Raw genomic sequence first — 132,914 nt, forward strand, 5'->3', positions numbered from 1 at the left:
CCTTCACTGTATGGATTGAAAAAGAGCCAAGGTGTGACCCGAATCAATAGGGTTGAAAAAAAAATCAGAAATCACCAGGAACCAAAACCGACCTTGTTTCAATCCAATCGACTTGGCTCTATCGAAAAAGAACCGCTCAACGTGGACTTGGTCTCTCACAACGTCAGTGTGTGCGGATGCTGTCCGTTTCAGTACCATGGACACCACGTCTTCCAGAGTCACATAGTTGTTCCCCACTCAACTGTGGGACTCTGGGGAAAAGCCTCAGTGGCTGAAATTGAAACGCCTGATATGGCACACGGACATAATAACCAAACGCATGTCGTGGTCAAACCCATACCGACCAAACCCACGGTCCCCTCATCGATCTTCAGCGTGTTTGGCTTCATTTAAACACAATTATGCACGTATAAATACATGTTAAATAGGTAATTCTTCATTTAAATAAGCAACAATGAAGATGTAAATATGAATTAGTTGACTTTGCAATGCCATATGTTTTTATTTAAAACTAGGTATTTCTCTTTTTTTTAAGAGTAGTCAGTCATTGGCACTTAAGTCTTTCAGACCAAATAGGCTATTTCTGCTCGGGAAGACCTGCAACGTTAGCCTACCTACCACTTGGCTTCCATAGAATCTAAGAAGAATTCATGATAAAATCATAGCACTGTATAAAACTGAAAAATGTAGACTATACTTCATCATCCTTCTCTAATTCTATACTTTACATGTGTTGGTATAGGATTGGAGTGACATTCGAAGTTGTCCATTCTTTGATTATTTGTGATCAGCTATGCTGAAGGAAAGGTCTGCTTGTGTGTTGATTACTTCATGGTGTTTGTGTAGGCTATATATTTCTAAAATACACTGATTTAAAAACTAATTGATCGATATGACTTGTTGTAGTTCACTGATATTTTTCCACAAAAGGTAAACAGACTGACAGTGACGTTTCCCCCCCAGAATTTCTGGATATTTTCTGTTTGTAAATAATACTTATTAAATGGAGAATTTACATTTATTTTTTTAAATAAAATGCAGATGTTTCGATTTTTTTCTTTGGTTCCAGCACCTTTTCCAATACAGGATCATACATTTTGGCACTGACATTTACAGTACATTACAACAACAACTGGACTATTACATAGGCCTACACTCATTGCACAAGGTCTGTTGAAAACACACTTTAAAAGCATATTACAAAATTTGTACATTCCATAAACCATCAAACTGATTGTCTGCATTTGTTTGCCTGGGCCTAAACATCTAAATGACACAGGTATTTTAAAAGCTTACCTTGAGTTTCATTTAAGCTCAGTTTCGTTGCACTTCTTCAGAGATTATCAACTGCTGTGGCTTTAGGCTATCTGTTGTCATTTGTCAACCCATCTACTCAGAACTGCAGCTCACTTCCATACACACATGCTATGTGCAAACAACACACACACACATACTTTGCCATTACACACATTTTACCCTATCAAGTAATAATTACTAACCCAGAAATACAGCCCAAACTCATGTAAACAGGTAATATACTATAAGGCACAACACAGGTCACTGATAAGCCTTATTTGCCATCAGGGCAGAAGTCATCAAAGCTGTGTCTGGGCAAGCTGAGATACTGCAGCAGTCTGTCTGGGAGGGGTAGTCTGTCCAAAGACCTGAGTCTGGACACACCCACCTGCTCACGGATCCTTAACCTACAAAGGTGCATCAGTGGACGGGATGACACTGAGGAAACAGCATGGGAAATTGTGTTAGATTGTCCCTCCTGTTTGAGTGCGTGTGTGTGTGTGTATATGTCTAGATGTACTCACATGACTTGGCCTTGATGCTGGGCCATTCTCGCCGGCCGCCCAGGGCCTCGGTGAGTCTGGCACACAGTTGAACATTACCAACATAGTCCATCAGCAAGTCTATGACGGGCCCTTCCCAGTTACACATGGATGGTGATGAGATCAACTCACAAAACTAAGGGATATTAGGATGAACAGAAAGAAAAGATAATGAGCATCATGCCTTCTTGAAAAATCAAGTTCCCATAATAATTGTGATCACGGCAATAGGAGCCTACTTTGCCTTACCTGTACTTTGCTGACAGCAGGTTCTGTGCAGGTTAGAAGAGACATGTCATTGGTGCATTTGCTGATGTCAACACCTATGCTGCCCATGCTGTCCTGTGCTGGATGTGGGCCGCAACCATAAGCACATCTGAAGCAGGCCTGGGCATCACAGCCCTTATCCAAAAGGCACTTGAGAAGAGGTAGGTTATTCAGGCAGAGTACAATAGCACCAGGGAAGGTGGTAGGACAGGCTGGGATGCTTGTGTTAATATCGGCCCCATGCTCCAGCAGTAGAGAGACAGTCCTGGCACAACCGTGTCTTACAGCTGCTAGTAGAGGGTTGACTGGGTCCAGGCTCAGGTTAGCACCAGCTTTCAGTAATATTTCTACTGTCTTACTGCTCCCATTGGCAATGGAAAAGTAAAGTGGTGTGGTGCGGTGATCCGAATACCGCATGGAGCGATTGTGGGATAGTGTGGCATTGACGTCGGCTCCTGTCTTGAGCAGTATGGCTGTGACCATGTCCCTGTTGTGCTCTGCAGCCAGGTGGAGGGGGCTGATTCCACTGTGGCGAACTCTGGCCCGACTGGTGACCGGGACAAGCAGGGACACAATCCTGGAACAAATGGACATTAGTACTGTACATAAGAGTAATACAAAATACAGACATGACAAGAGCCATATAGTGCAGTCTAACTTACTCATGGTGTCCATACTGAGCAGCAATGTGTAGAGGTAGGAGTCCTGTCTTGGTGGGTTTGTTGGCGTCTGTGTTGTGAGATAGTAGCAGCTCCACTATCTCCCTGTGGCCATCTTTACTGGCCTCATACAGGGCTGTAGCACCGTCACATGTCTGCATGTTAATGTCAGCACCTGGGGAAAAGAACACAACGTCAGAGACATCGCAAAGAACTGACCAACTGTTATAAGAACACATCACTTAATCACTTTAAGAGGCCATTGTCTGTCTCAATAAGGTGATAATTAACAGCCATATAGCATGGATGCATTATGTGGCCATACATGTCATGTCAGACATTACAGAACTACATACAGTGAACCCTACCTTTCCTAATGAGGTACCGTAGGGCATCTACACGTCCTTGCTGGACTGCTACTATTAGTGGTGTGATGCTGTAGGTATTAGGAGGGTTAATGGTGGCTCCTGCCCTAATCAGCATCTCACAGATCTCCATGTTGTCCCTGCACACTGCCTCATGGAGTGCTGTCCAGCCCCGGTTACACCTCTGGTTCACAGTGGCCCCGAATGACAGGATGAGGCTCACTATTTCCACGTTCTCCCGCTCACATGCTGGAAGGCATCAGATGACATTAGGTTAGCCTGGCAGAAGATACCATGCTTTAGAATAGGCCATCTATTTAAAAACAGAGGTATCATTATCTTCCACTCTCAGGCTATAGCCTATGTGGAGAGATGTACCTTTGTATAGGGGGGTCTCTTTGTTCTTGCAGCTGATGTCGGGGTCTGCCCCTGCCTGTAGAAGGCACTGCACACAGGACAAGTGCTGACCGGAAACTGACAGGAGCAGAGCAGTCTGTTCCTGGAGGGTGCGCTTGTCAACTGACCCTGGTTGGGCTGGAGGATAAATATATGCATAGGCTACAATGCACAAATGTAAACACACAATGCTTAAACATCATTTACAACTTTGATAATATATCAAGTTTGTTGTCTTCTTTTCACCATTTCATGATCCTCCAGTCTATTTAATTCAACCGCAACAATAAAGGCAAGGCTTTACATTGATAGACTGTAAAAATGATGCTTTCAACATGTACCTTTCATCAGTGCCTTAATGCATTCAGCTTGGCCATAATATGCAGCCTCATGCAAAGGTATCCATCCGTCTTTGTTCTCTTTCATCAGGCTGAGTGGTGCAGCCACTGACAGCTCATTCACAGTTTGAGCATCTCCTCTCTGGATGGCAAACACTATTGGCTCTACATCCCTACAACAGAGGGAAGGCAAATTACTTGAAGAGACAATGCAGAATCTAGGTTAATAGATGCAGGTTTATGATACCAAGTTCTCTCATAAAAATCGTTTTTAATGTTTTTAAATAATGAGTAGAATCCCCGTGGACTAAATTTGTGTAGTCTTTTTGAGTGTATAAAAAAGACAACGAGGAAAAATGTCGGTCTTATATCATCAATGATAACATATTTTCATTTACAAGGACACATTATGGCCATTACATCTAACCATATATCTAACCACTGGCAACTAAAATAAAATCACTGATAGGCCGATTGCCCAGCGCTTCACAAGTAGCAAAATACTCACTCCGCTGACTCTGACGTAATGTCGTTCTGCCGTCGCCGCTCAACGCATCGTTTCTCATCGCTCGATAATTTGCTTAAAGATGTGTTGCCCTTGTTCCCACCATAACAAAATTGCGATAGATACTCAGAATAACTAAATCTCGTCATTATTTTAGCGGATCCACACGCGTTGTAGAGAACACACGGGGCAGAGCAGCGGTCGAAGCAATGACAACAGAGGGGGGAGGAAAGCCAGGGCTCAGCTGTGCTTTCAGAGATTATTTTAGGACTGCATTGACATGTGTGTGTTGGGGGTGGTGGCTACTATACCATATATGTCAATGCACTCCAGAATCAGTCGCTCAAAGATAAAAAGCTAATTGCATCAGGATACCTTGGGCATCTGTTCTCCACCCCATTAGTTTTTTATTAATGCATTTCCTAACTGAACTGGCAGGTGTTTTTAGATTATGATACATTTTAAAAAGGTATTGTTTTAATGCTACTGGAATTGTCAATAACGTGAGAATGTAAATAAAAAATGCAAGGGTTATTATAACAAAATTATAAACCCACCCCCATTTGGTAAATAAGTCAAATGGCACCTTCTTTACCATATGGCTTTTGTGCAAAACATGCTGACAGCATGGAAATCCTAACAATATGAGCATAAGTGACTATTGTCTAAGGTTTGAACACTGCAGCTTTAGAATACAACATAATGCCTTTCAGAGTTTTATGCCTGCAGCTGTTGTATAACCCACCATATTATAGTGACAGGGGTTCAGAATTTTACTTCCTTTATCTTTGATGTAACTATGTGAATTTTAAAAATTGTATTTGACCTTTATTTAACTAGAAATAACATGTACCTGACCCTGCAGATTGTTACACATCTGATATAGTATAATGCACTCAATTATTTTGAACAGAGGCATTAAAAAGACATCATCATTTTCTGGGCTCACCTCAAAGAGTTGAAGGATGAGTGGATTGCAGTGGGGTGAGTCCGAGAGTTAGAGGTATCCGTGTTATCGATATTTTGTCTTTGGCATAGTGTTCTGGACAGGCTGGCTGGGATGGTCCCATTGGTGGTCACCATGTTGCACTCAACAACTAGGTTATGCAACACTTCCCTGTTGTCCTCGTAGCACAGTGATGTGCCTGTTGGTCCTGGAGTTGCAACACAGGGACCTGGAAGGTAGTTAACAGCATGAATCAATTCATCATTAAACAAAATATTCCACTCAGTCATCAAACATAGAAGTGAGAATTTCCCTTTAAAATCCTACAGTCACGAAATAAGATGGGAGAGATAGAGCTCACGACAAACGTATGCAGTATCAAACTTAAGCAGCATCAACATACAGTCATACGTTTTCCGCATGTGGAGTAAACTCAGGGCCAGTCACTCCTGTGTTGATGTGAGAGAAAAGAGCTATCTGTGCTGCCAGACGACAGAGAGCAAGCAGCCCTAGCAGTGGTGATGCCTTTTAAGGACATGTTTAGCTTTGTTTGGTTCTACTTGATTCTGCTGCACTAAAAAGCCTCTCTCTGTCTTGAAGGCTTGCATGGTTACGGCAGAGGTTATGAAGGAGTATTACAATCACCCATAGAACAGCTTGAATTACAGACCCCGGTGATATACATCAACTTTTGTGACATAAGATAAATCACTCAATCTTAAGAAAATAAACATCACCATCCAGAAATAACAAGATTAACTCTGCCAAAATGAAATGCCTTTGATTAGAAATTGTACAAATCTATCTTTGGGGAAGTCAAAAGCCTTCTACAGTATATTTAAAAAAGCATATAGGCTAAAACATATTTATGGCTAAACATAAGTATTATGCAGGTAATGCAGAATTTTTCCATCTATGTCATTCCCAAATCTCTTTCTGACAGTCTCAGTACACTATTTCTACTCTGCTCGGTTTCCAGAGCACCCAAAGCATATTTCCAAGATCTGTTATTATTAGACAATAACACTGGTTGAGGCTGTGGGTTAATTTTAGATTGATTGCTATTTTCTGTCTAACTTTACAGTCAAGTAAATGTAATCCAATCTCATACCATTACCACTGGGCCTACGTCCTAAAACATACCACCACCACGGTAACTAGCATAATGTTCACTTGATTGGGAAAATCCTAAATGTCACATGTACAGCCTTTCTGAACAACAGGTTTATCAACAACATATCTCCTTACAACAGGATTAGCAACTTGCTAAATTATATTTGCTGAAAATTGCAGAGAATCAGCTGGGACCGAGAGACTGAAAAACATCTTCTATCTCAAGGCCATCAGAGTGTTAAATAGCCATCACTAGCCGGCTTTCACCCGGTTACGCAATCCTGCACCATTTTCATTTTTATTAATTTTATTTTTATTTAACCTTTATTTAACTAGGCAAGTCAGTTAAGAACAAATTCTTACTTAGATTCTTACGCCCTACACTGGTCAAACCAGGACGATGCTGTGCCAATTGTGCGCTATGGGACCAATCACGGCCGGATGTGATACAGCCTGGAACCTTAGAGGCTCCTGCCCTATATACACTACCGGTCAAAAGTTTTTGAACATTAACTCATTCAAGGATTTTTATTTATTTGTACTATTTTCTACATTGTATAATAATAGTGAAGACATTAAAACTTTGAAATAACCCATATGGAATCATGTAGTAACCAAAAATGTGTGAAACAAATCAAAATCTATTTTATATTTGAGATTCTTCAAAGTAGCCACCTTTGCCATGATGACAGCTTTGCACACTCTTGACATTCTCTCAACCAGATTCATGAGGAATGCTTTTCCAACCGTCTTGAAGAAGTTCCCACATATGCTGAGCAATTGTTGTCTGCTTTTCCTTCATTCTGCGGTCTGACTCATCCCAAACCATCTCAATTTGGTTGAGGTTGGGGGATTGTGGAGTCCAGGTCATCTGATGCAGCACTCCATCACTCTCCTTCTTGGTAAAATAGCACATATACAGCCTGGAGGTGTGTTGGGTCATTGTCCTGTTGAAAAACAAGTGATAGTCCCACTAAGCCTAAACCAGATGGGATGGCATATCACTGCAGAATGCTGTGGTAGCCATGCTGGCTAAGTGTGCCTTGAATTCTAAATAAATCACAGACAGGGTCACTAGCAAAGCACCCCACACTATAACACCTCCTCCTCCATGCTTTACGGTGGGAAATACATATGTGGAGATCATCCGTTCACCCGGACTATGTCTTACAAAAGACACAGCAGTTGGAACCAAACATCTCCAATTTGGACTCCAGACCAAAGGACACAATTCCACTAATGTCTAATGTCCATTGCTGGTGTTTCTTGGACCAAGCAAGCCTCTTCTTATTATTGGTGTCCTTTAGTAGTGGTTTCTTTGCAGGAATTCGACCATGAAGGCCTGATTCACATAGTCTCCCCTGAACAGTTGATGTTGAGAAGTGTCTGTTACTTGAACTCCGTGAAGCATTCATTTGGGCTGCAATTTCTGAGGCTCGTAACTAATACTAATAACTATCCTCTGCAGCAGAGGTAACTCTGGGTCTTCCATTCCTGTGGCGGTCCTCATGAGAGCCAGTTTCATCATAGCGCTTGATGGTTTATGCGACTGCACTTGAAGAAACGTTCAAAGTTCTCGAAATGTTCCGTATTAACTTACCTTCATGTCTTAAAGTAATGATGGACTGTCGTTTCTCTTTGCTATTTGAGCTGTTCTTGCCCCAATATGGACATGGTATTTTACTAAATGTCTATCTGTCTATCAAGTCAAATCAAATGTTTTTGGTCACTGTCACACCCTGACCTTGGTATTCTTTGTTTTCTTTATTATTTTGGTTAGGTCAGGGTGTGACGAGGGTGATATGTGTGTTTTTGTCTCATCTAGGGTGTTTGTACTGTCTAGGGGTTTTGTAGATTTATGGGGTTGTTCCATCTAGGTGTTTATGTAGGTCTATAGTTGCCTAGATTGGTTCTCAATTAGAGGCAGGTGTTTATCATTGTCTCTGATTGGGAACCATATTTAGGCAGCCATCTTCTTTGGGCATTTCGTGGGTTATTGTCTATGTTATACTGCACGTTAGCACATTGTTTATATAGCGGTCACGTTTGTTTTAGTGTTCTTCCTGAAATAAAGAAGAATGTATTCTAACCACGCTGTAACAGGTTTCTTCCTGGGAAGGAGAGGCGGACCAAAATGAAGCGTGGTTATTTATAAACATCTTTAATGAAAGATGAAAACGTGAACACTATACAAAATAAGAAAACGTGGAAAAACCAAAACAGTCCTTACTGGTACAAAACACAGAGACAGGAACAATCACCCACAAAATACCTAAAGAATATGGCTGCCTAAATATGGTTCCCAATCAGAGACAACGATAAACACCTGCCTCTGATTGAGAACCACTCCAGGCAACCATAGACTTACCTAGAACACTCAACTGAACACAACCCCATAGACTACAAAACCCCTAGACAAAACAAGACACATAAATCACCCATGTCACACCCTGGCCTAACCAATATAATAAAGAAAACACAGAATACTAGGGCCAGGGCGTGACACACGCTGCGCTTTGGTCCCCTCCATACGACGATCGTGACAGTCACATACACATACTTAGCAGATGTTATTGTGGGTGTAGCAAAATGCTTGTGTTTCTAGCTCCAACTGTGCAGTAGTATCGAACAATTCCCACATCTAAAAGTAAAAGAATGGAATGAAGAAATATATAAATATTAGATCAAGCAATGTCAGAGAAGCATTGACTAAAATACAGTAGAATAGAATACATTATATACATATGAGATGAGTAATGAGTATGTTAACATTATATAACATATAAAGTGACTAGTGTTCTATTATTAAAGTGGCCAGTGATTCCAAGTCTATGTACACTACCGGTGCCTTCTTAAAACTTAATTTGTATAATTTCTTTCCTTCCTAATGCATTTGAGCCAATCAGTTGTGTTGTGACAAGGCAAGGGGGTGGGGGTATACAGAAGATAGCCCTAAGTCCATATTATGGCAGGAACAGCTCAAATAAGCAATGAGAAATGACAGTCCATTACTTTAAGACATGAAGGCCAGTCAATACGGAACATTTCAAGAACTTTGAAGGTTTCTTCAAGTGCAGTCACATAAACCATCAAGCGTTATGATGAAACTGGCTCTCATGAGGATCGCCACAGGAATGGTAGACCCAGTTACCTCTGCTGCAGAGGATAAGTTGACTAGAGTTACCAGCCTCAAAAATTGCAGCCCAAATATGATAACAAGTTAAAGTAACAGACATCTCAACATCAACTGTTCAGAGGAGACTGTGTGAATCAGGCCTTCATGGTCGAATTGCTGCAAAGAAACCACTACTTAAGGACACCAATAAGAAGAGACTTCCTTGGGCTGAGAAACACGAGCAATGGACATTAGACTGGTGGAAATGTGTCTTTTGGTCTGGAGTCCAAATTTGAGATTTTTCCTTCCAACCGCCATGTCTTTGTGAGATGCATGTGTATTTCCCACCGTAATGCATGGAGGAGGTGGTGTTATGGTGTGGGGGTGCTTTGCTGGTGACAATGTCTGTGATTTTTTTAGAACTCAAGGCACACTTAACCAGCATGTCTACCACAGCATTCTGCAGCGATTTGCCATCCCATATGTTTTGGGCTTTAAAAAAAGAAATTGTGTTATTTTATTTAACTAGGCAAGTCAGTTAAGAACAAATTATTATTTACAATGACAACCTAGGAACAGTGGGCATTACTACAGATTTTGACCTTGTCAGCTCGGGGATTCGATCCCCACCAACCTTTCAGTTACTGGCCCAATGGTCTAACCACTAGGCTACCTACCGCCCCCATGGGACTATCATTTGTTTTTCAACAGGACAATGACCCAACACACCTCCACGCTGTGTAAGGGTTGTTTTCCCCAGAAGGAGAGTGATGGAGTGCTGCATCAGATGACCTGGCCTCCAGAATCCCCCTGACCTCAACCAAATTGAGATGGTTTGGGATGAGTCGGACTGCAGAGTGAAGGAATAGCAGCCAGCAAGTGCCCAGCATATGTGGGAACTTCTTCAAGACTGTTGTAAAAGCATTCCAGGTGAAGCTGGTTGAGAAAATTCCCAGAGTGTGCAAAGATGTCAACAAGACAAAATGGGGCTATTTGAAGAATTTCAAATATAAAAAATATTTTTATACTTTTTTGATTACTACATGATTCCATGTGTTATTTCATAGTTTTGATGTCTTCATTATTATTCTGCAATGTAGAAAATAGTAAAAATAAAGAAAAACCCTTGAATAAGTAGGTGTTCTTAAACTTTTGACCGGTGGTGTAGCTTCCAAAATCGTATATATTTGTTATTACAATGGAGAGTACCAAAATGGCTGTGTGGTGGCTTCAAAACAGCGCCCTGAGTCATCTAGGTGTAATACATATCATTGGTTGCAACCCAAATTGATATTCAGTTGATACTTTGTTTCATTGAAACTTAAGCCTACTGACATAAATTAAATGCGTCTCATTTTCTTAGTGTCAAATGAACTAGACCCATACCTACTGTATCTGGAAAATTATCTGAAGTCAAAACAGGATCAAGAAAATGCTGGTGCTGATCAAGCTGGTTGGATACCTAACAATTATTGACCATGCATGCGGACATCTATATTTTCAAAATGAAATGTATAATAATTGTTCTATCTAGATTGCAAACACAAACTATTTCTCAATGTCAGTCAACAACTTATCAAGGCAAGTATGCATGTTATGGAGTACATTTCACTTGCTTTCCATCTGTGAAATTGAACGCCTCCCCGCAGTTGCTATGACAACGGAGAACGCTCCCCTCGCATTCCCTCTTGCCTCCCCTCTGGTTCCCGGGCAACATGTAACACAAGTTCAGTTGTACACCCAAATCCGGAAAGACCTTTGTCGCTCTCTTGTTCGTGTGCATGGAACCATTCTTTCAGGAACACAACAAGTGCTAAGTTTTATAAACTTAACGGAGTTCAGTTGCAACACCTACAAATACGGACTCTTCCTTTTATAAATTAAAAACTACCCTCCGATTGAACTGCAAGTGGAAAACAGAATGAAAAACATTTTTGTAACGCAATTTGAGTAAACTAGGTATGTAACAATCAACTTTTATAATCGTATGCATTATGCATGATAGCTCATCTGTTTAGCTTTGCAAATCCCTTAGAGGTTTGCCTACCATTGGGCCACAATCCTTATGTCATGATAAACTTTTATTGATAGGTCTAATCATATCGTAGGCCCATGAGAATTGGATGCATCATGATTTGCATTTAAATTATATTGCACAATTATACAGCTTAAGTTAAGTTTGTAATGGACTAAGAATTTTAGCACTACACTGCCATTAAACGCTTGAATTATATATTCCCCCTGAAATAGAGATGAAAATGCCAATCACACACCTGTTATAAGAGGTAAGTATTTCTAATTAGATCTTATTTGCACACAAAACATAAGTCAGTGCCATGAAACAGTATTTTTCTTTTGTGATTTTCTCTATTTTGGCATATTTTGGATACTGAATGCTATCAGATCTTCAACCAAAGCCTATTATTAGAGAAAGGCAACCTGAGTTTATAAATAAAAACAAAATGCATACTTATTTTATTAATTGAATTAACAAAGTTATGCAACACCCAATTCCCCTGTGTAAAGAAATAATTGCCCCTTACAATAACTGGTTGTGCCATATTTAGCTGCAATGACTGCAAACAAAAGCTTCCTGTAGTTGTTGATCAGTCTCTCACATCACTGTGGAGGAATTTTGGCCCACTCTTGCATGCAGAACTATTTTAACTCTGCAAAGTTTTCAAGCATAAACTGCTCGTTTCAAGTCCTGACACATCTCAATTGGGATTAGGTCAGGAATGTGACTAGGCCATTCAAAAACTTCAAATGTGTTGCTTTTTAACAATTTTCATGTAGACTTGATTGTATGTTTTTGATCATTGTATTGCTGCATGACCCAGCTGCGCATCAGCTTCAGCTCACAGTCGAATGGCCTGAAATTCTCCTGTAGAATACTCTGATACAGAGCAGCATGGTTAATTCTAGTAAGGCTAGTCGTCCAGGTCCTGAGGCAGAAAAGCATCCCCAAACCATCGCACTACCACCACCATGCTTAACCGTTGGTATGAGGTTCTTTCTGTGGAATGCAGTGTTTGGTTTTTGCCAGATATAACGGCACCCATCTCATCCAAAAAGTTGATTAAAGTTTCCAAAAAGCACCTGGAAGCACCTGGATGATCATCAAGACTCCTGGAAGAATGTTATGGACAGATGAGTCAAAAGTATACCTTTTTGTATGAGATGTGTCCCATTATGCCTGGCAAAGTCCAGACCTGCTGTAATCCCAATTGAGATGTGGCAAGAGTTGAAACAAGCAGTTCATGTGTGAAAACTCACACATCGCTAAGATAAAGCACTTCTGCATGGAAGAGTGGGCCAAAATTCCTTCACAGCGATGTGAGAGACTGATCAACAACTACAGGAAGCATTTGGTTGAAGTAATTTCAGCTAAAGTTGGCACAACCAGTTATTGAGTGTAAGGGAGCCATTACTTTTTACACACAGGGGCATTGGGTGTTGTATAACTTTGTTTGTGAGATAAATGAATTTTTGTGTTATTTGTTCACTCAGTCTCCATTTGTCTAAAATTAGGTTTTGGTTGAAGATCTGATTACATTCAATATCAAAAATATGCAAAAGTAGAGAAAATTAGAAAGGGGGCAAATATGTTTTCACAGCATTGTACATTTGATGTGCATAATTCTCATGGCCAGTGATGGTGAAATGCAGTGGGATCATAAAGCATAAATAAAAGTTTTAAAGTATTAATTACACAGCTAATTTAACTACTAATTTCCCATGTAGGCCGCTAGCAGAGTCCTGGAGACAGGAATGAACTCATTACAGAGGACCTCCACCTGCTTGAAGAAGCAGGTGGAGGTGGATGAAGTGGATTGTCAGCTGGCACAGAAACAGCAGGAATTCAAAGCCCTTGCACAGAGGAGGGCAGGGCTATAGCTGAAACAGTAGGCGGTGAGTTACATTACACCACTCACCATGAGCGAAGGAATTTCAATACCATGGACAGGTGAAATTATACAGATATTGTATAGGTTTAAAATAGAACCTAAAATAGAAAGAAAGCCAAATCCTGATCAGCAATATATACAGTAGTAACCTGCTTATGTGTACATCATCTCTTGAATTTTTCCCTTAGGTTTATGATCTCAACTATGCTGGCGGGCCCTGAAAAAGTACCAGGCAGCGAGGAAGCGAGGAAACGATCTGAAACAGAAAGAGGAGCTCACTGAAAAGCTGGAGAGACATTGGACATATCATTCTCACCTGAAATCTTGGACCCTCTTTTACCTGACATATTTCCCCCCAACCCCTACAGGCAGCAGTATTTAAGGTGACCAAGCACAAAATGTACGAAGACTACATGATGAACATTTTAGATTTCCTCCCAGAGACTAAGTTGTTGTCAATTATACCTGGATCTGGAAATCTAATGTTTGGCAGAAATATTGAGACATTTGAGTGCTCTTTCCAATTAATTAACAAAGTATACAGTGTATGTTGTGAGTGAGGTACAATACAATACGTATGTTTGTTTCCTTATCTGACTGTGAATGTAGATCACCTGGAGTAAGGGGCAGACTCCCTGGTGATGACCATCATCCATCGCCTTGAGACCTTGTCCCTCACCCATCAGGATCTGGTGGAGCACCTGGGCCAGCTGGTGGAGGAGCTGGAGCAGCGCCAGCATAGCCTGGCCAGTCTGAAGCAGGAGCACAACACCAACAAGCTGGTCAGACATACAAATACATGCTTAGAAATGCATGTACATTGTGCTCTATATGTGTTAATGATAAACCATTTTGTTTTGGTTCATGAATTGTCTGGGGCCAGGTTAGACTGTGTTTGTCTTCTTTCCCTCTGAGGCAGATGAGATGAGGAACAAGGAGCTGTCTGAACTGTTTACCCAGTGGGATAGAGCCAAGGAGAAAAACAAACAGACTGAGATTAACCCGATGATGCACCAAGGCCAGTCCCGAGACCAGGTCTGAGCACCACCACCATTTGATATTAATAGTAACCAATAATAATGTCACAATAACCTCCACTCCACCTCTCTTGTCAGGTTGAAGAAGTGGGTAGCTTGCTTATAGCTGTGAAAAACCTTGCAGAACAGTGCTACTTACATGGACATGCTGACAATGATGGATATGGTAAAGGTAATGTCTAATTGCATTGTTATGTATTAGTAATTACCTTGACCGAGATCCCATTTGTTCTCATTTATAAAGTATACTTTATTTAGAATGTATTATTATCCATGATTTCTTCCAAAATAAAGATTTTGTATAGTTTAATCATATTATATTTCCCAAAGCAAGATTGCAACTAACAATTAATTTTATTACTTACCATATTTACAGGAATACATTCAGGAGAGGCCAGACAGAGAAGAGAGCAACATGACATGATAGACGAGTGCCAGAGAACAGAGGATAACTGAAAAACATTAACAGTAAAACACAACTAAAAAGTGACTTTACATTTGTATTTAAGGTTGTTGTAATACTGTTATAATAGTATAGTTTGTGGTGATAAGTTGCTGATGAAGGAAATTGTTGGGGTTACACCATGCAGTTGTACATGCATTACTCATATACCCTAATCAAAGATTGATGTTCAAAAATTGTTAGGATGAATTCCAATGTTCACTAGTTTGCTTTATTCATAAAAAAAAAAATATTACAAAATGTTCATCTGACAAAATGTCTTTGAACCGGTCTCTTTGAAATGAATAAAAACAGATAAATTTGAGTTCTGGTTGCTGTTTTAAAAATGAAGACTACTGAATGGACTAACTATGGCACTTCTAAATATCCGGTTGTTAATGTTAATGTTGCTCAAATATTAATTTATTCTTATTCTTTATTGTTTAAGCAAAGTACAGGGGAGTTTTACTCCAGTCTAGTAGGTGGCGGTAATGCAAACATTTTTGGATGCCTATCGCAGTTAAACCTCATCGAAGAAGAATGATGCTCGAAAATGAAAGAATTTTAGAATGTCTCTCGATGTTACTTTTCATTCCATTGTCTCTTTGTTGCGTACAACTGTCGTGTTCTGTCTTACCACGCGATTAGCCCGCGAGACAGGATGACAATTCTGAAAACATTTACATCTGTTTCTACTTAGCTAGCTAGCTCTCTAACCATGTTTATCTTTGTAGCATGCTAACCTAGCCTCATCAAGGTGGAAAGAAAATAATTCGACTATTCTTTGAGACGCCTCAAGTATGGTAATGTTATCTTTAAGCAACAACAAAAATGATTTAACGTAGGAATTAACAAAGTATTATGTTTTACTATTGTCACTACACGATTTATATTAGATTTAATTTAGCCAATGACTGTTCTTCACAGACGGAACCAGGACAGTTTGTTTCAAGTAGAGAAGAAATATCTACATATCTGCTGGAGGTGGAAGCTGCAAAGTATCGGGTAATAATGCCTATTCATATAGCTATTGAAAAAGGCTCACAAGAGCATGTGAATTCAAGTTTGGACTATATTAGGCTATTAAACACAAAGCTCAATGTTACATGTCTGCTGTGGGATCTCTGACATCTTTGGATAGATATTCCTTGGATATTTCAAAACAAATAGAATTACACTGAACAAAAATATAAAAACACAACATGCAAACCATTTCAATGATTTTACTGAGTTGTATTTCAATTTCCTTATAATACGCTGTCATACGCGTCGATCCAGAGCATCCCAAACATGCTCATTGGGTGACGTGTGATGAGTGTGCAGGTCATGGAAGAACTGGGACATTTTCAGCTTCCAGGAATTGCGTAAAGATCCTTTCGACATGGGGCTGTGTATTATCATGCTGAAACATGAGGTGATGGATGAATGGCATAACAAGGGGCCTCTCGTAACGGTATCTCTGCATTCAAATTGCCATCAATATAATGCAATTGTGTTCGTTGTCGGTAGCTTATGCCTGCTCATACCATAACCCCACCGCCAACATGGGGCACTGTGTTCACAACGTTGACATCAGCAAACTGCTCGCCCACACGACACCATACAGATGGTCTGCATTCTCTGGCAACAGATGTGGACATTCCTGCTGTCAACATGCCAATTACGCTCTCCCTCAAAACTTCAGACATCTGTGGCATTGTGTTGTGTGACAAAACTGCACGTTTTAGTGTGGCCTTTTGTCCCCAGCACAAGGTGCACCTGTGTAATGATCATTCTGTTTAATCAGCTTTTTAATATACCACACCTGTCAGGTGGCTGTATTATTTTAGCAAAGGAGAAATGCTCACAAACAGGCATGTCAACAAATGTGTGCTCAATTTGAGAGAAATAAGCTATTTGTGCATATGATGGTTTTATTTTTGGGGGGAGGGGGGTCTTTAATATCAGCTCATGAAACATGGGACCAACACTTTACATGTTGCGTTTATATATTTGTTTAGTGTAAATTACATTGTTAAGTAAACTGTAAAGTAGTGTTAACAAATTGTATAATGGATTAACTAGTTACTCAAATACATAGTAATGTAAGATCGTTTAACTAGCCTAAAGTACTTGAATTTGTCAAATTCACCGACACATCTCTCATTTGTTTTGCAGGAGATTTGCAGCCAGTATAAGTACATGAGGAAAATCAGGGGCGATGGTAATTGCTTTTACAGAGCCCTCTGCTTTGGACACCTGGAATCATTGTTACAAAATGATAGAGCTTTGCAAAGGTAAATTCCTTCCTAGTATGCATACATTTTTCCATGTGTTGGACCCTTTACCTGTGTGTGGCTTGGCCACTTCAAAATAATGGATGAAAATGTATACTTTTCTCTCCATATCTCAGATTCAAAGAAACAGTGAAACAAAGTAGCAAAGAATTATTGGCTGCAGGCTTTGATGAGAGCTCTTTCAAAGACATGCTTGACATGGTAAGTTTACATTTAACTTTGTACCGTTTAAAAAATAATCTAATAATGCACCTTCACAATAAAGATGACTAGTCACATTTTCTTTAACTGTCAGACATGTAATTGAAGCCTGTTTTAATTATTGGACAATTCATATTTTAGTTTGTAGGTGTCCTAGAACAATGTGAAGCTGATGAGCAGGGTGACGCGTTGCTCCAGCTCTTTAATGAGCAAACTACCTCCGACAGTATGGTGCAATACCTCAGGCTGCTCACGTCAGCCTACCTGCAAAACCATGCCGACTTCTTCAGCCACTTTGTGGAGGCACCCAGTCTCAAGGTTTACTGCACTCGGGTCAGTATGAGTTGTGCTCAAGACCATATTGCAGTTAACTTCTGTTTTATTAATGTGCTATGGAAGTATGCCAGATGCTGCTGATACTTTTCTCCAAAGACAATCAGACTCAGAGTCTCACCACTCAAAACTAATGTCTGAAAGTATTCTGCTGCTATCTAGTGGTGGTGCAATTAATGGAAAATAATTTGTGTTTTAGGGAGCAATCAAGGACATGCCGATTTTTTGGTAGCCTCTGTTTCTGCTTGGGTATATACTTACAATGTCCATTCTTGCCTTATCCAGGAAGTGGAAACCATGGCGATGGAGTGTGATCACGTAGATATTCTGGCTCTGTCGGAGGCCTTAGGAGTTAGCATCCACATTGCTTCCGTGGAGGGGGGAGACGGACACCGCCTGGCCCACCACACGATTCCAGAGGGAGCGGAGCCCTGCCTACACCTCCTATACAAAACAGCCCACTATGACATTCTCTACCCACATTGCCATTGAGGTGCTTTATGAAGGCCTCCACTTATCTCAGGTTTACCGGTAGTTAAGTGTTCAAATAAATGTACATTGTGATTAAGAAGTTTCTCAAACAAAAATGTTTCTAGCATTGTTTTGTAATTTACAGTGAACGCATATGCGGTAGACTCCGCTCGACTTTCTTGAATGTCCAAAAAAAAGTATTTATTCAAAAACACGACTGATATCTTCTAAAATCATTTGTGAAAATGTTAATAATTGCACTGTATTTCCATTTATATAAATTCAATCTCAAACATTCTAATTGAGACTACAATCATTTTTAACACTGCTGCTGCTGCTTTTTCTTTTGTTTCCATCTTTTCTTCTGATTGGAGACACTGGTCAAGGCCGTTTCCTAAGCATGTAGGGGCATGTTGGGCAGGGAGAGCTTACCCATCTGTGTGGGGTACTTGGTCTTCATCACATTCTTGAATACAGGCTGAGAAATCAGGTGTTTCAGGCGCATCTTCATGACCTTCACCATCTTTTGCTGCTGCCCGTCATCCTCCTCATCCTTCCTCCCCCCTAAAAAAAACTAAATGTCAGTTTACTCTGATCTATTTATGCAAGGCCCTCTTATTTCTGTGTTTCTCATGGGGCAACCTCCCACTCCTAGATAACTCATTTAATTATGTAGCCTTACCAAGCAAAACATCATCCAGGTCCACCTCCACCTCCAGAGCTTCTGCTGCTTGCTTAAACCAAGAGTTGTGCTGCTTCTCTGCTGTTGTGGAATTCAATCTTCTCTACCTTCCTGGCCATGTTGACTCGCTCCTGTCAAGGCAGATATGAAATATGGTACAATGTTGTTTTATGTCATGAAAGATGAGTAAGTCTGTGCAGCTCCTAGCTTAGATCGACCATCGTGATCAAATACAGGTGCCTATGAAATCTATTAATTTGCTTGTAATTTCCGGTCACAACTTGCAGACTTGTTTACGTGCTGTTGTGCATCTTAATGCAAAGCTTACTTTATTACCTGACAACTTTACGTTTTTTACTTTTTATATTTTTAGTTTTTCCATCACTCAACTTTTTTTCAGTCAACTTTTAATCTGGACATGGTTCGTCAGGACTTCCAACATCCGAAGCAAATTGTAACATTAACATGATGCCTTCTAATTGCAGTCGCTGTACTCATAATATACAGGAGAACGATCGCCTTACGGTGAGGATAGCTGTGCTGCAAGCCCAGCTTCAGACGCAATCGTTAGGCAAGGGTAATTTCAGTGTAGGAAAGGATGAAACAGCATCTGTGCCACCAGTAAGTACAGATAGCATAACGATAGCAGATAGTAACGATAGTATAAATCCCCTCGCACGGTCCCTGCAGCCGGACAACTTTCTCATGGCTTCTGGAGGGAAATGCTGTAGGAATGCTCAACCGGTGTCATTCATTCAGCCGACAGAAACGTTCAACCGGTTCTCTCCATTAAGCAGCGAGTCGGAGTCAGAGGCCGAGCCTTCTATGGTCTCTACTCCTCCCGTTACGGGGTCTGAGACACCGAAGGCTCCCACCATTAGCTCTGACAAATTGAAAACCCTAGACATTGTCAACTCCATTACCCGCAGTATTAGACTTAAAATGAATCATCCAGCGATCATACACTGTTTACCAGGGGGCAGGGCTACCGACGTTAAGGCTAATCTGAAGATGGTTCTGGCTAAAGCTAAAACTTGCGAGTATAGAGAGATTGTTATCCATGGCGGCACCAACGATGTTAGGATGAAACAGTCAGAGGTCACCAAGCGCAACATAGCTTCAGCGTGTAAATCAGCTAGAAAGATGTGTCGGCATCAAGTAATTGTCTCTGGCCCCCTCCCAGTTAGGGGGAGTGATGAGCTCTACAGCAGAGTCTCACAACTCAATCGCTGGTTGAAAACTGTTTTCTGCCCCTCTCAAAAGATAGAATTTGTAGATAATTGGCCCTCTTTCTGGGACTCACCCACAAACAGGATCAAGCATGGCCTGCTGAGGAGTGACGGACTCCATCCTAGCTGGAGGGGTGCTCTCATCTTATCTACCAACATAGACAGGGCTCTAACTCCTCTAGCTCCACAATGAGATAGGGTGCAGGCCAGGCAGCAGGCTGTTAGCCAGCCTGCCAGCTTAGTGGAGTCTGCCACTAGCACAGTCAGTGTAGTTAGCTCAGCTATCCCATTGAGACCGTGTCTGTACCTCGACCTAGGTTGGGCAAAACTAAACATGGCGGTGTTCGCCTTAGCAATCACTAGGATAAAGACCTCCTCCATTCCTGACATTATTGAAAGAGATCGTGATACCTCACATCTCAAAATAGGGCTACTTAATGTTAGATCCCTCATGTCGAAGGCAGTTATAGTCAATGAACTAATCACTGATCATAATCTTGATGTGATTGGCCTGACAAACATGGCTTAAGCCTGATGAATTTACTGTGTTATATGAGGCCTCACCTCCTGTTTACACTAGTGACCATATCCCCCGTGCATCCCGCAAAGGCGGAGGTGTTGCTAACATTTACGATAGCAAATTTCAATTTACAAAAGAAAAAATTACGTTTTCATCTTTTGAGCTTCTAGTCATGAATTCTATGCAACCTACCCAATCACTTTTTATAGCTACTGTTTACAGGCCTCCTGGGCCATACACAGTGTTCCTCACTGAGTTCCCTGAATTCCTATCGGACCTTGTAGTCATAGCAGATAATATTCACATTTTTGGTGACTTTAATATTCACATGGAAAAGTCCACAGACCCACTCAAAAAGTATTTCGGAGCCCTCATCGACTCAGTGGGTTTTGTTCAACATGTCTCTGGACCTACTCACTGCCACAGTCATACTCTGAACCTAGTTTTGTCCCATGGAATAAATGTTGTGGATCTTAATGTTTTTCCTCATAATCCTGGACTATCGGACCACCATTTTATTAAGTTTGCAATCGCAACAAATCTGCTCAGACCCCAACCAAGGAGCATCAAAAGTCGTGCTATAAATTCTCAGACAACCCAAAGATTCCTTGATGCCCTTCCAGACTCCCTCTGCCTACCCAAGGACATTTGAAGAACTCAATTTAACCTTGCACAATACCCTAGATGCAGTTGCACCCCTAAAAACTAAAAACATTTGTCATAAGAAACTAGCTCCCTGGTATACAGAAAATACCCGAGCTCTGAAGCAAGCTTCCAGAAAATTGGAACGGAAATGGTGCCACACCAAACTGGAAGTCTTCCGACCAGCTTGGAAAGACAGTACCGTGCAGTATCGAAGAGACCTCTGCTCGATCATCCTATTTTCCCAACTTAATTGAGGAGGATAAGAACAATACAAAATGTATTTTTGATACTGTCGCAAAGCTAAATAAAAAGCAGCATTCCCCAAGAGAGGATGGCTTTCACTTCAGCAGTAATAAATTAATGAACTTCGAGGAAAAGATCATGATCACTAGAAAGCAAATTACGGACTCCCCTTTAAATCTGCGTATTCCTCCAAAGCTCAGTTGTCCTGAGTCTGCACAACTCTGCCAGGACCTAGGATCAAGGGAGACACTCAAGTGTTTTAGTACTATATCTCTTGACACAATGATGAAAATAATCATGGCCTCTAAACCTTCAAGCTGCATACTGGACCCTATTCCAACTAAACTACTGAAAGAGCTTCCTGTTCTTAGCCCTCCTATGTTGAACATAATAAATGGCCCTCTATCCACCGGATGTGTACCAAACTCACTAAAAGTGGTAGTAATAAAGCCTCTCTTGAAAAAGCCAAACCTTGACCCAGAAAATATAAAAAACTATCGGTCTATATCGAATCTTCAATTCAGCACGGTTGCTAGGAAAAACTCCCTAGAAAGGCCAAACCCTAGGAAGAAACCTAGAGAGGAACCAGGCTATGAGGGGTGGCCAGTCCTCTTTTGGCTGTGCCGGGTGGAGATTATAACAGAACATGGCCAAGATGTTCAAATGTTCATAAATGACCAGCATGGTCAAATAATAATAATAATAATCACAGTAGTTGTCGAGGGTGCAGCAAGTCAGCACCTCAGGAGTAAATGTCAGTTGGCTTTTCATAGCTGATCATAAAGAGTATCTCTACCACTCCTGCTGTCTCTAGAGAGTTGCAAACAGCAGGTCTGGGACAGGTAGCACGTCCGGTGAACAGGTCATGATTCCATAGCCGCAGGCAGAACAGTTGAAACTGGAGCAGCAGCACGGCCAGGTCGACTGGGGACAGAAAGGAGTCATCATGCCAGGTGGTCCTAGGGCTCAGGTCCTCCGAGAGAGAGAAAGAAAGAGAGAATTAGAGAGAGCATATTTAAATTCACACAGGACACCAGGTAAGACAGGAGAAGTACTCCAGATATAACAAACTGACCCTAGCCCCCCGACATAAACTACTGCAGCATAAATACTGGAGGCTGAGACAGGAGGGGTCAGGAGACACTGTGGCCCCATCCGATGATATCCCCGAACAGGGCCAACCATGCAGATTATAAACCCACCCACTTTGCCAAAGCATAGCCCCCACAGCACTAGAGGGATATCTTTAACCACCAACTTACCATCCTGAGACAAGGCCGAGTATAGCCCACAAAGATCTCCGCCACGGCACAACCCAAGGGGGCGCCAACCCAGACAGGAAGATCACATCACATCAGGATCATGGGGATGGCGAAAGACTGTGTCTTACCACTACCCGTCTCGGCGGCCCCAACAATGTCCATATGGTCTCTGATAGCAGGTGTCAATGCCAGAGCTTGAATGGCCGTCGGTGATCCGAATCCTAGACTGCTCAGTGCCTCCAACACTTGATCCGAGACAAACAGATCCTTCCACGCTGTCACATCTGAGTTTTGGTCAGAACCAGAGCGTGCCGCATTGGTCCAATTCTTTGCTTTCTTTTTGGAGAGTTTAGCCACTTTGCATTGAGGGGGTAACTCTGTCTGTTGCTCATGTTCTATCTGGGACTCTGGGATGGTCTGCTTTTCCACAACTCTATTTTTCCGCTGTTTGCCATCAGTCTTTGGATTGTTTGATTGTGGCTGAGCATCCTAACAGCATTTTGTGACAGTTTCTTCAGGGGCTTCTTCCTCCTTGACAACTTTCTCTGAACCATTTCCAAGGTTTTGGACCTTGTTACTCACCTCCTCACTTCACTGTCCTCAGAGAGGTCATCCTGTGTGGTTGGGTCATTTTGTTGGGCTGTTTTCTTCTTATTCTTCTTCCTCTCAGCTGTTTTTTCAGACGTTTCATTTTTGTCACTACCTCCCTTACATACCTCTTCCCGTTTCCCTCCATCCATCTCCCTCACTTGCTTGCTTTTCTTTTCTTAGCTTTCTTCTCTCTTCTTTTGGTATTTTTCTGCTTTAGCTTCTTCCTTGGCAGAATCTATCAGTCTGTAGTCTGTCAGCTCCTCAAAACAGACCAGTCCCCCGATACACAAACCAACCAAGCCACACTGCTTCTTCACACAGCACGCATCCAACCCGGAAGCCAGCCACACCAATGTCTCAGAGGAAACACTGTGCACCTGGCAACCACAGGGGTCGCTGGTGCGCGACAAGGATATCCCTACCGACCAAACCCGGACGACGCTAGGCCAATTGTGCGTCGCCCCACGGACCTCCCAGTCCCACTCCCGGCTGGTTACGACAGAGCCTGGGCGCGAACCCAGAGTCTCTGGTGGCACAGCTGACGCTGCAGTACAGCGCCCTTAACCACTGCGCCACCCGGGAGGCTGAGCGTGCATTTTTAATCTGACTCTTGTTGGACTTCATTTTCCTATGAATAGATAAGAACAGTTCCACTGTTGACACGATGATGACTGCATTAATGATGAACAGTACAATGTAAATAATTGCGGTGTATTCCAATTAGATATTTTGATCTTAGTACAGTACTTGGACCAGGCTAGATTGTTACAAAACGTGTCTATACATTTCAGTCATTAAGCACACTCCATTACTGGGAGTTACAGGTTTGCCTATGCAAAACATCACCAGAGATGTTTTACCTTCTTAGGGTTTTTCAATTTTTTCAAATTTTTTCAAATTTTCGCCTAAATGACATAACCAAATCTAACTGCCTGTAGCTCAGGCCCTGAAGCAAGGATATGCATATCCTTGGTACCATTTGAAAGGAAACACTTTGAAATTTGTGGAAATGTGAATTGAATGTAGGATAATATAACACAATAGATCTGGTAGATGAAAATACAAAGATAAAAAACAACCTGTGTTTTTATACGACCATCTTTGAAATGCAAGAGAAAGTTCACTTATAGCCATCACTCTGGTTGTAATTCCGATAGTGTCCACAAGATGGCAGCAGTGTATGTACAAAGTTTCAGATGGATAACTTGGAGTATGACTGATCCTCAAGCCTTTTAGTGTGAAGTCCCCAGGTACATTTGGTCAAATCGTGAAGGAGACGTTCGCATTCATATTCCATTTTTCTGCAAGAATATTGTCAAATCTGTATACTTGGACTTTGACTTAGCTCCCAAGTATTAGCAGCCGTATTATAAGTTCAACATTTGCAAAGCAACCAGTTTTCATAACTCCGAATATCCTTATCATTTTTGTTTGAAAAGGCATGCTGTCACACAAGGTTAGAAGCTACATTTTACGACATATACATGATGTGGCAATGAGTTAGTAGACAACATGTATCAGATAGAGATGATGTGATGATCCGTTTCCACCATTATTTTGGGGGGATTATTTTAGCTGTTAAAGGACTATTTGTTTAATTATACACAGGTTATGAAATGACTACATGTGTTTTATTAAATTGTATTTTAAAACTAGATTAGTTATTTTCATCAATGATGATGAGTATGTTTAGGTTACTGTATTGAAGCCAACTTAATTGACATTCCAATAAAAAAGAAATAAATAAATACAATTGTAAAACAAAAACAAAAAATATATACATGATTTCTGGATACTCCCATAAAGCCCAGCTCATTGGCTATCTACGGTGCCTTGCGAAAGTATTCGGCCCCCTTGAACTTTGCGACCTTTTGCCACATTTCAGGCTTCAAACATAAAGATATAAAACTGTATTTTTTTGTGAAGAATCAACAACAAGTGGGAAACAATCATGAAGTGACATTTATTGGATATTTCAAACTTTTTTAACAAATCAAAAACTGAAAAATTGGGCGTGCAAAATTATTCAGCCCCTTTACTTTCAGTGCAGCAAACTCTCTCCAGAAGTTCAGTGAGGATCTCTGAATGATCCAATGTTGACCTAAATGACTAATGATGATAAATACAATCCACCTGTGTGTAATCAAGTCTCCGTATAAATGCACCTGCACTGTGATAGTCTCAGAGGTCCGTTAAAAGCGCAGAGAGCATCATGAAGAACAAGGAACACACCAGGCAGGTCCGAGATACTGTTGTGAAGAAGTTTAAAGCCGGATTTGGATACAAAAAGATTTCCCAAGCTTTAAACATCCCAAGGAGCACTGTGCAAGCGATAATATTGAAATGGAAGGAGTATCAGACCACTGCAAATCTACCAAGACCTGGCCGTCCCTCTAAACTTTCAGGTCATACAAGGAGAAGATTGATCAGAGATGCAGCCAAGAGGCCCATGATCACTCTGGATGAACTGCAGAGATCTACAGCTGAGGTGGGAGACTCTGTCCATAGGACAACAATCAGTCATATATTGCACAAATCTGGCCTTTATGGAAGAGTGGCAAGAAGAAAGCCATTTCTTAAAGATATCCATAAAAAGTGTTGTTTAAAGTTTGCCACAAGCCACCTGGGAGACACACCAAACATGTGGAAGAAGGTGCTCTGGTCAGATGAAACCAAAATTGAACTTTTTGGCAACAATGCAAAACGTTATGTTTGGCGTAAAAGCAACACAGCTCATCACCCTGAACACACCATCCCCACTGTCAAACATGGTGGTGGCAGCATCATGGTTTGGGCCTGCTTTTCTTCAGCAGGGACAGGGAAGATGGTTAAAATTGATGGGAAGATGGATGGAGCCAAATACAGGACCATTCTGGAAGAAAACCTGATGGAGTCTGCAAAAGACCTGAGACTGGGACGGAGATTTGTCTTCCAACAAGACAATGATCCAAAACATAAAGCAAAATCTACAATGGAATGGTTCAAAAATAAACATATCCAGGTGTTAGAATGGCCAAGTCAAAGTCCAGACCTGAATCCAATCGAGAATCTGTGGAAAGAACTGAAAACTGCTGTTCACAAATGCTCTCCATCCAACCTCACTGAGCTCGAGCTGTTTTGCAAGGAGGAATGGGAAAATATTTCAGTCTCTCGATGTGCAAAACTGATAGAGACATACCCCAAGCGACTTACAGCTGTAATCGCAGCAAAAGGTGGCGCAACAAAGTATTAACTTAAGGGGGCTGAATAATTTTGCACGCCCAATTTTTCAGTTTTTGATTTGTTAAAAAAGTTTGAAATATCCAATAAATGTCATTCCACTTCATGATTGTGTCCCACTTGTTGTTGATTCTTCAGAAAAAAAAAATACAGTTTTATATCTTTATGTTTGAAGCCTGAAATGTGGCAAAAGGTCGCAAAGTTCAAGGGGGCCGAATACTTTCGCAAGGCACTGTATCTAGCTTTGTTTGACCCCGATTGGTGCTTATTTGACAAAGATAGCCGTTCAAGTGATGGCCGCCCGCGTCATCGGCGTGCCATGAAGGCGTCGCTCTCTGATCAAATATGGTGTCCTATAGGATATACTACACCCTTAATGAAATAGTGAAGTCTTGTTAACTTCTAGGATCTCTGAGGAATAGATACGAACGTGATTTGACTCCTTGAAACAATGTTTAGAGTGAGGTTTTCACAGAAACCTTTCATTGCAAATTGAACGAGTGGAAATACAAAATCAATCATTCATGCTATACGGACCTTTTTAGGATATGAAAAATTATTTTATCTAACAACACGACACTTCATGTTATCTCTGGGACCATTTGGATGATAAATCAGAGCAAGATTTCAGAATGTAAGAACACATTTCACCTTCAGAGGTGAATGTACCAAACCTATCGCGGTGAAAAACTCTCCTCAAACAATAGCATGGCATTTTTTCACAGTAATAGCTACTGTAAAATTAGACAGTGCAGTTATATTAACAAGAATTTAAGCTTTCAGCCAATATAAGAGACTTCTATGTACAGACATTTGTTGTTTCTCTAAAATCTACGATCTTGACATAAGAAGCTGAATGATTTACAACTGTCCCGTTGACGTGACACCAAACTTAACTATCCTGGTATTGGCGATACTATCTTCATTCTCGATTCAGCCAAACATGTATCTCCTAAAATGTACATGTCCAGTTGCAAGTGGTGCGTTTTAATTTAGAAAATGCTCCTTTAAAATAAATAAATTGTTTTTCTACATGAAGTAATCCAACAATGCGTGTGCCACCATCTTCTCTATTTCAAATCTTCTCTCGTTGATTGAGACAGGTGAGGTCCACCCCAAAGGGCCCCATGTCATGATGAAACTCACCTGTCTTGAGCATTGAGAGAAGCTTTGAAATAGAATTATGGTGGCGTACACATTGTGGACAGACATTTTAGATACATGTTTGGCTGAAGCAAGAATGAAGTTAGTGTAACGACTCTGGCTTTATAAGCGCGGATATCGACTCTGCTGCTCGAGCACGCTTTTGGTGCACAGTCGATAGAGCGCTGGACTTCGGGCTAGAAGGTCGAGGGTTCGAGACCTGCTCCCTGCCTGTTTAATTACAATAGTATTACCGGGTTAGTTAAAATCTCTGGCAACGTTTAGTATAGGCAAACCTGTAATGCTTTGTAGGTTAAAAGTAAAACCTTGGCTCTAGCCTTAACAGGAAGCCAGTGTGGAGAGGCTAGAACTGGAGTCATATGATCGAATTTTGGGGTTCTAGTCAAGATCCTAGCAGCCTATCCGATTTGGTCCTGCCGTACATACCTACACTTTCGCAAGATCTTCTTATTGTCCCTAGACTTTTTAAGCAAAGAGCTGGAGGCAGGGCACTGGAGTAACAAATCTCCCTTGCTGTCTCCCCTCTCTTCACTGGATTTTCTGCCTATTAGGGGGACTGTCCCTAAGAGGGGTGAGTCACATAATGCCAGGCTTTTGTCACTATACTCAACTTGGTTGAGTCCCTGAAGTGGTTTTGCACCCCCTTCGGGCTCATGCAGTGGAGGAGATATTTTGTATTTATTTTACCCTTATTTAACTAGGCAAGTCAGTTAAGAACAAATGCTTAATTTCAATGATGACGTAGGAACAGTGGGTTAACTGCCTTGTTCAGGAGTAGAATGACAGATTTATACCTTGTCAGCTCGGGGATATGAACTTTTGGTTAGAAGTCCAATGCTCTAACCACTAGGCTACGCTGCTGCCCCTAGGCTACGCTGCTGCCCCATTTTTGTGGGCTATACCCAGCCTTGTCTCAGGGTAGTAAGTCGGTGGTCTGTTGATATCCCTTTAGTGGTCTGGGAGCTCTGCTTTGGCAAAGTGGGTGGGGTTATATCCTGCCTGGTTGGCCCTCTCCGGGGGTATCGTCAGACAGGGCCACAGTGTCCCTCGACCCCCCCCCCCGCCTCCCCCTGTCTCGGCTTACAGTATCTATGCTGCAATAGTTTATGTGCCGGGGGTTAGGGTCAGTCTGTGAAATCTGGTGAAATTCTCCGGTCTTACCTGGTGTCCTGTGTGAATTTCAGTGTGCTCCCTCTAATTATTCCATCTCTCTCTCTCCATCTCTCCCCTCCCGGAGGACCTGAGTCCTTGGACCATGCTTCAGGACTACCTGGCCTGATGACTCTCGGATGTCCCCGTCATCAGTCCACCTGGTCGTGCTACTGCTCCAGTTTTTTCTGTTTTGCCTGTGGCTATGGAACACTGACCTGTTCATCAGACGTGCTACCTTGTCGTGCTTCTGCTCCAGTTTCAACTGTTCTGCCTGCGGCTATGGAACCCTGTCCTGTTTACTGGACGTGCTACCTTGTCCTGGACCTGATGTTTTCAACCCTCTCCTGCTCTCTCTCTCTCTCTACCGCAACTGCTGTCTCGACCTCTGAACACTCGGCTATGAAAAACAAACTGACTGAGGTGCTGACTTGTTGCACCCTCTACAACCACTGTGATTATTATTTGACCCTGCTGGTCGTCTATGAACGTTTGAACATCTTGAAGAACGATCTGGCCTTAATGGCCATGCACTCTTCTAATCTCCACCCAGCACAGCCAGAGAGAACTGGCCACCCTTCAGAGTCTGGTTCCTCTCTAGGTTTCTTCGTTGGTTCTTGCCTTTTCTAGGGAGTTATTCCTAGCCACCGTGCTTCTATATCGGCATTTCTTGCTGTTTGGAGTTTTAGGCTGGGTTTCTGTATAAGCACTTTGTGACATCTGCTTATGTAAAAAGGGTTTTATAAATACATTTGATTGATTGATTGAGATGTAATTACTTTTTCAGCCATCTGTGTCCCACCCTAAGTCTAGTAAAGGTGTCCTCCTCTCTTCTGTCTTGTGCTGTCTTCCTCCCATCCCAGACTTTTCTCTGTATTTGGAGAAGCAACCTGGACTCAGGGGTGGACGTAACATAGTAAACATAAATCCGGGACACTCCAATCAGTATGATATGTTACGTTTCGTATGGTATGTATTAGTTTGTGGATGTCCATCATCCATTTTGTATGATATTGTACGAATTACAATTCGTATGATACGTTACAAATTGCAGTTGGTACAATATGTTACACATTTGCAAAACATATGATATGGTACGAATTCCAATTTGTTGTTGCTAACGTTAGCTTATGGCTAACGCTAACATTAGCTTGGTGGTTGATGTTAGCTGTGGTTAAGGGTTAAGATTAGGAGTTAGGTTAAAGGGTTTTAAGGTTAGCGTTAAGGGAAGTGTTAGCTAACAAGTAGTAAGTAGTTGCAGAGTTGCAAATTAGCTAAATTGCTAAAGTTGTCTGTGATTAGATTTGAACACACAACCTTTGGGTTGCTAGACGTTCACGTTAGGTGACCTTCTGTCTTATGTACCCATTCCAAATGTAACATTTCATACTAATTTGAGTGTCTCGTATTTACATTTTACTATGTTGCGTTTAGTTTATGAGACCAGGCAGGGAAGAGATGCATGCCCTTAATGTCTCTATCCCACTGCTCCTGCCATCTCTGCACCACCACCGTCCATATCAGGCCGTTTGCCTCATTGAAACTTCAACGTCCACCTCCTCACTGCTAAGGGCCTGTTTAGCCAGAACATCATCTGCCTCGTTCCCCTCTACCCCCACATGGGCTGGGACCCAACTAATCCTCATCTTTATACCCATCTGTCTCACCCAGCCATGGGTTTGTAGTACCTCATACAGCAGGTTTTGTCTGCTACAAGAGCTAAAGGACTGCAGACTCATCATAACTGCAAGAGTCAGAGCAAATAACTACTCTGTCCAGCTTGATTTCCTCCACCGACTGCAAGGCCCAACAGTACAGCCAGCCAGGTAGTCTGTAATAAGTTTCCTGCCACCCCACATTGTGATCACGTGGTTTGAAAAACATTGTTAGTAACCACCAGGGTCATATACAGTCATTGGTAACCACTCAGCTTGAGCAGAGGTTCTTGATGGAATGTGAGTCTGAGTTATGGAATGTTGGTCAGATTTGCTTAATTTCTAGGACAATATGTGATTCATGGATTCAGGATTGAAATGTTCATGTTATTGTTAGTCTATATTAGGAAGATCACCAAACCAGTTGAATGAATATCTGTTCACCTTTAATACATACAAATGAAACATCTTACATGTACAACACCTCTCCAGGCACCAAATGCACTGTGCTCATTAGGCTCCGTTTTTGGTGGGGTCAGTCACTCGGCCCATAAACAACAAGCTGTTAGTGGCCTCATGGTAGATAAAAAAGAAGAAGGGTCGGTTGACGATGAAGGAAGATGGTAAGGCGTATCCAATAATGCCGCTTTCTGTGGCAGCGGCTGCAGTGGTGCCTCTCTCATCCACCTCGATCACTGCCTTGTGCAACACCTGGAACCACATTATCATTGCAACAATATGTTATTTGTTATTTATCCACAGTGAGTATTAAAGTTGCACATTTCTCAATTGGTGAAGGCAAGTTTGGCATGTTAATCTAAGAACTGACCGCTGACACCTTCAGGCCTGGGTCTTTGCTCAATTTAGTGAGGTTAGTAGTGTCATGGAAGATATTGGATATACCCAAATCTGGTAGGATGTTGTGCATGGCGTATGATTGCTCCATCTTGAACTTGGGCAGTTGAACTTCTAGTTTCCTTTAAAAAACAAGGAACTCTCATACATAGGAGAACGTATTCAATATGAAACACTTAGAAAACCTATGGAATTTTGCAATGTTTCACCACAAAATACACTTGACGCTTTCTATTTACCTTTCTTTCAGATTTTTAATCCAGTTGAGGAATCTCTCAGCTGTGATCTCATCATCTATTGTGGTATAATCCAGGCCTTTGTTGGGTAGCAGGATAAGCATTGAAACACCATCTCGGTACGGCAGCTTCAGCACCTTGGCATTCAGGGGAAAGTCGTCCATTGTGTAGAACTTATCCTCCATTCTTAACATCATAGGCACCTGGACAATATTGTAGTTGTCAATATAGAAGCGTTGAATTTCTGTGTGATTGGGATTGAAGGGCATCTGCCATTCACCTAAATTCCAAATATGACAAAGCATATTTATTGGAAAGCAAAACCCACTGGCCACAGACGTCAGTTCAATGTCTATTTTTGATTTACATTTGGTTGAGGTGTCAACTAATGTGAATTTAACGTGAAATCAACAAAAAAATGTCACAATGCCAATAGATTAGGTAAAAAAAGGGCCTTTTTGTAAATCCAATCAGTTTTCCACATTGATTCAATGTCATCATATTGCATTTTTTTGTTCTTGAAATGACATGGAAACAACGTTGACTCAACCAGTTTTTTCCCAGTGGGAAGTGTTATTGTTGCATTTTAGGCAATACAATTAAACTTTGAAAGTGAAATGTAAAACACAACATCTTGAAATAAGATATACTGATGGGATGCAATTATGGTAGACACAAGTGAAAACTAAAAGTAAACAAGTCAAATGTAATGTTTTTTAAGTGTTACAGTGGAACTGCTAAAATCAGAGAATGCATGACATAGCTGCTCACCCCGGAAGAAAATGGTGTTGATGAGCATAAGTTGGGTAAGTGGATCCAAGTCAGACACCATCTCCTTGACTCTATTATCAGTCTTTCTCATTATGTAGTCATTGATCATGGCAATGCTAGCTTTTGTATTTGCAAAGTCCACACTGTTGATATCAGCGTTGAAGAATTTCTTGATCTGGTCACTGTAGTCACTCTCTATCTCAAACTTTAGGCAAACAAAGAAGGTGGTGCTCTGGTCCAGTTTCAATGATTCATCTTGTGTGATGTTCCTTTGGAGTTGTTGGAAGAGTTCTGGAATGATGTCTGGTTGCTTGACCCGATCTAGGTGGGCTAGGTTGAGCCCCTTCAGTATCTGGTCTCGTGTGGGACCCTGTGCTGCCATGGAGAGGGTGGCAAAAGCTGTGGATATGCTCAGGGGTGAGAAAAATATGTTATTATCATGGTAACCAGCAATCTTCCTGTAGAGAGTCATGGCAAAGTCCATGTTTTTGAAGGTCAGGTCTGTGATGTTGGGGCTCTGCTCTTGAGTTTGGTAGACGGGGATGAGGGACCAGACATGGGTCAGGAGGAAAAGGAGTCCCACCTTCATCATCATAGTTCTTTGATGAGTTATGTGATCACAATTTGCAATAGTATTTATAGTGAGGTCCAAAATAATTTTGACAGTGAAATGTTTTTGGTTTTGTCTGTACTCCAGCACATTGAAGTTTATGTTATATGAATGAACCATTTAGAAACTACAGCACTTTTGTACATAGTCACCCCATTTTAGGGAACAAAACATATTTGAACAAATTCACTTATTTGTGCATTAAAGTAGTAAAAAGTTTAGAATTCGGTCTCATATTCCTAGTACGCAATGACTACATCAAGATTGTGACTACATACTTTTTGGGTGCATTTGCAGTTTGTTTTGGTTGTGTTTCAGATTATTTTGTGCTCAATAGAAATTAATGGTAAATAGGGGTGAGTGGGGTAATCTGAACCATTTTTTACATTCAACATCACTCCATCAAGGTAAATATGGTATTCTTCATAACAAATATCTACATATATTTCAGGATGTTGTGTATCCCTTGAAATAATCAGAATTCATGGTAACATTCATTTTGAAAACATAGCTTCTCCAAAAAAAGTGGTCTCTTGGCACAATTTACCCGGGTATGGTAAATTCAGCCACCTACACATTTCCGTACTGAACTAAATATTACCACTACCTTTTTAAAACCATGTCTATCTTTATTTCCCAAACACAATTCAACACAATCAGAATCACTTTGTGTCTTTTAATCATTTAAGCATCTTTTAACACAGGCTTAACACCTAACAAATACTTTGTACTTTTTAAACACTTTTAATATAGACCAGGCCCTGTTGTATCCCAGTGATGATGCCTTGCATTAGGCCTGGGAAGAAATCACTTCAACTTACCACATAGCCCTTGGCTCAACTTAGCCCAAGGCAAACATTTTGACTATATTAGCCCACACAGCTTGAAGGATGCACTTTCATCTTAGGTTTAGGACCTCATATTCGCTACCTGCACCTACCCGATCGCTACCTGCACCTACCCGCCTGTCCAACATCACTACTCTGGACGGCTCTGACTTAGAATACGTGGACAACTACAAATACTTAGGTGTCTGGTTAGATTGTAAACTCTCCTTCCAGACCCATATCAAACATCTCCAATCCAAAGTTAAATCTAGAATTGGCTTCCTATTTCGCAACAAAGCATCCTTCACTCATGCTGCCAAACATACCCTTGTAAAACTGACCATCCTACCAATCCTCGACTTTGGCGATGTCATTTACAAAATAGCCTCCAATACCCTACTCAACAAATTGGATGCAGTCTATCACAGTGCAATCCGTTTTATCACCAAAGCCCCATATACTACCCACCATTGCGACCTGTACGCTCTCGTTGGCTGGCCCTCGCTTCATACTCGTCGCCAAACCCACTGGCTCCATGTCATCTACAAGACCCTGCTAGGTAAAGTCCCCCCTTATCTCAGCTCGCTGGTCACCATAGCATCTCCCACCTGTAGCACACGCTCCAGCAGGTATATCTCTCTAGTCACCCCCAAAACCAATTCTTTCTTTGGCCGCCTCTCCTTCCAGTTCTCTGCTGCCAATGACTGGAACGAACTACAAAAATCTCTGAAACTGGAAACACTTATCTCCCTCACTAGCTTTAAGCACCAACTGTCAGAGCAGCTCACAGATTACTGCACCTGTACATAGCCCACCTATAATTTAGCCCAAACAACTACCTCTTTCCCAACTGTATTTAATTTTTATTTATTTATTTATTTTGCTCCTTTGCACCCCATTATTTTTTATTTCTACTTTGCTCATTCTTCCATTGCTAAACTACCATTCCAGTATTTTACTTGCTATATTGTATTTACTTTGCCATCATGGCCTTTTTTGCCTTTACCTCCCTTCTCACCTCATTTGCTCACATTGTATATAGACTTGTTTATACTGCATTATTGACTGTATGTTTGTTTTTACTCCATGTGTAACTCTGTGTCGTTTTATCTGTCGAACTGCTTTGCTTTATCTTGGCCAGGTCGCAATTGTAAATGAGAACTTGTTCTCAACTTGCCTACCTGGTTAAATAAAGGTAAAATAAAAAATAAATAAATAAATATTGAACCTTATAGAAACCCCAACTGATGTATAGAACAATCTTAAAATGATCCAATTTGATTTAGATACCAGCACCAAGAAATGTATTTGAATAACCTAACTTTTTTACCTAACTTGCTTTCTTCCACAGATTCCATAAAATGACCTCTTCCTATAATTTTGTACATGGTTTCTTAGAAACAAGGGTGTCTCAACTTACCCCTCTCCCCTAATGTATTGTGTCATTTGAGTCACTTTCATAATAGAATATGTTTATAAACACTTGTACTTTAATGTGGACGCTACCTTGATTACAGATAATCATGAATGAATTGTGAATAACATTTAGTGACAGAAGCATTATTTTCATAACCCACCCCCAAAATTCTAACATCCCATTATTGATAATGGTTAGAGGATAGCATGACTTGGGTGTATGATCTTTGTGCCTAACTTTCTCATCCATCATTATTCACAATTAGGTGTTCAGAAACATATTCTATTCTTATTTACAATAAAATAGACTACAAAATGACACAATACATTATTTACCATTCATTTCCATTGAGCACAAAATAATCTGAAACACAACCAAAACAAAATGCAAATGCACCCAACAAGTATGTAGTCACAATCTTGATGTAGTCATTGTGTACTAGGAATATGAGACCGAATTCTAAACTTTTGACTACTTTTATACATAAGTGAATTTGTCCAAACACTTTTTGTTCCCTAAAATGGGGGGGAGAGGGGTAAAAAAAAAGTGCTGCCCATCCAATACAGACAAATACCCTGAAATTAAAGCTGACAGTCTGCAGTTTAACCTCAAAGTATTATTTATTTCAAATCGAAAGTGCTGGAGTACAGAGCCAAAACAACAAATGTGTCACTGTTCAAATACTTTTGGACTTCACAGTATGTCATGTTTACATGTCTTCTAGACAAATGGCAAGATATTTGTTTGGTGATCAATGACTTGTCAATGCATTGCATCAGAGCTCAAATAAAAACTACACTTAAGACAGAATGGAAAAACGTATATTTAGTCCTTTCAGAACGAAAGTCAGCTAACTTTGTTAGCAATTTAGGGGGCTTCAACATCACAACTCGCAAATAAGATTATCACATCAACAATAAAAGCAACACTGTATATACATATATTCTTACAAATAGTTGCATACATCTCAAAAACAGACCTACCTTTCAGCCTGGGTATCAGAAAGGTATTGTCAAAACCCGCCATCTACTATTTGGGGAGACAAAGTGCAAGTGTGCCTTCAGGGTTATCTATTAACCATGGGTTAGGTTTACTCAAACTGGTAGTCTTATTTTAGTTTCTTTCCAAATGAAAGCAAATTTGGTACTGACAATTGATGTACCCACTTTGAAAGGTGGAAATGATTCAACTTAAATTAGGACAAGGATGTAATTCAACAATTCAGCCATAGATCAATGATGCAAGATTCCAGAAGATTTCAGTAGGAGCAAATATTTTATTCCTGGAAAGAAAACTTTTAGATACAGCAAATGAAAGAGAGTGATGTAATAAAATGGTGATGTGGAGTATAACAAACATATGATTGTTTAGTGCCTATTGAAGAATATCAAGAAGTGAAATTGATGCAATCATTAAAAAAACTAAAAGCATTGTGGCACCGCAACTCTAGTTCAAACTTCGCTCTCAAATAAAACAAGAACGATTTAAAGAAAAAGGGAATGAAATCATGGAATTTCCAGAAGTCAACTGAGCACAGCTCAAACTCTACATGGGACGTGTAATACATGCTTTGGATTAGCGTATCCAAACCGGAAAATTCCACGTAAATACGATAATTGTAAACAGCATTGATCATGTTATCACTGTATTAAAATAGCGTTTGTCTATACTACTTCAAAAGACAAAATAACAATTACAAAAACATATGACTAAGGAGTTTAAACCAGGGTGGTGGTTAATTAACTAGCTAGGGCAAGTCGGATCAGCCCTTTAAAATGCTGCTTATATATGTTTATTTAGAAGATGCAGTAATACAGCTAAAAATGAATTCACCTCACTACTGGATATAAATCTATTATTTTATGATTGGGGGGGGGGGGGGGGGGGGGGGGGTGACCACTTACAAGACCCAAGTGAAAGAAGGCAAGAGACTATCATGGTCTCTACCAAACCTCTACTTCTATTGAACTAGTGGTCCCATGTAGCACTCCCATACTGAAGGCTAGAGGATTGTCCTAGGTAATTATTGGTTTCCTCTCTCGTAACACACCTCACCATTTTGCCCATCCACCCACCAAACACACCTCGGCACGGTAGTCTCCATTAAGACCCCTCCCAGCGGAAAACAACAAGCGTAGGAATAAAAAAATCAAACCACAAATTAGAAATACAAGGCGCTGTGGTAGAAAAGCCATCACAGACTTGGAATAACTGCATTTTAATTCTTTATCATCGCTCTTCCCAGCCTCAGGTTCAAGTCTGTTAGAGTAGACTAGCACCTTTTCTTTATTCTCTGTTGTTATTCTCTTCTCTACAACCTGTCAGCGAACTAGCCAAGGGAGGTGTGCCAGCCTTCTGGCCGGCTATACGTTCGCTTATGGGAAGGGTTAGAGGAGGGGGTGAGGCTGCCCCATGAAGGAGGTACCAGTCGAGGCAGGTAGTAGTCAACGTAGGCTTTTGCTAGAGCACCCTCCACCTCACTGGCTGCGTTTGGCTTGTGCATCTTCCTCTGTGCCACTTTTCCCGGGTCCTGGAAAATGTGAGGGAAGGGAGGATGCTCGGAGTTTAAGTCTCAACCTATTATTATTATTATTCAGTAATGCAAGTATTACTGTATGAGCTCATTTCCCCCTTACCTGTGCTTTCTGTTGTTTGTTGAGGTGAAGTGGGCTGAGCCAGCTGTTGGGACTGTCTGTATGGTAAACAGTGGATCTACAGGTTAGCGTTGTCTAGTCTGGTTATCTTTTTGTAACCACACACACACACACACACACACAGCCATGCACATATGAACACACACACACACAGAATAATAAATATTCCAGATGGTGTAGCACTTACCTGTCAAAGTAGGCTTGTCTCCTCCGTCGCAGTTCCTCAGCTGAGAGTTTCTCACTGAGAGGTGCTCCTCCTGTAGTACTCCCTGGTGCCTGGCCGGACGATGTCGTTTTAGCAACAAGTCCCCCTTTTGGCATTGACGTATTGCTCACTACTGCCCCTAGGGAGACACATAGACAAATGACTAATTTTAGTGTTAGTTTGGGGATACTTTTATCATATTGCCATACATTGTTCAAATTGCATAATGATTTTGTTAGCGGTCTGTTTATATATACAGGTCTAAACCAGGATATGTACCAAAGCAGTTGTGTGCGTGAGTGATTTTATTTACGGTTGCTTACCCAATAAAGCCTTACCCTGCATGCTGAGCTGTATGGCCCTGCGAAGATCAGCCTCTTCATCCTCCACCTCCATTCCCTGTCTACTCAGGGCCAGGGCCTTCCTCAGCTCCTCCTCATCCTCATCCACCACCCCCTCTACCACACCAGGGCCTGCCTCCAGCACACTACCCTGCCCTGATGATCTGCTGCTCAGGGTGAAAAGCATTGTCAGTGTCTCAAGGGGTTCATTCTCTCCCCTTACCAACTAATGACTCTAGAGGTTAAAGTTCAAGATGCTGCATGAATCTGACAGTATGAGGGAATGGTGGTAATTTGTGGTTTGGCGAAAACTACTGTCACTCTGGAGGCCTCTTCCTCTTACCCCATGCCACTACTCGACTGAGCCTCGTCCTCTCCAATCAGCTTGGGTCTCTGTTGCTGCTGCACCTTCATGATCCCCAGAATCTGCTCTGCATCACACTCCGGGAGATTTCCTCGGATCACAAATATGGAATACCCTGCAAGAAGACAGGCAGGCCTTTGACCAACTAGCTAACTTGGATATATCAAGAGCACAAAAATTTAAACACAAAAAAATATGAACATATCAGGTTGTTTTACCTTCTTGTTGTAACTGTGCAAGGAAGAGGGCTAGGTATGTGTCTGATATCAGCTCTGGTCCAGTCAACAATGAATTCAAATTAAACCACTGCAATGACAAATAGGGTTAAATCAGCTGGCTATATCAACCGGCCCAAAATGTCTAAAGGGAAATCAATTATACATAGTAAAATCGCAACTTATACCTGTTGCCCAAGTTTTCGTATTGTAAACCAGTGCTCCTTGTAGTTGCATATGAATGCCTTTTCATTTCTGAAACAGAAAATAACATTATTTCAAATTTGATAGACCATATGAAAAATGTGTGAAAAGTGACATTTCAAGATAGAAAACAAATAACTTCATACAAAGTTTATGATTTGTATCACATCCACAGGGTTCTTACATTGGGTTTATCATAAGGCTCTGGTATTCTCGGCTGTTGAAGAGGATCAGCTCCAAACCCCACACTGATAATGCATTGCTGATAACCTGATGGTGAGACCACATAATAAAGTTGTCAGTGTCATCAAGAGGTAATCTTGACATATTGTAATCTATTTATTTTGTAACAGTTCAAATATATATATATTTTTTTCATCCCTCACTACCCCAATTACTATGACACCCCCCACAGTGTTCATTGGGAGGAGATCACAGAGACCTGGCAGTTTGGTACCAGGTCAACAACCTCTCCCTCAACGTGGGCAAGACAAAGGAGCTGATTGTGGATTACAGGAAAAGGAGGACCGAACACGCACCCAGTCACATCGACTGGAAAAAAAATCCAGAAAATCACATTGTAGGAATTTTAATGAATTTATTTGCAAATTATGGTGGAAAATAAGTATTTGGTCACCTACAAACAAGCAAGATTTCTGGCTCTCATAGATCTGTAACTTCTTCCTTAAGAGGCTCCTCTGCCCTCCACTCATTACCTGTATTAATGGCACCTGTTTGAACTTGTTATCAGTATAAAAGACACCTGTCCACAACCCCAAACAGTCACACTCCAAACTCCACTATGGCCAAGACCAAAGAGCTGTCAAAGGACACCAGAAACAAAATTGTGGACCTGCACCAGGCTGGGAAGACTGAATCTGCAATAGGTAAGCAGCTTGGTTTGAAGAAATCAACTGTGGGAGCAATTATTAGGAAATGGAAGACATACTGATCCACTGATAATCTCCCTCGATCTGGGGCTCCACGCAAGATCTCACAAGATCTCAAAATGATCACAATAACAGTGAGCAAAAATCCCAGAACCACACGGGGGGACCTAGTGAATGACCTGCAGAGAGCTGGGACCAAAGTAACAAAGCCTACCATCAGTAACACACTATGCCGCCAGGGACTCAAATCCTGCAGTGCCAGACGTGTCCCCCTGCTTAAGCCAGTACACGTCCAGGCCCGTCTGAAGTTTGCTAGGAATGGGAATGGGCCAAAATACCAGCAACAGTGTGTGAAAACCTTGTCAAACGTTTTCTGTAAGTCTACACCTCTGTCGTTGCCAACAAAGGGTATATAACAAAGTATTGAGATAAACTTTTGTTATTGACCAAATACTTATTTTCCACCATAATTTGCAAATAAATTCATTAAAAATCCTACAATGTGATTTTCTGGATTTTTTCTCTCTAATTTTGTCTGTCATAGTTGAAGTGTACCTATGATGAAAATTACAGGCCTCTCATATTTTTAAGTGGGAGAACTTGCACAATTGGTGGCTGACTAAATACTTTTTTGCCCCACTGTATGTATGTATGTATGTATGTATGTATGTATGTATGTATGCATGTATGTATATATATATATATATATATATATATATATATATATATATATATATATATATATATATATATATATATATATATATATATATATATATATATGGTACCAGTCAAAAGTTTAGACACCTACTCATTCAAGGTTTTAATATTAGTTTAGACAACTATGAAATAACACATATGGAATCATATAGTAAGCTTAAAAGTGTTAATATAAAATTTATCTTCGATTCTTCAAAGTAGCCACCCTTTACCTTGACAGCTTTGCACACTCTTGGCATTCTCTCAACCAGCTTCACCTGGAATGCTTTTCCAACAGTCTTGAAGCAGTTCCTACATATGCTGAGCACTTGTTGGCTGCTTTTCCTTCAATCTGCAGTCCAACTCATCTCAATTGGGTTGATTGATTGTGGAGGCCAGGTCATCTGATGCAGCACTCCACTCTTCTTCTTGGTCAAATAGCCCTTACACAACCTGGAGGTGTCTTTTGGGTGATTGTCCTGTTGAAAAACAAATGACAGTCCCACTAAGCCCAAACCAGATGGGATGGCGTATTGCTGCAGAATACTGTGGTAGCCACGCTGGTTAAGTGCGTCTTGAATTCTAAATAAATCATTGCGAGTGTCACCAGCAAAGCACCCTCACACCATCTCCATGCTTCATGGTGGGAACCACACATGTGGAGATAATCCGTTCACCTACTCTGCGTCTCACAAAGACACGGCGGTTGGAACCAAAAATATCACATCAGACCACAGGACAGATTTCCATCAGTCTAATGTCCATTGCTTGTGTTTCTTGGCCCAAAAAAGTATCTTCTTATTGGTAATCTTTAGTGGTGGTTTCTTTGCAGCAATTCAACCATGAAGGCCTGATTCACGCAGTCTCCTCTGAACAGTTAGTGTTGATGTGTCTGTTACTTGAACTCTGAAGCATTTATAAGGGCTGCAATTTCTGAGGCTGGTAACTAATGAACTTATCCTCTGCAGCAGAGGTAACTCTGGGTCTTCCTTTCCTGTGGCGGTCTGCATGAGAGCCAGTTTCATCATAGCGCTTGATTGTTTTTAAGAGTGCACTTGAAGAAACTTTGACATTTCTTGAAATGTTCCAGATTGACTGACCTTCGTGTCTTGAAGTAATGATGGACTGTCGTTTCTCTTTGCTTATTTGAGCTTTTCATGCCATAATATGGACTTGGCTTTTTACCAAATAGGGATATATTCTGTATACCACCCCTACCTTGTCACAACACAAGATTGGCTCAAACATATTAAGAAGGAAAGAGATTCCACAAATTAACACGGCACACCTGTTAATTGAAATGCATTCCAGGTGACTACCTCATGAAGCTGGTTGAGAGAATTCCAAGAGTGTGCAAAGATGTCATCAAGGCAAAGGGTAGCTACTTTGAAGAATCTCAAATATATTTTGATTTGTTTAACACTTTTTTGGTTACTACATAATTCCATGTGTGTTATTTCATAGTTTTGATGTCTTCACTATTATTCTACAATGTGGAAAATATCAAAAATAAACTAAAACCCTGGAATGAGTAGGTGTGTCCAAACTTTTGCCTGGTATTGTGTGTGTATACACATACACAGTGTAATCATGAGGATCTGAATACATTATTTCATCTTATACTACATGATTGTTCGCTTTGCTACTCACTTGTATAGAAAAGAAACCACTGTCATCCATGTTACCAGATGGCTGCTGCGAATACACACAAATACAGAGCATGAACATTCTAAAATCTACTAATAAACAACTACTGTATTTATCATAAACCCCAGGGCCCAGACCACTCCCATACCTGTAAAAAGGTTCTGTACTCCTCACTACCCATACCACCCTCCGCCATCCTCATCCTTTCCTCTTCATCCAGTTGATGGGCGATGGACGACAGGTCCACGGGGGTAAAATATTCGCCTTGCAGAAGGTTGTTAAGGCAATGCTGAGCACACAGGGAGCCCTCTTGCTGTAAATGAGAATGAATACATAAATAAAAATTGTACCACAGACTGCTATAAAATGTGTCAACAGCAGCTACTGAAGCTAGATATGTAACCTAGTTTACTAACTAACGTTAACTAGCCGGCTAATTTACAGAAATTACGCCAGTAAAACGCAAACTATAGCTAACTATAGCTAGCTATAATTAGGCCATGTAGCTAGCTAGCTTATTCACACATTTATAGCATTTCAAAGCATCGAGGGCGCATTTTGTAATTCGCTAATTTACGTTGAACGTTATCACGTTCCCTGGTCAGCTCTAGTAAAAGTTGAGACAAGTTGGAAACTGGGACAAAAAGATAATTAAACTAACTAACGTTAGCTAACTATAATTTAACAAGCTGGCTAGAAAGAAGGCAAACCCCTCGATATACTTCATCTGTAAATTGGTGCAATTTAGCTAGATAACAAACGTATTTATTTTTTAAACGGTCGGAATGCACATACGGTGAACTTAGTAATCGAAAGAAAACAGACAAGCTTACTTTCTCATGAAAGATGGACTCCATGTTTAATTGTCCTACTAAACGTCATACTCTGACCAAAGAATGTGATCTTACCTTCGACCCTGCTGGGTTCAGGACGAAACAGCCAATCAACTCTCAGTATTCGTTTGTTATTGTTGACACTTGCCAAATTGCCTAACTGGCAAGCTAGAGTTTTGTGATACAGATAGCTATAAACAAGAATATAAACGTCTTAGTGTACAATTCGATTCATGAATACAATCTGTGTATTATATCTAGTTAGTCTTTATTTTCATAGCAAAGTTTCAGAGGTGAAGGGTTGTCACTAGTTACCACAGTCAAAATGGCTAAATATATAGTAACATTTCATGAAAGCAACATATGCTTTTTGGTCTTAATTTAAGGTTAAGTTTAAAATCAGATTTTAAGAATACCATTTTTTTTTTAATAGGCGTGGTTTAGACATAAGGATGACTTTGTGGCTGTGGTAAGTAGTGACGACAGAGGCGAGGAAGTCACGGCTAGAAAGAATACAACGTTTGTCAAATTAACGTCAAACGTTGAATGGTGTTGCATTTTTAGCTAAATCTACCCCCTTCTTTAACCGAAGCATCCTGCTACACGTTAATTCTCCTAACCTGCTACAAAAAGTAACATCTCACAAAAGCTGAATCCCTTCTAGCCATGACTAGGCGAGGTCGAGGACAGTCGCAAAAATAACTCCAAAACGTCTCTCCACAGTCTCACTCCCTGGCATCAACAGTTTTACGGCAAATGGAATATGGCGGAAGGTGAAACATCGTTAAACGGACTGGAGCTCAGTAAGGTATGGTATGCTCAAAATGTAAATTCTGTAAATTACACGCGTATTTTGTCTTGATCTATCTTATATTTTACTGATGATATGGTTTTACACTATATTTGAGTTTGTTCCCGTTTTACTTGGTGGACGCTCTTCTACGTACCCATTTTCAAGTTTGCTAACCTGCTAACGTTAGCAACATTTACTAGCTACTGTAGCTAGCTAGCTAATGTTCGCATCGCATTCTATCTATCTATCTATCTATCTATCTATCTATCTATCTATCTATCTATCTATCTATCTAGTTAAGGTATGTCTGGTACTTTAATTATGAATTGTGTTCACACAGCTAACGTTAGTTTAGATGTTCTTGGTGGTAGTTAGTTAGCTAGCTACGTTGTCACACAGCATCGGATAATCTTGGTTGTCAGGATCTGTGACTAAGGTTAGCTTATATAGTGTGTGTGTGTGTGTGGTGTGGGGGGGAGAGGGGGAGAAAGAGTTAATTTGACAAGCTGTATTCTTTCTAGCTATGACCATCTTGCCTCTGTCGTCACGAGTTACCACAGCCACAAAGTCATAATTATGGCTAAACATCGCCTATTTAAAAAAGTGTGTGTGTTTTGTTTTAATTTGAGCTTGCTAGGTTAATGCTTTTTGCCAGAACACTGTATAACAAAGATGTTTTTATCATTCAAGAAGAAGGCTCTCGATTAGTGTGTATTTAACCCAGATGTTGCTCTTCTCCCTCTCATGTCTTGCAGAGATGGCGGGATGCTGCGGACTGCGGGGCAGAGATGCTCCGCTTCGTGGTGGAGCAGGTGCCACAGATCTACTGCCTGGAGGTGGAGTCCAACTCTCAGGAGGAGGAGGAAGTGGTGCAGAGCCATCTTCTGCAGCCACTGGAGTGTTTCCTGTTCGGGGAGGACCCTCAGGCCGGACTGGAGAAGCTCCAGCAGGGCAGTGCCTCCTCACAGCTTTGTGGACGTGTCTTCAAGGAGGGGGAGACTGTCTACTCCTGCAGGTCAGAACCAGCTTACTAATTGTCATGCATCAATGCTCATTAAGACACCTGCTTATCAGACAGAGGTTTCATAACTTCTGAACCAACTCAGTCAGTAGTTGTAAGAAACAGAAATATTTCTGTTTCTCTGTCAAGAAACAGAAATATGAAGAATCTGTTGACCATATGAATGTACTGTAAGGTGATGACCTTTTTAGTAACCCGATTAGATATAAGCTCTGAAGGTGAGTTATTTAAAAAAAAAAAATTCTCCCCCTCTTAACTCGACTAGTAATGTGGTTCAAAGATCTATGTAAATATATCAAAATAGTTACTTAGAATTGATTTGCAAAAGCTGCGGTTCTATTATTACCTAATTGGCCTACCTTTTGGTCACCTCACACACTACAACACTACAGTACTTAGCCTAACTGGCTCTAATTAATAGTTAAGTTAATTCTGTATCAGATTTTAATGTGTGACTGTGTGTTTTCGAGCCAACTGTTGAGATGTGTGTGATCAAATTACGACTCTAACCTCCTGTGGGCCTGATTACAGGGACTGTGCGATAGATCCCACATGCGTACTGTGCATGGACTGCTTCCAGGACAGTGTGCACAAGGGCCATCGTTATAAAGTAGGTTCCCATTTAAAACTTTTTTTTGGATGGTTTTAGTGTTTAACATAAGTGTTGATAACATCTCGTGAAATCTCACCTGCTGTCTGTGTCCATTACTGATCCTTGATGTTGTGTGATTCTTATAGATGCATGCTTCATCAGGAGGGGGGTTCTGTGACTGTGGGGATCTGGAGGCCTGGAAGACTGGGCCCTGCTGCTCCAAACACGACCCAGGGGCTCCCACTGCCATGGAAACGGTGCGTTTCATAACAGCCGGAAGAGAGGGGGGGGGCACATTTTATTTTTCCATTCTGTGTTGATGACCTCAGTGTGCTCCTTTTCCTGTCTTGAGTTGGAGAATGCACTTTTGGCCTTCAACAAGAAAGTGTCTGGGAAAATGACACTTGGTCAGCCTCCATCACAAAACAAATTAGTGCTGGAATGACAGAGGGAGGGTGGTTGCAGAGCGGCCTTATGGAAAATAAGGGGATGAGATAGAACTTCAGGAGACTGCCTTTATTTAATTTGGTCCACTTATGTTATATTATCATCCATCAACAATGTTTCCATATCAACGTGGAATGGTTTTTGCTGATAGTCTTGATAAGAAACAATTATAAATAGGCCTAAATGGAGGGGCATTCAAGTCATTGAACAGTGTGGTGAACAGTCATGAAACAAAAGTGGTTGAGTACGGATTACTTATGCAGCCCAGCCCAGGTGTTGTCTGGCTTTCCTTACCCAGTGTGTTGAGATGACTGGGCCTTCCTCTGATAAGATCAGGAGCGGTGAGCAAACACAGAAGGCCCATGTGGCTCATTGCCTCTTTCCGTAAACAGCAGGTGCCTCTTGTAGGCTGGCCGCTGCCCTGTAGGCTGCTTTTTAGTGACACATCACAACACTCTCTGGGTTTCAAACAAGGAAGCTCTCAGGCGGGTGATTTCTCAGACCTAATGTCTAGTGATAGATTACATCCCCTATTTTGACATGGTAGTTTGACATGGTGTCTAGAATAGATAAACAGACAAACTGACTGTAGCTCTACCTATGTGTTATTTTGCCTCTGTGTCAAATAACGTTTGTTATTTTTGATAGACTACAATCAGAAGTGTACAGACTTACAGTGCATTTGGAAAGTATTCAGACCCCTTGACTTTTTCCCACATTTTGTTACGTTACAGGCTTGTTCTAAAATGGATTAATATTTTTTTCCCCCCTCATCAATCTACACACAATACCCCATAATGGCAAAGCAAAAATATATAAAACAAATATTACTGAAATATCACATTTACATAAGTATTCAGATCCTTTACTCAGTACTTTCTTGAAGCACCTTTGGCAGTGATTACAGCCTCGACTTCTTGGGGGTCAGGGTAGAGAACATCACTTCTAAAAGGAGATCATATGAATTAATACATACTGTGCTAACTGAATACAAAACCAAATGAAACAAATATTTTCTAACATTGTTCCACATATGATAATAGATATGATTATTACACCTACATATGAAACATCATAAATTTTTAACATAATATATTGTGCTATAAGCACAGCACTTATTCATTTAATTAATAACATTAGTTCCGATTTCCGACTTATTTTACTATTGAGTTATTAAATAACCTCAGTGAATTATTTTTTCAGTCAGCCATAGACTGCAGATGGATTAGGAAGCGTATGATTGTATAAGTAGGCTCAATCATTATTATAATTTAAATGTAAGTCAGTGCCTTAACATGTAACACATAGCCTAGTGTCGGATTACGGATGGTCCTGAATGAATCATGAATAATGAGGAAAGTTACAGAAACACAAATATCATACCCCCAAGACATGCTAACCTCTCACCATCACAAAACATACTATATTCTTATTTACAATAAAAGTGACTCAAATGACTACATTATTTACCATTAATTTATATTAGGCACACAATAATCTGAAACACAACCAAAACAAACAGCAAATGCATCCAACAAGTTTGCCGAGTCACAGGCTTGATGTAATCATTGCGTGCTAGGAATATGGAACCAAATACTAAACCTTTTTGACTACTTTAATACACAAGTGAATTTGTCCCAATAATTTTGGTCCCCTAAAATGGGGGGGACTATGTACAAAAAGTGCTGTAATTTCTAAACGCTTCACCCGATTATAGATGGAAAATACCCTTCAAGCTGACGGTCTGCACTTTAACCTCATAGTCATTTGTATCATTTCAAATCCAAAGTGCTAGGGTACAGAGCCAAAACAACAGAAAATGTCACTGTCCCAACTAGGGCAGTCCGACTGAAAGTCGTCTGTTCTTAAGCGTGTATTTTTTTAAACATGGATTTTTTCATGTACTGTACCAGTCAAAAGTTTGGACACACCTACTCATTCAATTGTTTTTCTTAGTAAAAATGATTTTCTTCATTGTAGAATAGTAGTGAAGATATCAAAACTATGAAATAACACATAAGGAATGATCTACTAACCAAAAAAGTGTTTAACAAATCAAAATATATATTTTAGATTCCCTTTGCCTTTGCCAGCTTTGTACACTCTTGGCATTCTCTCAACAAGCATCACCTGGAATGCTTTTCCAGCATAAGGTGAGCACTTGTTGGCTGTGGTCCAACTCATCCCAAACCATCTCAATTGGTTTGAGGTCGGGTGATTGTGGAGGCAAGGTCATCTGATGCAGCACCATCACTTTCCTTCTTGATCAAATAGTACCTTACACAGCCTGGAGGTGTGTTGTGGGTCATTGTCCTGTTAAAAAACAAATGATAGTCCCAATAAGCGCAAACCAGATGGGATGGCATATCGCTACAGAATACTGTGATAGCCACGCTGGTTGTGTGTCTTGAATTCGAAATAATCACAGACAGTGTCACCAGCAAAGCAGCCTCACACCTCCTCCTCGATACTTCATGTTGGGAACCACACATGCAGAGATCATCTGTTCACCTACTTTGCGTCTCACAAAGACACAGCGGTTGTAACCAAACATCAAATTTGGGCTCATCAGACCAAAGGACATATTTCCACCGGTCTAATGTCCATAGCTCATATTTCTTGGCCCAAGCAAGTTTCTTCTTCATGTTTGTGTCCTTTAGTAGTGGTTTCATTGCAGCAATTCGACCATAAAGGCCTGATACAGTCTCCCCTGAACAGTTAATGTGTCTGTTACTTGAACTCTGAAGCATTTATTTGGGCTGCAATTTCTGAGGCTGGTAACTAATGAACTTATCCTCTGCAGCAGAGGTAACTCTAGGTCTTCCTTTTCTGTGGCGGTCCTCACGAGAGCTGCTCAACTACAACAATCTCAGTCGACCAACAGGCTAATGACCAAACAATTGACCAGTCGACTAATTGGGGTCAGCCCTAGTCCCAATACTTTTGTATCTCCTGTCCAGCTTGTTTCTCAAATGACATTTTATTGAGCACATACTTGTTTTTAGCAGATGTTATTGCAGGTTTAGCGAAATGCTTGTGCTTCTAGTTCCGACAGTGCAGCCATATCTAATAAGTAATATCTAACAATTTCACAACAAATGCCTAATACACACAAATCTAAGTAAAGGAATGGAATTAAGAATATATGGATGAGCAATGTCAGAGTGGCATAGACTAAGATACTGTAGATAGTATAGAATTAAGCAATAAGGCACGAGGGGATGTGGTATTTGGCCAATATACCACGGCTAAGGGCTGTTTTTAGGCACGATGCATCGCTGAGTGCCTGGACACAGCCCTTAGCCGTGTTATATTGGCTATATACCACAAATCCCCAAGTTGACTTATTGCCATTATAAACTGGTTACCAATGTAATTAGAGCAATAAAAATACATGTTTTGTCATACAGTATGTACATATGAGATGAGTGATGCAAGATATGTAAACATTTATTACATTATTTATTATAGCAGGGTGAACAGGCAGTGGCTCGGGTGGTTGCTGTCCTTGATGATCTTTTTGGCCATATTGTGACATCGGGTGCTGTAGATGTCCTGGAGGGCAGGTAGTTTGCCCCCGGTGATGCGTTGTGCAGACCACACCACCCTCTGGAGAACCCTGCGGTTGTGGGTGGTTTCAGTTGTCGTACCAGGCATTGATACAGCCCGACAGAATGCTCTCAATTGTGCATCTGTAAAAGTTTGAGGGTTTTAGTTGACAAGCCAAATGAGCAATGTTTATAATGTTCTTGAAGCCGTCTTTCCTGACTATATAAATTGGAATCATATCTTTGTTTGTGATAGGTGATATCTTCTGTGATTTCTATGTGTAGGTGGGATGTTTTTCTGTAGGGCGTTAAACTTAAATGCATCAGCAGTCAATGCCTGCTTAACATTGGTGGCTGAGAGGCTTTTCTGCTGTCAGTTAATTAAACATTTTAAAAACAAACATGTCACCATGCAATTGTCATAAAGTAGGGAATGGTTCTTCAAATTATTGAATAAATGTGTGGTGTTGTCACCACAACACTTGTATTTGGTTGACATCGGTTTGCCTGTAACTGAAATGCTGCCATACCACTGAAGATGCTTTGTCACCAAATCGGTGGTCTCGTTGGCACGAGCAGCACTCATGTTTCCTACACAATGTGAAGCCCTTTCCAGCATCTAACTGCGTGCTCTAAGCGGGGAAACTTGTGATTGGCAAGTGTGTGCATGCCATGCAGTGTAAGAGAGCCCGCTTGTTATTGGTCAGCATCCTCTGTGCACGTAGAGATTGAATGAGGCTAGCGCATTTGGAGGAGGTACCATATATATATAAATAAATAAATAAATAAATAAATATATATATATATATTTTTTTAACGTAGTACCAAAGAAAGGAGATAATCGCAGTCTCTTGTGATATGGGTATCGCATTTTCGATCTGAATTTGATTAAATCGTGCAGCCCTAACGTCTCTATTTCGAAACGGTATATCGTCCAAACCTAGTCTATGCCATATCATGTAGTGTACAGTTTAGATGTTAGTCTTGTCTTCCTCTTTTGTTAAGAGATTAGTCAATTTGGCAGTACGTCCAACCAGAGTTGTAGGTAATGGCGGACTGAAGATGGCAGACTGAACGTAGTTATGTAGAGCACCTCAAGATAAAAACCTAATATTCAATATCGGTAAGTTAGATTAAATATTAGCACTACACAATCTGGTGGGTGATAAACTTCAATCTGGATAACAAAACAAATCTTAAGACTAGAGAAATGTATTGACAAATATTATGAAAACAAGCAACACCTAAACATGATGGAGAGTAAGATGGGTTCCCCTATTTCAAAATGAAAACGTGACCCTTCTACAGACAATTTAATATTTTCACCCCCAGGAATGGTAAAGGTCGAAACCGATTTGTTAAAATCAATAAATGACAAACTGGGTATACTTGAATTAGTCAATAAGGATATAAGAGTTGAAGTCAAGCCTTGAGATGATTGATGAAAAAGCTGCGACATTGGAGAAAGATACAAACAAACTAAAAGGGACAGTCAATAAGATTGAAATCGAAGTGAATTAACTTAAAAAGGAGAACACCATTCTGAGAGAAGCCTTACGTGACCTACAGACTAGATCCATGAGAGAGAATCTTGTACTTACAGGTATCCAAGAGAGAAAATGAGAAGTTCCTGAATCTGTAGTTCGAGTTCCTCCTTAGAGCTTCAGATTCCACACAAAGCTATCGACAAAATCCAACTCGAATGTGTACACCGCTTCGGACAGAGAGGGCAGAGGTATGAACGCCCAATCGTTGCCAAATTTGCTTCTTTTAAAGATAAAATAATGGTTAAAAGACTTGCTGGGACCAAAGTTGGCATGAATGACAAGTTCCTGAAGGAAATTGCAGAATGGCATATTCAATTTTCAAGGAAAATAGATTAAAAGGGAAACGAGTAGCTCTCGTCATCGATAAACTACATATTGATAACCAGTTGTTCAGAGACACAGACTACTTACTCCATGTCTATTTTAAAAAATTACGAAGTTCTTATTGACGAGGAAAATAATGAAACACAATTCTAGCCTGGTTATGGATTGTAATAATACAAAAACAAATATAGCTTTTTTATATTTCTTCAAATATAACTAATTGGAACACAAAAGCATGCGTGGCAGGTTTGGTCCTGCAAAGCCAAAGCCCCCTAAAGGGAGAGCATTCTATACAAGGAAATTCTCAAAGCTGCTTATGAGAACCTTGACAACCTTGTACCTAGCCAGTGGGGATTCCAGTGGGGTGCCCCCACCCAGGCAATGGCAGAGCTGGCTTTCACTAGCTGCAGTAACCCATGGGAGGGGGTCACACTCGGACATTCAGAGAGGGGTATATTATTTTGGCCCTGGTGGCACAAAATCAAAAGTCTGACTGCATGGAGATACTTGGGAATATGGTCAATATGGGGGAAAGTGTGGGTCTTTCAGGGGAAAGGGGTACATTTGACCTCCCATCATCCTGGACATGACAATGGTTAATCTCCCCATTTCTGCCCATTTTGTTTTGCACAGTCTTGCAGGCCTTTTCATACAGCTGCAACTGTATATGCAGTTGTAAATCAAGACCTTTCTTGAGTTGGGCTCTGGGATGGTGCAACTGTTGAGAATGTGACCCTATGATTATGTGGGGGAAAGGTTTGAGTGTGTATGTGCGTATCCCACAACTGTTGCGAAGGAGTAAAAGATGTTAGGGACAATATAGGATGATTCACAATAATTGTTTGCTAATATAATAATTGCTTGCAATATTGTAATTTTGATAATGGTGAGACTGGTGAGAGGTAAAATCCTTTGCATAAATTGCCTACATCATTGATGTTTACAGAGAAAGTCGGCCTGAGAATTGAACACTGGCACACCCATAGAGACTGCCAGAGGTACGGACAACAGGCACACTGAACTCTGTCTGAGAAGTAGTTGGTGAACCAGGCGAGGCATTCATTTAGGAAACCAAGGCTGTTGAGTTTGCCGCTTAGAATGTGGTGATTGACAGAGTCGAAAGCCTTGGCCAGTTTACTAATTATAAATTGTGAAATAGTTGTGTGGAGGTTTTCGATGTGCCATGGAATAGGTACATGGTTTATGAATTGATACGCAAAACAACGCCCAATTCAAAACTTCTAATTTTTCAATTACTATACAAAATTCTTGCAACCAATAGAATGTTATATATATGGGGGATATAATCTTCCCAGCTCTGCAGATTTTGCTGTGAGGAGGCAGAGTCACTAGATAATTTATTTTGGTATTGTCCATATGTAGCTCATTTTTGGTCACAGGTCCAGAAATAGCTGAAGAATTGCAACATTTGCCTAGAACTAATGCCACAGACAGCAATACTGGATGATTTGAAAAGCTATAGTCAATCAATAATATAATCATTATTTTAGCAAAAATGTTTATTTTTAATTTACAATCTGTAGAAGTTATGAGAATAGAAAGGTTCAGTGCTTTTGTGAAGCATCACAGCACAGTTGAAAAATATATGGCAAATAAAAATCCAAAGTGGATGGTGTTAAGCCCTAGATGGGAGGGGTTGAATGGAGCTGAAGGGTGGGACTAATTACACGATAACCAATGTAAAACATACGGGGTCTGTAAAATGTATATAGGTTCAGAAATGTTGAAATAGCACAGTTACAAATAGAAATCAAACTGGATGGACATCAGAAATAGAGGAAGGACTAAAAAATATAACTATTGTAAAATAGATTGTAAGATGTATTAAAATCCTACCTAAGATGTATAAACTGAAGGTAGAAGCCTAAGTGTTATTGTTTATTAGTTTACTCCAATTGGGAGAAGGGTGGTAGGGTTTGCGGAGAATAATAAAGGTATATTCTATAAAAAAAAGTATATGTGTATATGTATGCATATGTTATATATATATATGCATTTACCAAAAAAAGATATGGGAATATTAAGCTGATCCACCAAAAAAAGAAAATAAAGAGATTATGTGAAGAAAAACAATGAGCTCTGTCTCATTTGAGTTTTCTAAATAACTTTTGTTGAATTAGTTAGTGTATACATTTGTATATGTCTGAACTGTCTTAATTATGCATGTGTAGGGTCCTATAAAGTCTGCGATGTGGACGGAATCACAGAATCCAGACATTATAACAACGTTCAACAATATAAATAAATACATTGAACTTAGTAGGAAATCAACTAAATATATTGAATTTATTAGTAAATGATTTCATTTGCCCAAGATTATGATAAGACATGAACAAAATCAAATGCACAAGTGATTCATATTGTCATGGAAATTACCACCAGGGACACCTGAAGTCAATATTAAATGAATAATTTTTTTTATTATTGTCAAGCTGGAGAGGTTCCAACAAATGTAATGCACCAAGACAGAAAAGGTATATTTGCATGATTAATTCTACATATTATTTCATTAACGTTTGGTTCATGCATGTGACCGACCAAAACCTCACAAGGCTTCGTCTCTCCACTTTGTGTCGCCGTTAGTGATGATCTTAATGACAACCGTCTTCTGGTAGAGGGAAAAGTTATCCCGAAAACCTTCTCAATTAAATGTTAACTACAAAGTAGTCTATGCCTACCTAACATAATAATATCCACTATATATACAAAGTATGTGGACACCCCTTCAAATTAGTGGATTTGGCTATTTCATCCACACCCGTTGCTGACGGGTGTATAAAATCGAGCACACAGCCATTCATTTTCCATAGACAAACATTGGTAGTAGAATGGCCTGTACTGAAGAGCTCAGTGACTTTTAACATGGCATCCTTCAACAAGTAATTTCATGACCTCAGCTCCACCGAACACCTTTGGGATGACTTGGAACGCTGACTGCAAGCCAGGCCTAATCGACCAACATTGGTATCCGACCTCACTAATGCTCTTGTGGCTGAATGGAAGCAAGTCCCTGCAGCAATGTTCCAACATCTAGTGGAAAGCATACTTTTGGTCATATAGTGTATCATGATTATTTGCTTCAATCCAGTGGGGATTTGTTTAGCAAACTCTGTAACCACTTGTCTGCTACAGAAAGACCGATAACCAAGCAAGTCTCTTGCTGGTGTGCACTTCAATTAAAGAGTATGTACACCCAACATTTCTTAGATTTTTGCCAGACCTCCAAATGTTGTCTCCTGATGTAGTTTAGGTTGTGGACTTAGAACATCCAATTGTGTTGTTTTTCAATTTAAAAACGGTGATTTTTGAGAGTAAAAATCTAAACGAAATGAAATCTGAGACCTAAGAGAACAAAATGGAGAACATTGAAACAGATTTTATAGCGCCCTTACATGTGCAAGACATGATTGTGTGTATCAGATGGCACCATACCATAGGGCGGCAGCTAGCCTAGCAGGTAAGAGCGTTGGGCCAGTAACTGAAAGGTTGCTGGTTTGAATCCCCGAGCCGACTAGGTGAAAAATCTGTCTGTTCCCTTGATTAAGGCACATAACCCTGATTGCTGCTGTAAGTCACTCGGGTTAAGAGCGTCTGCTAAATGACTGAAATGTAAAAATGTGTGTGACTGATACTTTTTGTCTCTGTAGGATGAGTGTGTGTTAGAGCCTGGTTTACGTGAGCGTGCCCAGAAGCTCTTCCAGGTTCTCCTGCGCTACGCTACAGATCTGCTGGTGTGGGAGGAGAGCTATGAGCTAGCAGCAGAACTGCAGCCCAGGTACTAGCCTATTTCTAATGATAACCATAGCACTAAACTTATCCACATTACACCAGTAGTTTTAAATCCAGAATGACATTCAATGTGATTTGTCACAGGGTGAAGGAGGACACATACTACTGTGTACTGTACAACGATGAGCACCACTCATATGATCATGTGATCTACACCCTGCAGCGCTCTGTTCAGTGTGACCACAGTGAGGCACATACTCACACAGCCCTCATCGACAAAGAGGTACTGTCTGCAGGCGTTCTCTGCCATCTGGCATTCTTCATTACTTTCTTTCATTTAAAGCATCTAGATATGTCAATAAAGGGGGAAAAACGGAAAACAAATGTCTTCTGCTGCAATGTTGAACTCTCGTTGTTATTATAGCTATGCACTTGAAATTGATCATTCTGTTTTGAATGCAGGGTCGCCGGGCAGTGAAGCGAGGGAAGCTCCGGTCTTGCCAACAAGCTAAGGACCTCATCAGGGTAAATCATAGCCTTTTATAAAACTGCAAAAGGCAAATCTAGCCATAGAACTTAATCACCTTCAGTGTTCTGAGTCAGACATCTTACCCCTGCTAAATGCTGTGTTGTTGTAGTCCTACGTTGGACTACATCTCCCTGCAGCCACTGACCTCTAACCCATGCTGTATTCTGTGTTGTGCTTTTAGTCCCACTCGGAGCACATCTCCCTGCAGCCCCTGCGTGTGGAGATCCTCCACTCTGCAGTCATGGCCCACCAGAGCTTTGCCATGCGACTGGGCACCTGGTTTCAGCAGATCATCGGCTACTCAGTGGGGTTCAGGCAGGTGTTCTGCCAGGTGGCTCTGGAGCCCAGCTCAGAGGGTGACCAGCCCAGCCTCATCAGCCGACTCATGCTGCACGACTCCAGGCTGTACAAAGGCAAGAAGACCTTGATCCATACTTCATTCTTTCTCTACATTAAGATGCACCTTTGTTTTGCCTCCAGTCCATCACATTCAAGCCCATTCTCTTCTTCCCACCAGGAGCCCGCAAGTTCATTCATGAGTTGATCTTCTGTAGCCTGCTGATGGAGACTGAGTACAAGAGGCGCTTTGCCATTGAGTTCACCAAGGTATGTCAGAAGTCAGTAGTACACTGATATGTTTAAAATAAATGCAACCTTTACATTACAATTATGTGGCTAACCTATACTGTACATCCCACCCTTTGTCCTCACTGTCTTTCAGCATTACAAACAACTGCAGAAGGACTACACACTTGATGACCATGAGAGGAGCATATCCATTACAGCTCTATCTGTGCAGATCTTCACCGTACCCACTCTGGTGAGAGCGATGGCCATCCATGTAATATAAAGTAAACATTTGCCAGGCTTAGCTCACATACCACTGTATCCTTCTCTCTCTCTGTTCAGGCCAGGCAGCTGATTGAGGAAGGGAATGTGATCAAGGTGATCGTTGACACCGTCATGGAGCTGCTATCGGAGCACCTGGATGCCAACCATCGCTTCCACTTCCAGGGGTACAACTCAGACAAGTTCTTCCGGATCCAGGTGATCTTCCACGACCTCAGGTGGGTGTGACATACTAGTCAGCTTAATATCTGACATTAAGGAATATGTCTCTTGCTATAGCTGCCTGATGCTTATCCGTAATATGAAAGTGTTCTACTCCACAGGTACATTCTGATCAGCAAGCCCTCTTTGTGGACTGAGGAGCTGAGGACCCAGTTCCTGGAGGGGTTCAGGGTCTTCTTGGGGCTCCTCCACTGCATGCAGGTACACTCAGTCGCTTTACACTCTGGAGTAACTGTCGGGCGGTAGGGCTTTTGTATTGACTTGCAGCCTTTGCCTCCATCATGAAATACATCAGATGGTTGTTCTCTTGGTAGGGTATGGAGGAGGTGAAGCGGCAGTTTGGTCAGCACATCGAGGTCGAGCCTGAATGGGAGGCTGGGTTTTCTATCCAGAGACAGCTACGACACATCCTCGTCATGTTCCAGGACTGGTGTTCATCTGATGTAAGTCCTCACGCAATGCTTTTTAAAATCCCCAAATCCCTAAATCTTTGAAAGATATGAAAAAGTGTATGTTCCTGTGTACTTGACTGGCATCTCTGCCCATGCCCCTCCCCCAGGAGACTGTTCTCCTCCTGTCCTTCAGGGAGTGCCACAGGTCGCTGATGCGCTGCAATAACCAACCCTTTCAAAGCGAGGCCACAGACTACTACATGTGTAAACACATCCTCCATGTCAGCCCGTACAAGGTGTCCCAGGAGCCTGTCAGCATACACCTGCCCATCTCCAGGGCGCTCGCTGGTGAGGAGAACCATACTGTCCATCTGTCTGCCCCTATGGACAGTAGTTGGGGTTGTGTAAATGAAGATGGCGTTATGGAAATGAAGATCACACAGCATGCCTATTGGTTATTAGCGCTGGGACGAGACCATTATGAAAATGAAAACACAAAGCAGACCAAACTCTTTGGTCCTTTAAAATCCTGCTGTATGTAAAATATTGTGTACTATAGCTTGGAAAATAAATACATGTGACTCTGGATGACAGCATAATGTTTGTTTCCAACATTAGGGCTGTTTTCCTAAAGAAGTAAAAAAAATCCTAAATAAGTTATTGTGATACTGGTATCATCCCAGCCCTATTGGTTATGCTGTCATTCCACCTTCACAATAATGTTCTTTGGTGCATCTTTAGTTTTACAGAACCTCTAATACCAGTTTCTTATGATCCCCAGGCCTGTATGTACAGCTGTGTTATACAGGGGCAGTCAGACGCCTCCACGAATTCATGGATCCAGTAAGTATCTGTGACAAGTGAAAACTCACTTTAAATCTTTCCATCGGTTTTCTTGTGTTTCATCTGTCGGTCGTCAGTCTGCAGATACAACGCTGATTCTTACTATCTTCCCACTGCTGTTGCTAAATGACAGAGATGTCTATGTGTTACAGGAGAGCTGTGACTTCACCTGGTTTGCGGAGCATCCTCTGCGCTGTGTGGTGCTGGCTGCCCAAGTCTCAGCTGAGATGTGGCGCAGGAACGGCCTCTCGCTCGTCAGCCAGGTGAAAGGCGGGATGTGATGGCTTGGATGGGCTGATGGTGTCAACTGTTGCTAAAACTGGAAGTTTTTATTTCACATTTTATGATTGCTTAAATGTCAGTGTTTCAATGTAAGATTATTTGTAATTTCCAGGTGTATTATTACCATGATGTAAAATGCAGGGATGAGATGTATGACAAGGATGTCATCATGCTACAGGTTAGTGTTTCAACAGCAACATTGTTCTGCACTGCCCTCCCTTTTTATTCTATGGAGTCTCCTGACTACCACTACATAATCGGAAGTCTCCTCTCAAAACTATTTACAGATTGCTGCTTCCAAAATGGACCCCAACCACTTCATCATGCTGATCTTGCAGAGATTTGAGCTCTTTGATGTGTTCAATGGAAGTCTCGCAAGCAAAGACCAAGTAAGAGAGACCATTGACTATTGGTTCAAATAAATAATTATTACATTTAGGAAAAATGGTAAATTAATAAAATACCAATGGTCCTGTTCAGGAACTGCTGAAACAGTGGAACCGGTTAACAGAAGAGATGCTCTACCTCCTCATCATCATTGTTGGTATGTCCCTAAGCTGCTTTCTAAATAACATATCTACTTAAGTAAATGTCTGGTGAAATCCTAATATGTAGTTAGTAAGTTGACTGTGTATAGTGACATCTCGTTGGCTAGATGATATAGCAGTTATTGATTATGTTGAGGGGTGTCTCATTCTGTATGTCATGCCCCCTGTGTCCTAGGGGAGCGGTATGTCCCAGGGATCAGTCACGTGACCAAAGAGGATGTGACTATGAGGGAGGTGATCCACCTGCTGTGTATTCAGCCCATGGCTCACAGCAGCCTGGTCAAGGGCCTGCCAGAGAACGTGAGAATGTGGACCTATACTACACCTCTAAAGGCCCACACAGACTGTACTATTTTAGCCGTCTTATACCAGGATTTTGCCGTCCCAGACAAAATGTCCACGTCGCGGGCAAATTGTTAGGTTGTAAACGATTGTTGGACGTCTTGGCCCGTTCAGTGTGACAGGGTCTAGGGTTCCGATTAAGCACCACTACGTGCAGTCATAGTCTTCGACAAAGTTCTGTCAATGTCAGAAATGTTTCGCTTTTATTGTGTTTTGTGGCTGCTGTTACGAGCCGACCTCGTTGACTTGACCAATAGGAACACAGCTGACACTGAGTATGCACAGAATAATACGATTGAATAGTCAGATTCATATAATGGCTCAATTTAAACGTTTACATGCTTTGCAAGAAGAACGATTTCCCTAATAATCTTTACATGACACATGAGGTCAAGCTAACTGATGGAATTTTGAAAAATGCAAAATCGCCAATCAAAGTATACGTTCTACCACAGCGGCCATGTTGTCTTTGGGAAGCATGTTTTATTCTGAGTTCGGACATGCAAGGTTTGCATGTAAGCTATTTCTAAAATGCATACTTTCAGTTTTTCCGAACTCACTTCACTCGCCCATAAGAAGTTCCCCCTAGTTAATACAGCCTTGAGGTCTTAATTTAAGGTTAGGTTTAGACATAATGTTAGCAGTAGGTTTAAGGTTAGGATTGGGATTAAAATCTGCCTTTAAAAGATACACTGCTCAGTCAATCACACTTCTGTGAAATCAAACTGTCCACTTAGGAAGCAACACTGACTGACAATAAATTTCACATGCTGCTGTGCAAATGGAATAGACAACAGGTGGAAATTATAGGCAATTAGCAAGACACCCCCAATAAAGGAGTGGTTCTGCAGGTGGTGACCACAGATCATTTCTCAGTTCCTATGCTTCCTGGCTGATGTTTTGGCCACTTTTGAATGCTGGCGGTGCTTTCACTCTAGTGGTAGCATGAGACAGAGTCTGCAACCCACACAAGTGGCTCAGGTAATGTAGCTCATCCAGGATGGCACATCAGTGCGAGCTGTGCCAAGAAGGTTTGCTGTGTCTGTCAGCGTAGTGTCCAGAGCATGGAGGCGCTACCAGGAGACAGGCCAGTACATCAGAAGAAGTGGTGGAGGCCGTAGGAGGGCAACAACCCAGCAGCAGGACCGCTACCTCCGCCTTTGTGCAAGGAGGAGCAGGAGGAGCACTGCCAGAGCCCTGCAAAATGACCTCCAGCAGGCCACAAATGTGCATGTGTCTGCTCAAATGGTCAGAAACAGACTCCATGAGGGTGGTATGAGGGCCCGACGTCCACAGGTGGGGTTGTGCTTACAGCCCACCACCGTGCAGGACGTTTGGCATTTGGCAGAGAACACCAAGATTGGCAAATTTGCCACTGGCGCCCTGTGCTCTTCACAGATGAAAGCAGGTTCACACTGAGCACGTGACAGAGTCTGGAGACGCAGTGGAGAACGTTCTGCTGCCTGCAACATCCTCCAGCATGACTGGTTTGGTGGTGGGTCAGTCATGGTATGGGGTGGCATTTCTTTGGGGGACCGCACAGCCCTCCATGTGCTCGCCAGAGGTAGCCTGACTGCCATTAGGTACCGAGATGAGATCCTCTGCTTTAGTCCAGGTCTGGGAGGAGATCCCTCAGGAGACCATCCGCCACCTCATCAGGAGCATGCCTAGGCGTTGTAGGGAGGTCATAGAGGCACGTGGATGCCACACACACTACTGAGCCTCATTTTGACTTGTTTTAAGGACATTACATCAAAGTTGGATCAGCCTGTAGTGTGGTTTTCCACTTTAATCTTGAGTGTGACTCCAAATCCAGACCTCCATGGGTTGATAAATTTGATTTCCATTGATCATTTTTGTGTGATTTTGTTGTCAGCACATTCAACTATGTAAAGAAAAAAGTATTTCATAAGAATATTTCATTCATTCAGCTCTAGGATGTGTTATTTTAGTGTTCCCTTAATTTTTTTGAGCAGTGTATATTGTATAGGCAGGGTTTATGACTTTGTGGCTGTGTAAACTAGTGACTAGTGGCTTGAGCTACTGGTTCTGACACAGACGCAGATCAAATACATCACTGCAGTTGATGTAACCTACATCGACTGACGTAGTCTAGCAAGCCTATCGCAGAATGTAATGACTACACTTAAGCAAATGGTACAATCTGGCCAAGTTGATATCAAGATGAATAATTTGGTAACGTCGCACAGTGTGACGTAATAATCCTGAGAAAAAAGAAGAAACCGGCACACTGCTCTTGCTAGTATCACTGCTCTTTAATAAGCTTTGCGTATCGGCCTGAAGGCCTTCGTCAGAGCTCTTTATAAAGCTTAGTAAAGAGCAGTGATCCTAATAAGAGCAGTGTGCAGGTTTCTTATGTTATTCAATTGATACCATGCAACAAAGATGGCTCAGATGTGCAGGTGCCTTTCGAATTTTGAATCATATGTAATAATCCTAAAAGACTTAATCTGACGTACAGTCTGGGAAGGCCTTCAGCACTACTGCTGTTACCACTTTTATACTGCAACAATGTACTGTCTTTGTTTTGTAGGAGAGCCATGAAACTGGCCTGGAAACTGTCATTCCAAAAGTTGCCACCTTCAAGTAAGTGTAACACTAAGGTCATCTTGACCATAATAATACAAATCAAAATAATAAATAACGTTTTCAGCAGAGAATAATGTTTGACAAGCTTTTTCACTGACCTGTTGATACTCCCATTTAGGAAGCCCGGTGTTTCTGGACACGGCTTGTATGAAGTGAAAAAGGAGTGCCTGCCGGAATTCAATCCCTTCTTTTTTCACTATTCTAAATCTCAGCATAGCAAGGTAGATGTTGGTACAGAGGCTGCATACACATTTATATTTGTTTTTCCAATTTTTCCCTTGGCTGCTGGCATTTGCTAATGCATAACCTTGTGACCCCTGAACTCTGTGCTCCAGGCAGAAGATGCTCAGAAGAAGAGAAGAACTCAGGAGGGCAGTGACAAAGGTGATATGGAACTCATAATCATACGTTCATACAAAGGATCAGTGTTATTATGAGCCAATGCCTGTAGGTGATTCACTATTTGCTTATTATTCATCACTGTCTGTCTCTGTCCATGCCCAGCCCTGCGTCCCCCTGTCCCTCCTCCCTTTTGCCCCGCCTTCTCCAGCATAGTGCATCTGCTGTGTTGTGACATCCTCATCCACATCCTCAGACGAGTCCTGCAGAGAGCTGTGGAGGACCGGGCCACCTACTGGACAGAGGCCATGATCCAGAGGGTACCTTTCGCATGTATTTCTCGCTCTCTCTCTTTCTTTTTTATATGAACCATATTAACTGTAACTGTGTGTGCCCCCCACAGTCCCTGCACCTTATAGGCCAGGGTCTGTTGGAGGAGAAGGCCCAGTTGGGAGCCAGCACTGTGGAGCAGGTCACCTTTGACTTCAGCCTCAAAGCTCGCAGTGAGTGTCCTAGAGATATTACTTTTTGTCTTTAAATGTGTGTCTCTAGGGTACAGTTCATATACATTTTTTCTTGAGCCATTTTCTGTTTCTCTACTCGCTCAGCGATCGGCTCCGAGCATAGTAAATCTGTGTTCCACCTCCTGTCCAAGATGACGGCTCTTCCTTCCTTGGAAGCCCAGAAGGATATGATTAAGTGGACACTGCAGGTGGGTTAACTTCATTGTCCTGTTAAGAGATTTGATTATCTTTTTTCAAATGAGATTTTAGACAGTTTACAGTACAACTTTTTGTTTAAATGATCATATTTCTCTTTCTGGTAGATGTTTGAGATGGTGAAGTGCCTTAGGGAGAAGTCCAGTCCAGCAGCCTCTATGAGTGTGGAGCAGACCAAGCCAGAAGAGGTAAAAACAGAACATGGGTCATTTTTACACCTTTGTCATGCAACATTTCTGCATTGAAGAATCCTCACCCTTTGTCTATGTCTGATTGTTTGACTCAGATCGTCCCTGACAAAGACAAAGCCGAGCGGAAGAGGAAGGCGGAGGCAGCCAAGCTCCATCGCCAGAAGATAATGGCCCAGATGTCGGCCATGCAGAAGAACTTCATTGAGTCACACAAGATGCTGTATGACAACATGCCAGAGAGTTCCCAGGGGGAGCCTGTGGCCTCCAGAGAGAGGTGAGGAGGATTTAGGGGGAGCTGTTGGCCGTGAGGGAGACTACAGAGTGTTGCCTTTCCTTTAAAGACATGCTTCGGAACTTTGGCGACTGCAAAGTATTTTTTTAAACCTCTCGCTTTGGGCTGGATGTGTCCATGTGTAATTCATACATGCATAATTACCTTCTTTCCTCAATTAGCCATGAAATCCCTAGTTTGAAAGCTACAGTTTTTCTGAAAGCTGTGTTGCGCCATTTTCCCTACATTTTCTCTCACGTGGTCCAGCCCCCTAGCAATTTGAGTTCTAGCCAATGACCTTCAGCCCCTAGCAGTTTTGAGTGACAGCTAGCAAGATACATACGCAGCAGAGCGAGAGAAAGCAATGACATGGTGCACATGTGTGATGTAGTACACAGTTTTTGGTGACCACTTTTGGCTCGTGAGCGCTACGTTTCAGAACTACTGGCTGAAAAGTATACAAAAGTACTGGAGAATCTCTTTAATAATATACTCTAGCTTGCCTAGTAGTACCTCAAGTTTACTGCAGGAGGGGGAGTGAATTCAAATTTGAATTGGGTTGATTGCTTGAATGAAGTTTAGTGATTAGGAGGACATCTATTCCTGATTTAAATGAGTAATTGTGCTGTCATGTTTCTTCCTCCTGTCCTGTAGCTGTGCCATGGAGCTGGGAGAGTTGTGCGTGGCTGTGGGGCCTCAACGGGGCTCCACCCCGGCTGAGAGGGAGGTGCTGACCTGCATACTATGTCAGGAGGAGCAAGAGGTCCAGGCCCGCTCTCCAGCCATGGTGCTGACCGCCTGTGTCCAGAGGTCCACCGTGCTCACACAGTGCCGGGGGAAGACTCTGGCCAACAATGGTTAGTTCCCTTTTTAGTCTCCTCCATTTGATCTCGTGTTGTACACAATACACTCTGACCACTGTGATCTCTTTTTGCATTACTGTTGAAATGATTAAAGATGTTAATGTGTTGTTCTGTGTGACAGAGACCATGTACCCCCTCTTCATGCCACCTGACCTGGCTGTGGGGACTCACACTGGCAGCTGTGGCCATGTCATGCACGCCACCTGTTGGCAGAAGTGAGTCACTGCAGTCACGTGTATCAATGAATCATAGGGATGATGATTCCAACATACTATCTTGGGCCTGAAGACTTAAAGATAGATTAGACCTACATCTCATTTTTTTTGTTCTGTGTGTTCTAGGTACTTTGAGGCAGTCCAGAACACCACTCGGAACCGGCTCCATGCTGAGCTCATCATTGACCTGGAGAACGGGGAGTACATGTGCCCGCTCTGCAAGTCCCTGTGCAACACTGTGGTTCCTCTCATCCCCTTGGAACCACTCACACTCAACTAGTATGTCTTCCTTTTAGACTTTATTGCCACTTCCTAAATGACTGAGTTTAGATATGTTTTTGGAGTATCCATAAAACTAACTCTGGTTTATGGCCCAGTAGTGAACATATCAGTTGTAAACGACCTGTCCCTTATATCCTGTCTGCAGTGAGAATGCAGAGCTGGTGGGACAGCTCCTCACCCTCCCTCGCTGGATCCAGATCCTCTCTGCCAGGATCAAAGGACTCAAGTCTGTCACTCAGGGACCAGGTAAAGACAGCTGTGTGATCTCACAAAGTCATCTTCGTGGAGAGAGCCCAGGGCTTTTGCAGGTGTGACTCCATTGTGTTTGTGGTCCAGAAAGCAGCAGTGAGACTATCAGTGACGGAGACACTGCCCTCTGCGGGGAAGGCCAGCCAGACTTCCGCTCCATCCTCAGCTTTGGAGTAAAAGAGCCGTGAGTCTCACACACACACACACACAACCATCTGCTCTTAATGGTTTAATCAAATGTTTCTATAGTGCACGACACACACTGACATCATTTCCATGTTATTGACAGTGTACTATATTATGTATCCACTCACGACATGCTCTGTAATGTAATCAGTACTTGTTGATCTTCAGGAGGAAGTACTCTGACAGCATAGCGGAGATGCTGGTGGTGTGTGCCACCACGGTGCACAGGGTGGGGCTGCAGACAGGCCCTAACGAGCTGTGTCCCACCGTGCCCATCATGTCCTGGAACACCTGTGCCTTCACCATCCAGGCCATTGGTCAGTCCCACTGACTCTCTACCTCTCCATCTGTTTATTTTTCCATCCTTAATCTAGCTGAACTAATTTTACCATTACTCAGTATGTTTATTTTTTTCTCCTAACAGAGAACTTGCTACAGGAAGAGGATAAGACACTGTTTGGCTCTTTACAAAACAGACAGGTAGGTCAGATAGATTACAGAGGAGGGACTGTGTTTGACCTATTTTCACCTATCTCCTCAGAGGGTTTTATCACAGTAACTCTGCTTTCTTTTTCAGCTTGCGGGCCTGAAGGCTGTGGTTCAGTTTTCTGCAACCCAACGCCTCAAGAGCTCCCAGGCTGTCATTCAGAAGCACTTCACAGACATGTTAGGAGGTACATGTTCAAACACCACCCAGCACACGATATCCACCCACCTAACATTCTAAACTTATTTTGTGTGATTTGGTATTTTATGTAAAATTTGATTTGGTTGCCTCTCTCTACAGCCTTGTTACCCACCATGAGTTCAGAGAGCACACCTTCTATTCTAGAAGTAGATTTCTTCCACCTTCTGGTAAGTCACCCATCAAATCAAATTGTATTAGTCACATGCGCCTAAAACAACAGGTAGACCTTACAGGGAAAGGCTTACTTACGAGACCCTTTTTTTAATCATTTTTTATTTAACCAGGTAGGTCAGTTGAGAACAAGTTCTCATTTACAACTGGGACCTGGCCAAGATAAAGCCAAGCAGTGTGACAAAAACAACACAGAGTTACACATGGAGTAAACAAATGTACAGTCAATAACACAATAGAAACATCTGTATACAGTGTGTGGAAATGAAGTAAGGAGGTAAGGCAATAAATAGGTCAATAGTGGCGAAGTAATTACAATTTAGCAATTTACACTTTAGTAATAAATGTGCAGATGAGGATGTGCAAGTACAAATACTGGTGTGCTAAAGAGCAGAAAAACCAAAAGAAATATGGGGATGAGGTAGGTAGTTGGTTGGATGGGCTATTTATAGATGGGCTGTGTACAGCTGCAGCGATCGTTAAGCTGCTCTGACAGCTGACACTTAAAGTTAGTGAGGGAGATATAAGACTCCAACTCCAGTGATTTTGTTTTTTGTGCAATTCGTTCCAGTCATTGGCAGCAGAGAACTGGAAGGAAAGGCAGCAAAAGGAGGTGTTTGCTTTGGGGATGACCAGTGAAATATACCTACTGGAACGCGTGCTACGAGTGGGTGTTGCTATGGTGACAAGTGAGCTGAGATAAGGCAGAGCTTTACCTAGCAAAGACTAACAGATGACCTGGAGCCAGTGGGTTTGACGACAAAAATTAAGCGAGGGCCAGCCAACAAGAGCATACAGGTCGCAGTGTTGGGTAGTATATGGGGCTTTGATGTCAAAACGGATGGCACTGTGACAGGCTGCATCCAGTTTGCTGAGTAGAGTTTTGGAGGCTATTTTGTAAATGACATCGCCAAAGTCAAGGCTCGGTAGGATAGTCAGTTTTACGAGGGTATGTTTGGCAGCATGAGTGTTGTTGCGAAATAGGAAGCCAATTCTAGATTAAATTTTGGATTCATGCGAGTCTGTGACTTCATGTGAGTCTGGAAGGAGAGTTTACAGTCTAGCCAGACACCTAGAATATGTGGACAACTACAAATACCTAAGTCAGAACTGTCCAGAGTAGTGATGCTAGTCGGGCGGGCGGGTGCGGGCAGCGATCAGTTAAAGATCATGTATTTCGTTTTACTAGCATTTTAACAGCAGTTGGAGGCCACGGAAGGAGTGTTGTATGGCATTGAAGCTCGTCTGGAGGTTACTTAACACAGTGTCCAAAGAGGGGCCCGATGTATTCCAAATGGTGTCGTCTGCATAGAGGTGGATCAAAGAGCGACATCATTGATATATATATTTACGTATACAGAGAAAAATGTCAGCCCGAAAATTGAACCCTGTGGCACCCCCATAGAGACTGCCAGAGGTACGGACAACAGGCCCTCCGATCTGACACTGAACTCTATCTGAGAAGTAGTTGGTGAAGCAGGCGATGCAGTCATTAGAGAAACCAAGGCTGTTGAGTCTGCCGATAAGAATGTGGTGATTGACAGAGTTGAAAGCCTTGGCCAGGTTGACGAAGATGGCTGCACAGTACTGTCTTTTATCGATGATGGTTATGATATCGTTTAGGACCTTGAGCGTGGCTGAGGTGCACCCGTGACCGCTATGAAATCTGATTTCCAAGCTAGAGTGCAGTTTAACCGACAGTGAAGGGGGGTGCAGGTAGAGTCAATGAGTGGGGGCACCGGTTAGTTGATGTACATTTAGGTAGAGTTAATTAAAGTGACTATGCATAGATGACAACGGAGAGTGGCAGTGGTGTGGAGAGGGGAGGGAGGGAGGGGGGGGGGGGGCAGGCAGGCAGGCAGGCAGGCAATGTGAATAGTCAGGGTAGCCATTTGACTAGGTGTTCAGGAGTCTTATGGCTTTAGGGTAGAAGCTGTTTATAGAAGCCTCTTGGACCTAGACTTGGCACTCTGGTACTGCTTACCTTGTGGTAGCAGAGCGAACAGTCTATGACTAGGGTGGCTGAAGTCTTGGACAATTTTCAGGGCCTTCCTCTGACACCGCCTGGTATAGACGTTCTGGATGGTAGGAAGCTTGGCCTCAGTGATGTACCGGGCCGTTCGCACTACACTCTGTAGTGTCTTGCGGTCAGAGGCTGACCTGTTGCCATAGCAGTCAGGATGCTCTCGATGGTGCAGCTGTAGAGCCTTTTGAGGATCTGAGGACCCATGACAAATCTTTTCAGTCTCATGAGGGGGAATAGGTTTTGTCGTGCCTGCTTCACGACTGTCATGGTGTGCTTGGACCATGTTAGTATGTTGGGGATGTGGACACCAAGGAACTTGAAGCTCTCATCCTGTTTCTGGGTTGATGGTGTTGATGTGAGCCATGACCAGCATTTCAAAGCACTTCATGGCTACAGATGTGAGTTCTACGGGTCGGTAGCCATTTAGGCAGGTTACCTTTAGTGAAGGAAGTTAATGTTCTGTTTGATGCATACAGTAGGTCTTCCACATGCTCTGGGGATAACCAACCTTTCTTTGTGTGTTGTCAGGTGGGGCTGGTGCTTGCCATTCCAGCGCTCTACCAGGAGGAGGCGGTAGACCTGCAGCCCTCTGCTGTCAGCTCTGCCTACAACCACCTTTACATCTTGCACCTGGTCACCATGGCCCACGTGGTGCAGGTCCTCCTCTCCTCCACAGATGACACAGCAGTGTTTGGGGGAGAGGAGGGACAGGCGGAGAGGGCAGCAGTAGAGCTCTATGCCGCTGTGTCACAGTGTACCGGCGGGTGAGAAGGAATGCTGTCTTTTTTCTGTATTTTTTAAATGTAATATACGCTACTGGTCAAAAGTTTTAGAACAATTACTCATTCAAGGGCTTTTCTTTTACTATTTTCTACTTTGTAGAATAATAATGGAGACATCAAAATGATGAAATAACACATGGAATCATGTAGTAACAAAAAAAAAGGTGTTAAACAAATCAAAATCTATTTAATATTTGAGGTACTTCAAATAGCCACCCTTTCCCTTGATGACAGCTTTGCGCACTCTTGGCGTTCTCTCAACCAGATTCATGAGGTTGTGTTTCAATTAACAGGTTTGCCTTGTTAATTTGTGGAATTTCTTTCCTTACTGCGTTTGAGTCTATCAGTTGTGTTGTGACAAGGTAGGTGTGGTATACAGAAGATAGCCCTATTTGGTAAAAGACCAAGTCCATATTATGGCAAGAACAGCTCAAATAAGCAAAGAGAAATGACAGTCCATCATTACTTTAAGACATGAAGGTCAGTCAATATGGAACATTTCAAGAACTTTGAAGGTTTCTTCAAAGTGCAGTCGCATAAACTGGATCTCACGAGGACCGCCGCAGGAGTGGAAGACCCACAGTTACCTCTGCTGCAGAGGATAAGTTCATTAGAGTTACAAGCCTCAGAAATTGCAGCCCAAATAAATGCTTCACAGAGTTAAAGTAACAGACACATCAACATTACCTGTTCAGAGGAGACTGTGTGAATCAGACCTTCATGGTTGTAAATGACACCAATAAGAAGGAGAGACTTGCTTTGTCTAAGAAACACGAGCAATGGACATTAGTCCGGTGGAAATTTGCCCTTTGGTCTGGAGTCCAAATTGGAGTTTGTTTGTTCTAACTGCCGTGTCTTTGTGAGACCCGGTGTGGGTGAATGGATGATCTCCGCATGTGTATTTCGCATCATAAAGCATGGAGGTGGTGTTATGGTGTGGGGATGCTTTGCTGGTGACACTGTCTGATTTTTATTTAGAATTCAAGGCACACTTAGCATTCTGCAGCGTTATGCCATCCCATCTGGTTTCGTCTTAGTGGGACTATAATTTGTTTTTCAACAGGATAGTGACCCAACACACCTCTAGATGACCTGGTCAACCAAATTGATATGGTTTGGATGAGTTAGACCGCGGAGTGAAGTAAAAGCAGCCAACAAGACTTTTGGAATAGCATTCCAGGTGAAGCTGGTTGAGAGAATGCCATGTGTGTGTAAAGCTGTCATCAAGGCAAAGGGTGGCTATTTGAAGAATCTAAAATAGATTTTGATTTGTTTAAGACTTTTTTTTGGTTACTACATGATTCAATATGTGTTATTTCATAGTTTTTATGTCTTCACTATTATTCTACAATGCAGAACATTTTTGAAAATTAAGAAAAACCCTTGAATGAGTAGGTGTTCTAAAACTTTTGACTGGTAGTGTACTTTCTGTAAATTGTGCAGTGGGCCATTTTTGGACATTTTTCTGTTCATGTTCATCCAGTCAAAGGTCAATTGTTTTTGATTTTGAGACTGTATCTTATTGTCCAGGCTGAGGTCAGACGTGTCTGGGAGCTCAGTGGCAGACCGAGTGAGGAGAGGGGTCACACCCTTCCTGCGCTGCGCTGCCCTCTTCTTCAATTGCCTTACAGGGGTGCCCCCTCCAGAGGAGCTCTCCAGTACTACAGGTAGGTATCTCAGGGCTCAGACTACTGGGGGGGTGTATGGGGATAGACTGGGTTAGGGTTTTACTGACTGAACCATTCATGCTGTCTCGACTGCAGTTACATCTCAAGGCCAGCTGGAGGCACTGTGCAGTTATCTGGCATTGCCCTGCGATGTGTTCCAGCTCTTCCAGGAGCACCGTGGGACTGTCTTTCCCTTATTACAGAGGTAATATCAATAACCTGTTAGTCACAGCCAAAATACATTGAAATTAATACTGATGTTCTTATTATCAGATTGGTGATGTTACTAAGGTAATTGTTTGATGTACTTAAGATATATTTTTCACTGATGGCCTCTGTCTCTCAGATGGTGTGGGCACCCAGCTGTAACCAAAGCCCTAAAAGGGGAAATGCAGACAATCAGGTAAGCTCAAATTCACTTTGAAACAGAATTAAATATTTCAGATTTTATTTTCCTTTCTTCCCTATGAATAACTGAATCTTTGATCAAATTATTATTGCAGTTATCCCAGGAAAAGGAATCGGTTAATTGAGCTTCCTGAGGATTACAGTGCGCTCCTCAATCAAGCCAGTCACTTTCAGTAAGTAGCCACCACTGTCTGTCTTGGATTATCATATACGCTGGTTAAGTGATTGGTGAGCTGTTGAGTTCCAGTGGAGACTGAGTCCTCTTTCTCTCTCTACCCTCCTGTCCAGGTGTCCTAACTCCACAGACGATGAGAGGAAGCACCCCACCCTGTGCCTCTTCTGTGGGACCATCTTGTGCTCCCAGAGCACCTGCTGTCATAGCCAGCTTGACGGGGAGGAGGTGGGCGCCTGCACCGCACACGCTGCCACCTGTGGGGCTGGAGTGGGCATGTTCCTCAGGTGGGTCGGGGACAAGGGCTCCTGTAGGGACAGGGTGGGCATGTGGTTAAACATGTTCATATGTTCTTTAAAGCTTCTACTGTTTGCTTTGCCCCCCCCCCCCCCACTCCACTGATTAGGATAAGAGAGTGTGAGATGGTCCTGATGGCCAGTAAGACACGAGGAAGCACCTACCCAGCCCCTTATCTTGATGACTACGGAGAGACTGACCCACAGCTAGGGTAAGCTGGCCACATATCCTCGCTTAGCTTTTGAAACATTCATTACATCTATCTCTGATGTCGTTCTGTAGAAAAATGTTATATTTGTAAATCAATCCTGTGTCACTGACGGACTGTATGTGAATGTGAGATTAGGAGGGGGAACCCCCTGCACCTGTGCCCTGAGAGGTACCGGAAGCTCCACCAGCTGTGGCAGCAGCACTGTATCCTGGAGGAGATCGCCCGTAGCCTGGAGGTGGTCAACGTCATGTTTGCTTTCGAATGGCAGATGCTGTGAGCCCAAGACCAGGTTATGTGTGCTACTGGGTAGGGCCAAGGTCTGGAGGCCACAGCCAGGGGGCACAGCCCACACACACATATATACACACACACACACACACACACACGCCCATCTACATATGTCCTGGCCGGGAGCGGTGCGCCCCTGTGCAGCCATTCCTCCCCAGGATCCGAAAGGGAGTGCAGATAGGACAGAGAGCGATGAGGAGGTGGTTGGAAACTGAAGTCGCCTTGTTTGAATTTGTCTGCTGTGAGAGGGCTATGAGTAATGATAGGAATAACGTTCCCCTTCTCCATAGAAAAGCTCATTAAAGGAAAATACTTCTATCAAACACCCCAGTATCTTTATGCCGTCAGCTTGTGTATATAAAATCTCTCCCAAGTGATGCTGTGAATTTTCTGCCATCTCCTTTTGTTTTAAGACTTTATAGAGATGATAAAACAATGGCTTTAGTGAGTCTTGCAGTGTGGGAGTTGTTTACTCTTTTGCAAATGTCTTTGGGATCATGCTTCCTGTTTCTATATTTTTTGCTTTCTGTCACAGTAGACTGTTTGCATGGCACCTAGCCCATGTTACTGATCATCACCCTTTTAAAATGATATAAATACATGTCTTTCCACAAATAGAGTACATTTTGGGTAGTGTAACTTGGTAAAAACTAACTAATTTCACCTCATTTTAACATTGACATAAAGAACATGTTCAACTTAATAAAAACCATGTTTTCCATCTCAAGGAGTTACATTTAAAAAAGGACTACCAAGGGCCAGTAAAGTGGCATTAAAGTAACATGGTTTTCATCTTAAATCAGTCATGCATCTCCCTGTTACAGGGGGAATGAAAGCTTCTTGTGTGCTAAATGTAGGGGCAATTGAATGCAAGCTTCAGACATAAAAAATCAATGTTAAAGCATTTCAAGCCTTTCAATCTATGGGTAACAGGGTTGACGTGGTATGCTTGACAGACTCCACCACAAAACACCAGAAAATTGCCAAAAATAGTAGATCCGGCTCACCTGCTTTTTACACTATGATTTCTCTATTAGATGTTCAATGTTTCTTTTGAAAAAAATATTTTAAAAAGGAAATGATTCACCATATTAAAACGAGAGTTCTGTTTACTCACCAGGATTGATTTAATCACTTATCACATAATTATTTATCTTCAGAATGGACTTTGTCAAAACAACAAAATAACTAGAGCTTTACAATGATGGTGAGAACTTGGAGACGTTATGGGGTTTAGTGGGTCTGAACATGACGAGGGACATGTCATAATTGTGACTTTTGTTACTTTAGCAAGTCTATATTCATATACAAAATCTGATTTCTTGAATTTTCCATGTGGTCAATATTAAATGGCACATCATTTTAATGTAATGAAATTCAGTATTGGTGCACAATTTCTGTTTAAATATTAAAGGGATGCAAAAGGTACTCTATTCGTGGAATGACCCAGGTAATGTACAGTGCCTTCAGAAAGTATTCATACCCCTTGACTTATTACACATTTGGTTGTGTTACAGCCTGAATTCAAAATGGATTAAGTAGTTTTTTCTCACCCATCTACACACAATACTTCATATTGACAAAGTTTTCAAAAATATTTATTTATTTAGCAATTGTTTTTGTAAATGAAATACAGAAATATATCATTTACATAAGTATTCACACCCCTGAGTCCATACATGTTAGAATCACCTTTGGCAGCAATTACAGCTGTGAGTCTCTCTGGATAAGCCTCTAAGACCTTTGCACACCTGGATTGTACAATATTTGCACATTGTTTTTCAGTCTTCAAGCTCTGTCAAGTTGTTTGTTCATCATTACTAGACAGCCATAGATTTTCAAGCAGAATACTGTAACTAAGCTACTCAGGAACATTCAGTGTCGTCTTGGTAAGCAACTCCAGTGTATATTTGACCTTGTTTTAGGTTATTGTCCTGCTGACAGGTCAAATTCCTCTCCTATTGTCTGGTGAAAAGGGGACTGAACCAGATTTTCCTCTACGTTTTCAAATATGTTTGCAGTATTAATTTAGTGCCTTGTTGCAAACAGGATGCATGTTTTTGAATATTTTTATTCTGTGCATGCTTCCTTTTCACTCTGTCAATTAGGTTAGCATTGTGGAGTAATTACAATGTTGTTGATCCTTTCTTAGGAGAACACTATCACAACTATTAAACTCTTAACAGTTTGAAGGTCACAATTGGCCTCTCCGGCAACTGAGTTAGGAAGGACGCCTGTATCTTTGTAGTGACTGGGTGTATTGATACACCATCCAAAGTGTAATTAATAACTTCACTATGCTCAGTGATATTTAATGTCTGCTTTAAATATGTTTTTACCCATCTGACAATAGGTGCCCTTCTTTGCGAGGCATTGAAAAACCTCCCTGGTCTTTCTGGTTGAATTTGTGTTTGAAATTCACTCTTCGACTGAGGGACTTTACAGATAATTGTATGTGTGGGGTACAGAGATTAGGTAGTCATAAAAAAATCACACTAAACAGTGCACACAGTGAGACCATGCAACTTCTATGTCTTGTGAAGTACATTTTTACTCCTGAACTTATTTAGGCTTGCCATAACTAAGGTGTTGAATACTTATTGCTCAAGACATTTCAGCTTTTCATTTTTTAATAAACAGTTCTAAAACCATATGGGTTATTGTTTTGTAGGCCAGTGACCCCAAAAAAATCTCAATTTAGTCCTTTTTAAGTTCGGGCTGTAACACAACATTTTGAAAAAGTCAAGGGGTGTGAATACTTTCTGAAGGCACTGCAGATATACAAGCAATTTCTATACTGGTCAAATGCAAAAGTATATGAAGAGATAATTAACTATTTTATTGTACAAACATTGCTTATTGTAATCTGAATGAATTAGATAGCAATTAAATGTTAACCTGAAAGCACTTTGAAATAAAGTTACTAAAGTGTTCAATATATGTACATGTAAAAGAGTCGGGTCTTCACTGAAATTCCATATTTTGCCAACCTGATACACTTATTAGATGCTTCTTTTGTTGTAACTCCTTTAAATAATTGTGTATGGGAACATTGTCAACTACTCTTGAAATTATTATTCTTTGTGCTGTGATAATGACATTCAAATAGATCATATTGTAGCTAATGGGGACAAAAAGGTTCATACCAGCAACGCAAAATATATTCTGTACACATGACTAATCTAACAAGTAAATAAGAGCACATCACAACTACATTTAGTGTATTTAAGACAACAATTATGTACATTTTATGGGAGAGTAGCTATGTGGAAAAAGAATAATCGCTATAAAAATACACTTGATATTACATCAAACTTTTCAGGAAAATGAAGTTTTGTGCATATACTGTATGGTTTTGTTTTTCCTCATTTGCGTTGCTTGACAGTGCTGTATGATAACCAGGCTGTCTGAATAAAGACATGATCTAGATGAGTTCTTGTGCCCTCTGTTTGACTGGGAATATCAACACAAATGTCTTGTTCATTTTGCACTTACTCTTCAGTGTCTGAAAAGAGAGTAAATAATAAAAAAAACAAAAAAATGTAATGAAAGAGAAGATACTGTATGACTTAAGTATTTCTCATCACCCTCATTGCATCATATAGGGGTGGCAGGGTAGCCTAGTGGTTAGAGTGTTGGACTAGTAACCGAAAGGTTGCAAGTTCAAATCCCCGAGCTGACAAGGTACAAATCTGTCGTTCTGCCCCTGAACAGGCAGTTAACCCACTGTTCCTAGGCCGTCATTGAAAATAAGAATTTGTTCATAACTGACTTGCCTAGTTAAATAAAGGTAAAATACAATTTTAAAAAATGTCAGTACAGTGACTTGCACATTGACATCAAATCCCATGTCCTTATTATACAGCACCTCATTGTTTCCTACAATAATGACTATAATTTATATTACACACTATACTAGTTCATTAATGGTTGGATCAGAATTGCCATTATTATAATTGGCCAGTACAGAGAATTAAGTAAAATCACTAGTCCAAATCCCTATCTCCATCCATAGCTAATTTAGGAAGGGACAATTTTAGCTAGCTAGCTAGCCCTCGGAGGACAACACACAATGAGATGAAACAATTCAATTTTTTTCTGGCAATGATATTTGGCTTTTGATGTGATGTGATTGGTGTGAAGACAAATCCAAACGGGCTTCCCTTGACTCTTGGTGCACCACGACCATTCACAGTTGAGCTCAACGCTGATTGGCTATTATTTTATTTTTAAGGCCAAATGCTCGCTGGCTTCCCTTGCATGCGATGCTACGGGCGGCAACAATATCATACTCTTTTTGACCAGACAGCATCAGATATATGGGCTACACATATAGAGACAGATGGGCACTGTTTTGCTCGCTCGGATGCTTTCTCCGGTGAGAAACATTTGGCCTCTTGCGAATTGAAGGGAAATTATGAAACACAGCGAGACGAAATATCAATAATTTTATGTTTTTGGGGAGGTTTTAATGGTACAATTTTGGGGGAGGCCTGGCTTCCCTTGGCATCCATAAATACACGTCACTGTTAAGGGTTGAGTGAAGTTAAATACGATATAAGCACAGTTTGGCTTTCGTGTTTAAGTTAATTTGTTGATATGGTTATATGTAAACAGGTAACAAGGTATTACATCATGGCATAGAATCAATGACACATGGATTTTGTTTGTATGTTATTGCTAAACGATCTCTGCTGTACATTTCCATGTCATCAATTATGGTATTGTGTTCTGTACCAATCTGCTATTGGATGTCTCCTTTTGCAAACACATTTGCAGACTGTCATATCACCAAATCCCTCTTGTAATGATAATCCTCCCTCTTACGAACAATGCTTGGTTTGCAAAATAATGTCAGCCAGTCATATGCCGCCACAATGTTTCTTTCAGGCAAGTATTTATGTCGCTTTTATTGCTCGAGGCACTTCCTGTCCTTTGGACAAACTGACTTGATGTGTATTGCCTGGTCGTTCACCTTGTTAGGACCCTGTGGAGTGGACTCTTCAAGGTAAGTGTTGGAGCAGGGATCAACTGGCCACAGGTATCTGCTTTGAGGGCGCGTTGCCTGGTCCATAGTGGGCTGTGGAGGGGACATCGATGTTGGGGTCACCATTGTTGGCTGTGTCAATCTGTTTGCACTTTTCCATGCTCTTTATGATATTGAAGTTGGAACGGGCTGTCTCCAGAAAGCTGTTTTCCAGGAGCCAGCCGTCTGACTCGTGCTCATGGATCTCGCCAATCTCAGCACATTCTCTAGGGATGTCTGGAGGTAACGCACCCCCGCCAGCACCAACAGTTACAACAGGTAACAAACATTACTGAGGTAATCCTTAGACCATGTAAGATACTGTACATATAACATTTGTTTATCATTTATAGTAGACCAGAGTAAAATATGTGGTTCCCAAAAGTAGCTGTAGGTTTGGGATGTGTATTTTGGGACAGTCCCATGTAAACCAGTAGATGGCAAGGGGTGTGTCACACACAAAACTGAGCATGAATAACCCAGAGCCAATATCACAACAGAGATATAGTGTGGTATTAGGGAGCATACAAAGTGAATAAACAATTCTACTAATCAAGCTGAGGAGAAATGGCATGGGAGATGGACCAGAAGCCCAGATAACTTCCCTGCAAAGAGAAGGTGTCATAAGCAGAATACTGCAATGTTGAGTAAGTTCTTTATAATTACTGGTTTGCTGAGTCTAAATAAACCCATATGTCAAAAACTGGTTGAATCAACGTTGTTTCCATGTCATTTCAACCCCAAAATTCAATGTGGTTGGATTTGCAAAAACCCATCAAGGTAAGGGAATTTTGTTTTTTGTTTTCAACCCAAATTTGAACCTAAATCCAATGACAGGGTGACATTTTTGTAAATCAAAACTAGACATTGAGTGTTAGTTACTATTTTATTTTGTGTTATCACCTTTTAAATGCTGCATCTTTTGTACAAACCTTGGAAAGGTTTCCCTGTAAAGTCTACACCAGTTGTGTTTTCTGCACATGTGATAATTTGATTAGATTTTGACTATGAGTCTCTTGCAGGTACCATATACTTCTATGGAAACCACATCACAGTTTATAAGGATACTGCTATGCTCACGTCAAACAGCCAGATGGTGAGGCCGCTGGACTGCATGATGTAGGTATAGTTCTCAAGCAGGGCCTGGAACTCAAACGGTAGCAGGTCCACAGTGTGCTTCAGAAAGCAGCGGCCTGCCCTGGTGTGTTTGTTTCTTTATAGTAGCGAATGGCGTCCCCCAGCCCCAGGTTCAGAGCCTCGTCCAGCTCACTTCACATGCCGTAGCACATGAGCGCCCCCACCAGGATGCAGAAGGTGAAGAAGAAGGTGCAGATGATGTATGGTAGCATCAGCAGCTTCCAGGCATGTTGCGATGAGCATGTTGGGGACGTAGTGGAGGTCCCTCTGCCATCAGCTTGTTGATCTCCACCTTCTGGAAGATTCCCAAACTGAACAGAGTCACCACAGAAACCCAGTTGAGGATCCACAGCACTTGGGCAAGCTTGTCCAAGCTAATTTGCTATGCAATTATTCAGAAGAAATAGAATACAATAAACTACAAATATAATAGACTACAAATATGGTTTTATAGCATCTGATGTCTCAATCATTTTGTTTACAACCTCAGAGCTTTCACATAACGATGTGATGCCCCATGCACCTTTATCAATACAGAGTTCAAATAGAGAAACCCCATGCTTAAGCTGTCTGTCTTGAACACAGTCACAGGTCATCCCTACAGACTGGGGATATCAGGAGAGAGCACCATACAGAAGGACCTACCTTATCTCTGCAGGATTCATAAACGCCCCTCTTTCAGGACCCTGTCTTTCACAGATAATTCGTAAAAATCCAATTAACTTCACAGATCTTCATTGTTAACGGTTTAAACACTGTTTCCCATGCTTGTTCAATGAACCATAAACAATTAATGAACATGCACCTGTGGAATGGTCGTTAAGACACTAACAGCTTACAGACAGTATGCAATTAAGGTCACAGTTATGAAAACTTAGGACACTAAAGAGGCCTTTCTACTGACTCTGAAAAACACCAAAAGAAAGATGCCCAGGGTCACTGCTCATCTGCGTGAACGTGCCTTAGGCATGATGCAAGGAGGCATGAGGACTGCAGATGTGGCCAGGGCAATTCATTGAAATGTACGTACCGTGAGACGCCTAAAACAGAGTTACAGGGAGGCAGAATGGACAGCTGATCGTCCTCACAGTGGCAGACCACGTGTAACAACACCTGCACAACACCTGCGTCGCCTATGGGCACAAACCCATCCGTCGCTTGACCAGACAGGACTGGCAAAAAGTGCTCTTCACTGATGAGTCGCGGTTTTGTCTCACCAGTTGGGATTGTCGGATTCGCATTTGGAGGCGGAGAGTCTGTCATGGTCTGGGGGCGGTGTGTCACAGCATCATCGGACTGAGCCTGTTGTCATTGCAGGCAATCTCAATGCTGTGCATTACAGGGAAGACATCGTCCTCCCTCATGTGGAACCCTTCCTGCAGGCTCATCCTGACATGACGCTCCAGCATGACAATGCCACCAGCCATACTGCTCGTTCTGTGTGTGATTTCCTGCAAGACAGGAATGTCATTATTCTGCCATGGCCAGCGAAGAGCCCGGATCTCAATCCCATTGAGCACGTCTGGGACCTGTTGGATCGGTGGGTGAGGGCTAGGGCCATTCCCCCCAGAAATGTCTGGGAACTTGCAGGTGCCTTGGTGGAAGAGTGGGGTAACATCTCACGGCAAGAGCTAGCAAATCTGGTGCAGTCCATGAGGAAGAGATGCACTTCAGTACTTAATGCAGCTGGTGGCCACACCAGATACTGACTGTTACTTTTGATTTTGACCCCCCCTCCCCCTTTGTTCAGGGACACATTATTCAATTAAGGTTAGTCACATGTCTGTGGAACTTGTTCAGTTTATGTCTCAGTTGTTGAATCTTATGTTCATACAAATATTTACACATGTTAAAGTTTGCTGAAAATAAATGCAGTTGACGTTTCGTTTTTTGCTGAGTTTGTTATATGTCTGATCTGGCTCCCATCACTGTTTGTTTTTCTCTTCAGTGACAGTCATCTTAAGGTTTGGCCTGGAGGTAGTTTAGCCGTAGTGACTCCGGTGGAGTAACAGACACCAGCCTGTGGCAGCGTCAGAGTGAGTCCAGTCTGCTGGCCAAGCCCCCTGACCCTCCTAATAATTCCCTCTAATCTGCCCTGTAGGATTTGGACGTGCCTTCTGCCACCTGCGCAAATCTGACTGCAGCACCACAAAGAGTTGTAACGGCCAAAGGCGTGTTTGGGTGTTTGTACGTTTGTGTCCAGTCAGCTCTCCTTTGAGTCTTAGTCTCCAAGTCAACAGGATGAGGCCAAGTAAGGCAATATATCAAGTCTAAATCAATTTTGTTATGAGGACAATATTATGCTTACAAGAAAATACGGAAAATGTGTCAGATTGTTTGATAATGTGTCAGATTGATTGATAATGTGTCAGATTGTTTGATAGTTTGTCCTAATGAGATACAAATAACATAGTTTGTGCTTCCCTCTGGTGCTTTGATGACACTATGCATATGTCAGCGGAAAGTAAATGGCCCAAGAAAGACTCAAGAATGAGTTTTGAAAGCTCCAGATATCTTAATACAGACTCCATTATCCTCATGGTGTTATTGTATTTGCCACAAATCACTTTCACCAGCCCCCCCCTCCGTCTCTCACTCACGTCCATACGCATCCACACAGCCAATCAGCCAATGAGATCGAGATTACTGGATTACCATGTCCCAAAGGAGCTTGTGTAAGAGGAGAGTTCCACTGTGGACACACACTGGCCCAGTCAGCACATCCACAGCGATCCCAGGAGCACCGGACCAATGTGGCAGGTAAGTTCTGGAGTTCCCAGTTTAGTCAGTCATGGTTCTTCAGTGAAATGGCTGTCACTTGCAGTATACTCTCATACTGTGATTCCATCTTATCGGAAATATCAAGGATAGCAGCCCTCTAGGCTTTACGGCACTGCAAGTTAACTACATTCTTAAAGCCATACACATAACATTGGCCTTCAATTCTGTAAAGGATGTTATATACTATGCTGTATTGTATTTGATCTAAAAACCAATTATCCTCTCTGATGCTTGTGGTTTGTAGTTCCAGTCTTAATACAGCAACATGACTTAATGTTCATTTATTTAATGCATTTCCTTTGGAATGGGATTAAAACCATCTATAGATATGAGGGATTATGTTCAGTAATGGCCTATTGAAAAAGAGATTACATTGATGTGTAGCCACTGTGTGTATGAATTACAACAGAGAAGGATCGCATGACTGCACTGTCTGATTGACTTCACCCCCAGTATGTTGTACCGTAGCTGTGAATTTGTACGGAAAGTTTTTCATCCAGAACTTTAATTTGACCAGACTTTGAGCGATTTGAGAACAATGATTTACAGTGCATTCAGGATCTTTTTCAGACCCCTTGACTTTTTCCACATTTTGTTATGTTACAGCCTTACTGTAAAATTGATCACATTTTTTCCCCTCATCAATCTACACACAATACCCCATAATGACAAAGCGAAAGCAGGTTTTTAGACATTTTTGCTAATTTATGAAAAATAAAAAACTTAACAGTATTCAGACCTAATGCTATGACACTCGAAATTGAGCTCAGGTGCATCCTGTTTCCCTTGTTCATCCTTGATCTGCAGAGAAGAATGGGAGAAACTCCCCAAATAAAGGTGTGCCAAGCTTGTAGCGACATACCCAAGAAGACTTGAGGCTGTAATCGCTGCCAAAGGTGTTTCAACAAAGTACTGTGTAAAAGGTCTGAATGTTTAAGTAAATGTGATATTTCAATTGTATTTGTAATTTTTTTTGCAAAACATTTTTTAGACCTGTTTTTGCTTTGTCATTATGAAGTATTATGTGTATATTGATGAGGGGAAAAAAACAATTTAATTAATTTTAGAATAAGGCTGGAACGTCACAAAATGTGGAAAAAGTCAAAGGGTCTGAATACTTTCTGAATGCACTGGATGTGTTTGGTACATTCACTGTTAACATTCTCAGGGTGTGAGAGGGTGCAACAGCAGGACTAGGATGGACACGGAGGATCAGTGGACACAGGCCTTGGCTAGCAACAACGTGAGGGCCATCCTGCGCTGGATATGCAGCCTTTCAGCTGAAGGTCAGATCACTGGACTGGCAAGATTAAAATCACATGCAGCATACAGTACTTACAGTCACTTACTGTGTCTAAGAATGGTTGGGTACTTTAACATACTGTAATGATTTGATGATTATAATATGTGATCATTAGTAACATTTATTCTCAGTTCTTGCTGCTTTCTATTGTGACCCATTATGTAATTGCATGAATTTGTCTCATTCCATTAATTTGTTTGTCTCTCAGTGGGAAATGCTGATGTGGAGGCCAGCCTTGCTACTTTCAGCAGCTGGGTCCAGAGGACGGCTGAAATTTCAAAGAAGGAGTTACTCACCCTTTGTAAGGAGAGATGCACCACAGCACCAGCTATCCCAAACAGAGCCAAAGGCTATCGATCCCAGCTCTTTCCACAGTTTTATTACAAAGGTCTTCTACTGTCCCCTCTCTCTGGGTCCCCCTCTCTCCTCCCCTGTTTATAGGCTTCAGCCGTTGCCAGGGCCTGTGGATCTTCCTGGACCACAGCTGCTTCACCAGGGTGCACCTGCTGCTGCAGCGACTGAAGAACCTGCTTACCCTGGCCCAGTGGGGGAGGAGGCAGAGCGGCCTGACACACTTCTGGCATGGTGCAGTAGTATTCAAACCCTGGCCCCCCTCTCACAATGATCATAGTTGCATGAATGATATCAACTGGCTAGTTTGTTTAATACAATGATCTTACCTTGACACCTAGTGCTAGCATTTGGTATGGTTGTAACAATATAGGTAAAAATAGGATTGGAATTGTAGTTTCTATCAAGAGAGCTGTTTTCTGATCATGATTGAATGGTGACTGTCTCCTCCATCTGTATGTAGGATTGGGGATCCCGTGTGTGGTCTGCAGGGCCGGGTGTGGATCCTCAGCTGTGAGGCAGGACTTCTGGAATCGGATACACAGAGCTCTGAAGCAACACATCTGGCTGGGTCGGCTTGTACAGTGGTGGGGCATCACCGGACTCCTGCCCAAGTATCCTGGTAAGGATACATACGTTAACGTTATAGAAGGACAAACAGTCAAACTGTACAAACCGGTCACTCTTTGCATCACAGAGTTGTTACTACTGTGTAACTATTCTACAAAGTACAATGTAACAAGTGTTGTATGTTGTAGTGTTAGGGTTGAAGTTAAGGTTAGTCTAGTACAGGGATCCCCAACTGGCGGCCTGCGGGCCAAATTTCTTTTTTTTTATTTTAATTTTTGGACATAAGGCTGTAAAAACACCAGGAAAATCAGCTCCAAGGGATTTTTTAAAAAGAAATCTGTGCCCAAGTATTCCCATGATTAATAGAGAAATGCGTGATCATATACAAATGTAAGCAAGGTTTGAAAAGGTTTGTCTTAGTCAAACATATCTGTTTTGGCTTCTTGTGGTCAATTTGCAGTCTACAAATTATTTGTCATTTTGTTTCCGGCCCCCATCCGCTCCAGAAAAAATCATCCCGCGTCTGAATCTAGTTGATGATCCCTGGTCTAGTATTTATAGGTACACTGACTTGTCCTCTCCTCCTCGCAGAGGCTCAAGAAATGAAGCGGATCTATCAGATGTGGAGAGAGATGGATCAGAACCACCGCAGGGCTTCCCTCCACACTCTTGGGTAACTCTTAAATCACTGATAGGTCTCTCTTGCTCTATTTCTGTCTTCTTCCTTTACTCCCTGATCAATCTTTTAAAAATCTATTATCCACATCTTCTTTCTCTTTATTTGATTAGATGGGAGGAGGAGGGAAGGGAAAGGTGGAATTCACTGATCCAGGGTATGGTGGCTCAGATGGACCAACAACATGGGCCCATATGGATTTCTGAGGACTGCACAGACCAGGGCTATCCACCCCCTAACCTGCAGGCTCTTCTGAAGCTGGTGCTGGTGCCTCGCATCAACAACATGTCTGTTCAGGCCATTGTATCTGAACATGGAGAATCCATAAAGTGTCCTCAAAGATATGACTGTGTTAATATGACTGTCATGTGAACTGAACTGAATATACAGTATTCTTGATTATGTACACTACACTTAACACAGCCTGTGCACAGCTCATGTACTTCATCCTGGACATGGCACATTTCCTGCAGTGCAAAGATGACCTCCTGCAGTCCTTTTGCCACGCCTTCATCATCCCTCCCAGCTTCTCCCAGCAGATCCGGGCCTTCTGGCTCCTCGACCATGGACACTTATCGGTACCTTTGCTCTCACTATAACGTTTAGTCTATCGATGTGTATGTCTTCCTGGATTTAGCAGGGCTCAACAGAGCCGACAGATTTTCCTATGGCTCTCATTGCCTCTGTGTAGGGCTCCATGGAGCTGCTGCTGAGCCCCAGGTCTGAACCACCCTGGTTCTCCTGGCAGCACCACTGCATCATCCACAGCCTGCTGAGGAGAAAGCAGCTCCGCTTGGCGCTGAAGTACATCTACTGGACCAGACTAGCCACAGACACCCCCCACGACCTGAAGCTCTGTGTGGACGTACTCCTACAGAACAGGTAGGGCTAAATACACTAGCATGTGCTATACCAAATGGACTACTGTATGTATACCATGTACTCTGGCTCTGTATGGCTCACGGTTTTCATATTACATCTTGTTTTCTCTGCCCCTAAGCCATGTCTCAGATGCCTGGGCCCTCCTGAAGAAAGGTCACACAGGAAGAAACGACATGGTCAGGTACTTCCTCCATGGATGTGAGAGGCTTGGCCTATGTGTGGCGGCTTCCGACTGCATGGAAGCAATATGGAAGGTGAACCTCTTTGTAAAACTATCATAAAAGACATGTAAATACTTAGGCATGTACATGCAGATTGCTTGTTGTCAGTAATCACATTTTCTATTGAAAAACGGTACCTTTATTAGGATGTGGGCCACTGTACTACTCAGTCGGAAGAGGCTGAAGGTCAGTGTGGAGTAGAGGGGCTTCCTCAGCATAGGAGGACCACAGGGATATCTATGGCAGTGAAAGAGCCAGGTATGGATCACTGATTGTGACTCATACTGATTTGAGAAATATCATCTCTGTCAAGTATTCTGAAAGTCAGTGAAATGTTGTGAACTGCAGGGGGTCCCATTCATCCGTTATCTGCCCTGCTGTATCAGTCTCAGAACATCAACACACTCTCTTCAGAGGATTTCATCAGACTCCTCAGGGAATCTATGGTTGAACTGAGACAACCCCAGCCAACAGCAAGGTACATTATTCAATACAAAATGACTAAAATGTTGTTTACAAAACTACCCAAAGTCAGTGTGTGTTTGGTATAATCCGTTTTTCCCTGGCCCAGTGAGGAGGTGACATGGCCAGGGGAGCACCAAGAGAGGAGAGGGAGCTGTCGGAACCTGAGTCTGACCATCCAGGCCCTTAGGCACCACCTCCCTAGACCCTCCCCAGTGGGTATGATGACTGACAGGCTGGGAGAGCAGGGAGACACAGAGCCACCTGATCATGACCTGCCTCTTATAGCTGCGGTACTTTACTACTGTGGCTCTGTCTGAGAGTGAGTGTGCTGAGGAATAATACTTTGGCAATGATGAATATGAAAATAATGAATTTCATTGTCTCAATGCAGGAGAAACCCTGGACCCCGGCACACCTCTCCTCTCAATCCCTGTCCAAGGAGACCTCTGAATCTATGTTCTCTTTCACATCTTCCCCCTCACTGCCCTGCCTGAGACCGGGCATCCCATATGTGTATGGGAGCACAGTAATGCTACAGCGGATCCCATCCCTGCTCAGTGATAGAGGACGGTGCCAGAACAGTCAGGGTGACAGCCCTTCCCCCCCAGCAGACATACTCCTCCCAGACTACCCTGACCGGACTCTGACACTAGAGGGTGCCACAGACCCTGTCTCCTTCAACAGCCTCAGTAAAGACAGCATGGAGGTGGATGAGCTGGTGTTCTCCACTGAGTGTGAGTTCAGATGCACAGACTAGAGGTGTTTTATACTCAACATTTAAATTGTCGGCTCCTTTTGAAGTAATGTTCTTGAGTATTAACCCAACGGAAATCCATGTTCTGGTCATCTGTTGTTGAAAGTGTTTTCTGTTTCCTTTAGGGGGAGTGGAGGACATAATGACCTGTGATATACCAGGAGACGACGTCTTCAATGTGGAAGAGGAGGCAGTTCCTCCTGTAGATGTAACGTTAGACAGAAGGTGACCCTTCTCAATCCTCAATGTTTACTTTATAATTTCATTAACAGACCATAATTCCACTCTTTGCTGTGGCCAGCATTGTGTTATGCAGTACAATAAGTTAAAGGACATGTTCTTCATGTGATAATTTGTTTGTCAGGCATAGTCTGAGCAGACTGAACCTCCATCCTCAGTTCTACAGTAATGAGGACAACCAATCAGTGCCCTCTGTATCTGAGATCCAAGTGGAGAGTCACAACTTCCTGACACCTGACTATGGTGTGTTTCAACTGTTAATACATTCTGTGTTGTGGCTGTGTTTTCACTATATCTACTGTATGATTTGACTGAGAAATAATTCAATAATTGGCCCTTTAACTAACTGCTTTTGTTCATGTTAATCCAGAGAAAATGGACTACTACAAGGAGGTTACTGACAAAATCATGCATGCACCAAGTGTGAGTGACGTGTGGAGCATCATGCCTGGAGGGGAAAAATCAGGGAACATCCGCCCCCAGACCTCCACCTTTTCTGGGGCTGTTGCTGCCTCATCTCACTGCTTCCTGGAGCTGGAGCCCTTACAGGTGACAGACCTCTACTGTCCAATTACATACACACTGTACATACTATGCAGACAACCTACAGTATTTGCCAACTCAATTGGGTTTCTGTATGTCTGTGTTTGTTCAGAGGGCATTCGACCCTCCACCGCTTGAGGATTCAGTGGAATGTTTCCGCCGGGACTCCCAGGATGCAGTGGACCAACCGGAGATCCTGACCTCCTGTGCACTCACTGAGACCACCCAGGATCTGCTCTCTGAGCTCCACCAGACCTTCTGCTTCCTGGAGGAGCTGGGAGACACAGGTTCCAGTGGCCCAGAGACAGAGAGAGGCTCTACCCTGGAGGGGGAGCAAGACAGTGGGGCTTCCGGGAGGTACATCAGGCCCTTCTCTCTCCAGGACTCCTCTCTGCTCATCCCCCTGCGGAGGTCCGCACGCTCCAGACAGCTACAGGTTCCTGGGGTGTCTCTGTCCCCTAGGACTAGCCCCAGCCGCACCCCCCAGCTCAACCCCTCCTCAGCCCTAGAGACATCCAGGGATAGGTTACCTGCAGGGGGGAAGGCCTCGCACAAGGAGGATGCATCATGCTTCAGAAGCACCCCAGAGGATAGGCTAGGCCACTGTAAGCTGGGCAGCTGGTGGAAACAAGCCCTGGAGACCCGGAGGGCATCCACTGGCCTACTCCCTGCCATAGAGCAGGTGTCCACGATCTCACGAGGTAATGTGTGTGTGTCTGTGTGTGTCTGTGTGTGTGTGTGTGTGTGTGTGTGTGTGTGTTGGATAGAAATGACAAGCTACTCTATTTTGCGTTTAGAAAACCCATTTAGTGTCACAGCTAACAAAGTTGGTAATTTTGCGCCGATTTGCCTGTATAACAATATTAATATTATTATTTAATATAGTATAGCCTCTAATATCATCTCCCTTTGTCATTGTGACGTGAAACGCTGAGAGAGCCTTTTCTTTGGAACTTTACATTGATGGAGCATTAGAAACAGCAGCTGGCTGGAGACTGTAGTGTGTGCCTCTCTTGTGTGTGTGTGTGTGTGTGTGTGTGTGTGTGTGTGTGTGTGTGTGTGTGGGGGGGGGGGGGGTCACCCAGGCCTGTTGCTGTCACCCAGTGGGGAGTCTATGTCCGGAAAGGGACCCAGGTACTGCTCAGAGAGGGGTGATGAAGTACAGAGAGGAGGGGGTGCACTGTAGTGTCAGACTTGTACTCGCTCAACCTTGCCACAGTTACTCATCTGTGACCACCACCCCCTGCTCTCCGTGGTAGGGGCCTTCCACTGATGTTACCCAGAGCAGATGGAGCTCTGCTGGGCCTTGCTGATCACTGCTGGGCCTGGGGGAACCACGCCTCACAGCCCCACACACCACACTAATTCCCTACCTCATCACTGGGACCAGGGCTTAGGAGACCAACACACAACAGGGGCCAAATGTGACATTTAATTAAAGCTCCGTTTGTGAAATAAAATCAATAGTTTCAGAAAGCAGGTGATCTTGATATTTTTTTTCGTGCTTCTCAGAAAATGAAGTGCGTTTGTTAGCATGCCAATGAGGAAGTGGCAGAGACCGTTCAAGTGGCTGGCCATATTGACATACGAGGTCTCTGTGAGGTTTTAATGTTACATCATGACAGCTGTAACACCTCTGAGGGATCTAGTTTGAATCCTTTCCTGTTCTCCCTGTCCCCTCTCTCTTCATCTACAGAAAAGAGGGCCTCTCTTGTCCCAGGGCAACCATACTCCCACAGTACGATCAACTTCCAGGAGTCTCCGGCCAAGCAGAGAGGAGACAAGTGGGAGGTCAAACAGGTACAGGTAATTTCTCTCTCTGTGGTCCCTATTTCACGAGACCCACAATAACATCTGCTAAACACGTGTATGTGTCAAATACATTTGATTTGGCCTCACATAGAGAGTGTCAGTATAGGGGGAAATATGCTATGGTTGTCCAATGGGGGGCAGTGTTGTCCCAACTTGGAAGTTTTTATTTAGTCTCTGATTTGAATGACCTCATACCTACCCCCAAGAGCCAGCCCATCCCATCCCAGCAGGTACCCTCTCCTTCTCCCTTCCCCCTGTCACAACCTACACATCTTCCTCATCCGACTCAGTAATGTCATATAAAAACATGGTGGAATCGTATTCAGGCTTTGATAAAACATTTCTTAATACTTTTTTGTTACATTGAATTGGTAATGAATATAGCTAATGACTAAATGATTTCCGGACTACTTTGATGCGACATGCATGCTATAGGTACTACATTCACTTTGTGTTTCTCTGACAAAAGTTGTAGACTGCTTTCTTGGCTCCTTCTAATCTCTCCAGCCCCCTTCTTATCTCTCTGGCCCTGTTTATACCTGTCGCTTACATGGGTCCTTTGTCCTGATCTTGCGCTGAGCTTGCCAGTTTAAAATCAAATCAAATCAAATGTTATTTGTCACATGCGCCAAATACAATACTTACAAGAGCTTAACCAACAATGCAGTTCAAGAAATAGAGTTAAGAAAATATTTACCAAATAGACTAAAGTAAAAAATATATAATAAAAAGTAACACAATAAGAATATCAATAACGAGGTTATATACAGGGTGTGCCGGTACCAAGTCAATGTGCGGGGGTACAGGTTAATCAAGGTAATTTGTACATGTACAGTAGGAAGGGTGAAAGTGACTATGCATAGATAATAAACAGCGAGTAGCAGCAGTGTACAAAACCGATGGGGACGGGGGTCAATGTAAATAGTCTGGGTGGCCATTTGATTAGTTGTTCAGCAGTCTTATGGCTTGGGGGTAGATGCTGTTAAGGAGACTTTTGGACCTAGACTTGGCGCTCCGGTACCGCTTGCAATGTGGTAGCAGAGAGAACAATCTATGAATTGGGTGCCTGGAGTTTTGACAATTTTTTGGGCCTTCCTCTGATACTTTACACTTTCACGATGTGTCTTTTAATTATCTACAACCATCTAAAAATGTGTGCACAAACAGAATGAGGACAAGATCAGGACAAAGGGTGTATGTTAAAACAAGGTATTAAGTGGCTTTTGTCTAAGGCATTGACAGATCTAACAGTTGGTGCGTTTGACATCATGATGTCAGCAGTGGCTGTACAGCATGTGTACTGCAATGTTGCTGCACTGATACGATTAGGCAGTTGTTCAATTGAGATTTAATTATGTAATTGTTTAATTGGGATGTAATTATCTTATTGTTTGGTTGGAGTCAAGGGAACCATATGGAGGCTGGCAGGTGAAATGTAATTACACAAAGTTAATTCATGATGACGTAGTTGATAATTATACCTTTGGGATGCTGACTGGTGGATGTGGGAATGGTTGATGTTCTTTGACACATTGAATGCTGATATTGCACAATTCTAAATTAGCACCCATCATAAAAGATACTGATTTATTCCATTACATTAACTTGTTGTTATAAAGATACTGATTTATTCCATGTTTTATTCAATTTTTCCACTTTGTGTGACCAACCCACATCTGTATTTCAAAGAGAACAAAGTGGTTGGGATTTGATGAATTGGCAGATTTGGAGATATTGATGATAAAAGTCATACTAAGTAGCATATTATCCAAACATCTCCAATTTAAAACACAGCAGCTATGGATATTAGGTTGACTACTATACATTTTCACTCTTTTTGTCCCATGTGACCTCATGATCAGATTGGTTTTGGTGAAGTAAGGTTGCGGTGTTCAATGAAAGGGATGCTCAACAAACAATGTGGATGACACTGGTACCACTCACAGATGTAAAGACATTACTGGAAGATTTTAGCTTGTTGATCAACTTGTGTGGATCTTTCTGAAAATCTTGACGTTTGTATGGAGAGAGGCAGTCTGAATGAAGCTCGTTGGGTTGAGGTGACACATTGAGATGAATGGCCTCTATTAGGAACATTTCATCAGTGCCTGAGCCCTGTGGTTTCAGTCTCCCTCAACCCCCGGGGAACGATTAATGACCACAGGATATTTCATCACCCCCTCCATTTCCCAACTCAGGATATGAGGGCCTAATTGTGTCTGTTGTCTGGTGTTCTGTCCCCTGTGTTCCAGGCGGAGAAAGAGGAGCTGCTGGGACGGAGGGGCTCTGGGAAGTTGCCCCACCAGCGAGTGGAGCAGGACTTGGCGAGCCATAGGGGAGCCAGAGTGAAGAAGGGCAAACGGGTGAAGAAGGCATGAGGACATCCCGTTACACATCTATACTGTCATTCTGTAGAGTGACGAACAATCAGTGTATGTGTGTAAGATGTATAATTAACCAAATCCTGTATGGTATTACTGTTGTGCTACACTTCAAACCACTGTAAATTTAGTCAGGTGCAGACTGTTATTAAATGTTTTTTACTTGGCAGATACAAATGTATATTTCTCACTGAAAATATTTTTTGTTTGTCACAGTAATGGCTCCACAGTAATGGCTCCACAGTAATGGCTCCACAGTATGCATGGACAGATAATCCAAATGGTGTGGTTGCATCTAAACACATGATGTTTCTCTTTTATCTAAAAAAATATTCAATTTTGAGCACGGTGGTGATCGTCACCATGGCTGTCATGGATAATGGTGCAGTGACCTTAGTACACCACATCACCTATACGGTCATCTCACATCATCACCTCTCCTGTCACCTCTCTGAGCTCTTCATCTGACAGGTCCTGATTCCTTTGGCGACCCCTCCGCTCCTATAGGCTGCTGGTGTGTTCTCTGGACACATCCTCCTCCTTATACAGTTATCACATACACACACACACACACACGGAACAGCTCATCAATAGTTAATCTCTCAGTAATTATTGACATGGGTTAAATTATTTAATACTTCACGAACCCAGTCGAGATTAAGAATAGTGGATTCTGGGTCATTTGCGTATCGTTTCAATGATCTGAATAGATGCAAGGTCATTTGGATTGACTATAAGGATACAGATAAACTCTTGACTAACTCATTCTAAAAGCACCATATGGTGTCCTTGGATATCTGTCAGTTTTCCCCCTTTTTAAAAAGGATTTGCCTTGCTGCTATTCCATCTCATGAAAAATGGATGACCTCCCAGTGCTAGTTGCTGCCGCCTTCTCTCCTCACATTTGCACAGTGCCCTGAGATTGCATGTATGTTAGCATCCCTCCCCTCTCTCGATTTTGGAGGTGGAGGGGGTTGAATAATTTAACACACATTTCAGCATGACATTTCTGCTTGGGGTCTCCCGTCCATGAGCCAGGCCCACACACACACTGCACTATTACCAAAGATATGTGTGTCATCTTCTGGAGTTGTTAGGCCTCCCTGCATGACCTCACCAGGTGTGACAGCACCTCTGATACCCATTTGGTGCATGGGGCTGGATGAACAGGACCAGCCAGTGTTTTGGATGCTTTAGTTTACACCTCAACAATCATGATTGGGATTGGCTGCACAGTTTGTTTTTTGAATCCAAAGAACCTTTCACACAGTAGAATATCTTCATCCTAGTTAAATAAAGGTTAAATAAAAAATGTAATCCACATCTTACAGCGCAGTATAGTAATTCATGATTTGAGCACAGATAAAGATCTTCCAAATGGAAATATTCTAGGGGCAAAAACCTGTCTGGAAGTAATGATGCTCGAAAACATATCAGGACACGCGGTCTGGAAAATAAAAAAATGTTCTGACCACATACATCCAATAACTCCCACTAATTTGAACACTGATAAAAATCGTGGAAACCTGGGCTCTGCACTGCAACAAAATTACACATAAATCATGTGCAGAGCAGACGAGGTTAAAAATCCCAACCAAACATGATGGATATAAATTGCTGTCTGATGTTTGTAAATCATTGTTCTAAATAATTGTCTGTGTGCGACTGGAGGCGCTCTGGAAAATGCAGGGCGATTAATACTTGCTATTGCAAAACTCTCCATGTGAGTTCCCTTCTGACCCCTGTAATGTACTTTTTATTGCTATTTCATCTATTTCTTCATCTTCAAAAGGAGCGTCCTTAACCTTCCCCAGTGTAGATTCATATAGGCCACAGTAAGCCCCATCTTTGTAGGGGGTTAATATAGAATATTCAATCCATTTAGAACAATAAATCAAAATAATGCAGATATAACAGCTGCTACTTTCCATAACATGGAAATCATTTGCAGCTTATTTTCAAAACACTATATCCACCAATGTTGCTCTTTTGTCATCAGAAATGATTTCTTCTGGGTACGTTAACATGTGTGTACAATGTTGCTGTTCTCTGATGTTTTTATTCATCGATTTTAGATGTGTATGAAAATGAGTTTGTTTTACAAAATGCTGTATATTAATTATATAGCCTGTATTTGACTGAAATGTGGTTGTCTTAAGATGAATGCACTTACTGTAAGTCACTCTGGAGCATCTGCTAAATCACTAAAATGCCAAACATAAGTGTTTTACATACAGATCTCATATTACTGTGTTGAATTACTATATATATATATATATATATATATATATATAATATTAATGTCAAATGTATAAGTTGTAAATTATTTAAAATGTAGTCTTTATTAAAAATGTAGTTATTTGTTACATTTGACTGTAAAACCTAGCAGTACTACTTGTTTCTCTGAGTGAGGCAGATGTATAGCATTTATCAAAAAACAATCTCTGAAATTAAATCGTCAAGTGATAGATTTTTAACAAATATATGTCTGTCATTAAACAACCCCATGCCATGGTTAGATAGTGAACACAGCGATCGCTTAGAATTTCTTTAAACAATAAAAGCTCATTTAACATTTCTGGAATGAAACTCTTCATTATGTCATCAAGGGCTTGAAATCATCCTCAACAGTAGCCTAGGTAGAGTGGAGAGTAAACAGTACAGTTTCGTGGGCTTCCTACTTGATGTTGAGTGGAGTACAGTAAAGGAAAAGGCAAGGCAGTGGTTAGGGTCAGAAAGGAGGCAAATCGTCAGATACAATCTTAGAAGAAAGGTGCTAAAACCTAAAACAGTTCTTCGGCTGTCCCCATAGGAGAACCCTTTTGAAGAATCCTTTTTGGTTCTGGGTAGAATACGTTTGGGTTCCATATAAAACTCTTTCCACAGTGTTCTACATGGAACCCAGAAGGGTTATACCTGGAACCAAAAAGGGTTCTGTGGGATCATCTGAAGAAGTCTTTTGTCTAAGAGTGTACCATGCCCACTGGAGGGCAATGTCTAAGCAGGGACATGGAGCTGGGTTGGTGGCTGACAAGGAGGTGAGGACAGAGCACTACCTGGGTTTCGCTGGGCTGCCTGTGGGTTTACCCTTTACCAGATTGCTTCACTGTTGACCAATGAGTCAGACAGTTACCTGTACCTCCTTGAGAGCTGTCACCATGTATCAGGAAACTATTGTGTGTGTTAGAGGTACATACATTTAGGTAACCAAGCATACCACATGAATGCAAATGGTAGGTATGACTTGAAGATGGCCTTGTATACAATTTCTGTAGGCTACTTCATTCTAATGGAAAACAATTATAAAAGTGATAATTATCAAGTGGATGCACATCGATGATTGTATCCTTCCACCAAACTGGTACGATTTGGACTGACATTTATCTAAATGAATTATTTTTCTGCACACCCCACAATATGAAGTACATATTTAACCTCCAAGAAAACATTCTCCCATCTCAGGCATCAAAGCCCTATTATCGCCCATTTTCTTATGGACACTATGGAGCTCTTTTATAATCATATTCAGACACCTGTAATAAAAGCAACATTTCCCTATGAATCATGTGTCCCTCAAACTAATTCAATAATTGATCATATTAAATGTATTTAAAATCACACTTGCTATTCTAACGCATGAAATGGACACTGTCAGCGGCCTCATCCTTTTTGATCAAAAGTATGACTTCACTTCAAAGTTCAACAAACATAAAATTCATATTTCTTGACCTTTCCCTCAAATTCACAAAATGGTCACGTAACAGGATTGAGACGAGGGTAACGGTTGAAGAGACATTGAAGAGGCTTCCATATGAATTGGTGTAGCGTAGACGCAGGAAGCAAGTGCAGTTAGTGAGTTTAATGACGAAGAATGATACAAAACAAGAAAAGCGTCTGAACATGCAAACATAAACAATATTGCCTGGTGGGTAATGAACCCAACACCGCTCCTCTGGACTGTACCCCTCCAAGTCCACCAGGTACTGGAGCCGACCCCCACAACGTCTGGAGTTCAGGAGGGACTTGACGGCATAGGCGGGACTACCCTCGATGTCCAGGGGAGGCAGTGGGAGACAGCATCAGCCAGGGGACTAGGAACCACCGGCTTGAGGGAAATGGGAAGCTGTAATTGGTAAGTTACCTCATTGATCCTCTGGAGGACTTTGAATGTCTCCATAAACCGGGGGCTCAGCTTCTGGTAGTGCAGGTGTAGTGGGGGGTTCCTGGTGGAGAGCCAGACGCGATGATCAGAATGAAAAACGGGTGCCTCACTGCGGTGGTGGTCCGCCTGCTCATTCTGGAGCTGGACGGCGCGTTTGAGCCTCACATGGGCAGCGTCCCAAACCTCCCCTGCACGCCGGAACCACTCATCCACCGCAGGGGCTTTGGTCTGGCTCGGGGTCCACGGAGTACCCCAGGATGCACTGGAAGGGAGACAACCCGGTGGAGGAGTGATGAAGTGAGTTCTGGGTGTATTCCGCCCAGGGAAGAAACTGGGCCCACTCCCTCTGCCGGTCCTGACAGGGACTCCTCAGGAATCTCCCTGGCTCCTGGTTGGTCCTCTTCACCTGCCCATTGGACTGAGGCCGGTACCTGGATGGGAGACTAACTGTGACCCCCAGATTCTCCATGAAGGCTCTTCATACATGCGACTTGAATTGGGGTCCACGGTCGGAGACAATATCTTCCGGAAGGCCATAGTGTCGGAAAACCTGCTGAAACAGTGCCTCAGTGACCTGGAGAGCCGCAGGGAGATCATAGAGAGGGATAAAATGGCAGGATTTGTAGAATCTGTCCACAACAACCATAACAGTGGTGAAACCATCAGACGGGAAGATCAGTGACGAAATCTATCAACAGATGGGTCCAAGGCCTCTGAGGCACGAGTTTCCCTGCTTGTGTGTTCCGGGGAGACTTGGTTTGGGTGCATACGGAGCAGTGAGACCTCTGTAGCCAATACACGACAAAGACCCCCTTCCTTCTTGGCTACGATGAAACCAGCCGCGCATGGGAGGTCTCAATGCAATTAGATCTGGCTGCGCAGAGGTGCAGAGTCTGTTAGCAGGTCGATGGCACACTCCCAGGGGCGATGAGGAGGGAGATAGATGCCGCAAGTCTTTGAGAAAACCTCCCGGAGATCCTGGTAACCCTCCGGGATGTCGACCTGGAGGGCATCCACAGGACTCTCGATCAACGTGGAACCACAAGGTAAGGGAAAGCAGATCTTCCGGCATCCGGGCGCCCAGGCCGTAATCTCAATCTTCGGCCAGGAGATGGTGGGGTCATGGCGTTGGAGCCACGGGAAGCCGAGTACGACTTTGTGTACGGGTGCCTGGATGATGAGGAAGAGGAGGATTTCTTGGTATAGGGGGCCCACGGTGATGGTGTGGTGCTGTGATGCATGGGACTCTGCCAGATCCCAGTGGTTGGTTATCCAGTGCTTGAAGCGGAAAGGAGAGCGGGTATGATGTTATGTTCAGGGAGGAGGCAAGGGCCTGGTCAAGCACTGGATAACCGACCACTGGGTTTTGGTACAGTCACACACACATCACAGCTCCACTAGAGCTGTGGAAACATGAGGGACAGCCAGCTAGTGAAATCGGTACTAAGAAAGGCTTAGTGGAGAGTGAAGATGGAATACTCACACTTGCAACCAGGAGACGGATGATCCCTGGACAGTCCCTCTGCTCTAGTGACTCCCTGGTTAGAACGTAGTGGACACCATTGAAGCTGGTTGTCTCAGACGGTTTTGCTCAGCCGTGGGGAGACATGTGGCCCCTACCTCCATGGGTTGAGGCTCTGACTCAGAACGGTCAACGAAGGAGGGAGAGAGGCGATGGGAGTGCCGACACTCCCAAAGGAAGTTATCCAGATGGATGGCCAACGCGATGAGTGTGTCCAATGAGAGGGAGTCGTCTCGGCACGCCAGTCCACCTGGACCTCCTCACACAATCCTCTTCTGAATAAGGTGCGGAGTGCCGGCTCATTCCATCCGCTGGATGCTGCCACTGTAAGAAAGGTGAACGCGTACTCTGCAGCGGTCTGGTCGTCCTGCTGTAGTTGGAGTAGGCGTTCACCCCCCTTTCTGCCCTCTGTTGGATGATCGAACACTCCTCTGAACATGAACCTCCCATAGGAACCCAGCTCCTCCTCTCCTCTCTCCCAGACGGCCGTAGCCCATTCTAATGCCCGCCCGGTCAACAAAGAAATAACCGTGGCAAGATAGGACCTCTCTGTGGTTGGGGGTTCCAGTTTGATGAGCAAAATCGAGGGAGCACTGGAGGAGGAAGCCACGGCAATTGGATGAATTCCCGTCATATTTGTCTGGAAGGGACAAACGGGCATCGCTGACCTGGGCAGACTGCTGAAAGGGCTGGGGTGCTGGGTTGACTCATGGTAGAGGATCCTCCTCTCATTGGGGGTGATGCCCGTTGCGGAATATTTAGACATTGACGAACACGGATGACCTCATTCATCACCGTCCCCAGTTGCGCCACCTGATTATGGTGTTGGCGAAGTAGGTCTCCCTGTTCGCCGACCATCTGGAAGATGTCTCGGTTTGCTGCTTGCTTCCATTCTGTGAGGCAATATTCTGTCAAGTAGATGCAGGGAGTCAGGAAGCAAGTGCATTTAGTGAGTTTAACAACGAAGAACATTGACCGATACAAAACAAGAAAACCTTCTAAACATGGAAACATAAACAATATTGCCTAGTGGGTGATAACAACAGAGTGCTATATTAAGGGGAAGTAATCAGGGAGGTGGTAAAGTCCAGGTGTGCCTAATGAGGCATAGGTGTGCGTAATGAAGATTGCCAGGTGTGCGTAAGGATGGGTTGCCAGGTGTGTGTAATGAAGGTTGCCAGGTGTGCGTAAGGATGGGTTGCCAGGACAGGGGGTTAGTAGACCGGCAACTTAGAGCGCCAGAGAGGGGGAGGAGGCGTGGACTTGACAATTGGTTTTGTTTACTCAAATTCACTACAAGATTTTCAATACACATTGTATTTCATAGATATAACCATGTAATGAAGACAATAGATATCAAGTTGAATTAGAGATCTAATAACCCAACTGCAGTAAAAAAAATAAAAAATAAACATAGCAGACATCAATAACATTGAAGAGACCTTTGCCTGCCTGTAGAAACACCACAGGCTGGGTTCCCACTGTGTACACTTCCTATTGGCAGCTTGAGGTTTTGTGTGTGTGTGTGTGTGTGTGTGTGTGTGTGTGTGTGTGTGTGTGTGTGTGTGTGTGTGTGTGTGTGTGTGTGTGTGTGTGTGTGTGTGTGTGTGTGTGTGTGTGTGTGTGTGTATGTGTGTGTATGTGTGTGTGTGCGCATGTGTGTACATGGAGACTATCAGGGGAACCATGGAGCAGGTCTCACAGGTATGTTGATACTTTAGGTGTCTGTGCGCCTCAACCTGTTATTGAAAAAACATATGTGTTATGGCTTCAACCTCTGCCATATAGTGGATTCAGAGCTATCTATCTAATAGAACTCATGGGGTTTTCTTTAATGGAAGCTTCTCTAATGTCAAACATGTACAATGCATTAGGCAGTATTCAGACCCCTTGACTATTTCCACATTTTGTTACTATACAGCCTTATTCTAAAAGTGATTCAATTGTTTTTCCCCTCATCAATCTACACACAACATCCCATAATGACAACATGTCAAAGTTCTCAATTAGGAAGATGGTGTTGTTCAGAATAACATGTTCATGACTGTTGATGTTCACAGGACTCTCCAAATCTTATGTTGAATGAGCACCACGCATGAAGGAAGGGGAGGAAAACAGACAGCTTCTCTCTACCACACCTTCACCAAGTCATCCAATGTTTGCTACAAGAACAATCGTTTCATCTTCAAAAATACATTTTGTTTCTACTGTAATTTAGCAGGTCAATAATGTATTATTTTGGAATGTTTATTAAATATATATTCCGATACATGTTGCCTTTTTAAATGTTTGCTAAAATTATGTATTGTTACTTTGTAGATTCTGAAACGGTCTCATTAGTTTTGGGCTAGACTATGATATGTAAATGTCTACTACCCTTTAAAAATAGTTGTTGAGTGAAATTACCAATCAGTATCTGGTGTGACCACCATTTGCCTTATGCAGCGCGGCACATTTCCTTTGCATAGAGTTGATCAGACTGTTGATTGTGGCCTGTGGAATGTTGTCCCCACTCCTCTTCAATGGCTGTGTGAAGTTTCTGGATATTGGTGGGAACTTGAACACGCTGTCGTACACATCAATCCAGAGAAATTCTCTAAAATGACGTTGGAGGCGGCCTATGGTAGAGAAATTAACATTAAATTATCTGGCAACAGCTCTGTTGGACATTCCTGCATTCAGCATGCCAATTGAAAATCAAATCAAGTGTACTGGTTACATACACATATTTAGCCAATGTTATTGCGGTTGTAGCGAAATGCTTGTGTTCCTAGCTCCAACAGTGCAGTAGTATCTAACAGTTCACAACAATACACACAAATCTAAAAGTAAAATAATGGAATTAAGAAATCTATACATATTAGGACTAGCAATGTCAGAGTGGTATTGACTAAAATGCAGTGGAATAGAATACAGTATACACATATAAAGTTAGTAAAGCAGTATGTAAACATTATGAAAATGACTAGTGTTCCATTATTCAAGTGACCAGTGATTCCATGTCTATGTATATGGGGAAAGGGGGATATCTAGTTAGTTGTACAACTGGATGCATTCAACCCAACCCCTCTGAATCAGAGAAGTGAGGGGGACTGCCTTAATCGAAACATACATGTTATCGGCGCCCGGGGAAGAGTGGAGTGTCAGGTAAGGTAGAGGTGATATGATCCTTAACTAGCCACAATGTCAGAAGTGAGTGATATGGGTCATTTAGTTCAGTTACCTTTGCTTTCTGGGGTAAAAGAACAATGGTGGATATCTTGAAGCATGTGGGGACAGCAGACTGGGATTGGAAGAGATTGAATATGTGCATAGTAAACACTCCAGCCAGCTGGTCTGTGCATGCTCTGAGGACACAGCTAGGGATGGGCCGTCTGGGCCGGGACGTGGCTGGCACTATCTTGTAATGCACGTTCCCTCAAAAAGGAGACATCTGTGGCATTGTGTTGTGTGACAAAACTGCACATTTTAGAGTGGCCTTTTATTGTCCCCAGCACAAGGTGCACCTCTGTAATGATTATGCTGTTTAATCAGCTTCTTGATATGCCACACCTGTCAGGTGGCAAAGGAGAAATGCTCACTGATAGGGATGTAAACAAATGTGTGTGCAAAATTTGAGATTATTAAGCTTTTTGTGGAATCTTTTATTTCAGTTCATGGACATGGGACCACCACTTTACATATAACATTTATATTTGTATTCAGTGTAGATAAAATGTAGTGGAAATTCAGTACTGAGAGAGACTTGGTCTTGGTAATTTCTTCAAACAATCATCTTTATTTGATATTGATTAATTATTGCAATAATGAGACCGTCAGCCCACCAGTCTTGACTGACTGACCTTTACATACAATGCACAGTTTTTATATAGCTGATACCAAGATTGCTTAGTCAGTCACTTCTAACCTTCCCATAAGCCACCTTGGTTATCTACACAGGATGGTATTTGACTTAGTTTGCCAGATGCCAGGAATTTGAGACATTGGCATTGTTCTTAACTCTTTCAGGCTCTCTCTATTTTGAGTCACACACCACCACATCTTGTCCATAGAATGCTAGCTTTTAGGTTTTTATCACCAAAACAAATCAATTGTCAGCTTTAAGCTATCTCTAGTAGAACCCATGTCCTCAACACCCAGACTAGATGCAGGGTGCTAGAGTGGAGACCATAAAACACAGCATTAGCAGGACAGAAATATCTTTCTCCTCGTTTAAGTAAATAATTGTTACATAGCCAACAAATAAGGTGAATACATCATTTTTTCCCCTCACAAGATACATACAGTATGTTATGTAGTGGATGGGGCTTGCAAGCTGTTTCCAAAACATTTGACCAACTTGAGCCACATCTTACACATCTTAGCAAACAATCCCTTTGTAAACTAATGTTAGCTTCAACTAACATGACAAGTACATAGACCTTCTCTGTAAAACAAAGCTATATCCAATCTATGATATTAGCCAGAAGGCTCTGATGCTAGCTAGCTGTAGTCAAGTCTATGGAAGAGGCTTGCTATAGCATCAACTTTGTAGTGGTTATACTATGTTGAAACACTTGTCTTCAAATGTTCTTACATTTTTCTCACAACTGCATTGCTGTAGCTTTTAAATTAGGAGAATGTCATTTGTAATTTGAACGAATTTGATACATATTTTAGAGAACTCCTCCATGTTGGCAATGCCTGACAACGCACTGGAATCCGCTCCCGTGTAAAGAGAGCTTGGAATGTGCAGGCATGGAGTGAGCTTTGAGGGCGTTAGTTGGTGTAACGGGGTAGACTGAGTTATGCAACAATATTTGGTGATTTTAATAAATAATCATGCAGTTAAAACATTCAACGTTAATAGTTATTGGCTACAGAGGACATGACAAATGCTTGGTGTCATTTGAAAACAAGCAATTTTCTGAGTGCAATTTAGTGCAATTTGACATTAAAATTGAAATGAATGTAATGTTTACAGGGTGCATTTCAGTTTATATTACATTGGATTTTGGTGACCCAAAACTTAAACTATACTTAAAAAGGTCAGAGGGACTCAAATCGTACCAGTTTCATGGAATTACCCGATTAGTAGAATATGAGATAAATTAGGCTCATTGAGACTGCTGCCTGCTCCAGCCTGAATGGTGCTGATGCTGCGCCCACGCTCAAGTGTCTACTGCGCAGTCGCCGATGCAACAGACGCAGTAAGAGAAAATATATGGGAAAATGGCCCTCGATAATGTACTTTTCGCGCAATGCATCCTCTATTTTTTGGCGTTTGTGTTTGGCTTTATTTCCGTAGTGCCTCTCTCCGAAAACACGGAGGATTTTCATGGAAAATGCTTGCTTTTCACGCGTGGTATGTGGCAGAATGAGAACATCACAGTTTCAAAGCAGCGCTTCATCGTTGAGGAGTGGGGACCCGAGTCTTCCTGCAGTTTCATCACTTTTGTCGGGATAGCATCTCTCGTCCTCTCCGCAGTGCAGGCATGGAGACTGCTGTTCTTTCTTTGCAAAGGCCACGACGAGTGAGTGTCCTAATAATTTGTGGTTGTTCTGCATTACTGTCCATGTTTTCTTCGTGTGTATTTTATCTTAATTATTTTTAAAGAGATATAAAGAGATGGGTTGTGTTTCAAGCAGCCCATCCACTCCCACGCCCGAATGATCAGTGATGCTGCTTGACTAAATACAGCAAAAACAAAACCCGCTAGCCATTCATTTAATATATTTTCCGGAGTCCTTTCTACAGATCTAGGCCCCAAAGAATTAAAAAAACGTATGTTTTTGCTATGTCACAATTTGCCCACCACCCTGCGTAGCTCCATAATCAATACGTTTAATCAGCCCGAGGGAAGAAATGCAATTTTCTGCCTTTTCAACAGAGTTGCAATCACAGAAACTGCATTTATGGATTAGGATACTCTATCTGAAAGAGATGTGTCTGCAATCTTTATAATAACATGTTTTACTACTGTGCAATGCAGACGATTTCATTGGTCTGACATTAGGTGACAGAATGAAACAGTGACAGACCATCCACTTAAACAAACATGTAGACCTATCTAAAACTAAGAATGAATGAATTAGTGTGATACAGCTACACCACCAATATCTTTATATTGGTCATAGCATCCATAAAAAAAACGCCATATAGCCACAATAAAAATAAAACCCACCACTCAAGCATTTGACAAGATGGTTGGAATAAGAAAAGAAAACACCACAATCTCCACAGACATCTTCAATTCAAATCCAATTCAACACCAAGGAAATGTGACAAGGATGGTATTAAAGAAATCACATTATACACCTTCCTAATGAGTTGCACCCCCTTTTGCCCTCAGAATAAACTCAATTCGTCAGGGCATGGACTCTACAAGGTGTCAAAAGCATTTCACAGGGATGCTGGACCATGTTGACTCCAATGCTTCCCACAGTTTTGTCAAGTTGGCTAGATGTCCTTTGGGTAGTGGGTCATTCTTGATACACACGGGAAACTGTTGAGCATGAAAAACCCAGCAGCATTGCAATTCTTGACACACTCAAACCCGTGCGCCTGGCACCTACTAGCATACCCTGTTCAAAGGCACTTAAATATTTTGTCTTGCCCATTCACCCTCTGAATGGCACAATCCATGTCTCAATTGTCTCAATCCTCTTAAGGTTCCGCAACTTATTTTATTTTTTTAACCTAAAATGACATACGAAAATCTAACTGCCTGTAGCTCAGGCCCTGAAGCAAGGATATGCATATTCTTGGTACCATTTGAAAGGAAATACTTTGAGTTTGTGGAAATGTGAAAGGAATGTAGGAGAATATAACACAATAGATCTCGTAGAAGATAATACAAAGAAAAAAACAACCATTCTTTTGTAATTTTTTTTGTACCATTACCTTTGAAATGCAAGAGAAAGAACAGAATGTATTATTCCAGCCCAGGTGCAATTTAGATTTTGACCACTAGATGGCAGCGGTGTATGTGCAACGTTTTGGACTGGTCCAATGAACCATTGCATTTCGGTTCAAAATTTGGTATCAAGACTGCCCAAATGTGCCTAATTTGTTTATTAATAACTTTTCATGTTCAAAATTGTCATGGTCAATCTAATGTTTTGTACACTCAGTGTATATTCTCTGTCTCTCACTCTCTCTCTGAGTGTAGTTCCCTGTTCAATGCCTTCCTGAATCTGGTGATCAGCTCCCTGGTGGTGTTCACAGTGTTCCTCTCCAGCACCATCGTCAGTGTGGGCTTCAACCTGTGGTGTGACGCCATCACAGAGGGAGGGAGCATGTCCAGCAGGTGAGACTCAAAACACCCTGTCTATACCTCACACTGTCTTTACATGTCTCCCAAGCTCTTCGATTGTCTGTGGCAATATTTAGAAATACTACTGAGTTCCAACCGTATACCTATGATCATGTGACTAGTCGTGTCCCCTAATCTCAGTGACCAAAGTAACAGTATGAGCAGTTCTTCTCCTAAGCTCACACCTTACTCTTTACTTGTATTTCAGCTGTGAGGACCTGCAGGACACTGATCTGGAGTTAGGCCTTGACAACTCCTCGTTCTATGACCAGTTTGCCATTGCTCAGGTAAGGGTCAGACGAATGTGTAGACTTATACACTATGTTGATACTTGAGACTGTACCAGAGTCTTCTGTCCAAATTTGACCCAGCTCTGGTTGAACCCTGTGACTATGTCTCCTACCTGCAGTTTGGTCTGTGGGCAGCGTGGCTGACGTGGATGGGTATCACGGTCATGGCCTTCCTCAAGGTCTACCACAACTACCGCCAGGAGGACCTTCTGGACAGTCTGATCCACGAGAAGGAGCTGCTGCTGGGACGCTCGTCCCGCCGGGGCTCTGATGCCAGCCAGATGAAGAGTGGCATGGTCTAACACCCAGAGGACACGTCACTGAAACACATCCTCTTATCCTAACCTTACTGCCATCATAGATAGGCCAGCCCCTGACAACCTATATACCATCAATTGAAATTCCATTAACTGTGATTAGAGTGCATTGTTATGCCTTGCTTACATATACTCCTCCTCAGATATATGCAGTCTGATTTACCAGTTGAAAACGCTGCTGTTGACAGCAAAGCGTAGGGTAAAGGCATTCCGGCTGTATTGTGGAGCTGATTCAATCCACTTGTCCACTTGCTATATTTATATTTGTTAATGAGTTACTGCTGACATGTCTTCCCCTTCAAGGCACTCACTGGAGTGTAAATTGGCTCAGAGAATCAAGGCCATTTAATGAGGATAGAAATGGAACATAGAGACTTCTTTTAAAAATGACTTCCTATTTAGCTGCACTTAGATGATGACTCAACACAGGGTGGTTAAAGGATGGTGAAAATTGATCTTTTTTATTAGATTTTTTACTGTGTGCATGTAACATTAGACGTGTGAGCAGGATGTAGTTGTTGATGTTGGGCAATATATTTTTTGTAACAATCCAATACATTCAGATTGTGCAGGCTTTCAGTAATGTGTGACTTCCTTGCCTACGTGCAGCAGCAGAGTATGATGTGTGCTTTTGCGGTGTATTATACAGTATCTACAATTACCAAACACTATTTTGTAAAAATGAAAACTGTACTATGTAAGAGACGTGTATGGTCAATGAACTTAAGTTGACTGGGACAGAACTCAGGAGGAAATGCCTAAGAGTCATATAGCTAGATAAATCAGTCTACCTGATCATCCTGATAATCATAAAAAGTTCAGGCTGGTCATGAGGCACAGGGTCTGATATTCCTCAATCCTCATGCCCCCAAAAAAACATTGACTGTGAGTGAACAAATGATAAGTAACATAGATGGGATAACTCATTATCCAAGGCCAGTTCTGTGCTGTTGTGTGTGAGGAAATGTAGTCCGCAGTGTGGAAAGATGGATCATCACTTTATTACACGCACACACACACACACACACACACACACACACACACACACACACACACACACACACACACACACACACACACACACACACACACACACACACACACACACCTCACTACTCACCACCCTCACAGATCTTGGTATGCAATGACAGTTTTATTTCAAATAATTCAAATAAATAACAAAATATAGAAACTACAAAATCCTTCTAAAAGGCACTTCTTTCAAAGTGACCACAGGCCTATTGTCAGCAGTGAAATGCAGCTACTAACCAAAATGTGCAGAAACAAGCCAAGTTGACTTGCTGGGTATTTGTATTGCTAATGATAGTAGTTCCGTTTGATGGTGCAAAGGGAACCTTCAGTCCCAGTAGCTCCTCCATTCAGACATTGGTTGCATCATATTGCTCAGATTTTTCCAGCACCGACTCTTTCTTATAGTTGTGTTCCCAGAAACCTGTTATACTGTTTAAAGAATATGTATCAGTGGAAACAACGTCTTGTGTTTTATTGCTCGGATCAAGAGGTATATGATAAGCATCACATATATAAGCATCACATTTGTCCTTTAAAGCTCCACCTGTTTATAGAAGAGACTTTAATTTCTATATTTGAATGGTTCCAAGTACTGAAGGTCCCACAGTGATGATTCAATTAGTGTCATAATGTTGCTGCATCTTACCACAGACCATTGGACCGTACAATTCATGTAGATTCCTTTCTTTACTTTGCATCATTAACATTTGCTCTAATTTAAGGTACTTTCAATTCCCAAATAATCATTAACTTTAAAAGCATTTGACATCAAGATTAAAATCTGAATATTGGCACAATCAAAAAATAGAAATGTAACAAAAGCCCTTACAAAATGTACTCTAAAGAAAATAAAAGTATTTGATATTTGAGTAGATGCAGATATGCAGTATGGAAGAATAAATACAATTTCGAGGAAAGAGGATATTATTTGAGGCATTTTAGCATTTACCAAGAGGTACACTGTCAAAATCATAAGCACTCATTGAATTTGAGTACATTCCCAGGAAAGTGAGTATTCATATTATTGTGGTGAATGTCTTATCATCTTTGTCCCAACTTGGAACCCAAAACTGATCTGACCTAAAAAATAGTCCGACTACAACAGGGTTTTCCAAACTCCGTCCTCGGGATCCCAAGGGGTGCACCTTTTGGATTTTGCCCTAGCACTTACACAGCTGATTCAAATAATCAACTAATCATCAAGCTTTGATAATTTGAAACAGCTGTGTAGTGTTAGGGCAAAAAAACAAAAAATGCACCTCTTGGGGTCCCAAGGACCAAGGTAGGAAACGCCGGACTGCAGTATTTATGCTGTAAAAGAAAGATGGCTTTGTCAATTTGCTAGTTTAACATGGCACTGTGAAGTGAAGCAGTCCTGTGCCTGTGTCAGCGATCCTTTTCAGAAGGTTGTCACATTGTGCTTGACTCAATCCATAATCCCTATTTTAGACAGTAAGGGTGTTTTGTGCCAACTCTAAGCAGTTTTTCACACTTTATACATTCAATTATGTGCAATAACAAGGCGTAATATTGTGATAGTCCTTAGTATACGGTATATACACATTCATATCTGTAGCTAGCTTTTAAGTACACAAATGACATAGCATTGTAATTAAATAAATATAATTAATTTGGCATTCCATGAAACATTCACTCACAATAGATTGTGCCAAGAAAGGAACATGTAAGTTATTGTAGCAATTAAGTGAGCATACCAGTGAGCATCGACATTGCTGATGTGCAAAATGTCTTATCAACAAAACGAACATGGTAGCATACCCACCACCTAGGTACGTACAGTATACAGGCATGGAGGCTAAATATCTCTGGGATTACACATTTCTCCATATATGGGTGTGAGCATAGCAGTAGGGGTGCACATCTCAACACCATAGATAGATAGTCCGTGTGTATGACTGAGGTGCTCGGGACCAGGCTAGGTAGGGCACCTCAACGGACATGTAATGAAGAGAGTGAATGCAGTCCTCCATGCCTCCCCCTCTGGTGGGTCCCAGTCACTGCATGGTTAGCCAGATCCAGCAGCCCCACAGCAGCTGTTTTATGTGTATCAGGTAGACAGCCAGCGAGGCCTCCAGCTCCTCACAGACACGCTGTGGGCGCCGGCGGTCCGTGCAGAACATGGCCACGCCCAGCAGTGACATCAGCAGGAACAGGCAGGTGAACAGGGCCAGGTGGGGGCTGGGCGGTGATGTGTCATAGGCTGTGAACCACAAGAGACCAACAACAAACTGTTGAATGATTTATGATTTGTAAAGGCTCTCCCAGTCTGCATGTTCAGGAGTGAGGGGCATGTTGTTTTCCTGATGCAAAATCACTTTTTTCCGCCCCATTGTAGCTAAAGGCCTGATTTTCAGTCTCTTTATTAACAGTATAAAAAGTGCCATACACCAGATACTGGACTGGAATATGCAATATCAAAAGTGGGTGGAATACCCATGCATCACAGTACAATATTAAAATGTCTATGATTGCAAATTCTCATATTAAGCACCACTCAACAGTCTTCCATACACAGATTTAGTATAACAAGTCAGTAATGACCAGTCAATGAGGGTGACACTTGCTCCATATTCTTAGTGAGCTATTATTTGGGACCACTGTCAGACAGACTTACCAACTAAACGGTCATAGTATGGAATGTCTGCGAAACCGATAGACAAGAAGCAAGTAAATAAATAAATAAAAGGCTACCTTATTTGCATGCATAATTAATCATGAAGTGTAAATAGCTTGCTCATGTTTGTTCTTTTTGTAAATTCAGCATTACATTAAGTACTACAGTATCCACAAGGGACAGTGTTTTACAATCTAATCACAGGATTTTACTGTATCTTGTTCATTTTCTTTTACAGCTAAGCCATAACAATGCAGATCGCTTTGTAAGGTTCAGTAGTAGTGGCCCATAGAGAATGAGGAGAACAGTAGATTTAGCAGTATAACTCACCAATGTATTACTAAGCATTGTTAAATACGTTTTGATTTAGTGAGTGTTTAATTCTCTAAAACCCAGTGGAATAGAGCTGAGTCAGTCCAATAACAAATGTGTTTCTTGTTTCTGCAGACCAAGGCCTTCCAGTGCAGTAGAGAGGAGTGTGAGTGACTGGGTAGAGGTGAGAATGCACCAGAGGGCAACGCCATCTCTCCTAGGCTCGTTACATGCACTGAAGGGGCTCAAACTTTGAAAGTTTGGAAAGATCTAGTCCTCATGGCCTCCATATGTTTGGCATTTGATCTCTGATCCTGATGTCTCTCTCACCATGCACAGTGGTTTCAGGCTCCCTGAACCGGACCCGCCGCTCGCCTTTCCGTCTGTGGCTGGGCTCTGAGTCTGATCCTGAGCCAGATCTCTTCAGTATGGACATGGGGATTTTACCGTTGGTGACCTGAGGAGAGGGTAAGATATCATTAGAACTGAGGACACAATGGACACCAGTTTTGAGGACATTTCAGTCATTGAAATAAAAGTGTCACCTTGGGTTTTGGTGTGTCCACCAGTGGGCGGGGGTCTTTCCTGTGCCGGACCTCAGAGCGTTTATCCCGGTGGGAATGGGAATGGGAATGGGAAAGACCGTTGTTGAGTGTGTCTCTGAAGGACTCGGCAGCAGCAAACCTCTTGGAAAGCGCTGACACACACTGGCCTAGGGAATCTAAGGGATTAACCATGAGTAAACATTAGTCTCTGACCACAGATGGAACCTGGATCCAAGGTACCAATAAACATGCAGACAACAACTGTGTAGATAGAGCTGAAGATGAAAGTTCAAAATACAAAAACAAACATTTCTGCAAAAAACATCAGGGTTGACTCCATCATGGCCATTTACTATATACACAGGTACAGTGCAGTGGTACTTACAACACACACATTTCCAGATCACAAAAGCACTGCACTGGCTTTGTACTATGAAAGATGTGGAATAGACTGCACAAGCAACATGTAGACCGTCCAACTATCAATAAATGGGTTTATAGGAGGAGTGCAGCTCACACCCACAATGACAACTCTATGACAGCCATTTTAGGTCACAGCGAAATCACACTTTGTGTACAAAATAAATAAAATAAAATCTAATCTTATTTGTCACATGCGCCGAATACAACAGGTGTAGGTAGACCTTACAGTGAAACTCTTTACAAGCCTTTAACCAACAAAGCAGTTTTAAGAAAATAGGGTTAAGAAAGTATTTACTAAATAAACTAAACTAAACTACTTTTTTTAAAGAACACAATTACATAACAATAATGAGGCTATATACAGGGGGCACCGGTACCGAGTCAACATGCGGGGGTACAGGTTAGTCGAGGCAATTTGTACATGTAGGTATGGGTAAAGTGACTATGCATAGATAATAAACAGTGAGTAGTAGCAGTGTAAAAACAAGGGGGAAGGGGTGGGGTCAATGCAAATAGTCCGGTGGCCATTTGATTAATTGTTCAGCGGTCTTATGGCTTGGGGGTTGAAGCTGTTAAGGAGCCTTTTGGACCTAGACGTGGTGCTCTGGTAGCGCTTGCAGAAGCACGTGAATGAAATGTGTACCCTGACAGTGACCTGGCTTACATTGCAAGGACAAACTGTGTCCATGCTTCAGCTGTTCTCTTTACTTATTGACAATAATTTTACCAAGGATATGGCCAAGAAGGTCAACTGGCATGAATAGGAACCGTTCTCTTAGCACCCCAGGTCCTACACATAGCCTGCTCTACTGAGCACCCCTGTCTGTGAACACTGACTCAACAGCTGTTCTCAACATCTAGGGCACATTTTACCCCGTGCCTTCTTCAGCAGACCTCTTTACCCCAAAAATGGCAACTTTGGAAAACAGTAGAAAATGCCACTTCCTCATCATGCGAGTGAAGCATGAGCACACCAATACAGTGGCTTCAAACTGTCAATTTCACAATAAGTATTTTCTGTTCAGCTCTATATAAAACCACTCTGAGTGGGTGTGTTTACTCATTTAACAATTCCTTGAGCAGACATCATACAGTAGGAGGGCTAACTGGAATTATGTAAGCCACTTATAGTGCGATGTGTGCGCTGAAGCAAAGCAGTTAAGTTGTTCCTGGGCTTAACAGCTGTTTTCCGGTTTGTCATTCCACAAGAGTGTGCTTTATGTCAACCTAGTGACAAGGTCTACACCAAATCACCTCTCAGGGTTCAGTTTAACTACAAACTGTCAACTATAAACTCTCCACTGCCTGTGCCCGCCTGTCACACTGAGAAGAACATGCTGACACACTCAGCCGTGATGGAACACTCATGACTATTGAGTTAATCTACTGTAAGTATTCATCCATGTTTATTTCAGCATGACACTGGCTTTTAAAGTGTTCTGTCTTTATTCAGGGGTTTTACCTGAGTATTCTGTTTTGCCAATTTCTGCGTAGACGGTGGCCAGCAGCTCCAGACTCCTGTCTGTGACGGGGTGGTCGCTGCCAAAGGCCCTCTGATGGATCTTAGTGGCTTTCCCACTGTACTCTAAAGCGAGATGAGGTCTAAAAGACGAAGGACAGGAACACAGAGATAATTAACATTTTATGGATTATTTCTCCCATTGGGGACAGATGTCATTTGAATGTCTAGTTGGATTTACATTTCGTTGAGATTTAAACTAAAGTAAATTCAATGTGAAATCAGGTTAAAGGAGGGTGAAAGAAAGGCAAAACTTTTTGCAAATCAAATTCGTTTTCCATGTTGATTCAACGTCATCAGATTGATTTTGTTGAAATGACGTGGAAACATTGATGCACAAGTTTTTTTCCCTGTCGGCTGTGTCAATAGAAAATCCAGACAACCAACCCATGGAAAGCAACCTCAAACAAACATACAAATAAAATATATTTTATTGTCCATTTTGCCATGGCTCCCACTGGTTGGTTAACCGTGCACCCTTCCACAGCTATACTGCTCTGGCATGGAGCTAGGTGGGCATAGCATGGCAAGACAAATTCCGGCCCTTACGTGTGCCAATGGATGTAGAGCAAGTCCTGTGTAGTGTCACAGATGTCACGATCGCTGTTCCAAAACCAAGCTTCCCTTCAATTAGTAATGGCCAGGTGTCTGTTTGCACTGTTTTAGAATGTCATTTGAGGACATCCGATCGCCAAAGTACAGCGAAGCCCTTCAACGGCCAAAGGACTTCCTGCCACAGCGCTGAAAGATTCAGGAAGCACGATAACTTTCTGTCCAAGAGAGAAGACGGGGGCTGGCATTGACTTAGCACTGACTACTAAAGACAGTTATATGAGCACCTCTTCCAGTTTTCTCTTGGTAGTCCTCATTACTCCATCAGTGTCCAAGGTTAATGTTCATCTCAGAGACCGTTCATAAACACCTACAAAAATGTCTATGACCCAGTAAAGATGAAGAGGCTGCCATCCTCCCAATTCCAAACTGCCACAAGCTCCAGTGTTCTAGTGCTGTAGTAGGGTGTGAGTCTTCTAAAACCCTGTAAATAAAATATTGCACCCAAACAAGTCCATTGGATTGGGAGGCGTCTAATGTGTGGATGAATTTGGGGCATTCTGTACATTTCTTTAGGATGAAAAGCATAGTATTAGGGACACACTAAACTAAAAGTACGGTTCTAGAGATGCGCTAAACTAAAAGTACTACAGACACACTAAACTAAAAGTATATTGCTACAGACACACTAAACTAAACGTATAGTACTAGAGACACCCTAAACTAAACGTATAGTACTAGAGACACCCTAAACTAAACGTATAGTACTAGAGACACCCTAAACTAAAAGTATAGTACTAGATACACCCTAAACTAAACGTACGGTTCTAGAGACACACTAAACTAAAAGTATAGTACTAGAGACACCCTAAACTAAAAGTATAGTACTAGAGACACCCTAAACTAAAAGTATAGTACTAGATACACCCTAAACTAAAAGTATAGTACTAGAGACACGCTAAACTAAACGTATAGTACTAGAGACACCCTAAACTAAACGTATAGTACTACAGACATACTACACTAAAAGTATAGTACTAGAGACACGCTAAACTAAACGTATAGTACTAGAGACACCCTAAACTAAAAGTATTGTACAAAAATGAGAGATCAAACAGCAGAAACCAAAAAAGCCAAAAAAACGATCTCAGACTAGTATGTAGTGAACGATGGAGCAGCAGAAGAATTTAGCTTGAGTAGTCAGGATACCTGTTACCCCCTTCCACCCTATCAAGCCAATCAGGCTAAATTCTCTAATCTTCCAAACATTGACAGGAGGGGCAAATAAATGTGTATGTTCCTGTCTTTGTGGCCTACCAGAATACCCCAGCATCAAAGACATCAGATCAATGTGTATGTTCCTGTCTTTGTGGCCTACCAGAATACCCCAGCATCAAGGACATCAGATCAATGTGTATGTTCCTGTCTTTGTGGCCTACCAGAATACCCCAGCATCAAGGACATCAGATCAATGTGTATGTTCCTGTCTTTGTGGCCTACCAGAATACCCCAGCATCAAGGACATCAGATCAATGTGTATGTTCCTGTCTTTGTGGCCTACCAGAATACCCCAGCATCAAGGACATCAGATCAATGTGTATGTTCCTGTCTTTGTGGCCTACCAGAATACCCCAGCATCAAGGACATCAGATCAATGTGTATGTTCCTGTCTTTGTGGCCTACCAGAATACCCCAGCATCAAAGACATCAGATCAATGTGAATGTTCCTGTCTTTGTGCCCTACCAGAAAACCCCAGCATCAAAGACATCAGATCAATGTGTATGTTCCTGTCTTTGTGGCCTACCAGAAAACCCCAGCATCAAGGACATCAGATCAATGTTTTATCATTACTGGCATACGGTTTACGTCATTTCCGGTCACAACTTGCAGGCTTGTTTTCGAGTTGCTGTGCGTTTTGTTGCTAACCTGTTTTGCTACCTGACAACTTTACGGTTTTCACTTTTTAATTACCGTTCATATATTTATTTATTTTTTCCTCAACTTTTTCACTCCGGACGCTTTATCTGGACACGATTCGTCAGGACCTCCAACAGCCGAAGCTAAGTAGTAACATTAACATGATGACTTCTAATTGCAGCCGCTGTACTCGGCTTACGGCGAGGATAGCTGTGCTGCAAGCCCAGCTTCAGACGCAATCGTTAGGCAAGGGTAATTTCAGTGTAGGAAAGGATGAAATAGCGTCTGTGGCACCAGTAAGTACAGATAGTAGTGTAATTGGCCCTCTTTCTGGGACTCACCCACAAACAGGACCAAGCCTGACCTGCTGAGGAGTGACGGACTCCATCCTAGCTGGAGGGGTGCTCTCATCTTATCTACCAACATAGACAGGGCTCTAACTCCTCTAGCTCCACAATGAAATAGGGTGCAGGCCAGGCAGCAGGCTGTTAGCCAGCCTGCCAGCATAGTGGAGTCTGCCATTAGCACAGTCAGTGTAGTCAGCTCAGCTATCACCATTGAGACCGTGTCTGTGCCTCGACCTAGGTTGGGCAAAACTAAACATGGCGGTGTTCGCCTTAGCAATCTCACTAGGATAAAGACCACCTCCATTCCTGTCATTACTGAAAGAGATCATGATACCTCACATCTCAAAATAGGGCTACTTAATGTTAGATCCCTTACTTCAAAGGCAATTATAGTCAATGAACTAATCACTGATCATAATCTTGATGTGATTGGCCTGACTGAAACATGGCTTAAGCCTGATGAATTTACTGTTTTAAATGAGGCCTCACCTCCTGGCTACACTAGTGACCATATCCCCCGTGCATCCCGCAAAGGCGGAGGTGTTGCTAACATTTACGATAGCAAATTTCAATTTACAAAAAAAAAAATGACATTTTCGTCTTTTGAGCTTCTAGTCATGAAATCTATGCAGCCTACTCAATCACTTTTTATAGCTACTGTTTACAGGCCTCCTGGGCCATATACAGCGTTTCTCACTGAGTTCCCTGAATTCCTATCGGACCTTGTAGTCATAGCAGATAATATTCTAATCTTTGGTGACTTTAATATTCACATGGAAAAGTCCACAGACCCACTCCAAAAGGCTTTCAGAGCCATCATCGACTCAGTGGGTTTTGTCCAACATGTCTCTGGACCCACTCACTGTCACAGTCATACGCTGGACCTAGTTTTGTCCCATGGAATAAATGTGGTGGATCTTAATGTTTTTCCTCATAATCCTGGACTATCGGACCACCATTTTATTACGTTTGCAATTGCAACAAATAATCTGCTTAGACCCCAACCAAGGAACATCAAAAGTCGTGCTATAAATTCACAGACAACACAAAGATTCCTTGATGCCCTTCCAGACTCCCTCTGCCTACCCAAGGACGCCAGAGGACAAAAATCAGTTAACCACCTAACTGAGGATCTCAATCTAACCCTGCGCAATACCCTAGATGCAGTTGCACCCCTAAAAACAAAAAAAATGTCTCATAAGAAACTAGCTCCCTGGTACACAGAAAATACCCGAGCTCTGAAGCAAGCTTCCAGAAAATTGGAACGGAAATGGCGCCACACCAAACTGGAAGTCTTCCGACTAGCTTGGAAGGACGGTACCGTGCAGTACCGTAGAGCCCTTACTGCTGCTCGATCATCCTATTTTTCTAACTTAATTGAGGAAAATAAGAACAATCCGAAATTCCTTTTTAATACTGTCGCAAAGCTAACTAAAAAGCAGCATTCCCCAAGAGAGGATGACTTTCACTTTAGCAGTGATAAATTCATGAACTTCTTTGAGGAAAAGATTATGATTATTAGAAAGCAAATTACGGACTCCTCTTTAAACCTGCGTATTCCTCCAAACCTCAGTTGTCCTGAGTCTGCACAACTCTGCCAGGACCTAGGATCAAGAGAGACGCTCAAGTGTTTTAGTACTATATCTCTTGACACAATGATGAAAATAATCATGGCCTCTAAACCTTCAAGCTGCATACTGGACCCTATTCCAACTAAACTACTGAAAGAGCTGCCTCCTGTGCTTGGCCCTCCTATGTTGAACATAATAAACGGCTCTCTATCCACTGGATGTGTACCAAACTCACTAAAAGTGGCAGTAATAAAGCCTCTCTTGAAAAAGCCAAACCTTGACCCAGAAAATATAAAAAACTATCGGCCTATATCGAATCTTCCATTCCTCTCAAAAATTTTAGAGAAGGCTGTTGCGCAGCAACTCACTGCCTTCCTGAAGACAAACAATGTATACGAAATGCTTCAGTCTGGTTTTAGACCCCATCATAGCACTGAGACGGCACTTGTGAAGGTGGTAAATGACATTTTAATGGCATCGGACCGAGGCTCTGCATCTGTCCTCGTGCTCCTAGACCTTAGTGCTGCTTTTGATACCATCGATCACCACATTCTTTTGGAGAGATTGGAAACCCAAATTGGTCTACACGGACATGTTCTGGCCTGGTTTAGATCTTATCTGTCGGAAAGATATCAGTTTGTCTCTGTGAATGGTTTGTCCTCTGACAAATCAACTGTAAATTTCGGTGTTCCTCAAGGTTCCGTTTTAGGACCACTATTGTTTTCACTATATATTTTACCTCTTGGGGATGTTATTCGAAAACATAATGTAAACTTTCACTGCTATGCGGATGACACACAGCTGTACATTTCAATGAAACATGGTGAAGCCCCAAAATTGCCCTCGCTAGAAGCATGTGTTTCAGACATAAGGAAGTGGATGGCTGCAAACTTTCTACTATTAAACTCGGACAAAACAGAGATGCTTGTTCTAGGTCCCAAGAAACAAAGAGATCTTCTGTTGAATCTGACAATTAATCTTAATGGTTGTACAGTCGTCTCAAATAAAACTGTGAAGGACCTCGGCGTTACTCTGGACCCTGATCTCTCTTTTGAAGAACATATCAAGACTATTTCGAGGACAGCTTTTTTCCATCTACGTAACATTGCAAAAATCAGAAACTTTCTGTCCAAAAATGATGCAGAAAAATTAATCCATGCTTTTGTCACTTCTAGGTTAGACTACTGCAATGCTCTATTTTCCGGCTACCCGGATAAAGCACTAAATAAACTTCAGTTAGTGCTAAATACGGCTGCTAGAATCCTGACTAGAACCAAAAAATTTGATCATATTACTCCAGTGCTAGCCTCTCTACACTGGCTTCCTGTCAAAGCAAGGGCTGATTTCAAGGTTTTTACTGCTAACCTACAAAGCATTACATGGGCTTGCTCCTACCTATCTCTCTGATTTGGTCCTGCCGTACATACCTATACGTACGCTACGGTCACAAGACGCAGGCCTCCTAATTGTCCCTAGAATTTCTAAGCAAACAGCTGGAGGCAGGGCTTTCTCCTATAGAGCTCCATTTTTATGGAACGGTCTGCCTACCCATGTCAGAGACGCAAACTCGGTCTCAACCTTTAAGTCTTTACTGAAGACTCATCTCTTCAGTGGGTCATATGATTGAGTGTAGTCTGGCCCAGGAGTGGGAAGGTGAACGGAAAGGCTCTGGAGCAACGAACCGCCCTTGCTGTCTCTGCCTGGCCGGTTCCCCTCTTTCCACTGGGATTCTCTGCCTCTAACCCTATTACAGGGGCTGAGTCACTGGCTTGCTGGGGCTCTCTCATGCCGTCCCTGGAGGGGGTGCGTCACCTGAGTGGGTTGATTCACTGTTGTGGTCATCCTGTCTGGGTTGGCGCCCCCCCCCCCCACTTGGGTTGTGCCGTGGCGGAGATCTTTGTGGGCTATACTCAGCCTTGTCTCAGGATGGTAAGTTGGTGGTTGAAGATATCCCTCTAGTGGTGTGGGGGCTGTGCTTTGGCAAAGTGGGTGGGGTTATATCCTTCCTGTTTGGCCCTGTCCGGGGGTGTCCTCGGATGGGGCCACAGTGTCTCCTGACCCCTCCTGTCTCAGCCTCCAGTATTTATGCTGCAGTAGTTTATGTGTCGGGGGGCTGGGGTCAGTTTGTTATATCTGGAGTACTTCTCCTGTCCTATTCGGTGTCCTGTGTGAATCTAAGTGTGCGTTCTCTAATTCTCTCCTTCTCTCTTTCTTTCTCTCTCTCGGAGGACCTGAGCCCTAGGACCATGCCCCAGGACTACCTGACATGATGACTCCTTGCTGTCCCCAGTCCACCTGGCCATGCTGCTGTTCCAGTTTCAACTGACCTGAGCCCTAGGACCATGCCCCAGGACTACCTGACATGATGACTCCTTGCTGTCCCCAGTCTACCTGGCCATGCTGCTGCTCCAGTTTCAACTTCCACCTGACTGTGCTGCTGCTCTAGTTTCAACTGTTCTGCCTTATTATTATTCGACCATGCTGGTCATTTATGAACATTGAACATCTTGACCATGTTCTGTTATAATCTCCACCCGGCACAGCCAGAAGAGGACTGGCCACCCCACATAGCCTGGTTCCTCTCTAGGTTTCTTCCTAGGTATTGGCCTTTCTAGGGAGTTTTTCCTAGCCACCGTGCTTCTCCACCTGCATTGCTTGCTGTTTGGGGTTTTAGGCTGGGTTTCTGTACAGCACTTTGAGATATCAGCTGATGTACGAAGGGCTATATAAATAAATTTGATTTGATTTGATATGTTCCTGTCTTTGTGGCCTACCAGAATACCCCAGCATCAAGGACATCAGATCAATGTGTATGTTCCTGTCTTTGTGGCCTACCAGAATACCCCAGCATCAAGGACATCAGATCAATCTCAATTCAACGGCTCAGACACAAGAGGCATGTGGCAGGGTCTACAGTCAATCACGGACTACAGGAAGAAACCCAGCCCAGTCACGGACCAGGATGTCTTGCTCCCAGGCAGACTAAACAACTTTTTTGCCCGCTTTGAGGACAATACAGTGCCACTGACACGGCCTGCAACGAAAACATGCGGTCTCTCCTTCACTGCAGCCGAAGTGAGTAAGACATTTAAACGTGTTAACCCTCGCAAGGCTGCAGGCCCAGACGGCAGCCCCAGCCGCGCCCTCAGAGCATGCGCAGACCAGCTGGCCGGTGTGTTTTACGGACATATTCAACCAATCCCTATACCAGTCTGCTGTTCCCACATGCTTCAAGAGGGCCACCATTGTTCCTGTTCCCAAGAAAGCTAAGGTAACTGAGCTAAACGACTACCGCCCCGTAGCACTCACATCCGTCATCATGAAGTGCTTTGAGAGACTAGTCAAGGACCATATCACCTCCACCCTACCTGACACCCTTGACCCACTCCAATTTGCTTACCGCCCAAATAGGTCCACAGACGATGCAATCTCAACCACACTGCACACTGCCCTAACCCATCTGGACAAGAGGAATACCTATGTGAGAATGCTGTTCATCGACTACAGCTCGGCATTCAACACCATAGTACCCTCCAAGCTCGTCATCAAGCTCGAGACCCTGGGTCTCGACCCCGCCCTGTGCAACTGGGTACTGGACTTCCTGACGGGCCGCCCCCAGGTGGTGAGGGTAGGCAACAACATCTCCTCCCCGCTGATCCTCAACACTGGGGCCCCACAAGGGTGCGTTCTGAGCCCTCTCCTGTACTCCCTGTTCACCCACGACTGCGTGGCCACGCACGCCTCCAACTCAATCATCAAGTTTGCGGACGACACAACAGTGGTAGGCTTGATTACCAACAACGACGAGACGGCCTACAGGGAGGAGGTGAGGGCCCTCGGAGTGTGGTGTCAGGAAAATAACCTCACACTCAACGTCAACAAAACTAAGGAGATGATTGTGGACTTCAGGAAACAGCAGAGGGAACACCCCCCCATCCACATCGATGGAACAGTAGTGGAGAGGGTAGCAAGTTTTAAGTTCCTCGGCATACACATCACAGACAAACTGAATTGGTCCACTCACACAGACAGCATCGTGAGGAAGGCGCAGCAGCGCCTCTTCAACCTCAGGAGGCTGAAGAAATTCGGCTTGTCACCAAAAGCACTCACAAACTTCTACAGATGCACAATCGAGAGCATCCTGGCAGGCTGTATCACCGCCTGGTATGGCAACTGCACCGCCCTCAACCGTAAGGCTCTCCAGAGTGTAGTGAGGTCTGCACAACGCATCACCGGGGGCAAACTACCTGCCCTCCAGGACACCTACACCACCCGATGCTACAGGAAGGCCATAAAGATCATCAAGGACATCAACCACCCGAGCCACTGCCTGTTCACCCCGCTGTCATCCAGAAGGCGAGGTCAGTACAGGTGCATCAAAGCTGGGACCGAGAGACTGAAAAACAGCTTCTATCTCAAGGCCATCAGACTGTTAAACAGCCACCACTAACATTGAGTGGCTACTGCCAACACACTGTCAATGCCACTGACTCTACTCCAGCCACTTTAATCATGGGAATTGATGGGAAATGATGTAAATATATCACTAGCCACTTTAAACAATGCTACCTTATATAATGTTACTTACCCTACATTATTCATCTCATATGCATACGTAGATACTGTACTCTATATCATCGACTGCATCCTTATGTAATACATGTATCACTAGCCACTTTAACTATGCCACTTGGTTTACATACTCATCTCATATGTATATACTGTACTCGATATCATCTACTGTATCTTGCCTATGCTGCTCTGTACCATCACTCATTCATATATCCTTATGTACATATTCTTTATCCCCTTACACTGTGTATAAGACAGTCGTTTTTTTTGGAATTGTTAGTTAGATTACTTGTTCGTTATTACTGCATTGTCGGAACTAGAAGCACAAGCATTTCGCTACACTCGCATTAACATCTGCTAACCATGTGTATGTGACAAATAAATTTGATTTGATTTGATTTGATCAATGTGTATGTTCCTGTCTTTGTGGCCTACCAGAAAACCCCAGCATCAAGGACATCAGATCAATGTGTATGTTCCTGTCTTTGTGGCCTACCAGAATACCCCAGCATCAAGGACATTAGATCAATGTGTATGTTCCTGTCTTTGTGGCCTACCAGAAAACCCCAGCATCAAAGACATCAGATCAATGTGTTCTGGTAACACTTGAAACTCCCATTAGGGATGTTGTCCCTTTGCTCCACCTCTACAGGTAAATTAACCTCGGTGGTTTTTGCATGAGGGCCACAGATGCAAACATTTCTTTGTGCACTGGTTTATTTTGGCGAGGTACATTTTCATCCGGATGACATTTTCAAAGCACTATGAACATATAAACCCATCTTTCACTAACAATCTGGGGGAGCGGCAATATGGAATTGAGTATCACTTTAAGATGTGAGACAGCATACAGTTTAAATACTGTAGATTTCTGTTAGAAATAAGCATATCATTCAGAAACGTCCAATTTAAAACTACAGAAAGCGAACAAAGCCTCAATGAAATAGCCTCATGTCTGAATGACAGTACCACTGTTTTTCATTTTGTAAAGATATTATACACTCTTACAGCCTTTCAAACGTAAAGGGGAACAGAGCTAGCCAAAATATCAAAATACAGCATCTAGTAAATATAACTAGAGCCTTTTGGAGCCTTTAACAGCAAGCAACAACACCTACAGTATCAGTATATATTATGCTGTCTATATCAGGCATAATATTAATATCTACTTTCTCATCCCTCCATACTTGAAACCCAGTAATTACCAACACCAGTTCAGAAAAGCCAGCAGAACAGAAACAGCAAAGTTGTCTCATTTAATGAGAGGAAGACCAACAATACTAAACAGCACTGCCATTATTGCAAGAGAGGACATTTGCGTTATTCTTGTTAACTCTACGTACCTTTTACTCATGATGCAAAGCTGGGCCAGCCGCTCAAAATGCTGTGCCTGGGAGGCCTGATCCGATAGCTCCTCTGGGGATGCCCATCCTGTCCCAGACGAGCCCAGCAAAGCCTCCTTCTGGGGGCCTGTTACACACACACAGGGCATGTAATCAGCCGCCCGCTAACGTCTGTCTCGATCCCTCTTGCTCACGCTCTATCCTTCTCTCGCTCTTTATATCCCTTTAACTCCCCCTGTCTCTCTACATAGCAAGTAAACAGAATCCAAAATGCTGGCGATGTGATCTCTGGCAGGGCTGGCAGTGTGGAGATGAGAGTGGAGTCTGAACAGCAGAGCACAGTGGAGCCAACAGGATAGTGAGCAGGAGACGTCAGATAGAGAGCAGAGGGAAGAGGGAAGGGAGAGGATACTGTGAGTGCAAACAGCGCACTTACCACACCCACAAAAGCAGTGGCACAGCTACCTGTTCACACAGACACAAACACCTGAGCTGACCCTGGTGGGAGTGGAGATTAGCCTCCATAAAAGCTTTTCCAGCCTAACGTTGGAGAGGTAAACTGAAAAGTAAAGTGGCTCAGAAATGGCAATAATAATAACTTTTAACAGGATGAGGGAAAAGAATAGAAAGCATTGAAAATAGAGTAGGTCCAATATCTGTCAGATAATCAAAATGAGATGGAAATGGGCTGAGGTTTGAACAGGAGATTGAAGAGAGAGAGAAGGCTGGTGGAGTGATTGTGATGCCAGCATTGCCCCAGGAGAGAGAAACAGAGCAGCTGGCACAGTGCTGAATCAGGGGCCTCAGTATTCCATGGCGCCACACAACTCCTTATGAGATAATGCCTAACATGGCCATTTGTCTTCCCTGTCCATCCCATAACTCCTGCTACCTCCTGCCCATGCTACACTGAACTGCTGTTGAATCAGCAGCCAGCCAGCCAGCCAGCCAGCCAGCCAGCCAGCCAGCCAGCCAGAAAGAAAGAAAGAAAGAAAGAAAGAAAGGCATATGTCTGGAGAGGAGAGGCGGCAGGTGATAGATGACTGGCCAACCCTGTTGGGTTGTAAGGGATACACCAGGCTCTCAGATTGGTATATTACAATAAAAAGGTCCTAAAAATACACTGCATACCATACTGTATACCACAATTGATAGCTTACAGCAATGGAATTTCATTAGGGCACCCCTTAATCACCCAGTTAGAGTGCTAAGTGTAGTTTATAACACAGTTTTGGGAGGACAGCTTTACGCTTCAGATGACATACCTAATCCACAACAGGAACTTCCATATATGTGCTTGTTCTTATGTATTGGAATGCAGCCTTGGCGCAGGAACTCCCTATATGGACTCAGACTTCCCATATTGGAATGCAGAATTCCATACATGGATAACGACATTCATATTGGAATGCGGCCCTGTAGCAGGAACTCCATATATGGGTCCAGACATCCACAATGGAAGGCGGCAGAGCGGCAAGGAAATCCATATATGGACTTAGACCAGTACCCATGCCAATTTGCTCACCTGCATCCAATCTTCATTAGACAAAAGCCTGCCTCACTCACCTGAGTCCAATTGCTTCATCAACCACCCTCGTAGTACTTAAACGGCATCCTTCGTCACTCCTTGTACCTATGCACAATGGTGGGCGTCCAACCCAGATCCACGACAAAATGCTACTGACGATGGCCCCCTTCTGATATAGTTGTCAGATGGTGAGAAGCTGAACTTGTGGATGCCACCTTAATGCCCCCATTTTACAGATGTAAATATACTTGCCTGTGCTCCCCTGAACAGCAGTGAGCTCAATTAGAGAAACCTCGTAGAACATCTTCTCAGCCTGAATGAACTGCAGGGCCTTGCCGTCTATTTATATAGGTGAAGGATCAGGCCCAGTTGTCAAAGGTATTAAGTCAGTTGTAGTGTCAGAAATGTTGTCACCAGGCTTAACTGCAACGTGTTTTTTAAATATTTTTTATGGCTCCTGAATGTGACCTCAGCAAGTAACAGGCTCATCACCAACATTCTAGACAGATAGCTCAAAACAGTCTCTGTGAAGGCTTGGACTATAATATCTGGGCATTCTACTGCAGTCTTGTTTGTCAATGTTGATGTGTCAGTTATTTTGGGTATGTGATTCTGTAAGGGATGGATTGAAATTTACTGGGGGGGGGGCTGTTCCAACTCAAGGAGTTCACCGACAGGTTTCTGTGCCAATGCACCACACAACCAATAAACAAAGCATACCAACTTTGAGCACTTCAATATGATGGTTTGTGTTAACACCACAAATAGGCTGTCGATCTCAACAAACAGAAAACACACCCCTCTCTACATTTGAGGTTTACCCAGTATCGAAGGCTTGGCTTGACAATCTCTGAATTTTTTGTAAACGATGTCTCTTTCCGTTCATCAATTGGCCACTGCACAGTTTGAATTTATAGATTGATAGATTTTGTCAGTTAAAAAAACAAACATTTATACCCAAAGATTTTAAGTGACCGGGTTTGCACAATAAAGTCAGGGACTTACAGTATCATAGGCCTTCAGTAGCTAAAGCTTAATAATGGCCATACCAAACCTTCACAAATGTTTCTAAACTTCATTAGGGTAATATCAAAAGTCAAGCCATTGTTTATAGGGAAAATATGAGCAGAAGAGCAAATGTAAATCAGGGAAAAAATGCGCTAGCCTCCCCTGTGCCCAATAAAAAAATACACAACCCTCCCCAAAGCAACAAAAAAATCTTGACAACCCTCCAGTATTTTGGACCACCTCTCCTTCCAATAAATTAAGATTTGTCCCTAAGGCACCAAATATGTGTGCCATCCCTAAAAATAGACTCAGGAGCCGAGTTGGTTCACTTTGTCAAAGGCATTCTTCATACTGAAATAAATGCATCCCTTTGTATGTTGACACTGTTAACACTTGACAGGTGAATTTAAAAGCATGGCTTGACAAGGAAAATGTGCTTAAAATAAACACAGACATACAGCCTGGCGTAAATGGCCTACTCAAAAGCAGGAGCTCTCTGTCGCACGTGAGACCAGACTTTGCTTAGTTCTATTTCTGAATGCTTGTGTGTGACCTATTGATTGCCGTTAAAGTAGCACAGTTTAGATACAAATAAAAGCGTTAGAAATGTATTATATACAGTGAATAAAGGCTATTTGCGTTATTTCTATGCTTCCTGTTCTTAAGTTTTGTTTTTGTGTCTTTTACTTTTGGTTTCGTACACCAGCTCCAAACAGCTGAAAATACATGATATCTTTGGTTATGGAAAAGATAGTTCACAGCGATTCAGATGTACTACGATTTTCTACACTATACTTTTTTGTTTTGTCAAATAAAGTGAAATTAGGCAAACCATTCGAATGTTACCAACCAGGAAAAGCCGGAGCGATTTCTGCATAGTGCATCTTTAAATGACAGTAGTCTATAAACTCTATCACAACTGTCCATGTGAAAGGAAAGAGGCTACCTTTTATGACTAGCAAAATACACGAGAAGCACATTAACACACACTCCGAATAGACTTCACTAGCCAGAAGGATACACAATGTATGCAGTGCCATGCATACTTTATGACTCCAGTAGACATCCAGTGGACAAGTATGTGTTTACTACGATCCTCTTCTAAACATCCTGCATATACTGCAATGTGCCTCATTCCTATTCGTTGACAGTATATAATAGTCAGCTGAGGTAGAGATATTGGGCTGCTGACAGACAGTTTTGGGTTAACTCCAGGGTTTACTGGGCCGCTGAGGTAATGACTGTTCAAATCAAACCATATTTTATTTGTCACATGTGCTGAATACAATGGGTGTAGACTTAACCAAGTAAAAAATTATAATAAAAGAAAAATAGTAACACAAGAGGAATAAAATACACAATAAGGAAGGGAGTACCAGTATACAGGGAGTACCAATACCATATCAATGTGGCGCTATATATAGGGAGTACCAGTACCATATCAATGTGGCGCTATATATAGGGAGTACCAGTACCATATCAATGTGGCGCTATATATAGGGAGTACCAGTACCATATCAATGTGGAGCTATATACAGGGAGTACCAGTATACAGGGAGTACCAGTACCATATCAATGTGGCGCTATATATAGGGAGTACCAGTACCAGATCAATGTGGAGCTATATACAGGGAGTACCAGTACCATATCAATGTGGAGCTATATACAGGGAGTACCAGTACCATATCAATGTGGCGCTATATATAGGGAGTACCAGTACCAGATCAATGTGGAGCTATATACAGGGAGTACCAGTACCAGATCAATGTGGAGCTATATACAGGGAGTACCAGTACCAGATCAATGTGGAGCTATATACAGGGAGTACCAGTACCAGATCAATGTGGAGCTATATACAGGGAGTACCAGTACCAGATCAATGTGGAGCTATATACAGGGAGTACCAGATCAATGTGGAGCTATATACAGGGAGTACCAGATCAATGTGGAGCTATATACAGGGAGTACCAGATCAATGTGGAGCTATATACAGGGAGTACCAGTGCCAGTATTGATGGCCATTACAGACACAACACTTTTCACATGCCAATAAGATGGCTGGAGAGGCGTTCACAACTAACACATTCAGTATGGATTACAAACACAGATATAATTGCATTGTATATCCTGGCTTATAAACTGTACCTACTCGATCCATCACCCCCCAAAAAATCATGAAAAAACTGTCAATACCACGTGATGCCTCAAAAATGTTTTTACAAAATCACCCCAAAGTTACATTTCTAATGTGTTTTGAAATCTGGAGATAATTCCACTATGATCAGAGGCCCATTAAGTCCATATCACTACATTAGAAAGCCACATGCTAACTGCCAATAGTGAGATGAGTATGACGAGGACCCTCTGGGATAGAAGGTCACTTCACAGGCAGGCCACAGAGGTCAAAGCACTACTTCTGCTGATCTGGGGTATTTACAACCTGGCAGGACAGCAACAACAATGCAGCGAACCCACACTGAGTAGGTACTAAGTCCTCCACCCTGAGTTGGTTATGACCAAATTGGGGAGAAAAAAAACACGGAAACAAAAAAAGCAACCCCCTTCCAACAGCAGACCCCCTTCCAACAGCAGACCCCCTTCCAACAGCAGACCCTCTTCCAACAGCAGACCCTCTTCCAACAGCAGACCCCCTTCCAACAGCAGACCCCCTTCCAACAGCAGACCCCCTTCCAACAGCAGGGTGAACTCAATTTAGAGCACATGCAGTACATGTGAAGTGGAGAGGGTCAAGGTTGAGATAAACTTCTAAAGGAAGCACTCTGAAGCATATGTGGCTTGTGACACTATTCTCATACAGTCAACACTATACCACAAAACAGACAATAAAATGTTTTGGATTGTGTTGATTACAAACATGAAACTGTAACAGAAAACATCCTGAGAATGATTTGACTGAAAATTCCATTTGATTGTCTTATTTATTTCTCTAATTTGAGAGCCAAATTGAATGGATAGATTAATACACTTTCCATGAAAGCCAGGATGACTTTTGGTCAGAAAGCTCTGAGAAGAATTCCAGCAACTGGGAGTTATTATTATGGCATTTGATGCTGAGAGTTTATGTTTTTTAGTCTGTGCATGTGAAAATATGTGTTCCCATCAGAGTCAGTTAGATTAGGCTAAGTCTTCACCTCCCTCACTCCCCAGGGAACCTTCCCAAATACAACCCAGAGAGCACTTTAAATGCCTGTTAAACTCTGGCTCTGCCCAGTCACATGAATATCCTGTTTAACCTGTCCTCGGGGACCACCCACTGGGCACAGATGTCAGTTTGACTTACATTTGGTAATTAATGTGAATTAAACATGTCATTGGATTTAGGTTAAAAGTTAGGTGAAAAAATAAAAAATTCCACTACGTTGATGACTTTTTAAAAATATCCAATCAGTATCTACGTTGATTCAACATCATCACATTTAATTTAGGGTTTTAAATGACGTGGAAACAACATTGATTTTGCCCAATAGCCAGTGACTTTAACTGGGACAATCAGACTGTCATGTATCCCATTGTTCTGGCCTAATCTCTGTGTCGACAAAAAGACATGTCTGGATCAGTTCCAAGTAGCAAGTTCCATGATAAAAACTCAAATGACTTTGTAATCTACTTCAAATCGTTATGGTGGTAATGACCTGTGTCTATGAAGCTTATATGTTACTATTAACATATGACACCATTGTGACATAATTATTCATGATGCTATGTGTCTCTTTCATGTCCAAAGACTTAATTAACCCTATCATGACCTATGAACCTCTTAACTAAATGACTTCTGAGACTATGGACATGTATTGATGGAGTGAGCCCAGTAAATCAACCTATTTTGGGAGATGGGTTGTGAGGAGCTGGGTCTTGCTGAGCCAGATAACTTGAGCTAGCGTGAAATGTTTTTCAATGTCTCAGTAACAGAGAGGAGTGCCATGGGAAGAGGTTATATATCCTGCAACACCACACCCCTCTTATCTGAACCCTATACTGCACTGGCCTGTAGTGGATGATGGCGGTGGTGGTGACACACACAGCCACTGCAGAATACAGGTTAGTTAGCTTTCTCATACTCTGTGTTGTGGGGAGATAAGCACTTACAAATCCTCTTAAGAGAAAAGCCTGACCCCATTCAAAACCTTGAGCATTCTGGGACAAAGCTGTGATAATATTCTGTCCCATGGACACAAATTCTCTCTTTATACGATGCTTTTTCTGTACAGCCAAATTACATTTTGCACTGGAATTCACCATACCCGCAGTCCACTGCACCAAAAAAGGAAACAGTTTTTGCCTCCCTAGCATAGTCACAGGTTTCATGCAAAGATAGTACTAATAGTTATCTGGAAGTGGGGTTTGGTCTCACAAGGCCTCCGTTTGTGTGTAAAGGATACAATTATTTTCAGAGATGAAGAGTTCAGCAATCTGTAATCACAAAGGAGAACACATATTAGGATTGTATGATATGAATATGCTCCACAATTAATTGTCTGTCTGCATTCTACACATATTACCATGTATGACCATTCACATTCCACTATTCTCATATAAGCCACTGTATTGTGGAGGGGAATGAACAACACCACCCTCTCTCTCTCTCTCTCTCTCTCTCTCTCGCTCTCTCTCTTTCTCTCTCTCTCTCTCTCTCTCTCTCTCTCTCTCTCTCTCTCTCCTCTCTCTCGCCGTTGGTCTGTTCAACATCATGCCACATTCCTGGATATTGGGTAGGGGCTACATTTGTAATGTAAAGACATTTTCTTTGGGTCACTTGATACATATTGTTATCCAGGGGCCTTTAGTATGTAATCTGGTACTGTGGCCCTGGTTCAACAAAACTGGATCAAAACAACAAAACATTCTATTCTGGGAGACAAGCATGCACATGAAATGAGTCCCAGTAATCGGATGCTATTTGCATTCATTAGATACAGTGGAGTTTCTGGTAATAGGCTACTGACATACATTATTATGTTATGCACTATACATGGACCACTTCCAAACTCATATTGAGGTACAGTAGCTAACATACTCACAGGTTTGCAATACGCATATTGACATTGAAAAGAGCCATTTGACATTTTTCTGTCTGTCCTGAGACAGACAGACTCCCTGTCTTCACCTTGCAACATGCACTGTCAACAGGAAAAACGCTGATCCTGTGCTGTGAGTGGCAACATGACATTTGACATTGGTATTGGTGATGGCAAGGTTGTATTGGTATGTGTAGTGTGTGGCTTGTGTGTTTATATTATATGCTAATGTATGAGTAACAGGCAAACACAGTGTCAGCACTGTATGTATGGTATCAGTATTGTGGTGAATGGGTTTTGTGTCTGTGTGCTCATGTTTATGTACACCACAAGTGTGTGTGTGCATGTGCCTGTAGACTGGACGTTTGTGTATGCAAACATTTGTCTACAGTATCCGTGTGTATGTTTGCGGGTGCATGTATACATATGGGTGTGAGAGTGAGTGATCGTCCGGCCATTAGGTTGGTGGCTCACCTGGTGAAGGCAGTTGGGCAGCGAAGTGAAGCTCTGCACGTGCCTTAACCCCAGCAGAGAGCTAAGGAAGCAGTGGAGGGCGGCCTGGTACTCCCCCTGTTGTTGGAGCTGCTGTCCCAGTTGAAACAGGCCCTCCCTTCCCCGTTCAGCATCCCCAGTCCCAGACAGAGGCAGCGCTGCCTCCCATCGGAGCTCTGCCAGCCAGGGACAAACGCTCCACTCCACCCCCAGAGCAGAGAGGGGGGAAAATCTAAACAGCCCAGGGATAAAAACACAGCAGAAATATGGTTTACAAGAGCCAGACTACAGAACGACTTCCTCTAGGTCTTGTCTATTCACAGTAACTCAAGGGCAGGTGGCGAGCTGAGCTGAGGCAGGCTGTGAAGACAGATCAACTCCCCTCCCTCTCAGCTCATGCTGCATCAGGAAAGGAGGAGAGGAAGTCAGAGGGGATTTGTTCATTGACTGGCAGAGTCCTGGTCCAATCACTGCTCTACTTGCGTACAGTAGTCCAGCCAGCGTGTGTGAACAGTCTCAGCATGTAGGTAACGGAACTGTCGACTGAGCACTGTGGCTCTCTCCCTGAGCACTCTGGTTCTCTCACTGTGGTTGGCTCTCCTTATGAAATCAAATTGCAGGGCTTTATGCTTCTGCAAGGTTTCACCACTGGAAATACGGCACATGTTTAATGTATTCCATTTGTGCATTTGATTTAATTTCAGGATACACTCTGACCTAATTTGCCTAGTGCACTGGTACAGCAATGTTGTGCATGCCTTGGGGGAGGGAGGAATTAAATCAAGAAATCTTAATGCTTTACTTATGGTTTATAATTGAGAAGCCTGTGAAAATAAACAATGGCCTTACACAGATAAACAAGTGCTTGACTAAAAATGCAGTGTGTCTACATGTTTTCCTGTGAGTAACATAAGCAGATGGACTCCATTATGGTCTCCATACACTCATGTGTTTCGTAATGCGTGACAAACAGTAAGCGTAAACAAAGAGTCATTAGTAACACCTGCTGTATGTGTAGACAGAGAGTGCTCCACTGTTCAAACAAGGACAACTAATATTTATTTATCCACCGGCCCGCCTGCTTCAGATGTTTGCTCTTCCTTCAACATTAAACCAGCGACAATCTGTGCCCAGGGAGAGGGTGTGACATTGATTTTGTTAGTCACTCTCACTCAGATGTCATATTTACATGGCATAAGTCATGGAAAAATTTGTTGAAATGCAGGAAATTAGCTTTAAAACTGCAAAAATGTCTATCTCCCAGAGGAGGCTGGTGGTGGGAGCTATAGGAGGATGGGCTCATTGTTATGGCTGGAATGGAATAAATGGAACAGAGTCAAACAAGTGGTTCCATATGTTGATGTGTTTGATACTGTTCCATGTATTCCATTCCAGCCATTGCAATGAGCCTGTCCTCCTATAGCTCCTCCCACCAGCCTCCTCTGCTCTCCACCCCATGGCAAAATGAGTAAAATTGCATGAAATGTGTTATAAAATTGCACACAAAAAATGAGCACGTGTGGAGAGAGTTGATAGTTCAGATAAAATATATTTAGGATGGAGACGATCATGTTGATGAGCTAAAAGAGAGAGTAAAGAGCCCAATGTTTTTTTGCTTTCCCAGAAAGTAGAAATGAGCACAATAAATGAAGTGATGAGATCAGCATCTCCCTGCTCACCGTATACTTGCCTGCGCTCTCTCGAAATGCACTTGTATGTTCGCAAATCTACATGTTACTCAATATGATTGACAGCCTTATTGACAAATCACAGCACGGACCTTTGTTACAATGCCAGTGATTGGCTAGCTAGCTTAATGGAAGGTGGGACCATGTATCTAACCAGTAGCCACATTGCAACATGGAGGACTTCCCAAAAGGCGCTTCTTATTTTAGGTAAGAAAGCTAGTTTAGAAGTTCAGCCTAATGCTATTTCAACGTGTTTTGATGATCTAATTTATGTAAAGATTTGCAAGTGGATTTCTGTAATGGTAGACTCAATAATTCCAGACATAAATCTTTTTCGGATGCGAAGTCATACCTTCCGGTTTCATCTCACACATTTATTTTTTTGCCTTTATTTATTTAACTAGGCAGGTCAGTTAAGAACAAATTCTTATTTACAATGACGGCCTACAAAAGGCCTCCTGTGGGGACGGGGCTGGGATTAAAAATAAAATACAAATATAGGACATAACACATCACGACAAAAGACAGACAACAGCACAACGGGCAAGAAATTAGAGACAACAATACATCACGCGAAGCAGCCACAAATGTCAATAAGAGTGTCCATGATTGAGTCTTTGAATGAAGAGATTGAGATAAAACTGTCCAGTTTGAGTGTTTCTCTTGCAGATGGTTCCAGTCACAAACTGCAGCAAACTGAAAAGACGATCGACCCAGGGATTATGTGCTTTGGGGACCTTTAACAGAATGAGACTGGCAGAACGGGTGTATGTGGAGTATGAGGGCTGCAGTAGGTATCTCAGATAGGAGGGAGTGAGGCCTAAGTTTTAAACAAAACAAAAAATAGTATCAACCAGTGGGTCTTGCAACGGGTATACAGAGATGACCAGTTTACAGAGTAGTTTAGAGTGCAGTGTGATGTGTCAGATAAGGAACGTTGGTGGCAAATCTGATGGACGAAAGGAAAAGAACATCTCTCTAATGTCACCCATATAGCAACTAATGTCACACATTACATGCATCCTAGCTACCGTACTGGCTTGCTATATTAGGCAGCTCTAGGTGCTAGCGGAAAATATAAATATATTTGTTATCTATAAGATAATTAAAGGCCATTTAGGTAGTTAGCTAACTTAAACGCAATAGGATCAAGGTCAGGCTGTCTGGTCTGGTATTGTCTCTGTTTCAGTGCAGCATAAGCCTGTTGGATGAGCCTAGCTAAATTGAAACTGCTTGGGAAGAGAGAACTTCAAACATTAGCTGAGGTCATCAATGTAGCTAGCTAATGATTTTAGAAAATAAAAACAATATCTTTGCTACCTATACTTTACTGACCTGCTACTGACTATTGAACACTTTTTGCCAAATAAGTTTGTTACTGTGTATTGATGAATTGGTAACTGAAAAAGTAGTATATGTAGTAGTATATAAAGTAGTATATGTACACATTATTGTTTCATTAGTTAGCTAAGTTACTGACTGATTAGGTACATTTTTATTCCTGTTTTTGATGTTATTGCATCTCAGGTGGAGAGGGAGTAAGATCACTAGAGAGGAGCATGCTGACAGAGCAGGAATAAATCTGTTGTTGCACAGCAGAGGTATTACAGTCAATGCATATGAACTGAATATTGTGTGTGAATTGCACATTTATATCATTGACC

At 42.3% G+C, this 132,914-nt stretch overlaps 8 protein-coding genes, 1 long non-coding RNA gene and 1 pseudogene across 18 annotated transcripts; 5 read left to right on the plus strand and 5 right to left on the minus strand.

Moving 5' to 3' along the window:
* Positions 1-1,004: 1,004 nt before the first annotated feature.
* Positions 1,005-14,176, minus strand: LOC109894466 (ankyrin repeat and SOCS box protein 2). Of its 3 annotated transcripts, none has more exons than XM_031828943.1 (9): positions 14,065-14,176; positions 5,318-5,543; positions 3,867-4,036; positions 3,508-3,663; positions 3,133-3,378; positions 2,768-2,939; positions 2,088-2,682; positions 1,821-1,974; positions 1,005-1,734 (listed from the first exon to the last, which is right to left on the minus strand). In XM_031828943.1, the coding sequence occupies exons 2-9, from the start codon at positions 5,449-5,451 to the stop codon at positions 1,571-1,573; spliced, it is 1,791 nt and encodes a 596-aa protein (XP_031684803.1). In that variant the 5' UTR covers positions 5,452-5,543; positions 14,065-14,176; the 3' UTR covers positions 1,005-1,570. The 3 variants fall into 3 exon arrangements, with proteins under 3 accessions (XP_031684803.1, XP_020343564.1, XP_020343565.1); XM_020487975.2 differs by lacking the exon at positions 14,065-14,176 and adding an exon at positions 5,718-5,795; XM_020487976.2 differs by lacking the exons at positions 5,318-5,543; positions 14,065-14,176 and adding an exon at positions 4,372-4,645.
* Positions 11,015-14,831, plus strand: LOC116374694 (uncharacterized). The gene is made up of 7 exons (XR_004210624.1): positions 11,015-11,501; positions 11,793-11,827; positions 13,287-13,454; positions 13,639-13,833; positions 14,060-14,232; positions 14,370-14,485; positions 14,566-14,831. It is a non-coding gene; the product is annotated as an uncharacterized LOC116374694 (long non-coding RNA).
* Positions 14,832-15,447: 616 nt separating this feature from the next.
* Positions 15,448-18,511, plus strand: LOC109894469 (ubiquitin thioesterase OTUB2). Its single transcript, XM_020487989.2, has 6 exons — positions 15,448-15,732; positions 15,857-15,934; positions 17,087-17,205; positions 17,322-17,406; positions 17,548-17,739; positions 18,025-18,511. The coding sequence occupies exons 1-6, from the start codon at positions 15,730-15,732 to the stop codon at positions 18,229-18,231; spliced, it is 684 nt and encodes a 227-aa protein (XP_020343578.1). The 5' UTR covers positions 15,448-15,729; the 3' UTR covers positions 18,232-18,511.
* Positions 18,512-30,993: 12,482 nt separating this feature from the next.
* On the minus strand, positions 30,994-36,293 carry LOC109894467 (protein Z-dependent protease inhibitor-like). 2 transcript variants are annotated; one of them, XM_020487981.2, is made up of 4 exons: positions 32,432-36,293; positions 31,664-31,940; positions 31,399-31,546; positions 30,994-31,280 (listed from the first exon to the last, which is right to left on the minus strand). In XM_020487981.2, exons 1-4 carry the CDS (start codon positions 33,159-33,161, stop codon positions 31,083-31,085), a joined length of 1,353 nt encoding a protein of 450 aa, XP_020343570.1. In that variant the 5' UTR covers positions 33,162-36,293; the 3' UTR covers positions 30,994-31,082. The 2 variants fall into 2 exon arrangements, with proteins under 2 accessions (XP_020343570.1, XP_020343571.1); XM_020487982.2 differs by having other exon boundaries at positions 31,473-31,546; positions 32,432-33,284.
* Positions 36,294-36,541: 248 nt separating this feature from the next.
* Positions 36,542-43,431, minus strand: atxn3 (ataxin 3). 7 transcript variants are annotated; one of them, XM_020487984.2, is made up of 11 exons: positions 43,338-43,431; positions 42,653-42,817; positions 42,508-42,552; positions 39,453-39,538; positions 39,253-39,319; positions 39,068-39,155; positions 38,829-38,964; positions 38,468-38,652; positions 38,127-38,283; positions 37,922-37,977; positions 36,542-37,815 (listed from the first exon to the last, which is right to left on the minus strand). In XM_020487984.2, exons 1-11 carry the CDS (start codon positions 43,359-43,361, stop codon positions 37,763-37,765), a joined length of 1,062 nt encoding a protein of 353 aa, XP_020343573.1. In that variant the 5' UTR covers positions 43,362-43,431; the 3' UTR covers positions 36,542-37,762. The 7 variants fall into 7 exon arrangements, with proteins under 7 accessions (XP_020343573.1, XP_031684804.1, XP_020343574.1 ...); XM_031828944.1 differs by having other exon boundaries at positions 43,413-43,430; XM_020487985.2 differs by having other exon boundaries at positions 42,508-42,549; positions 43,338-43,413.
* A 384-nt stretch (positions 43,432-43,815) lies between these two features.
* Positions 43,816-75,433, plus strand: ubr1 (ubiquitin protein ligase E3 component n-recognin 1). Its single transcript, XM_020487990.2, has 45 exons — positions 43,816-44,145; positions 44,886-45,145; positions 45,683-45,761; positions 45,890-46,000; positions 55,278-55,405; positions 55,504-55,642; positions 55,822-55,884; positions 56,070-56,301; positions 56,406-56,494; positions 56,610-56,708; positions 56,798-56,955; positions 57,061-57,160; positions 57,274-57,402; positions 57,519-57,699; positions 58,133-58,194; positions 58,347-58,457; positions 58,589-58,654; positions 58,764-58,865; positions 58,957-59,020; positions 59,200-59,324; positions 61,921-61,973; positions 62,095-62,197; positions 62,312-62,360; positions 62,481-62,635; positions 62,719-62,818; positions 62,924-63,027; positions 63,142-63,222; positions 63,321-63,499; positions 64,151-64,353; positions 64,481-64,574; positions 64,701-64,853; positions 65,002-65,102; positions 65,193-65,289; positions 65,460-65,608; positions 65,716-65,771; positions 65,869-65,965; positions 66,079-66,146; positions 68,705-68,940; positions 70,489-70,625; positions 70,722-70,830; positions 70,972-71,028; positions 71,129-71,206; positions 71,322-71,492; positions 71,612-71,713; positions 71,849-75,433. The coding sequence occupies exons 1-45, from the start codon at positions 44,101-44,103 to the stop codon at positions 71,988-71,990; spliced, it is 5,217 nt and encodes a 1,738-aa protein (XP_020343579.1). The 5' UTR covers positions 43,816-44,100; the 3' UTR covers positions 71,991-75,433.
* A 2,476-nt stretch (positions 75,434-77,909) lies between these two features.
* On the minus strand, positions 77,910-80,770 carry LOC109893749 (photoreceptor outer segment membrane glycoprotein 2-like; annotated as a pseudogene).
* Positions 80,771-80,848: 78 nt separating this feature from the next.
* Positions 80,849-93,712, plus strand: LOC116374695 (uncharacterized). The gene is made up of 20 exons (XM_031828948.1): positions 80,849-80,924; positions 82,114-82,231; positions 82,457-82,549; positions 82,690-82,833; positions 83,063-83,221; positions 83,761-83,842; positions 83,959-84,148; positions 84,280-84,423; positions 84,537-84,727; positions 84,846-84,981; positions 85,095-85,206; positions 85,297-85,426; positions 85,520-85,703; positions 85,805-86,147; positions 86,293-86,392; positions 86,532-86,650; positions 86,778-86,956; positions 87,063-87,651; positions 88,647-88,750; positions 91,015-93,712. Exons 1-20 carry the CDS (start codon positions 80,916-80,918, stop codon positions 91,138-91,140), a joined length of 3,252 nt encoding a protein of 1,083 aa, XP_031684808.1. The 5' UTR covers positions 80,849-80,915; the 3' UTR covers positions 91,141-93,712.
* An 8,221-nt stretch (positions 93,713-101,933) lies between these two features.
* On the plus strand, positions 101,934-105,702 carry tmem179ab (transmembrane protein 179a, genome duplicate B). The gene is made up of 4 exons (XM_020487992.2): positions 101,934-102,340; positions 103,979-104,116; positions 104,331-104,409; positions 104,532-105,702. The coding sequence occupies exons 1-4, from the start codon at positions 102,039-102,041 to the stop codon at positions 104,712-104,714; spliced, it is 702 nt and encodes a 233-aa protein (XP_020343581.1). The 5' UTR covers positions 101,934-102,038; the 3' UTR covers positions 104,715-105,702.
* A 161-nt stretch (positions 105,703-105,863) lies between these two features.
* LOC109894471 (uncharacterized) lies at positions 105,864-129,681 on the minus strand. Its single transcript, XM_020487991.2, has 8 exons — positions 129,545-129,681; positions 128,435-128,465; positions 123,279-123,365; positions 121,499-121,625; positions 111,139-111,278; positions 109,254-109,429; positions 109,039-109,165; positions 105,864-107,982 (listed from the first exon to the last, which is right to left on the minus strand). The coding sequence occupies exons 3-8, from the start codon at positions 123,328-123,330 to the stop codon at positions 107,777-107,779; spliced, it is 828 nt and encodes a 275-aa protein (XP_020343580.2). The 5' UTR covers positions 123,331-123,365; positions 128,435-128,465; positions 129,545-129,681; the 3' UTR covers positions 105,864-107,776.
* Positions 129,682-132,914: the final 3,233 nt, after the last annotated feature.

This window comes from Oncorhynchus kisutch, linkage group LG7, assembly GCF_002021735.2.
Source record: "Oncorhynchus kisutch isolate 150728-3 linkage group LG7, Okis_V2, whole genome shotgun sequence".
Classification (NCBI taxonomy): Eukaryota; Metazoa; Chordata; class Actinopteri; order Salmoniformes; family Salmonidae; genus Oncorhynchus; species Oncorhynchus kisutch.

What these genes read in the sequence shown, in the direction of transcription:
- LOC109894466 (XM_020487975.2), bottom strand. An exon ending in ACGGTACCTCATTAGGAAAG is followed by an intron (nt 2,940 to 3,132) that starts GTAGGGTTCACT and finishes TCTTTTCCCCAG; the next exon opens with GTGCTGACATTAACATGCAG. An exon ending in CTGCTGTCAGCAAAGTACAG is followed by an intron (nt 1,975 to 2,087) that starts GTAAGGCAAAGT and finishes AATATCCCTTAG; the next exon opens with TTTTGTGAGTTGATCTCATC.
- LOC109894469 (XM_020487989.2), top strand. An exon ending in TCAAAGACATGCTTGACATG is followed by an intron (nt 17,407 to 17,547) that starts GTAAGTTTACAT and finishes TTCATATTTTAG; the next exon opens with TTTGTAGGTGTCCTAGAACA. An exon ending in TCAAGGTTTACTGCACTCGG is followed by an intron (nt 17,740 to 18,024) that starts GTCAGTATGAGT and finishes TGCCTTATCCAG; the next exon opens with GAAGTGGAAACCATGGCGAT.
- LOC109894467 (XM_020487981.2), bottom strand. Translation starts at nt 33,161, where the DNA reads ATGGTTCATTCATATAACATAAACTTCAATGTGCTGGAGTACAGACAA. An exon ending in ATTAAAAATCTGAAAGAAAG is followed by an intron (nt 31,547 to 31,663) that starts GTAAATAGAAAG and finishes TGTTTTTTAAAG; the next exon opens with GAAACTAGAAGTTCAACTGC. An exon ending in CAGGCCTGAAGGTGTCAGCG is followed by an intron (nt 31,281 to 31,398) that starts GTCAGTTCTTAG and finishes ATGTGGTTCCAG; the next exon opens with GTGTTGCACAAGGCAGTGAT.
- atxn3 (XM_020487984.2), bottom strand. Translation starts at nt 43,361, where the DNA reads ATGGAGTCCATCTTTCATGAGAAA. An exon ending in TACGAAAACTTGGGCAACAG is followed by an intron (nt 39,156 to 39,252) that starts GTATAAGTTGCG and finishes TTGTCATTGCAG; the next exon opens with TGGTTTAATTTGAATTCATT. An exon ending in ACAAACAACAGAAAGCACAG is followed by an intron (nt 37,816 to 37,921) that starts GTAAGGGGGAAA and finishes CACATTTTCCAG; the next exon opens with GACCCGGGAAAAGTGGCACA.
- ubr1 (XM_020487990.2), top strand. Translation starts at nt 44,101, where the DNA reads ATGGCGGAAGGTGAAACATCGTTAAACGGACTGGAGCTCAGTAAG. An exon ending in TTGCCATTGAGTTCACCAAG is followed by an intron (nt 56,495 to 56,609) that starts GTATGTCAGAAG and finishes ACTGTCTTTCAG; the next exon opens with CATTACAAACAACTGCAGAA. An exon ending in TCTTCACCGTACCCACTCTG is followed by an intron (nt 56,709 to 56,797) that starts GTGAGAGCGATG and finishes CTCTCTGTTCAG; the next exon opens with GCCAGGCAGCTGATTGAGGA.
- LOC116374695 (XM_031828948.1), top strand. An exon ending in CCTGACACACTTCTGGCATG is followed by an intron (nt 82,834 to 83,062) that starts GTGCAGTAGTAT and finishes ATCTGTATGTAG; the next exon opens with GATTGGGGATCCCGTGTGTG. An exon ending in ACAAGTGGGAGGTCAAACAG is followed by an intron (nt 88,751 to 91,014) that starts GTACAGGTAATT and finishes CCTGTGTTCCAG; the next exon opens with GCGGAGAAAGAGGAGCTGCT.
- tmem179ab (XM_020487992.2), top strand. Translation starts at nt 102,039, where the DNA reads ATGGCCCTCGATAATGTACTTTTCGCGCAATGCATCCTCTATTTTTTG. An exon ending in GGAGGGAGCATGTCCAGCAG is followed by an intron (nt 104,117 to 104,330) that starts GTGAGACTCAAA and finishes CTTGTATTTCAG; the next exon opens with CTGTGAGGACCTGCAGGACA. An exon ending in ACCAGTTTGCCATTGCTCAG is followed by an intron (nt 104,410 to 104,531) that starts GTAAGGGTCAGA and finishes TCCTACCTGCAG; the next exon opens with TTTGGTCTGTGGGCAGCGTG.
- LOC109894471 (XM_020487991.2), bottom strand. Translation starts at nt 123,330, where the DNA reads ATGTTCTACGAGGTTTCTCTAATTGAGCTCACTGCTGTTCAGGGGAGC. An exon ending in TGCTGTTCAGGGGAGCACAG is followed by an intron (nt 121,626 to 123,278) that starts GCAAGTATATTT and finishes TGTGTGTAACAG; the next exon opens with GCCCCCAGAAGGAGGCTTTG. An exon ending in TGGCAAAACAGAATACTCAG is followed by an intron (nt 109,430 to 111,138) that starts GTAAAACCCCTG and finishes TTAATCCCTTAG; the next exon opens with ATTCCCTAGGCCAGTGTGTG.